The 144179-nt window shown below is 43.2% G+C and overlaps 1 protein-coding gene and 1 pseudogene across 1 annotated transcript; one reads left to right on the top strand and one right to left on the bottom strand.

Moving 5' to 3' along the window:
• Positions 1 to 24677: 24677 nt before the first annotated feature.
• On the top strand, positions 24678 to 95491 carry LOC124798445 (cuticle protein 19-like). Its single transcript, XM_047261863.1, has 3 exons — positions 24678 to 24899; positions 46385 to 46666; positions 94620 to 95491. Exons 1-3 carry the CDS (start codon positions 24885 to 24887, stop codon positions 94929 to 94931), a joined length of 609 nt encoding a protein of 202 aa, XP_047117819.1. The 5' UTR covers positions 24678 to 24884; the 3' UTR covers positions 94932 to 95491.
• Positions 92778 to 92895, bottom strand: LOC124799558 (annotated as a pseudogene).
• Positions 95492 to 144179: the final 48688 nt, after the last annotated feature.

Below are 144179 nucleotides of genomic sequence, written 5' to 3'. Positions count from 1 at the left end.
TGTATTGTAGGTGGTCTTGGCTTATGACAACAACTGATTCGTGGTAGAATTAATCTGTCTCCTTTCCTCCACCTTGGAAGAGAACCTGCATTGTTAGGTGGTTTCCAAGAAATTTAGAAAGGAGAGGAAAATTTTATGCCCATAAAAATGCTAATTTTCAATAATATGTGAACTAGATAACAGCATGAAAATCCAGGAAATTGCCCATAATACTTCAGCAACAATTCAAAAGGAAACTAGAGGGAAAAATGGTGAGCAATGCAATTCCAGTTATATGTAAGACCAGTGAATGTGACGGTCGAGGATAAGTCCAATTATTATTTAAAAATATTTTCAATTGTTTTATTTATATTTTTTGACAGAGTCTTTGAGCTTTTTAAAAAGAGATTAGAATTTATTGCCTCGTCGACGTTACAGTCAAAGGAAATAGGACACTAGCTCACAATAGGATGTGTGGAGCAGCGATTCTGAAGTACCATTCCGGCATCTCTTCCAAGTAATTTAAGGAAAACGAAGGAAATCTAAATCAAGATTGCTGGACGTCCCCGTTCCTCAAGAACACGCTTCTTGTGAGTTAGCTAATGCAGTGCCTTGTTCGACTTCAGAGGAAAAGTAGGGTGGCCACTAATTCTTTTAGTCACTGACGTAAGGGAATAGGGGCAATGTTTAAGTTATCAATTGTTCCAGTTCCCCAGACTGATGTTTCTATTGTTATTTTCATAAACTTCCTTCTCAATGAAATGAAATCCTTGAGACCTTACACACCGGTAAAATCATTTTAATTTGGGTACAACAATACATATAAGTCAAAATAGAAGGTGTTTCTTTAAAATACAAAATGTCATTTACCGTTATTGTGGTTTAAACATTTCTTGGAAGGAATAAAAACAAATTACTTCGGTTTACCAATAATTTAACGCTAAAAAGGGAACACTGCTGGGCCGCTTCAGGCTATGTAAGGCGTCAGAGTTTGTGCTCGACAAGAACAGCGGGGAAGGAAAGAAACTTATGTACACTTTCGTTGGTACTTCCGACTCTGTACCTTTCCAGCAACACTACGTTACAATTCACGTAAATACTCCTACACTAGTCTCACCACCTGTACAAACGATTTTGAAGTATATTGTAAAGCTATCTACTGCAGCAGGAAGCAAACGGCACGAACTATCGTAAGTTTTTCGTACAGTCTTTCGTGTGCTGTTACCACTTTAAAAAAAAGGGTTTTTGTCTGACAATTATTTACGACGCTGTGTAGCAACCTGGCGAAATTTGGAGAGCGAAGTTATTGCTGCGTATGAGAAAACGAGCAAGACAACATGTACGGTGAGCCGAACGTGTCTTTCATCATTATCCTAAAATCATGCCTTCAGTATGGCCATAAAGACTCGCAGTAACTGTAATCGTTGTGTGGGAAAGCTAGCTTGAACCCTTTCATCATTCCAAATTGTGTGGCTGCACGGAAATCATCTGAAGGTCAGTATCACGAGGGAAGAGATGGCTATTTGAGTTACTGCAGTGTAACCATTTTAAATTAAATAAACGCGCAACGTAATTTTCATTTAGCCAGCATGAAGGCGATTGAATTATGTCCTTGAACGCTCTGAAAAGCTCCGGCAGTCTTGAAGTTTCACTTTTTCTCTTGCTATGAGGAACTGTATTGTTACAAAGGAACATTTGATCGCGATATACCCGGTGATTTCTTCCTGGTTAGACACACAAGTATGAGTGAGATACTTATTGCTCTTGCTCTTGTAATCTTTCTGCTTTCAGTCTTGGTTCCCCATTTTCTGAACAAAAATAACATATTTGAATGGGGTTAATTTTTCGTCACTCGTATGGAAAAATATTGTTTTTATGGATGAGGAAAAATACATTAATTGCTTTGACATATTTATCCCTTCATTTTTAAGCACGTCTTCAGTGACGTACGTAATAATTATGATGATGTAGCTCCGTGCAGTATGTCAAAACGAATTGCCTAAATCTTACGTGACATGATAAGTTCAAAGCATAAAAAAATTTTACTTATCTTTCAACATATTACTTGCTCCCGCATACATCTCGAGAAATGATTACTAGGACAAAAGTCGAGAAAATACAGCTAACAAAGAGGTTTCCCGACAATTATTCTTCACACGCACCATTCGCTAGTGGAACAGGGAAGGGGGGACCTGTTAGTTGTACCAGAAATACCCTCCGCCACGCACCGTCAGGTGGCTTGCGTAGTACTGGCGTGGATGTAGATTAAGAGGTACTTAAGAAACATCTGTGAGACTGAATAGTTATATCGGTCACACAGAAAATGTATGAATTGTCATCCTCATGAATGGTTATCTTCTACAGCAACCAAAATTTCTAGTGTATTACAGACTGACGCAGTCACGAATTCATGACATTTGCTGAAATTAATTCTCTCTACAGTATAATCTGTAATATTTTGTCCGATATTGAATAAAGATCATTCACGCCCTATCGTGTTAGCTATTCATTTCCGTGTCAGTAAAGCCACTCTCTGGATTCTCTTCGTTTATCGATGATGAATTTCGCATGCAGACTTGACCCCTAAGCTTCCTCTGTACATCCACCTTCTCTTCGGCCTTCGCCTAGACCGTTCGTTATCATTAGTATTTCCGTAATTAATCTTCTTCCATCAGTTCGTTTAGGTATATGCTCAGACTAATAATATTTCATTTTGTTAAGAATCAGTATGACATCGTCTGCTTTTACTCATATCAATTTATTTGTTTTCCTAGCATTACTCCGAATACGCCTTTTTCTTTTTAATTGCTAGCAATTCTCAGTTTCTGTCTAATCTGAAGTAAAGGTCCACGTAGCTGGGATACAAACTAGAAAGTATTTATTTGTTTTTTCTTTTGTTGCAGTACGTCGTTGAGATCTAGTGCGGCATGGGGTTATCATGTCAGCGCATTCAGTATATTCCTAGCCGACAATCAGTCCACCTTTATAAGCCCGACGCTTTGAAACATCTCTTGCGAAAATAATGATGCTGCCATGAACATAACTGAAACAAAAGGAAAGTAATGAATGTAATTTTATATGGCACGCAGTCTCTTCTTGACCACGATAGTATCAAGTTGTCTTTCAGTTAATGATTTAAGATTTTTAATATGTTCGTATCATTTTAATCTCTGATGGTATATAAATCCGATTCATATGAATGAGAAAATAATGTATAATCTTTAAGTAATTCATTTTACTTGATTAGTCTACGAGAAAGTAATGTTCAAACGTAGTTACTGTTATTTTGATCAGGTGACAACTTGCGCTGGAATAAATCTGTAAATTGTGAATGGCAGAGGTTCACCTATATACATCAGAAAAAGGTGTGATGGAGACGGGGCAGCGCAGGGTGAATTTTCAATCTAAACACGAGTAACAAGGACTCTTCTCAACAAAAATGTATCACTTTTGACTGTTAATCCCCATTGTTTATGAATATCCACTAACTTTCAAAATGGTTCAAATGGCTCTAAGCACTATGGGACTAAATCTGAGGTCATCAATCCACTAGACTTAGAGCTACTTAAACCTAACTAACCTAAAGACAGCACATACATCCATGCCCGAGGCAGGATTCGAACCTCCGACCATAGCAGCAGCGCGGTTCTGAAGCGCCTAGAACCGTTCAGTCACAGCGGACGGCCACTAACTTTCTGATTTGATACATGGCACCATTCATAGCCATAAATACTTGATTGTCAGGAAACAGTAATGAATACAAACGTTGATGCTGTACTATCACCCTCAAACTCCTGCACTGACTATTCCAGTAACCAAGACAACTTCTAAGTACAACTTATTCAGTGTTGGTGATACAGAGCGTCCTTGTCTTAATCCTTTACTTGTTTCAAAAGTTTCCGATATCTTACAACGAACCTTCACGACTGTTTCGCATTGGTGGTACATCGTTTCCACCCACTCTATCAATTCACCGTCTACTCCAACCTTTTCCAATGCTGTTCGTAATAACTTCCTTGGAACAAAATATTAGCCCACTTCTAGATCAACAAATACCAAATGGAGATCTTAACTCACATGAAAAGAAATGTATTGGTCAGTTATATTTAGATATTTTACGTATGTGAAATGAAATAACACAAAACTAATTTTACACCTCACATCTTATTTACGTACATATGCTTCAGTACCACAATACGGGGTTCCTAGATGAGAAAGGAGAAACTTCGCAGCATATTTCTCTACGACACTTTATAACCGAATTTTAAGTTCGTATTTAAGGGTAATTTCGAATCTCTGTATCTCGGAAACGGATAAAGGTATGTAGATAATTTTCGAGACTATTCCAGATCACGATCTTAGGAATACATCTCACAAATAACAGCCACTTTCTGTGCATAGCGGCTGGGTTTTCGTACCCAAAAAACAAGTTTTAATGGTGTTTCTCGCTAAGCGATAAAGATTTTTGAAAACAGGTAGATGGCTCCTCTAAATAAATGTCTACAAAATATACCGTTAATATTGGAGCAATTTGCTGCTGTTATTTAATATTTAGATTCCGGCTCATATCGCATTTTAGGTGTAGTAATAGGGTAATATTGAACCTCTGTATCTTGGAAACGGACAAAGATATCAAGTAAATTTTCACGGTTCTTTGACAGCGGGATACTAGGAACATATCGTAAAAATTTCAGCCATTTGCTGATCATAAGCAACTTATAATCCTCGGCAGTATTACAGTCCACTGGTGAATATATTGTTAAAAAAAATGACTTTTTGTGGGGTTTTCTGAGGAAGCCTCTCCTCCCCCCCCCCCCCCCCCCCGCACCCGTCCATAAGGCCCATCAAGCCCACCGCAGGCACACCAGATGCAAAAAGAACATGCCGATTCACCCCAATTTCCTTAGCGGGAGGAAGTTTGTGCTGTTGAATAGTGACACTAAGACGATCCTACCTTTGGGTACACAAATGTTCCCTAACCCAAGGGCTATCGAAAACACTTGACCCTACCGTTTTATCACCAATAGAACCCGAGGTACGAGTACCGGAAAATACTGTTTTCATGTGCGACGTTTTGGAACGTGTTAGGTACGTATGATGTCACATGCATACGCAGCCGCTGCGTTTTCTGTCGGTATGTTAAGGCTACTGTAGGGTTTTAGATACAGGTTTCACAAATAGAGAGATAGAGAGAATGTTTTTCAGGGAAAGTTTCTGCACATAATTTATTATCGCTACGCAAGGCACGTTGTCCGGCCATAGTTAATTACTGCTCTCCGCATGAAGCCAGGGTGTGTCTCTAGTAGCTGGTAATTTGGACAGCATTACTCGCCAGCGTCTCCGATACTTTGACATAGAGTGAAGCCGCATGGAACATTCTGGTGTCTGTCATCCAAGCTCAGTCGACGCGATGCCCACTCTGGTTACAGCCACTGTTTCCGGCAACGATGGCCGCTGTATGTGTTTATCTTCGTACTGAGTAGACCCATATCACTTACAAATGTAATGACGCGTGGAGCTGTTGGTCCCCCCATCGAACGGCTTCCCAGGTGGCGGATAGGAAAATGCTCACTGGATATGTTGGTACCGGGAAAATAAAATGCCACGGGTGGACCTAAACTGGTAGCTGCTGCCTTCTGGCGTGATATTGGCTTATCAAGAGCTAACGGAAGAAAACCTTTAGAATGAATTACCTGGTCAACCATGTTGGGGGTCGTGCACTGGGACAGCTCCACATTCACATGAAAAAATTGAAATGCTAAATAACCTAATAATATGCATCGAAGAAACTGGAATGTTGGACGATGAACTGGCGAGGAAGAAAGGAGAGTGATATTTGGATACCGGAATGTGCAAGGTATCTCCACAAAACTGAATATATTACCAACAGAACTTGACAGACCCAAAACTAATGTTGTCGTACTCTCTGAGCCCAAGACGAAAGGCAAAGGAGAAGATGAACTTGGAAATTATGTGCATATTTGGAGTGGTGTGTTCAAAGTGATAACAACCAAATCAGAATTCTGCATTATCATAAAACAATCATGGAAAAAGAAAATCACAAATTGTAACTTTATTAATGAACGTATTATCCTGGTAGAAATGACTATTTGTCAGGGAGGTTGTAATTATTGGTGTATATGCACCCACGAATTATGCAGGAGACCAGGAGAAAGATACTTTCTGGACAATCCTTAGGGAGACCACAGAAAAAATCGCTAGGAGGATGTGAATGACTATCATGGGGGGACATGAACGGAAGAATAGGAATTAGAGAATCATGTCCGATAGCGGGAAAACACGGAGACGTACAATATAATGACAATGGTGAACAATTTATTGAAATTTGTAAACAGTTTGATCTGAAAATAACCTACGTATTTTTTTTTTTACACGGGTAGTTTCAAGGCAGCAGATGTTAGATCTTGTAGAGGATCCTAGTGTGGATCAGACCATTAGATAGTAAAGATGGAGAGTTTTTGGCCATGGAAGAACGCAAATAATGATTCTAACGACATTAATACGAATTGTGCTGAGAAAGCTCAAAATCTACACTCCGGTATCGACAGCCTACAGGATAAAAGTATACGAACATTCTTTGCTGCCGGAATTGACAGAACATTGGCAGAATCATTTCAAGGAAGAGCAGAGGAAATATATGAATACATAAAATTCAGTGTTATAAATATAGCAACAGATGTGCTGTACAGAAGGGGAAACAACCACAGCCGTACAGCACAATGGTGGACGGAGGAAATAGTGGTGACAGTTAAAGAAAAGAGAAACGCATTCAACTGATGTTTGAACGATAAATCGGAATTAACAAGAACAATCTACAAGGAAAAGAAGAATGAAGTGTCAAAAAATAAGGATAGTAAAGAATGAAGCAGGCGAAAGGACGTGTGCCAATGTCAATAGCAAACTAGGATTTGGGAGAGCGAAAGAAGCATGGTCAGTATTAAGAGGACTTCGACAAGGGACAAGAGCAACTGATAACAACAAAAGCATGACAAGAAAATTTCCGGAAATTATTAAATTAGGATAGAGAAGAGTATCTATAGGAAGGAACAGTGGAAGAAAAGGAACAGGAAGAGGAGGAGATCCGAATTTTAGAAAGCGAGGTGAGTAAGGTATTAAGGGCAGGGAAGACTGACAAATCACATGGACCAGGCAGTATCAATCTGGAGTTCTTAAAATATGGTGGTGACAAAACAGTGAATCTAATAACACGGTTATTCAGTAAAATGCTACATGGAGATTCAGTACCCATGGAAATGAAGCTGGGCTATATCAATACCACATTTAAGAAAGGAAATCGCAAAAGCTTCTCGCACTATCGAGGAATTTGTGTTAACACATTAATTTGAATTTCTGTGAAAATAATTACAAATAAGCTGGTAATAAATTTTAAAACCCAGGAAGACCAATATGGTTTCACGGCTGATGGATCATGCGAAGACCAAATTTTCACATTGCAACAGATCTTAGAAAAACGTAGGGAAAAATCAAAAAACTTAGGATTAATTTTCATAGGTTTAGAAAAAGCATATGATACAGTTCCGAGAAAACTACATTGCAGAGCATTACACATGCTGAACATAAAGGGCCCTCTAATTAAAATAATACAAGAAATATACAAAGACAAAACACGACAAATGAAACCTGGTAGTATACTTCCACAGAAATTTAGAACAAGCAAGGTCCGTTACGTGGCTGTCCCATGTCACCAACAATATTTAAAATCTAAATAGACATAAGTCTTAAGACATCGTCCCGTAACTGCAATGCGATCTGGCTAAAAATTAAAGATGGAGTTTATTTACTCCATAAACTATTTGCTGATGATCGAGTAGTTATAGCACAAGACAGGGAGGATGCAAATTATATTCGTAGCCAGTTAGCAATGGTATTACAGGAACTGGGAATTAAAGATTAATTATCAGGAAACACAATACTTCACCAATGATCCGGATAACTTATACATAGAGGGAACGAAATTTAAGTAGGTCAATACTTCCTCTTATTTGGTTCAAATGGTTCAAATGGCTCTGAGCACTATGGGACTCAACTGCTGAGGTCATTAGTCCCCTAGAACTTAGAACTAGTTAAACCTAACTAACCTAAGGACATCACAAACATCCATGCCCGAGGCAGGATTCGAACCTGCGACCGTAGCGGTCTTGCGGTTCCAGACTGCAGCGCCTTTAATCGGACGGCCACTTCAGCCGGCCTTCTTATTTGGGATCCATTTTAGAGCTGAATGGAAAATCAGGGGGAGAAATTATTAAAAAATTAGCAGTGGAAGGAAGGTCATTGTGATGCTCCACTCAGTCTTATGGAGCAGAAATGTAATAAACCGAACCAAAAGAATCGTATGAAAATCGATAGTAGGGAGCATAGTAATGCATGGAGTGGAGAGATGAGCTCCTATTCTAAAACAAAATAAAAAACTGTCAGCTGTAGAAAAAGACTTCTGGAGAAGATCAGCAAGAATTTATAGGAAAAAGAAAATAAGAAACGACGAAATAATAAAGAGACTGGAAGTAAGGGAAAGAATACATGATGTAATGGATAGAAGGAGGTTACAATGATACGGGCTCGTAAGAAGAATGGAGTAAACCGGAATACCGAAAATGATGGGAACCGGAGGGATAAAAGAGAAAAGGTCACCCCATGACCACCTGACTCCAAAACGTATGATTAACAATGAGACGACTTGGCGCAAAGGAAGAAGATATACAAGATCGAAACACCTGAAGGGATATCCTGAGGAGATAAATTAAGGTCTTTTGTAACAGATGTCAAAATTTCGGGGCATTTGTTATGTTGGAGAAAAACCTTTGTATAGAGGAAAATCTCAATAAATAAAAAATTCTGTTTATAATAACTAAAATTACGTTATTTGTTTACCACTCTGGAGTTGCATCCTGGAGTAGTGTAACATAAACAGAATAATGGAAAATGTACAACGGTGTTAGGCTGAACCGTCAAAGTTTTAAGTCCTTCAGAATTTCCAGATCTAAGTCACATATTGCTCCTTCGGCTGCTCGCGCTGCGCCATTCCAATGGCCGAATTACTTACGGCAATCGTCAGGGTAGGAATTCCTCCATCCACAATTGTCACAAACTGTTCTCGACAGCCGAAAATGTATGACCATATCACTAGATATTTTAAAGAAACGGACATTCGACTGTAAATCTGACGGTGACAAGACACCGTGACTGAGACCGAAAGACCTAATTTTGCCAAAGAAAAGTGATCATAATTATCGGATTACTGTAAGACTATTTACAAAGAACTATTTCTTTCGAGTTCAGGAGGACTCTGACTTTGTTTGAGAGTTCATGTAAATTGAAAAGAGTGGAATCGTATTTTCTGTAGTGTGAACAGCTGATGATTACTGACGTTGCAGGTGTGTTGTAATTACAGGTCGTTATAGTCTGGCAAATAAAGTATGGCCATCTGTTTGTCACATAAATCAAAGCTCGTGAAGCAATATACAGTTCTCTAATGATGTTTCTTGTTTATTAAGTACACATGTTAGTGGGAGACAATCATTACTGTCCGCTAAACGATCTGGTGATGAAATGATGAAAACGATGAACGAAAACGTGTCCCTGACATTCAGGCACAAGGACTGGACCGCTCTCGAAAAACATGGGTTAAATTGGCTGTGTAATTTGCGGTCTGGTTAGTGAAGCCCGTTTTCTCCTAATTCAACCTGATATGACATGTGAGAGAGGAAGAAGGCAGACGCATGGCCTTCACCCCTTAACAGTTAACGGATGCGCGATGAGTTAGCGACGCACGCAGAACACAGACTGACGAGAGAACGCTTACAACCGCACAGCTAAAGACCCTCATTTGACGACATCCACTCGTAAGGGACTTTCACTGTCAATTCCAATAACAGTTTATTTATTTGTTTATTTATTTATTTACTTATTGATCCGTGGGACCAAATTAAGGAGAAGTCTCCATCGTCATGGAACGATTCAATACATGAAATTATAGCACGATAGTAGAAACAGATAAAATGAAATATAAGAAACATATTAGGGCGACAAGTCGTAAGTTTAAATAAAGAAAATGTAACAGTAGAATTTGCTTCATTTTTTAGCTCCTCCAGGAGCTCCTCGACAGAATAGAAGGAGTGAGCCATGAGGAAACTCTTCAGTTTAGACTTAAAAGAGTTTGGGCTACTGCTATGATTTTTGAGTTCTTGTGGTAGCTTATTGAAAATGGATGCAGCAGAATACTTCACACCTTTCTGCACAAGAGTCAAGGAAGTGCCTTCCACATGGAGATTTGATTTCTGCCTAATACTAACTGAGTGAAAGCTGCTAACTCTTGGGAATAAGCTAATATTGCTAACAACAAACGACATTACAGAAAATATATACAGTGAGGGCAATGTCAGAATTCCCAGACTATTGAATAGGGGTCGACAAGAGGTCCTCAAACTTACACCACATATGCTCGAACAGCCCGTTTTGAGCCAAAAATACCCTTTTTGAATCAGAAGAATTACCCCAAAAGATAAAACCATACGACATAAGCGTATGGAAATATGCGATGAAGACTACTTTACATGTTGAACTATCACTTATTTGAGATACTGTTCTAATGGTAAATAAAGCAGCATTTAGTTTCTGAACAATATCCTGAACCTGGGCTTTCCACGACAGCTTACTATCTATCCGAACGCCTAGGAACTTGAACTGTTCCATCTCGCTTATAATATGACCATTCTGTCTGATCAAAATATCGGTTCTTGTTGAATTGTGAGTTAGAAACTGTAAAAACTGAGTCTTATTGTGATTTAGCAACAAACTATTTTTCACAGGCCTCGAACTTATTTCATGAACTACATTACTTGATACTGTTTCAACATTACACACAAGATCCCTCACTACCAAGGTGGTATTATCAGGAAACAGAAATATTTTTGAATCACCTGTAATACTAGAAGGCATATCATTTATGTAGGGCCGGCCGGAGTGGCCGTACGGTTCTAGGCGCTTCAGTCTGGAACCGTGCTGCTGCTTCGGTCGCATGGATGTGTGTGGTGTCCTTAGGTTAGTTAGGTTTAAGTAGTTCTAAGTTCTAGGGGACTGATGACCTCAGAAGTTAAGTCCCATTGTGCTCAGAGCCATTTGAACCATTTTCATTTATGTAAATAAGAAACAGCAGTGGCACCAGCATCGACCCTTGGGGAACGCTCCACTTAACAGTGCCCCATTGGGACTGAACATCACTACCACTCTCAATATTGCGGATAACTACCTTCTGCTTTCTGTTCTTAAAGTAAGAGGCGAACCAATTGTAAGCTACTCCTCTTACAACATTTTGTTCAGAAGTGGGACTCGAACGCGGAACCCTGAAGCTGTGATGACTGGGTGTGGGACGTGATCAGATAACTCATTCGGAAATAGCAATACCCGCGATATGGAAGGTTCTGGGTATAGTTTTGATCTGTCAGGTAGCTTTCAAATAGTACACAAACTATTACACATTGAAAAATTCTTTCTGCAGACAATAATATCTGAAAAGAGGAACGGTGAACTGTGGATAGTATCTAAAGAGCAAAAATCATCTACGCCAATAAAAAACCCTGATTTAGTGTCCTCCATATCGGTCCATAGGAGTAACTGGACGTCGTTAAGTGAAGGCTGTCGATCATTGCGTTGTTGGTGGTGATAGGTAATGCCTGAAATGTGGTATTCTCGGCTGACTTTTGACACTTTGAATTTCCTCACGATTTCCAAAATGAAATGTCCCATGTGCTTAGTTCCAGCTACCATTCCTCGTTCAGTGCCTGTTGATTCCAGTCGTACGGCCATAATCACGATGTAAATCTTTTCACATGAATCACTTGAGTAAAAATGACAGCTTCGCCGATGCACTGCCGTTGTATACCTTGTGTAAGCGATCTGTATATGTGCATATCGGCATCCCATGACCTTTGTCCCCTGAGTAAATAATATCGCGTTTCGTGCAAACTGATAACGGCAGTATAGAGTTCGTGAGCAGTTTATATTAGGGCCTATACTCAGTGTCTCACCTATATAGCAACTATAATAATAAACAAAAATACGTAATGTAAAGAAAATAAAAAAAACAAAAACAAAAGGAGAAAGAAGGAGGTTGCAAATTGTAAAACGTCTAAATCGCTGCATATTGTCGTACTCGGTGAGCAGTAAATGGAGGGCCATCATTATTTCAAGTGGTGTGATTAGGTTACTTTTTGTTCCTACTCATATAACACAGTGATCAGCATGCTAGCTTGCGAGACAAGAAGGTGGGCCGCATCCGGAGAGGATCCGCGTGTTGGATTATGGGTCCATTCTCCTCAGTCACAGCATAATACACTCCTGGAAATTGAAATAAGAACACCGTGAATTCATTGTCCCAGGAAGGGGAAACTTTATTGACACATTCCTGGGGTCAGATACATCACATGATCACACTGACAGAACCACAGGCACATAGACACAGGCAACAGAGCATGCACAATGTCGGCACTAGTACAATGTATATCCACCTTTCGCAGCAATGCAGGCTGCTATTCTCCCATGGGGACGATCGTAGAGATGCTGGATGTAGTCCTGTGGAACGGCTTGCCATGCCATTTCCACCTGGCGCCTCAGTTAGACCAGCGTTCGTGCTGGACGTGCAGACCGCGTGAGACGACGCTTCATCCAGTCCCAAACATGCTCAATGGGGGACAGATCCGGAGATCTTGCTGGCCAGGGTAGTTGACTTACACCTTCTAGAGCACGTTGGGTGGCACGGGATACATGCGGACGTGCATTGTCCTGTTGGAACAGCAAGTTCCATTGCCGGTCTAGGAATGGTAGAACGATGGGTTCGATGACGGTTTGGATGTACCGTGCACTATTCAGTGTCCCCTCGACGATCACCAGTGGTGTACGGCCAGTGTAGGAGATCGCTCCCCACACCATGATGCCGGGTGTTGGCCCTGTGTGCCTCGGTCGTATGCAGTCCTGATTGTGGCGCTCACCTGCACGGCGCCAAACACGCATACGACCATCATTGGCACCAAGGCAGAAGCGATTCTCATCGCTGAAGACGACACGTCTCCATTCGTCCCTCCATTCACGCCTGTCGCGACACCACTGGAGGCGGGCTGCACGATGTTGGGGCGTGAGCGGAAGACGGCCTAACGGTGTGCGGGACCGTAGCCCAGCTTCATGGAGACGGTTGCGAATGGTCCTCGCCGATACCCCAGGAGCAACAGTGTCCCTAATTTGCTGAGAAGTGGCGGTGCGGTCCCCTACGGCACTGCGTAGGATCCTACGGTCTTGGCGTGCATCCGTGCGTCGCTGCGGTCCGGTCCCAGGTCGACGGGCACGTGCACCTTCCGCCGACCACTGGCGACAACATCGATGTACTGTGGAGACCTCACGCCCCACGTGTTGAGCAATTCGGCGGTACGTCCACCCGGCCTCCCGCATGCCCACTATACGCCCTCGCTCAAAGTCCGTCAACTGCACATACGGTTCACGTCCACGCTGTCGCGGCATGCTACCAGTGTTAAAGACTGCGATGGAGCTCCGTATGCCACGGCAAACTGGCTGACACTGACGGCGGCGGTGCACAAATGCTGCGCAGCTAGCGCCATTCGACGGCCAACACCGCGGTTCCTGGTGTGTCCGCTGTGCCGTGCGTGTGATCATTGCTTGTACAGCCCTCTCGCAGTGTCCGGAGCGAGTATGGTGGGTCTGACACACCGGTGTCAATGTGTTCTTTTTTCCATTTCCAGGAGTGTATAAGAGATCCTTGCGATTTTGTTTTGAAGAGACTAATGAAGCAAATAATATAAATAATTCTACACAATATTTATTGATTCTTCGACAACACTTCCTGATATTTTAAAGAAAGTCAATCATCATGAAACCTCAAAGCTGAGGAGTTAAACTTGCTCTGACCATAATAAGGTATGAATGCGGTGGAAGTCCTGCTACCTATAAATCTTGTCTGGAATGAAAATACAAAGAATTTTATTGATCTGTACGTTATTTCGAGCTGATGGAATGCATTATGAGCGCACTAGTAAAGATACATTTCTGGAATTTGACTGAGCTGCTCCTCAAACAGGACCGTAAAGAATAACAAGCCATTATTTTATTTTAATTTATTCAGTAGTTACTGCAGAAAACGTGACCAAAAACACACGACACAACTACATTTTTGTTTCATTAGCCACCATTTTAATATTTTTTTAAATTAAAAAAACTGCGTAATTAAGTGCTCGTGCCCACTATCCCATATATGAAGAAAATTGTTTGTTCTTTGATTTCAGGTAAACTTTGCAGATTGCAGGACTTCCGTCATGGATACATTTCATTTTGGACACAGAAACTTCAACGCTGTGGATGAGGGCTTAATGAACACTGAGTTTCTTTTAAAAAAATCAGAAAATGTTGTCCAAGACTCAAAGTAATGTGAAAAACATTTAAGTTGATTGCTTCATTAGTTTTTTCTCCAAAAAATCGTGAAACCCGCTTATTTTACAGGCTGAATATGGAGAATGGATCCTTAAGAACCATTGGCCTGGTACTCTGGGACGCCTGAATATGGTTTCTACTAAGTTCCCAGCACTCATTATGCTCCCTACCTCCTACGATACACAAACAATTGAAGTACAAGAAATTATAGATCGTAGTACACGGTTTACAGATAGGTGGTGCACTTTGGCAACTGGAAGAACATCCGCGGGACGGAGAAAATAAAATGCCGCATCATGAAACGGCGGATACTATATGATGGTATTAATACTGGCTAAGAGAAAAAAAGCCATTAACTTATATATGAAATGGAGGAGATGTTAGAAAACAGGCTATTCTGCAACTGAATTTTTGAAACGTAGGACTTGAAATGAACGCTTGTGATGGGTTGATTCAGGAGTGCTATATTGATGAACTACGGATAAATATTTGTGGTTATCATTACTGAAACCAGAGGCGCGCTAACTGAAGAGTGGGCCCGTGTTCCTGGTGAGGGTGGGAGGTTTGGGGGGTGGGGGTGTGGGAGTGTGATGCCCAAGGCTGAGAGCACCATCGACCCATCGACACGTAGCCTATTTGTTAATCTGTACTCAAAATTACTCTAGTACTAATTTTATTCTACATAAAAAAGGGCAGCAGGACACGTCAGTCATGTCCAAAGTGCTCAGTCAGGATTTCATTCATTTTGTGGGTCATAATTGAAAATGAAATTATTCAGTTATGGGGAAAAGAATCTTGAAAATATTATTGTTTTTTATTTGAAACAATACAAACATTTTTCTATTATTTTAGATTGCCTACTTCGGAGATGAACAGATTTCTATTTCAAATGTTAGATTGGTTTTCTTAATTTCTTCACAATTAAATATAAACCAAAGAATCATTTCATTGGGTTTTTTCCTACCTCAGATACCACTGGTAGATAGTTAAGTATGTTTCTTTAAGTCTTACATCGAAATATCGCACTCATTTGCAAGTTAGGTCAGGCAAGGGCTGTGACAGTAGCGCGAATACGAGAGGGAAAAATACAGATCAGCAGAAAATAATACTAGGCCATAACTGACGGGCAATTTATATCCGTAGTACTCCACGTTGTTTTAGTTCATTAATGACTGACGCCGCTAGACGTCCTCTCGATGTAACAGTTTTTTTCCTGTGGTTCAAGAAATGTACGTACACTATGTGATCAAAAGTATCTGAACACCTGGCTGAAAATGACTTACAAGTTCGCGGCGCCCTCCATCGGTAATGCTGGAATTCAATATGGTGTAGGCCCACCCTTAGCCTTTATGACTCCTTCCACTCTCGCACGCATACGTTCAATCAGGTGCTGGAAGGTATCTTGGGGAATGGCAGCCCATTTTTCACGGAGTGCTGCACTGAGGAGAGGTATCGATGTCGGTCGGTGAGGCCTGGCACGAAGTCGGCGGTCCAAAACATCCCAAAGGTGATCTACAGGATTCAGGTCAGGACTCTATTCCTTCACAGGAATTTTATTGTCGTATAACCACTTCGCCACAGGCCATGCATTATGAATAAGTGTTCGATCGTGTTGAAAGATGCAATCGCCATCCTCGAATTGCTCTTCAACAGATGCAAGAAGGTGCTTAGAACATCTATGTACGCATGTGCTGTGGTAGTGCCACGCAAAACAACAAGGGGTGCAAGCCTCCTCCATGAAAAACACGACCACACCGTAACACCACCGCCTCCGAATTTCACTGTTGGCACTACAAACGCTGGCAGATCAAGTTCACCATACATTCTCCTTACCCACACTCTGCCATCGGATCGCCACATTATGTGCCGTGATTCATCACTCTACACGTTTTTCCACTGTTCGATCGTCCGTCATTTACGCCCCTTACACCAAGCGGGACGTCGTTTGGCATTTACCGGCGTAATGTGTGGCTTATGAGCATGGTCGAGAGGACCATGAAATCCAAGTTTTTTCACCTCCCGCCTAACTGTCGTAGTACTTGCAGTGGATCCTGATGCAGTTTGGAATTCCTGTGTGATGGTCAGGATAGATGTCAGCCTATTACACATTATGAGCCTCTTCAACTGTCGGCGGTCCCTGTCAATCAACACACGAGGTCGGCCTGTACGCTTTTGTGCTGTACGTGCCCCTTCACATTTTCACTTCACTATCACATCGAAAACGGTGTAGCAAGGGATGTTTAGGAGTGAAGAAATCTCGCGTAGAGACGTATGACAGAAGTGGCACCCAATCCCCTGACCATGTTCGAAGTCCGTGAGTTCCGCGGAGCACCTCACACTGGTCTCTCACGATGTCTAATGACTACTCAGATCACTCATATGGAGTAACTTTCAGTAGGTGGCAGCACAACGCACCTAATATGAAAAACGTATGTTTTTGGGGGTGTCCGGATGCTTTTGGTCATTCAGTGTATGTTTATTTTGTCGCGCCTAAGGAACGGGGGGGATACTTACCTTCGAAATTGTTTTGTCGTTAGAGTCTACACCTCGACGGGAGAGCAGAGCTGAAGCGTCGCAGGTACTTGTGTCACGTTTGCAAAAAAAAAAAAAAAAAAAAAAATGTGTTCAAATGTGTGTGAAATCTTATGGGACTTAACTGCTAAGGTCATCAGTCCCTAAGCTTACACACTACTTAACCTAAACTATCCTAAGGACAAACACACACATCCATGCCCAAGGGGGGACTCGAACCTCCGCCGGGAACAGCCGCACTGTCCACGACTGCAGCTCCTGAGACAGCTCGGCTAATCCCGCGCGGCTACGTCTGCAACACTCTATGCTGCATCATACAAACTGATGGGGATGGAGGCATTGAAACGAGAAAGAAAGTCATTCTTTTAACAGCAAAGTTGAAGTCTTTCGTATTAATGATCTCCATAGTTAGGGTCTGTTTCGTAACACATACTGTCCGAAGCTTTACAAAAATTCAACGTTGTTCACATAGACACAGTCAGAATTGTATCTCAAGCTGTAGCCGATTTGTCGGAATTCGAACTCAATCTTTGTTCATCGAATGCTCAATACTGCAAAAGATGGGAGTGAAGGGTTTAATATGAGACAGAATTTTCCATATTGAACCGTCCCCGCCACAGGAGGACAAGATGTATGCTTAAGTTTAAGAGATCAGCCGATAATAGATCTTGAAACATATTTCAAAATAGATTTTAACTCCTCCTTGCTGGATATCACTACAACAAAATGTGAAGAACGTTTCGAGCAAATAAATGAAAATCACAGAGCGTTCTCTTGTCCACAAAATATATATATAGGAAAAAATCAAAGAAGAACCAAGCAAGCTCTGTTAAAATTTGTAATACAAATGGAAAAAAAGGCTTAAATTCGGATGTTGATCGAAATGGTCTCTATAACGAAATACAGCTTTTACCACTCTTCGTTGAAAACTGCAGAGTCCCGTTACACATACCCAGTTATTTTTCTTCAATCAATTTTAATTCAGTATATTGCCTGTCAGAGTAGCTCACAGAGAAACATCTTTTCTCTAAATTAAAAGTAATGTAAAGTTACCATAAGTCATCGTCGAGGGAATGTGAACTAATCAATTTATGTCTGATCAATTTTGAAGATACCATCTGCCTGGAACACTGCCCCCAATCCCCACTCCCACCCCCACCCCGACGTACAATGGACCTTCCAAAGGTCGGGTTGCTTGCTTACGTCAGCGATACATACAACCGTGAAACCACAATGGAGGGGTAGTGCGCAGGCCAGAGAAACCTTTGGTTCCTGAAGAGATGCAGCGACATTTTCAATAGTTGCGGGTGCAACAGTGTGGATGACTAACTGATCCGGCCTGGTAACGTCAACCAACGTGACCTTGCTCTGTTGGCACTACGAACGACTGAAAGCAAGCGGAAACCAAAAACGCTATATTTCCCGAGGACATGTAGCATTAACTCTAGGCTTAACGATGGTGACGTCCTCTTCGGTAAAATCTTCCATAAGTAACGACGTGAAATGGATAGTGTTTTGAAAATTTGAAAATAGTCCATGAACATCAATAAAAGTAAAACAGGGATAATGGAATTTAGTCGAATTAAATCAGGCGACGCTGTGGGAATTGGGACACTGATAGTCGTAGATGAGGTTCGTTATTTGGTCAGCAAAATTTCTAATAATGGCCGAAGTGTCGACAGATGGTTGCATGAATAGCCTTTCTGAAGAAGAGAATTCTGTTAACATCGAATGCAAATGTAAATGCTAGGAATATTTTCTGAAGATATTGGTCTGGTGTGTAGCCTTTTCATGGAAAAGAAACTTGGACGACAAACAGTTCAGACAGCAAGAGAATAGGAGCTTTTGAAATGTGGTGCTATGGAAGTATACTGAAGATCAGATGGGTAGTTCGATAGAGATGATACATCCAGAAGCGCCATGAAATCGCCTGGCAAAGGGACGTTTGTGGGCCAAAAATTTTAAAGAAATTCCAGGCCTGAATATAGTAAGCAGATTCAAGCGGCTGTAGGTTGCAATGGTTATGAAAACGGGAGAAAGTGAGAAGTAGAACTGTAGACAGCCTACGGAGTTTAGGTACGTGAAATAAGTAAGTGACGGGCAACAAACTGTCATATATCGCATACTTGTGTAAGGGATGTGACATCTACATCTACATCTACATCTACATTGATACTCTGCAAATCACATTTAAGTGTCTGGTAGAGGGTTTATCGAACCACCTTCACAATTCTCTAGTATTCCAATGTAGCACACCGCACGGAGAGAAAGAGCACCTATATCTTTCCGTCAGAGCTCTGATTTTCCTTATTTCGTCGTGGTGATCGTCTCTCCCTATGTGGGTCGGTGTCAACAAAATATTTTCGCATTCGGAGGAGAGAGTTGGTCATTGGAATCTCGTGAGAAGATTCCGTCGCAACGAAAAACGTCTTTCTTTTAATTATGTCCAGCCCAAATCCTGTACCATTTCTGTGACACTCTCTCCCATATTTCGTGATAATTCAAAAAGTGCTTCCCTTCTTTGAACTTTTTAGATGTACTTAGTCAATCCTATCTGGCAAGGATCCCACACCGCGCACCAGTATTCTAAAAGAATGCGGACAGGCGTTGTGTAGCCAGTCTCCTTAGTGGATCTGTTACATTTTCTAAGTGTCCTGACAATAAAACGTAGTGTTTGGTTAGCCTTCCCCACAACATTTTCTATGTGTTACTTCCAATTTAACTTGTTCATAATTGTAATACCTAAGTATTTAGTTGAATTTACGGCATTTAGATTAGACTGATTTATCGTGTAACCGAAGTTTAACGAATTCCTTTTAGCACTCATGTAGATGACCTCACACTTTTTGTTATTTAGGGCCAACTGCCAATTTTCGCATCATTCAGATATCTATTGTAAGTAGTTTTGCAATTTTTTTTTTATCTTCTGATGACTTTATTAGTCGATAAACGACAGCGTCATCTGCAAACAACCGAAGACGGCTGCTCAGATTGTCTCCCAAATCGTTTATATCGATAAGGAACAGCAAAGGGCCTATAACACCACCTTGGGGAACGCCAGATATCACTTCTGTTTTACTCGATGACTTTCCGTCAATTACTAAGAACTGTGACCTCTCTGACAGGAAATCACAAAACCAGTCACGTAACTGAGACGACATTCCACAAGCACGCAATTTCACTACAAACCGCTTGTGTGGTACAGTGTCAAAATCCTTCCGGAAATCCAGACATACGGAATCGATCTGTACTCATGAAACGTATTCAGAAAGGTTGTTATCTGGAAAAGCTGGAAAACTCGGTCCCTCCTATAGCTGTGCAGGTGTTTGCATGATGACAAATCATAGGTATACAGGAACGAACATAATTAATAGGGAAAACTGACACCGGTGAAACTATTCCACAATATTCGAAAAAACGGAGTAGTGAAGAAGGGTCCGGAGATGAACCTTTTGCGGAATAACTGTGAAGTGTGGTTACATGCAGCCACTGATTTACTATGAAGATGGATCTTAGTGCACGGGAGACGAAATCTAAAGTTTTCGATTAAGTCCCCATCTAATTGGGCTCAAATTTCTCTCTGGGCCCATGTTGCTGAATTTCATAAATGCGTGATGGGGCAGTGGCATATTTTCCTGCCGTTTAAAGACGACATCTTACGTTTCAACATCGAACAACATGTATAGGTCATGCAGGGCCTGCACCTTCCTTCCCTCGTCTCCCCCCCCCCCCCCCCTCCCATCAAGATCACCTGCCAGTAACCAAATGGTTCAAATGGCTCCGAACACTATGGGACTTAAAGTACATCACACACATCCATGCCGGAGGCAGGATTCGAACCTGCGACCGTAGCAGTGGCGCGGTTCCAGACTGAAGCGCCTAGAACCGCTCGGCCACACCAGCCGGCTGCCCGTAATGCTCTGGATTTTTCTGGCTGGGGTGATTACAGAAAGTGAGAAAATGAAACGTGCAGTGCACTCCAGTTGGTAAAGTGGAGGAACTGTAGCAAAGAATTATAGTCTTCTCAAGAGATATGCGATAGTACGGGAGTGTTTAAAATTACCGGTGACTGGCTGTAGAGAAGAGTGTAGTATTGAATCCAAATGAAGGGATGATATGTCAAAACAACTCGTTTAAAAAGTACGCGGAACCGCGCGACTGCTACGATCGCAGGTTCGAATCCTGCCTCGGGCATGGATGTGTGTGATGTCCTTAGGTTAGATGTTAAGTCCCATGGTTCTCAGGACCTTTTGAACCATTTGAACAAGTACGGATGAACACTAAATTGCAACATGTAACCTGCTGAAGTTGTACTGTATGTCTTGTTAAGGTGGGCCAAAGGAGAAAACAGAGACCAATTACATGGAGACTCAATAGAAAAGTTTGTGGACCTGTCTTTACTGCAACGATTTCTTCTGTCATCAAATACTTTAATGTGTTAAAATTTTCGCTATTGATTTTAATACTCCCTGAACAGAGGTGGACAAAAATTACCAAGCGCAATGCCGTATAATGAAACCCTTGCCATTCGAAACAGCTTCCAGTCGTCTAGAAATGGATAAATACAGGTATTGTGTGGTTTTCTTCCTGCAATATAGTGGCAAGTTCCGGTAACAATGGATACAGGTGGATAGCTACCACGCATCCTTCTCTCCAAAGTAGACCACAAAGCTTCAATAGTACCGAGATCTGGTGACCGTGGTGGCCAGCTGAGATGTGAAAATTCATTCTCGTTCTCACAAAACGAGTCTTGGACAATGCGAATCGGTATGATCAGGTGCCTTATCGTCTTTGAGCACAACATCACCAATGGGAAACAAACATTGTACCAGTCAACAAAAACAGTCACATAATCCTTCGCAACAATGGGACCTTGCAGCGTACCCTTGGAGTCCATGGAATACCACGACATGGCTGCCAGAATCATCAACGAACCCCCATCATTATTTACCGTTGGGAAAGAAATTTGGTCAGAAGTTGGAAACAGCGTGGGACATGACTCATACAATCAAATAACACTCTTCCATTGCTCTACAGTCCGTGTTTTCTAACTCAGGCAAGTTTCCCCGTTACGGGCTGTTGCAACACTGATGAGTGGGTTTGGAATTCCAGTTCGCCCGGAAATTCCCTGCTTACGGAGCTCCTTTCCAGTTCTTTTGTTGCTGACAGGGTTCACGAGTGTGACATTCAGTCCTACAATGACTTTAACAACTACTGTCCCCTTCTTTTTAGTCAATAATTGTCCGTCATGATCAGTCAACACACACCTTCGTCCGCTTTGTGACATAGCGGATGATGTCTTTCCGCTTTCGCTGCATGTGATGTAAATCTTCTATTTCGGCTACCTTGATAATGGAAGTGCCTTTATACGAACAACAACACTTTCACCACTTAGCTCCAATGTAATCCACTCGCAAATGCACAGAACACTGTGTTGACCACAACGAGACTTAAGACATATTAAGGACACTGCACAGGTGCCGTTCGTGGTCAGTTAGGACAGTAGGCTTATCTAGCTCCTGCATTTCTGTTCAAGCAATCAGTTTTAGCGATGTTTTCATATTTTCGTATTCTTGTGCATATACAGGTCGTGCGTATTTTTATGATCATGTGGAGAGTATTTATTAACCTGCTGTGGCCCATTCAGTTCCGTGAACGAGAAAAGTCACACCCCTAAGAATCCTAACTGATCAAGAGACTACTTTCGTGGCAGAAGAAATTAACTTGTCGCAGAAAACAGTTAACTATAAATCTGACGAAAGGATGCACACAAGGCTCTGTTTGTGGTTCTGGCTTTTACGTCGTCGCCGTTGACCCACTGCTTGGAAAGCTAGGAGCTGTGTGAGGAGCTAAATGATGCAGTGCATATGCAGGAAACCTTTACGCTGACCGTGCGTAGGGTGATCATAAAGTTTCAATTAACACATAGAACAGAGTAAGCCCGTAATTAATTTTTTGTTTACATTCCCCGATGTTATTCAATCTCTATCTTGAGCAAGCAGTAAAGGAAACAAAAGAAAAATTCGGTGAGGTATTAAAATCCATGGAGAAGAAATAAATACTTTGAGGTTCGCCGATGACATTGTAATTCTTTCAGAGACAGCAAAGGACTTGGAAGAGCAGTTAAACGGAATGGACAGTGTCTTGAAAGAAGGATATAAGATGAACATGAACAAAAGCAAGACGAGGGTAATGGAATGTAGTCGAATTAAGTCGGGTGATGCTGAGGAAATTAGATTAGGAAATGAGACACTTAAAGTAGCAAAATAACTGATGATGGTCGAAATAGAGAGGATATAAAATGTAGACTGGCAATGGCAAGGAAAGCGTTTCTGAAGAAAAAAAAAAATTGTTAAAATCGAGTATAGATGTAAGTGTCAGGAAGTCGTTTCTGAAAGTATTTGTATGAAGTGTAGCCATGTATGGAAGTGAAACATGGACGATAAATATTTTAGACAAGAAGAGAATCTTTCGAAATGCGGTGCTACAGAAGAATGCTGAAGATTAGATGGGTAGATCACATAACTTATGAGGAGGTATTGAATAGAATGGGGGAGAAGAGGAGTATGTGGCACAACTTGACAAGATGAAGGGACCGGTTGGTAGGACATGTATTGAGGTGTCAAGGGATCACATATTAGGCATTGGAGGGCAACGTGGAGGGTAAAAATCGTAGGGGGAGGCCAAGAGATGAATACACTAAGCATCTTCAGAAGGACGTAGGTTGCAATAGGTACTGGGAGATGAAGAAGCTTGCACAGGATAGGGTAGCGTGGAGAGCTGCATCAAACCAGTCTCAGGACTGAAGACCACAATAACAACAACATTTAAATGCATATAATCCCGGTACACACCGAAAACCCGCGCTTCAGCATCGCAGCATTCCGTTATATGAGCCAAAACGACATGAAATCTCCATTTCATCGATGAACTGCTACGGTACTTTCGCACGGGAATTCCAGTGCGTGCCAGGACACGAGACATGTACCTGTGAAAAAATTAAAAAAAAACAGTTACGTTACTATATGACTAGCCTCGTACTGCGGGAGATTCAACAAGAAACTAGAAAGCAACTGCAATTAAGTGTGATGTACGCTGCAATAAACCGCAACACAGCGTACATCTACATGAGATCTCAATTATAGCTGTAGGAATCATGTTCCGGCACCCCTAGAATGCATTTCTTTGGTATCGAAGCTAGGAACGCCAAACCGAACTCCCAGTTGCTCTGAGGGTCCGATAGCAGCTGTACTGGATGTGTGGGAAGAGCGTCTTCGGAAGCTAGAGTCGGGCGCTGCCTGCGCCGCGCTCGCACAACGGGAACTGTTGTAAGGTCAGTGGGTGAAGAAGGCGCCCCCGCAGCCGCGAGGAAACGGAACAAGCGGGATGAAAGCGAGAGCGCAGAGCGTGGTTGCTCTCACGTCACCAGCAGCAGCGGGACAGACCGAGAGGCGTAGAGAAGAACGCAGGTAGGGGGGAGGGGAGGCCGGCAACGGGACGCAGCTGCGTTGCGTCACGGCGTCGCGTGCTCCACCCTCCCACCCCACCATCGCGCACTCCCCCGCCCATCTCTGCAGCCGCCGCATCCTCGCCGCTTCGCGACTCCACCGTCACTGGGCGCCGATCTTCCTCAGTCCGTCTATCCTTCTCGCCTCGCTTTCCTCCTCCTCCTCCTCCTTCATCGCTACTCCTCCCCAACCCCCACCCCCGGACTGGTGTTGGGCGTGAAGGAAAAGGGGCGAGCGCGCATGTGGGCCCTCGAGAGCAGCGGAAGGATTTTCGGCTGCCACAGGGACCACCCCGGCAGAGTATATAAGACACCGCGGAGACGCCGGCGAGTCACCAGTTGTGTGTGAAATTGTGTTGGGAGAGGTAGACGGGCAGCTCAACGTAACGTGGCGATGAATCTGCTCAAGGTGTGTTTTTATGTATGCTGTCTGGTGGTGGATCTTGTGACGCGCAGTGTAACGATTGATTATCCGATCCAAATATTAGACGTATTTCTGGAGCAGTTCACTGTTTGGTGCATGACTGCGTTTTCCATTTGGTGTTATCTCTATTGGACATCCTCGCGTAAAAATTTTTGAGAAGTTACCGAGCACACTCAACCCTGAAACGTTTGGGGTGTAATGCGTGGACTTCATATACCTGAATTTCTTCCGCTAATAAACTTACAACAACATTTCATTTTCTCTGGTGATTCTCTTGGTAATTATCAAGCTTATAACAGATATAATATTTGTGTTACATTCTTAATCGATTAGGATTACGTTTCATTATATCAGCATGTTTCTCAAAAAAAATTAATTGCCTTGATCGCAGTATTACATTAATTTACAGTTTGTTGATTACTATTTTGGGTTGCTACACCATCATCTTCAGGTCAGTGTTATTGAGATTCAGTATCTTTATACCTGCAGGCTACAAAGTCATCATCAGTAATGTTCTGTAGCTTACATGTTAATAGAAACTGACTCTCTGGTAAGACTCTGAAAGTAGTTGTCTAGCAACAGAAACTAGTAAACAACAATTTCCAAATTAATATAGTAATGCCCTCAAGACAATTAAAATTTTTGAAGAAATATATCAGATGCATTATCTCCATCACCTGAAGATGTCAAGTCTTACCAGGATATCCACGTGTTAAATAAAAGAGGTTCCTTGACAGTTAAGTAAGGTACCAAGTCGCCTTTGGCGTCTGATGCATCGTCACAACGAATGTGTGATAATTAACAACAAAAGTAGGCCCACTGTTAATTTCCCGGGTTCTAAAGTAAACTATATTACAACTAAGAATACAGGAGGGAAGATAAGATTCTTAAGTCTTCCAATAATCGAATAACTTTTTAGTTTCAAAATGTATTCCGTTCTTTTCAAATGTGAGGCACTTGGCAGAATATATCATTTAAACACTTAAGCGTACATTGATTCTTAATCATAGCAATAAAAGATGCAAGTCAGGATCTTGTCAAAAATGTTTTATCGCACATTTTAGCTTCAGGCCAGACTACCACTGCTCATTGCTCGTTAACTCTACCACTAAGACTACTAACCAGTACTATTAGAACCATTAATATTGATTGGTACTGTCTTTATTATGGGTGTCCTTGAATATCCAAATTTAGAAACATTCATGAAGAATCCTACATTGCAGCATAGATGTGTGTAGCATAATTTATGACTCCAGTTACGGATTACATATTGAGTCAACAATCAAGAGCCCGAATGTGACTCTGGACACTGAAAGTTCCATGTACAAAGTACTATGAACTTACTTGTTTCTGTAAAGTATACTCAGAATAAGTTATGGCGTTATAACTTCAGTTATGACGTTAGGACTTTTACGATCTAACCAATAGCTGTCGCTTTTGTGAGGAAAAGCTGATGTTGCTGATAATGACAGTATCAACAATGAACTTATTTCTACAAACTGAACTCCTATGCTTCAGAAATCTTCCAAACAATTAGATATTGTATTATAATGAGTGAAAGATGGTCCAGTCTGAGGAATTAACCGTTTCCATATATGAATGAAGAAACGGAGCAAAAAGTGTTTTGGTGTCATTTTTGCCAAAACAAGCTACATCAGTAAATTTAAGGCTGCTTTTTAATACATGTTAGCGAGACAGAAGCGGGCGAAATGGTATAGTACATTCAGATGACATCTTTCTCTTCTTCTCTTATGTACAAAGTTGGAATGAAAGGTAATTTAACTGTGACTGTTTTTTTCAGCACGAAAAGAGACTACTCCATTTAGTGTAGGATAATTAAGACGAAGCATGCATAGATATAAACCACAGAAAACATTCTTCAAGTGTCTTGAATGAATCACAGTAAAGAAGGAAATCACTCTCGAAATGAGAGATGCATGTTAGTAATTTCTTTGGTTACTGTTCGGCTCAAATCCATAGAAAGTACTGTAGGTTCCCGACTATGACCAAAATTAGCTATAATGAGTCAGCTGCTTAAAAATTAATTCATTCTCAGGGACATATCCAGTACCGAACATATTTTGGCAGCATCGCATTCAAGTCAACACCTCGGCGTTTTGAAAGAGTATTAGAATAGACGAAAAATGAGGAAACCAATAAACATTTACTGAGATATACCTGCCAATTAACAATTTCTGATATATATTTTGATGACATATTGTCTACAAAACCGCGAGAACGTTTCGTATACGCTCAGCAAACTTTAGAGAGACGATACAAGAGAGGCTTTGCGCACCACGGAGAGGTTTACTATCGAAGTTCCGAGAGGGAGCCTATCAAGAACAGTTGGGCAACGTATTATTTCGTCTCAAAAAGCTCTCGTAAAATAATCACAACGAAATTGTTAATAAATTAGAAGTTATATGGAGACTTATCAATAGTCATTCACCCACGCACCATAACGAATGAAGCAGAAAATGGAGAGAAATGATAGGGGTCAAGAAAGTACCCTCCACCTTACGCCCTAAGCTCGTGATATATAGATTAAGAGTATATACGTGAAGCTCTACGGTCGTTATTCGAATAAGATCTGATGCCGAACCGAACGAGACGATGTAGTGGTAAGACTGAGTGTGAGTTCGAGTACACCGAGAGTGAAATCTCTGACCGACCATCCAGATTTAGGTTTATCTTGGGTTTTCTAAATCAGAAAATGCCAGGATGGTTCCATTGAAGGACACCAGCGATTTACCTCCTCAATCCAATCTTAATGACCTCCTCGCGGATAGGACATTTAAGTCTAATACTGAGCCTTTCTGTCACCTCTCTACTGAACAAAACCGGCTGAAGCGATTGATATCCTAATGACGTGGATTTCGAAGTAATAATTTTGAAATTTACATGGTTATCACTTCTTTTCAACGTGCGCAGTCCTTAGCTCTTTTCTTGGTTAGCGTTCATGATCCGATTACCTTATATCGATCAACTGAATATATTTAGTGCTGAAATCAGTTCCAGAAGCAACTGACTACTTTTCAGACAAGAGGTCAGAATAAAGATTCATCGAATTAATTAGAGAGGAAGCACAAACTAAATTAGACAACTGTGGGGCAACGAACTGTGTGTTGCCTTTTCGTGACATCCATCCCGTTATTCGTTTAAGCCAACCAGGGGACCACGGCCAGCATGTTATCTGACGTCTTCTCCTCCAGAACACGGATGGAATGTCATAATGACAGTGTCACCGTTCTTGGATACCTTACAGCGGATCGTTCACAAGCAAGAGAAGAACAGTTACATAAACAAGCAATTGGGCGCATAATTCCAACGGACTGTCTTCACACATCACGTTTCGCGCACGTACCTGTTGTGCGGTTGAAGGCTTCGCGCCGCTTTCTGCTGATGTAGTCTCATTAGTCAAAATGAAAACGAACGCCTCAGGTGGAGGTCATCAGCCGCGTACTTGTTTTCTCTCACTATTAATATGAAGGCTCAAGGCTCTTCCTGGCTCCTAATCATAGTCTGCCAATGTGCAGTACGTCATCCTGCTTCTTGCAGCGTCACCATTTTGTATGACGTAGGAATCTATCCAAGGGGGCGAGCAGTTATCACAGTAGGCAATTCTGACACTCGGTGCTCTAGGCCAGTTGTAATACCTCTTAGGAAAGGGCACCACAGATCCTTGAGCAACCTTTGCCTCGAGTGGTGATATTTTTATTTTGTTGTTGTTGTGGTCTTCAGTCCTGAGACTGGTTTGATGCAGCTCTCCATGCTACTCTATCCTGTGCAAGCTTCTTCATCTCCCAGTACTTACTGCAACCTACATCCTTCTGAATCTGCTTAGTGTATTCATCTCTTGGTCTCCCTCTACAATTTTTACCCTCCACGCTGCCCTCCAATACTAAATTGGTGATCCCTTGATGCCTCAGAACATGTCCTACCAAACGATCCCTTCTTCTGGTCAAGTTGTGCCACAAACGTCTCTTCTCCTCAGTCCTATTCAATACTTCCTCATTAGTTATGTAATCTACCCATCTAATCTTCAGCATTCTTCTGTAGCACCACATTTCGAAAGCTTCTATTCTCTTCTTGTCTAAACTATTTATCGTCCAAGTTTCTCTTCCATAATATTTTTATTTACAGAAAAGAATCCAATAAAAAAGTATAAAATTACGAATTTTTTGCTAGACTTTATACTGATAATTCTATTCATCAGACAGCAGCTTTGTCATTTACTTCTTATGATGACATACTTGCAAAATGGAGTTCAGACGACATGTCTATTGTGCACCACTGAATGACGACCATGAAACGAGAAAGAGTGGAAACAATGAATATTTATGATTTGGAAAACTAGCATCAAAATGAGGGTAAAGCTGTTACACCATCTAAGACTTTCTGTATTTGTCAGACCAGTACAGGAAAGGAGTAATTAGTGGGAACATTATGGAATACAACAAAATAATAATAAACAGCACAGATTAATGACAATGTTCGGTAAAGTATGTACACAGAGATGAAGAATTTTCTACTGAATTGGTGAAACTGGAAGTCGACGATAAAACAGTCTAAAAAGTGTTCACTAAAAAGAATATCTATGTCGATAGGAGTTACATTTAGTTATCTATTTAAAAATACAAATCTGCTGAAAGAAGTAAAAAAGTAGAACTTTAGTATCAATTCATCTCTTCTGCAAAAATCTTTCCTTATCGCAAATACTGGAATAACTAACTGAGTAGGGAAGGAAGGAAACCTCAGAAATGGTCAGCGACCCAGCCTGAGTGCGAGGAAAAGACGGGGATTTGACGTCAGCTCTACATGACGTACTGTCCGCTTTCACTCGGAACATTTCTGTATGCACTACTCAGAGAGCTCGCTTTAACACAAATGCACCAGTTAAGCTGGTTATGTGCGCATTAATGTTAACAGAAGAAGCAATAAAAATCTAGTGGGATCTGCACAATGTTCTTCTTCAAATCCTTAAACCCGTACTACTTCCTAACAGCGCTGAAACAGCTGGCTTGAATCTCGATATCTAAATGAATTCGGAGTTCAGAAAATGAAAATTCAGTTCGCGAAGCATTTACACTCATTAGATTGATAGTGTGGTCTCTATTAACAACAGAAATTTCATAATCGGAATCTCCAATGCGTAACCGTAAATGAAAAACCATACACAAGAGAGACCGTTAAGTAAATGCATATAATCATTCCTCTGGTGTATTAAAATGAGCTGCAGGTTCTAAACATAGTAACGAATGCACAAGTATTGTTATCTGCAGTTCCTTTGCAACCCTTAGGACATTCTGTGGCTGTTTCTGTATTAACTATGCATTATGGCGTTGATATATCGATAGTTTACGACAAAAAACTAGATAATTAGAAATTCTGTATTAACATCAGAAATACGGACGTTTTAATAAGATGAGTCGTAACGCTATATGCTCCCCCCCCCCCCCCCGCTCCCTTCTGAGTTTTGAGTCCTCCCTCGGGCACGGGTGTGTGTGTTGTCCTTAGCGTAAATTAGTTAGATTAAGCAGTGTGTAAGTCTAAGGGCCGATGACCTCAGCAGTTTGATCCCGTAGTCCTTACCACAAATTCCCAATTTCCGTAAGGTTATAGAACGTTCTACACTAGTAAAGTATACAAATAAACTCTGGTACATCTTTAACTCCCAAGACCGATAAAGTGGAAGGTCTTTGGTGTCTTTTTACTGACAGCGCATGGATTTTTCTCTTTTTCTCTTTAGGTAACAGAGTCTATCATGGTCTCCTTTATGGAACTACAAGTACGGACGGCTCACCTGTTCTTAATTTCGTTTCCTGCCGTTCTCGAATCACGTCAAGCGAATTCCAGGATGGATTCTTTTCAGTAATGGACTACTCCCACTGTGGCCCTTGTCCGACTAATATTAGGGTCTGCCTAATGATCTCAGTACAACCATAGCGTTAATTCAATTTTGCAATGAAACTGAAACCTAGTGGAGACAGTTAAGGGTCATCTAACAGGCTACAGGGATGTGCCATACTGTTCGAAGTATCTCCTCCTTCCCCCCCCCCCCCCCTCCCCACCCCCCACCCCTCCACCACTCTTCTCGCATCCTACGTTAACACCTCAGACATAACACTACACTCGATTCTTACCAGTCACTCGTCTTCAAATAACTGTACATCAAGCGGTCTCTTGGACAACAACATCAACGATGGTGATGATTGTCATAAGGTTCTATAATACTATGGATCTCAAACAATTTACATTCACGACTTTATTTCTGAAATGTGTCATCAGCCGGTTTAGCGAACACCGTCGGTTACTTACAATCGTTAAATGCTCAACTGTAATGGTCAGGCTAGTACCCAGCGTATTTCGTCCACCACTATCGTTTCCCCACTTATAGCTCCATTCACGAGAGTGGGGCGTAGAAAAAACCTATCACTCTAAAATCTCGGTTCGGGACATTTCACAAGGTATACGAGTATGTGGGAGGAAGTAATGCGTAGCATGACTGTTATTTGAACGTACGAACGATGAATTTCAACAGAAAACCTATACGCGATGCACAACGCCTTCCTTGTAACATCTCTTACTTACAAAATGAAACCGTGACAAAATGTGCAGTGCCTCTTTCAATCATCTGCATTTCCTCTATAAATTCTACACGGAAAATATCCCAGACTATAGTTAATTACCGGCTGAAACTGAATTTTGTAAGAAACATATTAAGTGAATGAATTACATTTCATTAACATTCTTCATTTGAATCTGTCCATGGCATCCAAATTTACTATAGTTAGTTATAGTCGTTTCACTATAAATCTCTTCACACATTAACTATTTATTGACTACAACTTTTCACACTCACTGATTGCCAGTCGTGTAATTAATCATTAGTACATCCTTCCTAGACTTTATGCGTAGTAAGTTAGTGTTCGTACTGTAAGTTGACTGCTAATCTCTGCACCCAGTGTCAGTCCTTATCAAGGTTACAAGCATTTGTGAATAATTTTCTGGAGTTGCTATTTCCTTACGTACGACATCATCCGCGAGTCGCTTCATGGGTCTTTCGACTTGATCAGCCAAATCTTTTGCATTTGCAGTGAACAATAATGGCCCTTTAGCGGATACCGAGGTATCTGACATCTGTCGATTGCACCACGTTTAGATATGTACTACGACATCCTGACTCCGTCATAGGGCCAGTCCAGTACTGCATAACTTTTATTTTGTTCACTAGACGGCTGTATCACATACTCTGGGCAGGCAAGGAGCGCAGAATCAGCATGGGCGCCGCCATCTGAGGTCTTCATGTTGTCTTGGGAGCACATAGTGAAGCGGATTTCACAATATCACTGTTTGCCTAATTCATGTTGAGGCCTACGGAGTATATTGCTGGTCTCCGGGAAAATCATTCCACACCATCAAAGAGTTTGTTCTGTAGTTCTGTAAGAGGTCAAACGTCAGTTGTATAGGCCTACACTGGTAGTTACGCAATAAACCTCTTCAAAACGAGAAACGGCTAAGCACTGTGTAGTCTTTTTTTTTTCTTTTTTTTTTTTTTTTTTTTTTTTACAGGGATATCTCTCAAGGCGTGATTTAAATATGAAATGTAATACTTAAGTTCATTGGACTAAGTAACTTCGGAAGTTTTTACAGAGGACGTGACGATTTGTAATTAGAAATGGACTTAGTTAAGCGATACTTATTTTCCTTCGCCGAGACAAGAGACAGCGGAGGAATACTGTTATGTATAATATAGGGCTGCAGCGACATCCCTCTTACTTATACTTTTTGACGATATGTTGGTCGTTTGACGGTGAAGTGCGATCTCCACGGACAGTAGAAGAGATCTTGTCTTTCCCCAGCTGCAAAGTCATTACGCAAGACAATTTCGCCCCTGAGGCAGAAATTGAAGCGGCCTCACTCGTGATGTAGGGCGCTTTCGCCCGCGAGGAACAGCTATCTCGGTCTCGGGCCAGCACTGGTTTCCGCCTCAATAGCACTCAGTCATGCCCTTTCATTTTCCATTTCTCTCACAGTACCGACTGCAATCCGGTGTCGACAGTAGAAGCACTTTTGCTCTTAGAGTTCACAACGAGCCACACTTGAACTGCTATATTTGACTTTCAGCTGAAAACATGTTTACCTTAAATTTGTCTAACTTCTTAATATGGCAGACCGACGTCTGAAAGCAAGAAATTATTGCGAGAAGAACAGTCCAAATCATGAATTTTTCGACACAGTACGTATTGGACCATATATGCAATTTTCAGTACATACGTAGCCTTAATTTTTACTAAACCACATGTACAACGTGCCTACTGTATTACGTCACGAAATAGGTACTGCAACTATTGCATTAGAAAACGACTATCACATTAGATGGTTCAAATGGCTCTGAGCACTATGGGACTTAACATAGAAGGTCATCAGTCCCATAGAACTTAGAACTACTTAAACCTAACTAACCTAAGGACATCACACACATCCATGCCCGAGGCAGGATTCGAACCTGCGACCGTAGCACTCGCACGGCTCCGGACAGATGCGCCTAGAACCGCTCGTCCATCGCGGCCGGCATCACATTAGAAAAAATCTGTATGTAGTACATCGGCCTTTAGTCTCCACCAACACTAAGCAATGTGGAATCCATCCATTCGTCCTGAGTCACACATAAATCTTTTATGGCACTTTCTAGCTTACTGCTTACTTGCAAACGTACTTTCCTGTTGAGTATCAGTTTCCCATCAACATTTTATCACTGGCGTGTACGCAAACAGTTCCTATTGCGGCAAGCATCCCGAGCGTGTATACAAAAGCAGATAAAGAATATGCTTCGTATATCTTACAGCACGTTTTACCTTTCAACGATTGTTCACGGTACATGTGCAGCTAATTGTGATCCACTCGTAACGATCTCGCAGTGGGGAAATGTGTCCGTCGAAGAGTCGTCAGAGAGGATGGAAGTTACAGTATCCCATTTCCAACAGAGTAACAGCCGAAACTCACAGAACTGACGCATCTCTTACTGCAATTGATAAAGTTTTAAAATTTATAGGAATACTTTCACAGATAGGTATAGCGTATTATAGCAAATACAGTCTTGTCTCTCATCACAAGGAAAGGTTTTCAGGTAGGAACCATAACCTTGACTTTAATCCTCAGTGGCTTTGATGGCAAGTAAGACAGATAATTTCCTATCCATAATTTACGCAAATAGGGAAGAAGTGCAGTAGTTGTTTTATCAAAATCATATGCACTAGGCCGTACCTCACAGACCGAGCTACTCATTGCTGCGGCAAGTCACGTGTCGTGAAACTAGCGCAGATACGTATTTTTCTCTGATGTCGAAGTTTAAATACATTTTAATAGCGTGAAATACTTTTTTCTATGAAACGCTGCATCTAAGAAAAGGATAAAGGATTGAAGCCTCTGATTAAGTTGGCGCTCACATACAAATAATGGCACTTGGATGAGGAGCTCCGAGAAGAGTGTAGCAGGAAAGCCGATATGTCTTGTTTTAGAAAGTGTCCCGAAAATTGTCTCAAGTCATCTCGGAAAACCAGTACAAAGGGAATCAAGATGGGCGAAGAACAGTTTGAAACAACACACCTTACCTTTACGACACCAGAGGCGGACCACAACAAGTAACCGAAATTCTTATTAGCTCCTGCTAGTGATTGATACAAGAAAGATTTCTAGTCTCGTGCAACGATAGATTCACCCAAAATTACTATACCGGAAGTGTTGTGCCTTGGCAGTTGGTGAACATGAGAAGACGCAGTGAGAACGAGCCTAAAACCAGGTAAAGGATTTTGACCTCTAATGAAGCTACGCACTATCGAAACCATACACCATTTAGTTGACGAAATTGCTACGATTAGTTTGGGTTTCACAAGTAACATGACATCATCGTCTACTTCCTTCAACAACGCAGCTGTTTTCAGAATCATCCTAAAATGATATTTCACGCACGTTGTATTCGGGAGACATCTATTTTCACAGTAACCCACCATTTGACTGAATTTTGGATATTTTTATCTGGTTTCCTTTTTCCGAACAGTTGAGGAAAAACGTCCAGCCATAGAATACAGGCAAGCAATCCATTTCAATAAATCTCAGAAAACAAAAGAAGCGAAGTCACATTTCTGTGGACTTAAAGGAAGAAGCATTTTACAGAAATTTTCAGTATGTTTCTGCACGTGAATGAGTGTCCATACATCGCAGGACATCATCAACAACTGCAGAAACTTGAAGTTCCGCCATTGTCTAGGTCGTATGAGAGCAAAGGGAACGTATCAGCAATGTAAATTATATTCCAGAATGAGATTTTCACTCTGCAGCGGAGTGTGCGCTGATATGAAACTTCCTGGCAGATTAAAACTGTGTGCCGGACCGAGATTCTAACTCGGGACCTTTGCCTAATTTTTTAAATTATATTCTTTCGCTCTAATTTCTGTGTTTCTGTATACGAAATAGCAGGTAGCTGGACTGAGAGCTTCACATTTCAGTAGTTCAAGACGCTCTATGTGAACTATATGAGACAAATGAAACTGCATTATTTGTTAGATTTAATCGTGTAAGATTACAGCCAAAGATATATTTACCGATGTAAAATATGCATATTCGATAAAAATGGTGAAGAAGTCGAAACGTATCACGCATTTGTGTGAATATCTGTGACACTGATTACGTGATGACGAATACTACAGATTATCACGTACATTGTAAAGAGTAGGAAACACATCACCTGCCCAGCGATGCACAAGTAAATTTCATTTAAATGTTAGGCGGTGCATTCTACCGGAATGCTCATGAACGTTTATTTATGTAGTGATATTTATGTAATGTATAAATTAATGCTTCCAAACATTTTAAATTAAGCTTTATTTAGATGACGACTTGCTTTAGGCTACGAGGAACTTCAATACTGAATTTGTACATTCCGTCCTAATCAGGCACTTATACTGCACTGTCAAAGTTTTGCATCGTTAGACGTCACAGTATTATTAGTCAGTACATCAGTGGCGTAAAACAGAAAACTTTTCGCTAATAGTAGAAATTCCCGAATATTTCCTGCCATGCTGTAGTGTGACACGGTTCAAAATACACAACTTTCAAAACAGTGAGATGGAGAGCACTAGATCTTTATATCTTAAGCACACGCCTTGTCGTATCCTCAACAACTTGTCACACAACATCTCGTCATTTCAAATCGCAGAAATGTAGCAGCATCCGTAGTGCTTCAACAACTTCACTAGTTTTCAAAATATGACACTTTCTTACACCATTAAATATAGCTAGTCATCTGGGTGTAGGTGACGACTGCTGTGAAGAGAGGTTTTAAAGACCAAAGAAATCAAAACCGGAAAATGAATATAGAGATGTGTGTCACAGGAAGTCAGAAGCAGCAGTAGTCGAGACGCATCCTCGCGAAGCGTTGCGTGCTGCCGAGAAGTAAAAGACACAAAGGACGGCTTCGACAAAGGCTGTGGAGCGCAGTCCCAGTTCCGCTGTGAGAATAACATGGTCGCAGCGACACACACAGCAGCTGCAGCGGCCACCGTGCTACAACGGACCGCACGCTCCCGCCGGAAGCCGGCCGGGTACTAACTAATCTAAAAGCCGAGCTAACTGGAGCAGCGGCCGCGACACCAGCGCCAGAGGTGGGCGTGGCCACGGGCGGCGGGTTCAGCGGCCTTCTGCCTGCTCTCGTTTCGCGCCAGGAGCAGATCAAGGCCGCCAGCCAGCTGGCGAGCACGAGAGAGTACAGTGTTGTTAGTTCATTCTCCTCCGGTACGAAGGCCAACGACCCGTGGAGAATCAATCCGCTCAAACCAGCCATGCTCTAGCGAACTCTTTGCACTGTTGATGTCGACTTCATCAGGAATCTTGTTCGCTACCTGGTTTGTGTGTTAGAGTTGATTGGAAAAGGGAGGAAGGACACTGATCCGGAAACGACCAGCTCAAATGTTGTAAGCGAAAATCGTTCTGATATGACTGACAGTGGAACACATGTGCAGGTACGGTTGTTGCTAAGACTGTAGAGTAGGTAACTTTCAGAGGTGGTAGTATGGACCAATAAAAGGTAACATGTCCGGTAAACATGGGTTCTAAAACACCTTAAGAGCTAGGAGCACTTGATCAGTAGAAGATACCTCTTTCACAGTACCAAAGATGAACAAGTGCTCATAGCTTTTCACGTATGCATGATAGAGGTTATATTTACTAGACTTTTTTCTTGTTTTGGTCCACACTGCCGCCTCTCAAAGTTGCCTACCCTTCGGTCTTAGCAACAACGGTACCGGTACATGTAGAAACACCCTGAATGCCTACAGTAAAAGGAGATTTAGGTTATTCATACTTTTCAAAAGTACAGTTACAGTATAAAAATTACAAAGTAAGGTCTTTTATAGATTCATCCTCTTGATATTCATGACACTCATTTAAGAATTTTACCGGTGTCTTACCCTCAATAGTATTTATTATAGGTGCAATTCATACTCATAACGACATTGATTAAAACTTCCAAAGCATTCCTCAGTTATATGTTACCAATGACCGCGTTTACCTTCCCATCACTCCAAATATGGGCGCCAGGGATGTCCTATCGTAGATAGTCGGCGCTATCTCTACTAAATTAGGTTGACATTTCTGTATGACCTCCGGAGTTATGCTTTTCCTTTCTTTCCTCCCACTCTCATCATTAGGTATTTTAGGAGTATCTTGACACCGAAGTATATTTTCATCTAGTAATTCATAGGTGAAGTAAGTTTGGTAAAAACTACTCAGACCGTTCCAAAGCTATGCTTGATGTTCCATCCTTTCCTAGGGTCAACATCATCCCAGAGGATTAAATGACATCGAGACTATCATCCCAACAACCCCGAGTTATAGTGGAGATTAGTACAGTTCGTCTTCACCTATTTTTCCATGCCGTGTTTTCACGCTCTCACCCGACTCCTGTGAATGTAACGGTGTGTTATAAGCTCAGATCCGGCATTCTGGCCTTAGATGGGGCAATGGAGACAGACCCACGGTCATGTCATCCTCAGCCAATGACGTCATTAGGATGTGGTATGGAAGGCCGTGTAGTCCGCAAACCGCTCTTCCAGCTGCACAGACCTTGGAGCCGATACTGCTCGGTCAAGTAGCTCCTCAGTTGGTATCTCGAGGCTCAGTCACCCTCGTTCTGGTCCTCCCACAAGGAAAAATCCTTAGCAGTAGTGGCAGTTAATCCTGGGTCCTCCGTACGGCAGTCAGCCACTCTGGGCACTCAGCTACTGAGATAGAAGTGTGTTATCCTAGCAATATAGTCAGATAACAGGTCATATCTAAGTCACATACTGGAATGTTTTGTTGTAGTCGATTCCGTTAATATGTTTCAATAAGCATTCACTTCTTGCAGCACCAAACTATTGAAAGCACCTTATTGTAAGACTATTAAATATGAACAAGCAAAAACGCTTTAAAGGATGATAGCGTTATGGGTTTGCTTTGAGAGCTGCTGCGCTGTGGGAAGGAGACAAAGTCATCATGTAAAGCATAGCTAAACCAACGCCATCAATAACATACAGATTCGGAGCAGCCGTGCATATGTTAGTAATGTAGGTGGATAAGGTGCGGTCTCTATGGGTCATCACTCGGTAAACATGATGGTCAGTGGCGCTAGTAGCGGTTAGAACATTGAGGATGTGGGTACTGAAAAATGTTTAGTGGCTAAATCCTGAAAAATTATCAATTACCAAGTAAAATAATTAATTGCCTTAATAATATTTGCATATAGTTTCTACCAACAGCCTTACTTCTTACGTAACAGCACAAGAGGAAAACTGCACTGTCCCCTCAAAAATACATTCCTTCTTGTGTGCATTCAAGTAAACAACATAAATACTGTAACTCACTGTGGATTATCAAACATAGGGACTAGGTGAGTTTATGTAAGCACGTTTTCCTTATGCGATTTCTGGTTTATTTTGATTTCAAGCACTCCCTTTGCCATCACTACTCTGTTCTTCGCAGTTAGTAAATGCGGTGTGGGGTGAAGTGCAGGAAATACTTTCTGACTTTCAGCCTCCGATAGGTACCTAGAGATCAAAGAAAGAGCGTGAAACGTTAGAAAAAATACAATACATTTAATCTGAGAGGAATTCACACGTCTTATAAAATGAATGATTAAGGTTTTAGTTGCTAGGAACAAAGCGTTATCAAATGAAATCAATGGTCTGGTAAGCAGAACAAAGTAGAAGTGATTTAGGACGGTGTGTTGTATCTCCGCTACGTTAATCAGCGCTAATATACCTCACGTGTGGGAGCCGGTAGTGGTAGGACGCGAAGAGACCCTCAGGGACACTTATTTCTCGTACATTGCGCAACTGGTTTTTGAGGGCGGACGTCTGTTTGTAGCTTGCTATGCCTTGCACGCAGCTGGACACCGCCCACCATCCCAGAAACGCTTTAAATTGCAAATCTACCTCAATGGCATTGGTATTTTCAGTTGAAGTGGCATTTAGCGTCCATTCAGAAACACACAAGGTGATTCAGGGCAAAGAGCATTAGAATGGATTGTCTGCAAACATGCTTACAGAATTACACCAGTGGTATTCGCCTTAAAGTCAACAGAAAACTTCATTTCCAATGCTATACCACGCTCACTATTCCTACCGGCTGAATAAGAAAATAACCCTCGACTGGAGTTTTGCAACGATCCATAGTTACAAGGAGATTTTATTGATTTGTAAGACAGCAGGCTAAAACTGATAGGAATGTTGTAAAGTAGTTCCAAGTGAGTCGTTGATATATAAGAATAAGCGTTTACATTCAGCGGCTAACAAACTGAACATGAGAAACCCACGCAAAAGACTAGAAAAACGAATTATTATCAGATGTAGAGGGTAAGCGTTCCAAATAACAATACACTGAATTACGCTGGTCATTAAAGGAGCATGCACATGATTTACTCTACATTCATGCCTGTTACGCAGTTAGTCCTAGGTTTGGATAACTTACCTCATGATCAGAGGTTTTAATTCTATCCTCAGATAAATCTTCAGTGTATGATAATAATTACTTATCAATAAGGCAGTCCGCAGCTCGTGGTTTTGCGGTAGCGTTCTCGCTTCCGGCGCACGGGGTCCCGGGTTCGATTCCCGGCGGGGTCAGGGATTTTCTCTGCCTCGTGATGACTGGGTGTTCTTCATCGTCATTTCATCATCATTGACTCGCAAGTCGCCGAAGTGGCGTCAACTAAGAAGGACTTGCAATACGGCGGCCGAACTTCCCCGCATGGGGTCTCCCGGCCAACAATGTCAAACGATCATTTCATTTCATTTTTTCAATAAAGCAACTGGTTCTGACACCATTGGAAGAAAAACAGCGCTTTTCCTGTATCGAGCGGACGTTACTGGAACAGCGAAAAATGCAAGACAGTGATGAAGTTTAAATATTTGAGTGAATGGACTGCATCCAGTTTCTCAGAGAAAGCAACTACCTACCGACTGGCACGAATCACAGACTGCAAAAAACGCGTATCTCACAATGTAAAACTGGAACACATCGCAACATTGTAGGCTATGGGGTGCATGCCGCTAAAGATAAAAGGGTTTATAGAAATATAGGAAATATGAATAAAAGAAGAAAATACGTTCTGTGCCAAACGAATATTGGAAACAGAAAAGAATATAGAAAAACTGAATAAGGTCCATGGCTTTCAGGCTTTTCTGTTGACATTAAAGCGAATACCACTGGTGTAATTCTGTAAGCATGTTAGCAGACAATCCATTCAAATGCTCTTTTCACTGAATCACCTTGTGTGTTTCTGAATGGACACTAAATGCCACTTCAACTGAAAACAAAGGAAGTAGGTTATAGTACACTTGTTCGCCCACTGCTTGAATATTGTTCATCAGTGTGGGATCCGTACCAGATAGGGTTAATAGAAGAGATAGAGAAGATCCAACGGAGAGCAGCGCGCTTAGTTACAGGATCATTTAATAATCGCGACAGCGTTACGGAGATGATAGATAAACTCCAGTGGAAGACTCTGCAGGAGAGACGCTCAGTAGTTCGGTACGGGCTTTTGTTGAAGTTTCGAGAACATACCTTCACCGAGGAGTCAAGCAGTATATTGCCCCCTCCTTCGTATATCTCGCGAAGGGACCATGAGGATAAAATCAGAGAGATTAGAGCCTTCACAGAGGCATACCGACAATCTTTCTTTCCACGAACAACACGAGACTGGAATAGAAGGGAGAACCGATAGAGGTATTTAAAGTACCCTCCGCCACACACCGTCAGGTGGCTTGTGGTGTATGGATGTAGATGTAGATGTATGACCGTTAATGAAATAGGTACTCCCTGCTCAAAAGAAACGAAGGAGCAGCTCCGAGACAAAATGCGATAATAATAATCAAGGTTAGTAGTAGAAACAACAGAAGTACTATCCGAAAGAAGACGACGTTAAAAAGAAACGCAATTATTCCATTTTTTCTGGATTGTACATTATTTTACCTGAGGTGGCCTACAACTCAAAGTACTCTATCAAATGATGAAAGTCACCTGAACAATGGTACCTCATGTTACATTTACCTGAAGAATTTTATGGAAACTGTTCTCCGATCGCGAAACCTACGAAACTGCATCAAGAAGGATCTTGCTGAAATAATGAGTGTGTAGTTCCGAAAGACAGAAAGTGATGGCACACCGAATCCGTACCTTTTACCCTGGATCTTATTGTGCCTCACCGGAAGGCTCACTAATTCGTATGCTGGTAAACAGTTGCGGTGATAGTGGTGTCGAGAACGTCATGTATACAAATTTAGTGTCCCGATGACACGAAACTGGACAGTTAACGTTTAGGAAGATCACAAAAAAGTCAGAAACAAAATTAAGAGCAAGCGACTTACATCATGATTCTGGGAAACAACTAACCCCCAGCACGAACTCTATTCCATATTAAATCCTATCTAAGCAGTACAACAGATTCTAAAGAGCGATTTAGCAGATGTTACGAACGATGGCACATTCTGCACTGGAACTGAAAGATGGACGGATGTTGTTATTTAGTAGTTGCAACATTGTGTCAAATCGCTTATAACATAATAGGACAAACCCGATCCGAGAAATTTCCTATTCAGCTTTACAAAACTATAACCTGTGGTACAGACTATAGACGGTAGATGAGCAGCTTGTTCGCATTCGTAATAGTGCATCAAGCTGTGAGACTGGCACAGACACGATTATGAAAGGAAACGGTGAGCCCGTCGTGCTGGCAACGGTTAGCCCCAGGTCCGCAGGCAGAAGGCTGCGGAGGCCGTAATGAGCGAGAGGATGGCAACCGGCGGCCAGGCGGCTTATCGTATCAGACGGATAATTTTCTGCAGTGTGCATCTCCTCGGGAGTCCGCAGTGTGTGCAGACGGTAAACAGCGACAGACGACATGCGGGAGAAGGGGGGGGGGGGAGGAGGGCGGAGGTGCGGAGGCTGCAGCCTTGCATTCCAGTATCGCCTATCTCTCTCTCGTCTTCTCAGCGCGCAGGCCTTCTTGACGAATGTGTTCCTTGGAGAACCCCGCCACACTGCGGGCCGCGTGACTCCACGAACGCGTCACCGCCTCAAAATATAACGTCTGCGCGGAAGAGATTTAAGGACTTCCGCACAAGATGACAGCAAGGAAGGAGTGTTCCATTCACTCAACCTGTAGTACTGCGTCCATATTAAAGCCATCTTTCCTTTCATTTATCGAAAATATTAAAAAAAGCTTCGCGTACCTATAATTTGCTATATCACCGTAATAGTCGTACCCAATTTAGACTAGTACCTTACCTGATTATATACAGTGAAAGTTTATCACGCCTACAGTTATTGACTTGACACTACTTCATCACATATGGCCACCGGCCGAGACTGCTCAGTGCTAGAGATAGTAAACGCCCATTTTGGTTTCAAATCCCCTTCCAATAATAATGATTTATATTTTCTGTGATTTGTGTGAATCAATGACCGAATAGGGTGTAAAGCGTCAAGTCATTTCGTTCGTACACTTGTATAGCTGAACATCCAAACTTCGGCAATAAAATTTACATTACTAGCCTCTGAGAGCATTTTTTACTCCCGCCGTGAGATTTCTCTTATAATGCAGTTTTCACAAAGGACTCTTCCACTACTTTCTGCGACTTTTATAGACTCTGGCATTCGTCGATAATACACCACAATTTTCTTGGAAATTGTGGTAAGTTGCTAATGAACCAAACTGCCGATGTCATCGGTCCCTACGCTTACACATTACTTAATCTAACTTAAACGCTATGGACAACATTCCAGGTCCGAATCCTGGCAGGGTCGCCATATGAAACGTCCCTTATGAAACGTCCCCTTAGAAAAATTATAAATGACTGTGCTTGAACTGACACACAGTATTTTTAGTGCTACGCAATCTGACTTTCAAAAATCAAAAAACCGTACAAAATAATGGCCCTGACTAACAATAACCTATACCTTTCATGAATCACTTACCTCACAAAAATCTTCGTTACTCGAACTACTGCAATACAGCGAGTGCCAATACTGCCAGCTAAATAAAAGATTCTAACTACTGAAGGCACTAACTACTGATAGGCATAGTTAGAAAATGAAAGATTTTGATAGAGAACAAACAATGTATTTACCTTAATAGTGTTTAAAAGTCATAATATAAATGGTTCAAAAGGCTCTGAGCACTATGGGACTTAACATCTATGGTCATCAGTCCCCTAGAACTTAGAACTACTTAAACCTAACTAACCTAAGGACATCACACAACACCCAGCCATCACGAGGCAGAGAAAATCCCTGACCCCGCCGGGAATCGAACCCGGGAACCCGGGCGTGGGAAGCGAGAACGCTACCGCACGACCACGAGATGCGGGCATTATATATCAGTTCATGACATCCAGTCTTACAAATTTACTCTTTCTGATGGACACACATCCGGATCATCCACTCTCAAAACTCCGCCATCTCTCTGAGCACATCCACCACTGCTGGCGGCTCATCTCCAACTGCGCAATGCTACGCGCTGTTCACATCCAACTGCCCAACACTACAATAGCAAATTCCAACAATGCAAACCAGCCACAGACTGCACACAGCACATTCAGTGATTTTCATATAGAGCGCTACATAGCGTTACCAACATAAAAACCTAAACAGCCTACTTAGAACACATATGCCTCAGGGATGACTCTAACCTCCGACAGAGGAGTTGGGCGAACTGTGACAAGCCGCCATAGACCGCCTGGCTACCCCGTGCGGCGATAATACACCGTCCTGTCTATTACTGTGACTTCAATGTGCAGTACTCACGCGCGTACGGCATGTGGCAGCACTGAAAGTGGAGAGTATATAGGTGTATAGTGGGATGCGGACGACAGTGCAGTCATTGTCGTAAAACAGAAACGGTGCGATTTATCTGACGTCCAAAAGGGCATCGTCATTGACTTTCGGGCCAAGGGTGAAAGCAGTTGCGAAACTGCCGCAGTGGTTAAAGTATACCGCGCCTGGCAAAATGGCGCTATGCAAAAGCGTCACCGAGGCAACTGCGGTGCACCACGGACCATGTACAGCGTCAGTCACTAAGTATTGCCACCTAGAATAAGTTGCATAGGACTACGGGGACCATAATATGACGTTGGTTTCTTGTTGATAGGTGAGATCGCTTCAGAGATATGAAGGCCAACTTTGTTTTCTTAAACTGGACGCTGTAGTTCGGTACTTATTTTCTGATAGCGGCTATCGAGACGAATCCAATGATGTGTAACAGCAGTGTCTTTAAAGCTCAACTAAGGTCACAAAGGTGGCATGAACGTCGAATCTTACCATTGACATCCTTTCACCTTAAATTATAATTCCGCTCTTGAACCTTCCTTTTACTTGCGAAATTGCTTCTTCGATATACTGATTGAACATTATGGATGAAGGACGAAATCCCTGCCTCATACCCCTTCTGACCCAAGGACTTCGTTCTTCGTCTCCCAGCCCTGTTGTATCCTCTTGGCTCTTCTACTGTTTTATATTACTCGTCTTTTCCTATAGCGTACCCGTGTTTTCCTCAACATTTCGAACATATTGCATTATTTCACATTGTCGAACGCTTTTTCCATATCGACAAATCCTTTTCTTTAGTCTTGCTTCCTTTATCAAGGTCACTAATTCATAATAAGATAGATGAGCCAGAGCATTATGACCATCTACCTAACAACCGGTGTACCCACCTTTGTCACGGATAGCAGTGGCGACGGGTCGTGGCATGTAAGCAGTGAGGCATTGGTAGGTCGCTGGAGGGAGTCGGCACCACATCCGCACACGCAAGTCAACTAATTCCCTTAAATTCCGTGGAGGAGGGCCATGAGCTCTGACGCCACGTTCAATCAAATTCCAGATGTGTTCGATAGGGTCCAGATCTAGCGAGTAAGGGGGCAGCAAATCACTTGGAACTCGCCACTGTGTTCCTCGAACTACTCCATCACACTCCTAGGCTTGCGACATGGCGTTGAAAAATGCAACTGCGTCGTGAAACATGATCGTCACGAAGAGGCGTACGTGGTCTGCAACCAGTCTACAATACTCATTGGCCGCCATGGTGCCTTGTACGAGTTTCACCGGCCTCTTAATGCCCACGTGAATGGATGCCAAACGAGGCCGCCGTCGTCTTGTCCCCGTCCCGCAGTACAGGTGTCAAGGACGTGTTCCCCCTGGAAGAGGACGGGTTCGCATCCCTCCTCGAGCAATGTGAAGAAGATATCGGGATTCATTAGAGGATGCAACGCTATGCCACTGCGCCAACGTCCAATACGTGCCCATTTCATTCGTAGTCGTCGACGTCTTTTTGTCATCATTGGTACAGGTATGGGTCGTCGGCAGCAGAGGCCCATCGTTAAGCGTTCGGTGCACTGTATGTACAGACACACTTGTACTCTGTCTGTCATATAAGTCCAATGTTAGTTCCACCACAGTTCGTAGCCTCTCCTGTTTTACCAGTCTGCCCAGGCTACGAGGTCCGACTCTAATGAGGAGTGGCCGCCCAACCCCACTACGTCTGGGCGTGGTTTCACTTTGATTTCGCCACGTGTTGAGGACACTTGTCACGGCACTCCTGGAACACTCGACAAGTCGTGCAGTTTCCAAAATGCTCGTCCCGAACCACCGGGCCATCACAATCTGCCCTCGGACTCAGATAGATCGCGCACCTTAACCATTCTACAAGCAATCAACACGCTCACTGATACTATATGCTCCGTGCGTGTGTCTAGCCATCATACCTCGCCATGTGACGCTGTTATCGCCTGGACGAGTTTATATCAGTAGTAGGTCGGTGGTCATAACGCTCCGGCGGATCAGTGTATGCGGCCCAAGGTGCCGCCCCAAGCTGTCATTACTGGCACTGGAGAAAATGAGTCTGGCAAGCACTGCGCTATACGGACGGCCGTCTGTTACAGAGCGTGTGGGTGGCAGTCGCGGTGGCCGCAGTGGCGGTGGCCGAGCCGGCGCTGCCGGGCCAGTTCCAGTACCTGCCGCCAGACCGCGGCTACAACTACCCGCCGCCCAAGGTGCCGTTCACGACGCCGACGACGCCAGGCTACCGGCCGCCGCAGACGACGCCGCCGCCGCCCACGAGGCCCACCTACCCCCAGCCGCCCGTCACCTACCCGGTCGGGCCGCCGGTCACTACGCCGCCCTATGGACGGCCCACCCCGCCGCCAACCTATGGCCCGCCACCGGTACGTACACGACGATCCAGCTACACAGTGGTGATCCATCAGGGGTGCTACACTACGTGATCAAAAGTATCCGGACACCTGGCTGAAAATGACTTACAAGTTCTTGGGGCCCTCCATCGGTAATGCTGGAATTCAATATGGTGTTGGCCCACCTTAGCCTTGATGACAGCTTCCACTATCGCTGGCATACGGTCAGTCAGGTGCTCGAAGATTTCTTGGGGAATGGCAGCCCATTCTTCACGGAGTGCTGCACTGAGGAGAGGTATCGATGTCGGTCGGTGAGGCCTGGCACGAAGTCGGCGCTCCAAACCATCCCAAAGGTGTTCTGTAGGATTCAGGACAGGACTCTGTGCACCCAAGTCCTTTACAGGGATGTTATTGTCGTGTAACCACACCGCCCCACGCCATGCATTATGAACAGGTATTCCATCGTGTTGAAAGATGCAAGCGCCATCCCCGAATAGCTCTTCAACAGTGCGAAGCTAGAAGGTGTTTAAAACATCAACGTACCCCTGTTCTCTGATGGTGCCACGCAGAACAACAAGGGATGAAAGCCCCCTCCATAAAAAACGCGACCATACCATAACACCGCCACCTCCGAATTTTACTGGTGGTACTACGCACGCTGCAGATGAAGTTCACCGGGCATTCGCCGTACCTACACTATGTACCACATTATGTAAGGTTATTCGTCACTCCATACGCTCCTCACACCAAGCGAGGCGTCGTTTGGCATTTATTGGGGTGATATATGGCTTATGAGCAGCCGCTAGACCATGAAATCCAAGTTTTCTCATCTCCCGCCTAGCTGTCATAGTACTTGCAGTGGATCCAGAGGCAGTTTGGAATTCGTGTAGGATGTCAGCCTATTACACATTTCGAACCTCTTCAACTGTCGGCGGTCTCAGTCAGTCAGCAGACGAGGTCGACCTGTACGCTTTTCTGCTGTACGTGTCCCTTCACGTTTCCACTTCACTATCACATCGGTAACAGTGGACATTGGGATGATAAAGGGGTGTGGAAATGTCGCGTACGGATATAGACAAAAGTGGCACCCAATCACCTGACCACGATCGAAGTCCGTGAGATCCGCGGAGAGCCCCATTCTGCTCTCTCAAGACGTCTAATGACTACTGAGGTCGCTGATATGGAGTGCCTGGCAGTAGGTGGTAACACAATGCACCGAATAAGAGAAACGTATGCTTTTGTGGGTGCTGGATACTTTTGACCACATAGTGTAGATTAGTACCCTATCTATCCCGCTGCCAATAATTGCTGGTCCTTGCTATGGACACAACCACACCGGAAAAAATTGGTCAAGCCAATGGGCCATCATGAATACCCATGAAACACAATTTCTAGTGTTGAAATTCGACAAAAGAATACAGGTCACAAAAGCGTGAAACATTGCTGTAAACGAGGATTGTAAATTTAATTGTCCCTTGTTTGAGTCGCAAACCATCCCAAAGGTGTTCTGTAGGATTCAGGTCAGGACTCTGTGCACCCCAGTCCTTTACAGGGATGTTATTGTCGTGTAACCACACCGCCCCACGCCATGCATTATGAACAGGTGTTCCATCGTGTTGAAAGATGCAAGCGCCATCCCCGAATAGCTCTTCAACCGTGCGAAGTAAGAAGGTGTTTAAAACAGCAACGTACCCCTGTGATCTGATGGTGCCACGCAGAACAACAAGGGATGAAAGCCCCTTCCATAAAAAGCACGACCATGCCATAACACCACCACCTCCGAATTTTACTGGTGGTACTACGCACGCTGCAGATGAAGTTCACCGGGCATTCGCCGTACCTACACTATGTACCACATTATGTAAGGTTATTCGTCAGTCCATACGCTCCTTACACCAAGCGAGGCGTCGTTTGGTATTTATTGGGGTGATATATGGCTTATGAGCAGCCGCTAGACCATGAAATCCAAGTTTTCTCATCTCCCGCCTAGCTGTCATAGTACTTGCAGTGGATCCAGAGGTAGTTTGGAATTCGTGTAGGATGTCAGCCTATTACACATTTCGAACCTCTTCTACTGTCGGCGGTCTCTGTCAGTCAGCAGACGAGGTCGACCTGTACGCTTTTCTGCTGTACGTGTCCCTTCACGTTTCCACTTCACTATCACATCGGTAACAGTGGACATTGGGATGATAAAGGGGTGTGGAAATGTCGCGTACGGATATAGACAAAAGTGACACCCAATCACCTGACGACGATCGAAGTCCGTGAGATCCGCGGAGCGCCCCATTCTGCTCTCTCAAGATGTCTAATGACTACTGAGGTCGCTGATATGGAGTGCCTGGCAGTAGGTGGTAACACAATGCACCGAATAAGAGAAACGTATGCTTTTGTGGGTGCTGGATACTTTTGACCACATAGTGTAGATTAGTACCCTATCTATCCCGCTGCCAATAATTGCTGGTCCTTGCTATGGACACAACCACACCGGAAAAAATTGGTCAAGCCAATGGGCCATCATGAATACCCATGAAACACAATTTCTAGTGTTGAAATTCGACAAAAGAATACAGGTCACAAAAGCGTGAAACATTGCTGTAAACGAGGATTGTAAATTTAATTGTCCCTTGTTTGAGTCGCAACTGTTTAAACTGTGCTAGAATCTGCAAAACAAGGACAGCGTCTCAATCCCATGATCTATTAAAAAACGCAGTAAAATATTTCGTTGCTCTGTGTTAGTACGCAATTGATCTGTGTGAGCACACTGAGTAGCTGGATCAATGTTTCTTTGATTAAATAGTTGGAGGAGATTGGTGGATCAATATTTTTGTAATTAAATCATAGGAGGAGGTAGGTGGATTAATGTCTTTTAAATAAATCTTGGGAAGATGTACGTGGAATAACGCTTTTTTTAATTAAATCATTAGTAGAAGGTAGGTGGATCAATGTTTATTAATACATCGGACGTGCGACTCTATTACGCGTAAGCATTGGTCCGCCTGCCTTCTGCCATGATTTAATTAAAAAACCATTGGTCCACTTACTCAATGTGCTCGAGCAGATCGATTGCGTATTCGTTTCACCACCACATTAGATACATTTTCGTGTCTCTGCAATTAACCCATGAGACAAGCACGAACGTCAGTCCACTATATAGCACTCGCTGCCATAATAATCACAGATGCACCGAAAAATACCAAACAAGACAATGGTTTAAATTTCGGCACTAGAAATACATTCCCACTCTTGTCGCCTATCATTGGTTATGTCAAAGAATCATCCCAATGACTACGCGAAACCGACGCGTTGCCTACCTATGAGCAGTCGATAAACACCTCCGTGACTGCCGCTTGCCCTGATCTAGACTTTAGCCTTCCTAGAGGGCTGCATAATTGTGGGGACGTTGACTGCTACGTTTACCCGCTATTCGAAATAGGATGCCAGCAAAACCACCCTCAAAGACGAGGTGATTTTAGTGAGAAGTGAACTGACAGGTAGGTGTTTATGTGAGCAACATATGATATCATATCCAGAGCAAACGGAACACACAGGTCAAAGCAAGCGGTGTCCAAACAGTTGCATCAATACACAGTGCACCATCTTCTGGCGGCAACGCAGTTGTTTATTCTCACACGGAAACCATAATGAAGCTGCCGAACGTGCCGAATGACATTCTGCGATATATTGTACAGGGTGACTCGAAAGGATAGGAAATTTTGGAATGTAGTTTAATGGATGACCACATTTACTTTACACATATTTATTTATGTCAGTTTATAGCACAGAGTATGCCATTACTGATTGTCACAAGAATTTTTATTTCTTCACTACCATGCCACAGATGAGCTTCCCCCTAGCGCACATATTCCTGCAACCTGGCAAAAACGTTATACATGGCCTGATCTAACATTTCAATAGGAATCCTGGAGATTTCCTCTCGTACTCTTGCTGTATGTTCTTCGTTGGTAGCAGTAAGGTAAACCTCGCTATTGAGCTGACCCCACAAGAAAAAGTCACACGCTGTCAGTTCAGGCGGTCTTGGGGTCCATGCAATGTCACGATCTTTTGCGCTGACACGGTTATCAAATAATCGTCGCTCAGCTCCCATCGATAACTCTGCTGTATATGTCGCAGCTCTGTAATGCTGAAACCAGCAGTTGGCAGTAAAACGGGCAGTTCACTGTCCGTGGCGGCAGCGTACTGAACGCACGTTACAGCGGCTGTGCACCCACCATTATCTTCAAAAAGGTAGTAGTCTATAACGCCACTCGATGACTTGGCGCGTGGAACATCACCATGCTGCTCGATATTGATATGAAGCCGAAATTCTCAAGGTGCGGCCCCTACACTTCCATTCCTGTAATGGGCTTTTGCCGCAAAGACCCGCTGCGCACCGTTCCACTGTTCCGTGCTATTTACTAAATGGCTAGACAGTGAGAGCAGCATTCTATATGTGAATCGGCACCAATTACCTCACAGTGTTCCCACAAGTTCCAAAATTTCCCATTCTTTCCAGTCGTGTTGTACCAAGTACCTTGCGCCTTTTATTGCAATTCGGGAATGATTCTCGTGGGACCTGGATAACAAATAAGTTCTCATACCCGTTCAACTGCCGAGAGAGCTGAAGATCTTGCTGGCCAGTGCAATTGTTTTACTCCAAAAAGAGCACTCTGAGTCGCAGCTTCCGTATGTGGACGTGCATTTTCCTGCTGAAAAAGCACATCCCTCTTCTGTGTAAGAAATTGGTAACCTGTGCAATGTAGTGAACACTGGTTACTTTATCCTGCAGAAACACTAAATGTGACAGCGAGCTGCAAAAAAAATAGTTCAGATGGCTCTGAGCACTATGGGACTTTACATCTGAGAATATCAGCCCCCTAGAACCTAGAACTACTTAAACCTAACTAACCTAAGGAAATCACACACATCCATGCCCTAGATAGGATTTTAACCCGTGACCGTAGCAGTCTTGCGGTTCCGGACTGAAGCGACTAGAACCGTTCGGCCACCACGGCCGGCGTGAGCTGCAAGTGAAAAAGCTCCATACCATGAAGCCTGGGATGCGTCCTATGTGTCGTGGCGAACGTATTCTGCAGTAGGCGGCTCACTACGTCTACGCCACACACACGTATGTGCATCACTCCATTACAGACACACCATACTTTCATCACTGAACACAACAGAGAGCCATTCTACTCTCGAGTCAGCTCTCTAATGGCACCAGAGTAGAAACAGCCGGCATACTGTGGTGTCAGTGGTAACCTGGCCAGATGCACACGCGGTGTTAATACTGCTGCAGACAGACGGTCGTCAGTGGTCACTGGCGACAGAGCATGGGCAGTACGTGGCCAGATATCGTCCCTGGATGATATTCTGCCGCCGATCGTTTCCCACAGAATGCTTTGATCTTGACATGCGTCTCTACTAAGTGAAGGTCCAGAACCCGATCTATAGGTGTGGGAAGGTTCCACAGACTACTGTTAACACACCACTGACGCCGGCCGGAGTGGCCGAGCGGTTCTAGGCACTACATTCTGGAACCGCGCGACCGCTACGGTCGCAGGTTCGAATACTGCCTTGGGCATGAGTGTGTGTGATGTCCTTAGGTTAGTTAGGTTGACGTTGTTCTAAGTTGTAGGGGACTGATAACCTCAGAAATTAAGTCCTATAGTGCTCAGAGCCATTTGAAACATATTGAACACCACTGACACACTGTGACCTATATGTGGAGCAATGCGACGGTATATCCGTCTAGCTTCCTGCAGGCCTACAATGCGACCCCATTCACATGGCTCAAGCTGTTCAACTTGAGTAGATACTCGTCGGTGGGGTATGGTTTTCCACTAGAGTGAAAGCTGCAAACATTGTTCACCTCTGAACTCAGCTCAGGTATTGCCAGCTCAGTCAAAACGGAGTGGTGCACAGACAAGCCCCGAGCGCCGTCTGATCTCCGATGACCGCGACATAAGAATCATTAACAGCACAAACCCTCAGTGTGCCCATATTATACCCGTAGTGCCCCTGAACACAGTCGTTGCAGTTTTGCATATATTTTATTTCCAGCTGTGTAGTCCCAGCAGGTATATTCTACAGGATTAGTATCGGATGACTTACCGGGCCACTCGGATGCTAGAGGATGCCTGAGAGTTCGCCAACCAGGATCACATGAGTACAGCCCTGTGAGCACGGACGTTGTCGTCTAGGAAAACAGCACCTTCCACAGCACGAGTCGGTCCGTCATGGAATGGTAACACATTCCCGAAACAATACAGAACTACACCCGTCCTGCATCTTAGTTACTGACCTGTTTCTGTGTTACATGAAATTTATTCGCAGTTGTGAATCTGGAGAACCATCAGCCGTATAATGGAAAGCCGACAATGATAATTTGTGCCGAAATGGGACTCAAACCCGGATTTCCTACTTATTACGAGCGGTTGCCTTACCATTACTTCATTCAAGCACGATCCACAGCCACACCCAAACTTCCATATGTCATCAACCACTTGTCTACAATTTGACTGGTACATTCATTATTTATATTCTTGAGAAGGGGAGGCATTTTGAGTGAAATTAGATTGCCCAGTGTCGGCGGATATATACGATATTGCATTGCCTCGGTTGTTCAGAAGTACAATGCACGTTTGGGTCTGGCCATGGATCCTGACCGTATAGCCTAACTGTAAGGCGACCACTAGCGATAAGCGGGAAATGCACGTTCGACTCCTCATTCGGCATAAATTTCCATTGTCGTCATTCCAGTCTACAGCTGATGGTTGTCCATATTGGCAACAGCAAATACATTTCAAGTATTTCGTAACGGCGGTAGGTGCCGCAGTGCCTGTTCCTTAGGACATGCTTGCATGTCCGAAGAAATATTGCACCGTACTTGTGAACAATACAGGCACTGCAATATCGTGTTTCTTTGTTGTATGGCCTAATAACGACGTGCCGCCGTGAATGATGGGCTTTTGTGCAAGTGATAAACCATTCCTTATAGACACGCCAGAGAATCGACGGTGTTACACCATCAGAGCGGGTAGCTTCATTCACAATCTGATAAAGCTGGTAGGCCGGTCTTAAGTCGTGTCTCGACAGCTCAGTCGGTAACGGTAATACCTCCGATAGGCAAGGTTCTGGGTTCGAAGACTTATTTATAGGCAGTGTGTGATACAAAACTGCACAGAATCCGCTGTGGAGGGAAAAATTAATTCAACAATAGACACTGACGAGGCACACAAGTTCCTTACATTCAAAGCACTTGGAGCAGAGTTTCATCCACACGAAAAGTAGCGAGCGTACATAACAAACAGCGCTAAATTTCTAACTAGTTCTACACGTTATACAACTACGCGAAATCTAAACTGCAGCTCCAGGTCAGGTCAGGTATGGAGCCGGAAGCAATGTGAAGTGAGCCATCAAAGCAACGGCTGGAGTGAAAGCTTCATTCTAACACGGCCTGTTACTGTTCTGCACAGTTGGGCACAGCTTCTGGAGATAACATTACATGCTTTCCCTAGCTTTAAAACCAGGAACTGTCTCATGTTTCGTTGATGATTATCGCTACGGACCTGACATATGAATTTCTCCCAGCTTTCTCTTGGTTCCGACTGCGTGTACCAAATTCAAATTTCACGTTCCTTTACTTTCGCTTTCATTTCCTCGTATGAAATTCTTGACTTCTCATTGACGACACATGGATCTCGGAATATATATGACCTGATAGGCTCTTATTTGATTTTGTTAGTTGCGTATGAAATTTTCATTTTGAGGGTAAGAAAAAACGTGTTGAGTACTAGCTGAGTCGTTGCACCAATCCAAGTTCTATAACGACGAAAAAAATCGCAACACCAAGAACGAGTTGTTCATTATAAATGAAAGTTGCTAGATGTTTTTCACTTCTGAAAGACAATGTCTATTCGAATTACGCGCCAGCTGCTTGAGAGTGGCGCAAATAGCACCCCTATGAGGATGCATATCCAATGGTTCAAATGGCTCTGAGCACTATGCGACTTAACTTCTGAGGTCATCAGTCGCCTAGAACTTAGGACTAATTAAACCTAACTAACCTAAGGACATCACACACATCCATGCCCGGGGCAGGATTCGAACCTGTGACCGTAGCGGTCGCTCGGCTCCGGACTGTAGCGCCTAGAACCGCACGGCCACTCCGGCCGGCGGATGCATATCAGGTTTGCTGTAAATACACGTTTTAACGGTCGTGAGAGTTAATCACCTTTGAGACTGGGAATGATGAATTGATTATAGTATAGAATGCCTTTAAGGCGACAAACAAACCATTATCAACACCTCATTGAGTTAGAACGAAGTAGTGTTACATGGCTACGAAAAAGATGATGCTCCTTCTGTGATACTGCACGAAGACTTGGCAGGAATGTAGCACTGTACATGGTCGCCGAGAGTGGTGTCACCAGAGTGTACGGTCGGAAGATCGCCGGGCTCCAGACGACCAAGTGGCTCTGGCGCATCGTACTGCATTTGCAGTACGAATTTGCGCAGCAGCTCCCACCACAGCGACACAACGAACAGTTACAAATCTATTACTTTAAGGACAGATCCGGGACAGTTGCCCTGTAGCGTGCATCCCACTGACCCCAGACCACTACCATTTGAGGCTTCAGTAATGGCAAGCGAGAGGGTGGTGGTCAGTTGTGTTTTCTGATGAAAGCTCGTTCTGCCTCGGTGGCAGTGATGATCGTATGTTGTTTGGAAAGAAGAAGAAGGCAGTTGAGAGCCTGCAACCAACCTGTCTACGTATTAGGCACACTGGACCTATACCTGGAGTTATTGTCTGGGGTGCGATTTCGTATGACAGCACGAGCCCTCTCGCGGTTATTGCACGTACCCTGACTGAAAATCTCTACGTCAATATAATGATTCTTGAGGTTGCTCCACGCACCCTGGCTGTAAATCTGCACGTCATAGGGGTGATTCGACCGTTCTGTCTACATGTTTGCTTCGCCTGTTCGATCACCAGATCTGTTTCCAATCGAGCATATATGGGACATCATCGGACGACAATTCTAGAGTCGTCCCAACCAGCATTAATCGTTCCTGCACTGACCGACCAAGTGCAACAGGCACAGAACGCCATACCACAAATTGACTTCCGGCACCCGTACAGCACAATACATGCATTTAATCACTTAAGTATGTTATGTAGACAAATGTATTCCCGAAATATAATTACTCTGCTTTTGTTTTCCTATTGTTGCCATTTTTTTCGTCAGTGTTTTTAGTTTCTGAGAAATACAAAATCTCCCAGGGAAAGAGATAAAACCGAGTCGAATAATTGCAGGGGAATTTCACTGCTCCCTGTTGTATAAAAAATTCTTCCAAAAGCACTGTTAACTCGACTGGGACACAAGTGGGCCCATTAACAGGAGAGTATGAGATAGCATTTCCAAAGGGTGATCATGTACAGAAAAGACATGGAACCTAAGGAGAGTTATGCAAATAAGAAGAGGTAAAATTTCTGTGGTAACTTACGTTGACTTCAAGAAGGCTTATGATTCGTTGACTTAAAAAAATCTTATGATTCGATAGATATTCACAATTTAGAGGCATACAAAGCTGACAGGAAAATAAGCAAAAGTATCCAACATACTTTAGTAACCACCAAAATTAAATTCATGGGCGAAACTTTCGAAGTATTTCAACTCCACACAGGTGTTCGCCTAGGAGATGTTCTCTTCCCACTCCCATTAAACACATTTCTATAAAACATTGTGGAGACGTGGGAAAGCAAACAGAGGGAATCCGACTCGTAGTTAGAAACGAGTAGAGAATGAATCTAAAGTGTCAGCCTTTCAAAGGCGATCTCGCTGTCCTAACAAACAATAGAGGAGAATCTGCAAAATCTCACAGAAAACTGGTCTACAAACCTCCTACGACAAAACTCAGTACGAGTTTACGCAACCATCAGGATTTAGCACAACAGCCAATCAACAAAGAATCTCAAAACTGTAAAAACCATATAAGTTTACCTGGAGTAAACTACAATAAAAAATCTGTCTCTGACAATGCAGAACTTAGACATTGCAACTCCGGAAGTACTCTACGCTCCAGAAACGACAGCGATTCACGGTCAATAAAAATAAAAGATACAAAAGCAGGAAAAGAAAATTGTCGGGAAAACGTTCCGACCAGTTTTTCGTGAAGAAATACGAATAAGGAGGCTGTGGAGAAAGGTATACAAACAGACAGAAACAATAACAGACATCTTCAAAAAAAAAGGATGAAATGTTATGGTCACATCCAAAGAATGAACAAGCACGTGCTTACAAGGCACAACTTCGACGTAGCAAAAACAAGACAATGGAAGAAAATATTAAAGAAGTGTAATTACACATCATCAATAGGAAAAAGTTAAAAAAAAAAACACAAAATATATACATTGAAGCAAAAGCACGCGGAAAAGAGAACATGAAAGAAACGACGGGAGAACACGAGAGAAAACACGGCGTGTGTATGAACATAATTTGGAAGAACGAAAGAACAAGGAAAACATAACTACTCAAGTTCAAACGCTCTGTTTAAAGCGAATATTCGTAAATAATATATACAGGGTGTATCATAATTAATATCGTAAGCGCATACCGTTGAAAGTACGCGGCGCAAGAATCAAAAACATTTCAGTAAACATGAACTTCCAAATGTATGTCTTACGCGGTTTGAGCACCTTTTCACCCTTGATACTGTGTAACAAATCTCTTCTACTGCAAAGTGTTTGCTTTCCATATTTTGAGAGGAGTTAATATGGAAGAAACATGACAAAAGGTCCAGTAAACATGGGCTCTAAAATGCATTAGTAAGAGCCATGAGATTGTGAAGATATGAGTTTCAGAATAGCGAAGATGAACAGGTGCTGACAGTTCTTAGGAATGTATTTTAGAGTCCATGTTTACTGGACTTTGTTCTTGTTCTGGTCCATACTACCATCTCTCAAAATATTGGAAGCAAATAGCGTGCAGTAGAGGGGATTTTTTTCACAGTCTCGAAGATGATGAAGTGCTGATAGCTCTTACCGTACCCATTTTAGATCCCATGTTAACTGTGACTTTTTTGCTTTCAGTATCGTGTACTTTTAGCTGTATGCGTTGACGCCATCAATTATGATACGCTCAGTATATTCAAGGATGCTCTGTATTTAAACGTTCCTGGAACACGGCTGGATACTTGCAAAGAAATGGACAGTCTGTTCCCCTGGGAGAACTACAAAAACGCTACCGTTGTATACTCCGTGTGGTTTGTTCGAGACGCGGTGGATCGTCTTGTAAAAATTCCCCTTCGGTCGGTAATGTTTGCTTTTTCATTCGACAAAGTTCCACTGTTCTACGTCAGCACAATTCGGACTATCAGTTTGCGGACATCGATAGACAGCGGGATTCCCCCCCGCAATATTTCAATCACGAGCCGTACTCTGAAGGCAGCGCTCTCTATTGCAGCTTTTAATGGCCTTGACACACGGCGAGACCGGCGTGACTGGTAGGTAACATTTATGCAACGACTACGACGCTGGGCGTGAGGCGGGTGTCGGAAGACAGGGACGGCTGATCCCCTCCAGATTAGTTTACGATGTGCCTGGTAGCCGGGTGCGGGATGTACTGATGCGGCGGCTTGTCTGGCGCCGCCGCCAGCAGTGCTTCGCCTGGGAGGGACGCGCCCCAGGCAACGCAGCAGATTCGCGGATAGGCCGGCGCGTTCCGATGGGAACGGAACGCCTCGCGGGCGCTTGCCACAGCCGGAGAACAGCGTTGTGTCGACACTGGGATGGCGTGGTAGAGGGCGGGAGGGAGGGGGAGGAGGGGAGGGGGGGGCGAGGCCTCCGCCAGTACTGGCCACAGGCCACATTAGTCTCACGACGTTTACTGTTCACCTTCCACACATTTCGACGCTTTAGCCGTGCTTTCGAACGTTGAGCGTGCCGATTTTCTGACGTCATAGCGTGAAAAATGCACGTTGTGGCTCTTTCAGAACGTACAGAGCAATATCTAGCATAACAGATATTCTGAACGTATCCTTTAACGTTAACCAATGAGATGTATGAACGCCATCTACGTCACATGCCATCTCTCTGCAGTACAAAGTCGCTGGAGGCCATACTGGCTTTCAGTTGAAGCCCGTATGTATGTATCCCGTTTGTAAGTATCAGTCAGTTGACAATCTCCCAAAAACCCGTCATTACGTGTATGATTTGTAGTAATAAAATGACGGGAAACATCATACTGATGGTGGAAAATTTATTGTAAGTTGCGTGTTATGAAAGGATGCCGTTTCGAGGCGACGGCACACTGAGCGTCCACAAAAAAATGCAACGGTCTTTCCACAATATTTGATATTAGCCGGTACGGTAGCTCACTGTGTTCAGTCGGAGGGTTACCTGCCCTCTATAATAATAACAATAAAATTTAAAAAAATTGAGTGCTTATATCAACGATGAACAGTTTTCATGGGACGTCAGCCCCGAACAAATGCAACGAACAACAAAGAACAAAGTGAGATAAGAAGAAAGTAGGTTCGTAACATTGTAAGACACCAGGTGTTGTGTTGCTAGTCCGCGTGTCAGTACTACCAAAATTTTTATGCAGGGAAGTCCATTGATAGTGACCAGGCCAAATATCTCACGAAATAATCAAACGAAAAAACTACAAAGAACGAAACTCATCTAGCTTGATGGGGGAAACGCGCTACTTCAAGAAATATGCCAGAGACGATGTTGCCAAGGATATTCTTCATTTGGTTAGCTAGGGAAAAAAAAACCACACACATTCAAACACAGAGAGGAAACTATTGGACGTTAAAACTCACAGTTATTACCTGTTGGGTCCTTCTTTACGAATAATCGACGAAAGCTCGAAATACTTAATGATATCGTACTGTCTTAATAATAATAGCACAGCACAGTGTGGTAGTGTAGAATAGTCGTTGAGGCTCATTCGCCGCGCGGGATTAGCCGAGCGGTCTCAGGCGCTGCAGTCATGGTCTGTGCGGCTGGTCCCGGCAGAGGTTCAAGTCCTCCCTCGGGCATGGGTGTGTGTGTTTGTCCTTAAGATAATTTAGGTTAAGTAATGTGTAAGCTTAGGGACTGATGACCTTAGCAGTTAAGTCCCGTAAGATTGCACACACATTTGAACATTTCTTTAGGCTCATTCGTAACTTGGGCTTCAATATACTGAGCTTACTTCACATTTTTGTTTGTAATTCATTATCGAAATGATTTCGATCATTATTTTTATGCAATTAATTGCTTTAAAGGTAATGTTTTTACATCTATTTCTAACATAATGTTAAGTGTTCTAATAGTGTATCATTTTTCTTCACTTTCTCTTCGTGTCATTGTTTTACCTTTTGGAATCTTTGAGCAGGTTATATAGGGTATTTTTATTAATCTGTCATAATGCTGAAACATTTTAAGTTGGTGAGCTATCGGTTAAAAATCAAAATACGAAATAATCTATTTATACTGACAGTGCAATGGCGTCAAAAATGCATTTTTCAATACAAGATGTGGATATTGTGGATGGTAATCGTCACACAAACATTTAAAATATAAATTCGTGTTGCACCATGGAAACAATGACGCAGATGAAGATGTGAACGAAAGAAGAGATTTTAAATACAACCACAATGAGGTCCGAGCGAGATGGCGCAGTGGTTAGCACACTGGACTCTCATTCGGGAGGGCGACGGTTCAAACTCGCGTCTGGCCATCGTGATTTAGGTTCCTTATTTCCCTAAATCGCTTCAGGCAAAAGCTGGAATGGTTCCTTTGAAAGGGCACGACCAACTTCCTCGCCCATCCTTCCCTAACCCGATGGGACCGATGACCTCGCTGTTTGACTCCCTCCCCCATATCAACCAACCACAATGAGAAATAGAATAATGAAAGCAGTAACATGGACAGAAACATAAGCTGTTAAAACAGACTAAGTGAAATCGATGTTAATACATAAAAGTAATCAAAACAGCATGAACAAAGATCGCAAGTGAGAAAAGAATGATAGGAAGTTACATTCAGAGCAAATGAAAAGGCTCACAGGTCGATTATAATCGCTGGCCGCAGTGACCAAGCGGTTCTAGGCGTTTCAGTCTGGAACCGCGCGACCGCTACGATCGCAGGTTCGAATCCTGCCTCGGCCATGGATGTGTCTGATGTTCTTAGGTTAGTTAGGTTGAAGTAGTTCTAAGTTCTAGGGGACTGATGACCTCAGATGTTAAGTCCCATAGTGCTCAGAGCCATTTTTTTATTACAATCACGTGACAAAGGAACAGATAAAAATATTGTATTTAATCCACGTAACTGAAGAAAAATGATGATCAGAGTAGTCTCAACAAAGATTTAAAATAAAAAAAATTAAGTTAAAGCACCCAATAAGATTCGAACCTACAGCTTTCTGCAAGAGAACGTTTCCTTTTTACCACTACGCTGTACCATCAGTCGGTGCAGGACTATTATTTTTAAGGCACTAGCATATCCCACGAAATTCCGATTGTTTCAAAACGGGGAACCAGCACTAGGGACTTCTCCTTGCTAGCCAACAATCATAAATGCAACAAAAACAGGGAAAAATCGTTCATGTAACAACAAAATAACTTAAAACGAAAAGCAACAATAATTATTCACAACAGCTCCTCCAAATGTCCTCCTGTAATCTGAATGCACGCACTGCAACATAGCGTCATGGAGTCCGGATGTTTTCCGAAATCAAAGGTTTCCCTGATTTCATCAAAGGCTAGAACTATTCTCAGGACGAGTATTTCTGCGGTGTCTACTGGAGTCGACTCCACAGGTAAAAATCTAAAGAGGTAAGATCTTGCGAACGAGCGGCCAGTGAACTGGGGCACCTCTGTGCATACAATGCATCTAAATACTTCCGTACCGCAATATCGAAAAGCAGTGGTACCACATTACCTGACGAAAAGTTGCCTACGATACCCACCCAAATGTTTACGCCAAACTTACGCTGATCTGACCTCAAATACATGTAACGCGTATTTCCGTTGTTCCGAATGTGGCTGTTTCGAGAGTTGACTGACCCTTCTCTGGTGAAAGACGTCTCTCCTGTCCACAACGCCCTTCTTACGAAATTAGGAATTTCAAATGGCTCTGAGCACTATGGACTTAACATCTGTGGTCATCAGTCCCCTAGAACTTAGAACTACTTAAACCTAACTAACCTAAGGACATCACACACATCCATGCCCGAGGCAGGATTCGAACCTGCGACCGTAGCAGTCGCGCGGTTCCGGACTGAGCGCCTAGAACCGCTAGACCACAGCGACCGTCTAGCAATTTCGATACATTGATTTAAGTACCATAGGGAATAGTGATTCCGTAGCCCCCTTCCACCAAAACTTGCTTTTTCCGTAAATGATACAGAAATAGGTTTTGTCGTGTAGGAAGTCCAATACTAGAGAGTGCGAAACCTGTAGCGACAAACAAACGGGAAAACTTTACCATTTTTAGTTTTCAGCCATTATTTAAGAACTTCGGATTAACTTTAATTATGAACGGTCCTAGGGCTGGGAGTAGGATTTGCAGTTACCATATGAAGAACATTTCCTTCAAACTGAATGGTCGACACGTAGCGTTGTCATCCAGTGTAAATTTGCTCACAACGAAAGTTCCCGTCTCCGTTAACTGTCTGTCAGCCCCTACAAACGTATTCGGACATTGAGTAACGTGATTTGGAAATCTTGCATTGTAAACTATGTGGGCGTCCAGTTCATTTTGACCTGCAGCACCTATGGTAAATGTATATCGGCGTACTCGTCGAAAGCTTACCGATAACGCGCCATGGTACTACTACGTTCACTGCTGTGAAAGTGTGTCCACGCCAACCTCCGTCGTTGTCCCTTCGCTCCTCTTTCCATGTACATTCGTAGCTAAACGAACACTTCCATCAAGAATTGACTGCCTCAACACGATTTCCAAATGGTTCAAATGGCTCTGAGCACTATGGTACTTAACATCTGAGGTCATCAGTCCCCTAGAACTTACAACTACTCAAACAAAACTAACCTATGGACATCACACACATCCATGCCCGAGGCAGGATTTGAACCTGCAACCGGAGCGGTCTCGCGGTTCCAGACTGAAGCGCCTAGAACCGCACGGCCACAATGGCCAGCCACGATTTACAAGATGATCGAATGATTGGCAGGCAAAAATCTGCTACACAAGCTGATACCAGTAATGCCATTTATTCTCATAGGGTAGATGGTAGATCAGGAGACTCGTGACCCATTGGTTTGGGTTTTGTGCCTGCTGACTACAATGGCTTAATTTTGGAGTAAGTCTCCTGTTGAATCTGAGGACACCAAACGAAGAACGCATTTGACAGCAACACCACAGGCAGGCTGTTTGAATATGCGTGATCGGCGACCTGATTGGCTAAGTTTAAAGCTTCGAAATTTTTTTCTTAACAGTCCTGCCAAACCGTTACAAGCTTTTTCAGACAATTTATGACCACCCTGTGTAGGTTGTACGCGACACCTTCGTAAACAAGCGACACACCAATAGACTGTTTGTCTTGTTCAGCGTCATTAGTATTTTTTATAGCCTTCTCTGCTTACAACATAGCGCTTCAACTGTGTAGATAGAGGACCATGTAGGATATCATCAAGGAAGACAGAATCCAATGCCTCTACCTGTTGTCGCCAATAGTCCAGAGATGATGGTCATAATGTGAACTGGGCCATGCATCAAACCTCATGAACTATACATATTCAGGTACGATGTTCGAGAGAGCGGACGAACATCTTGAACCGGGGTTAGGAAACGATCTGTACTGAAATAGTACTGCTTCCTGTGGCATCGCATATCTATATCATCCCACGGGTGTCACAACTACGGAATAGCAAGTTTCATTAAGATGCTGATAACCGTCACGCAGAACCTGCAGACCCAATGGTGCCTGTTCATTGACCACACAGGACTTGGCAGACCCTATGGTGCACGTTTACTGACCAACCCTCCAGCAGCTCTGTACCTCGAGCGCCCTCTGCTGCCACAATACGGGAGAGTTAGTGGTAGCCACTCGGCGTACACGCGCTCGGAGCCACTTCGCAAGGAGATCTACATCTACATTTACATCTACGTACATACTCCGCAATCCACCATACGGTGCGTGGAGGAGGGTACCTCGTACCACAACTGGCATCTTCTCTCCCTGTTCCACTCCCAAAGAGAACGAGGGAAAAATGACTGCCTATATGCCTCTGCATGAGCCCTAATCTCTCTTATCTTATCTTTGTGGTCTTTCCGCGAAATATAAGTTGTCGGCGGTGAAATTGTACTGCAGTCAGCCTCAAATGCTGGTTCTCTAAATTTCCTCAGTAGCGATTCACGAAATGAACGCCTCCTTTCCTCTAGAGACTCCGACCCGAGTTCCTGAAGCATTTCCGTAACACTCGTGTGATGATCAAACCTACCAGTAACAAATCTAGCACCGCGACTCTGAATTGCTTCTATGTCTTCCGTCAATCCGACCTGATAGGGATCCCAAACGCTCGAGCAGTACTCATGAATAGGTCGTATTAGTGTTTTATAAGCGGTCTCCTTTACAGATGAACCACATCTTCCCAAAATTCTGCCAATGAACTATCCGCCTTCCCCACAACTGCCATTACATGCTTGTCCCACTTCATATCGCTCTGCAATGTTACGCTCAAATATTTAATCGTGCTAACGCAGTAGCTTTGTCTGTGCTTTACTACAAAGACTATTCCTTATGGACATTGCGATAGCAAGACTTTCTTGCCGCTGTATTTGTAATCAGTCTTCGTTTGCCGGAAGAAATTAGTAAATCTTGCGTTTTCTGTGCTAACCCACCCGCCATTCATTTTTACTTCTGTAGAACTGTCCTACAATGGCAGTTGCCGCACAGCTCTGTAGTTGATAAAGTCAGATACATATTTCTTTTCTAGACAGATAGCGACGAGATCGTCGAGGGTTTGGAACTGTACCAGACAAACAAAAATTCATAACACTTATAAAATATCTGATCTGAAGATGTTCCCGCCACAGGATCTTGGCAAGATGCTCCTCAATAATGTGGAGAAAGTAAAAAATTTAAAGAAAATATTATTGTGAGTCCACAGTGTACGTCTTGTTGCGGCTCGCAGAGTGTTGAGGTAATGTAGCAGTCCGCGTAGCGGCTGGAGTAGGCTAGGACGCGAGCGCCCTGCCCTGCCTCTGGGTCAGGGCCGCAACCGTGCGGAACACGACACAGCGACGCGCAACAATGGCGGGATGCGCCAGAGGGACGGCAGTGGCAGCAGCTCTCCTTGTAGGCTCCCGCCGGCGTTGCCGCCCAGTGGCCTTGGGGACCGCTGCATTCCTCGTCTGCCGGACCGTGTCCGTGTCGTATGCGAAGTGAGTTACGCTACCGCGGCTTTCCTAGCTCCACGGACGCACATACATCTGTGTGCGGGCATGCAGCGTAATTTCCTAACCTGTCCCCAAGCATTTACTCGGCTACTTTCTTCAGCAAAGTGCCACCAGAAATATGACTGAACCGATGACGAGTGCGACATCTCACAGTATTTCTTCACTTGCGTGTTTCCTCAACAAAAAGAAAATCAGGAATCTCTCAGCACCCGACCATTTGACTACAACCATAATTAAGATCGTTAGCAGGAGACATTTGAAATCTACTGCTGAATAAGAGACCTCTTCCAGACATCTCTGCACATTAAGCCTAGTTTACACGACGACACTAGGTTGCAGGCAAATGCATTACCGGCCACTGAGCATGCGCGCCGCGCGTTTGCGCAGCTAGTTGGTGAAACTGAACACTCTCGGCGTTTTCCAACTTTGGCGTCACTAGTTGCATGAGTTTTGAGGTTACGTGTGTTCATAGAGTGTATACAAACAGAAATATGAAGTGATGAACGGAGAACACTGTTCGCTTTTTGGATATCTACGTGGGTGAGTCAAATGAAAACATAAAATTTGTAATAACAAATCGAAATTTCGAGCCGTTATGCTGCAAGTTGGTAAGCGTGCTACAAACAGTGTGCAGAATGGCCTGTAGGTGGCAGCATAGTGTACATGCACACATAACGTCGCAGTATCAGTATAAAGATGACCGCCCAACTTGAGACTTTCTCCTAGTGAAGAACAGCGTTCCGTTATTCGGTTTTTGCGTAGTGAAGGTGTGAAACCTATTGAAATTCATCGACGAATGAAGGTTCAGTACGGTGATACATGTTTTTCACAGCAGAAAGTCTACGAATGGAGTAGGAAGTTTGCGAATGGTGTGATTTCAGTGGAAGATGCTCCTCGTCCAGGTCAGGCACAACGAGTTGTGACTCCACAGAACATTGCAGCAGTTGAAGCCATAGTGAAGGAAAACCGCCGAGTGACACTGAATGACATTGCAGCATGTTTACAGATTAGTCCTGGGTCATTACACCACATTGTGCATGATGTGCTCCAGTTTCATAAAGTGTCTGCAAGATGGGTGCCACAGCAGCTGACTCCTGAAATGAGAGAACGACGTTTGATTCTTGTGAAGAACTTCTTCGGCGCTTTGAACGAGAAGGTGATGGCTTCCTTGCAAGAATCGTTAATGGGGACGAAACCTGGGTTCACTTCCACCAACCGGAAACGAAGAGAGCGAGCAATGAATGGCGCTATTTCTCATCACCAAAACCAAAGAACTTTCGAACAGAACCATCAGCAGGGAAGGTTGTGCTGACTCTCTTTTGGGATGTGAAAGGAGTCATTTTTGAGCATTACATGCCTATAGGGACCACTGTCACCAGTGCATCATACTCAGATCTCCTAAAAAATCATATGCGGCCTGCAATCAAATCGTGGATTGCTGACAGCAGGTGTCCTTTTGCAACATGACAATGCAAGGCCCAACACTGCCCGTACAACAGTTGCAACGATCAGAGACCTGCATTTTGAGTGTCTTCCTCATCCACCATACTCACCAGACCTTGCCCCAAGTGATTTCCATGTGTTTGGACCACTCGAAGACGTAATGGGAGGAAAGAAGTTCCGTTCTGATGAAGAGGTACGCCAGGCGGTGCGTGAGTGGTTGCGCGGACTACCAAACGAATTGTTTTCTAAAGGAATTTATGCAGTTTGTAAGCGCTGGAGGATTTGCATTGAGGTGGGGGTGATTATGTTGAAAAGTGATACCGCTTTGTACCACTTCTGCACAATAAATAATATTTTAAAAAATATTTAAGGTTTTCATTTGACTCACCCTCGTATGATTTGCATAGGGGTTTGTGAGATTGATTACAAAACATATTGCTGGCCGCTGTGGCCGAGCAGTTCTAGGCGTTTCAGTCCGGAACCGCGCGACCGCTACAATCGCAGGTTCGAATCCTATCTCGGGCATGAATGTGTGTGTTGTCCTTAGGTTAGTTAGGTTTAAGTAGTTCCAAGTCCTAGGGGACTGATGACCTCAGATGTTAAGTCCCATAGTGCTCAGAGCCATTTTTGAACAAAACATATTGCTGCTCCTGAGACCATCATGTGCTATCAGAATATAGATGGTTTGACAATATCTGAGCTGCAGGACATAATTTATTGAATTAGGAGCACATATACAACTGAATTAAGAAAAATACAAGCAAGTGTAATTGTAGCTGTGGAAATACTCTCGTCTGCAAGACTAAAAGCCCAATGTTCGAGTTGACTGACTCTTTGGTAAGGAATATTGTTGACGGGTGGGAATGCTACACAAATTCAATATTCATCTATTTAAAACGTCGCAGCAGTGGTCCCCATTCACATATATTTGAATTTGGGAATATTGCCACTGTGCAGATCTGTTTTCAAGAGAGTAGTTTGCAAACCATTGTCTTCTTAATGCGGTGTGCTTCGAATAGTTATTGCTGTTAATGTTACTGTTAATGTAACAGTTTTTGGTGTTAATAAAACAACGTCATCAACAACCAAAACCCCATCTACTAGCAAACCGAGTGTTCTCGATTGTAATGGACGCAACGTGACAGGTTATTTCAGTTCTGGCGACAGTGCTACAGACATTACAGTATCTTTATTCCTTTTCGCTTAATTAACTCTATTTAGAAGAAACGTGAAAAATTCTGGTGACGTTCTACGATAATGAAAAGAACTTCTTGAGTCTTTCATTATAAATTATTTCAGCAAGGATGCTGAGCAATCGAGCTGACGTCTTTTCTTCATCCAGTAAAGAATCGAAACAATTTTCTTATTTCTTGCATATGCAGCAATTCCACGCAACAAGCTTTAGCTCCATCACGATTGGTATGAAGTGCAGCTGCCAAAATTTTCATTTTAGACACGACTCAGAAGCCCACAAAACGACGAAACTGAAGTGTATACTGGTGTCACCGTGTCAAAAATGGCTCTGAGCACTAAGGAACTTAACATCAAAGGTCATCAGTTCCCTACAACTTAGAACTACTTAAACCCAACTAACCTAAGGACTTCACACGCATCCATGCCCGAGGCAGGATTCGAACCTGCGACCGTAGCGGTCGCGCAGTTCAAGACTGAAGCGCCTAGAACCGCTCGGCCACAACGGCCGGCCGTCACCGTGTCTTTACAGTTTTCAGGTATATACATCTACACTGACGGAAAAAAGTCGCAACACCGAAAATGAAATATCGGGAATACATCTGTCTGACTAACATATTTTAGTGATTACCACTGCAAGATCACTGTAAGCGAGAGATCAAGCCATTGCTAGTGTGGTACATTAATAACCGGTATAATCACCGGAATTTCGAAGGCAAGCAAGCAAACATGCATGCATTGTGTTGTATACTTTCCGCATATCAGTTTGTGGGATGGACATCCACGCCCCGTGTACTTTATTTGATGGTTAATGCAGTTTTTGGATGAAGCTGGAGTTGGCGTCCGATAGTGTCCGGTATATGCTCAGTTCGAAAAGATCTGGCGATCGTGCAGACTAAGGCATCATGTTTCAACAGCGTTATGTGGGCGACCGTTAACCTATTGGAAAACACCCCCTTAAATGCTGTTCATGAATGGCACCACAACAGATCGAATCAGCAGACTTACGCAAAACTTTGCTCTCAAGGTCCGTGGGATAACCACGAGAGTGCTCCTGCTCTCATGCAAAATAGCACACCAGACCGTAACTCCAGTTGTAGGTGCACTGTGTCTAACAAGCAGACAGGTTGGTTGCACACCCTCAACTGGCTTGAGTCTAACCAACACACGGCCACCACTTGCACCGAGGCAGAACCAACTTTCTTCAGAGAACACAACAGATCTCCACCCTGGCCTTGATCAGCTGCTTGACACCACTAAAGTCGTAAATGGTGTTGGTTTGGGGTCAGTCGAATGCACGCTGCAGGTCGTCTGGCTCGGAGCTGTCCTTGAAGTAATTGACTTGTAACAGTTCGTTGCTTCACTGAGGTGCCAACGACTGCTCAAATTGCTACTGCAGATGCTGTACGATGTGCCACAGTCATGCTCCGAACACGATGGTCTTTTCACTTGGTAGTGTCATGTTGCTGTCAGGAGCCCATAAGGAGGGAAGGACGACTGGGTTTAACATCCTGTCGACATCGAAGTCATTAATGACGAGCAAAAGTTCGGATTATGTCAAGGATGCGAATGGAAATGTCCGTGTCCTTTCAAAGGAACCATTCCGTCCTTTACCTGGAGCGCTTTATGGAAACAACGGAAAACCTAAATCCTCACAGTGGCGCCCCTAGCGCCACTCTTGTGCAACTGGCGCGAAATCTGAATAGACATCATCTTTCAGATGTAGAAACACACCTACCAGATTTGCTTATGTCGCACACTCCTCCTTGCTGATGTAATTTTTTCCCTTTCAGTGTATGTTCTACTATATGTATTTAAAAGTCATCTATCCATCTTCCATGAGGTCATAACCACTTACATCTCTAAATTCAGCTTGGACCATCTACCACGCATTCGCCTGAATACATGTTCCGACGGTCTCCAATTTTTTTTTATATGGCAGTCATAATTATGTCTTCCACTACAGTCTGTCCTCAGCTGCTTTTTTTCTTTTGCCGTCTATCCCAGTAATTCCCAACATGTAACCCTCCATCGCCCCACAAAAAGCTCCCAATTTCGTAATGAGTTTCGAACTGAAAGTCAATGCCCATTGCGATAAGTTCAAAATCGTGAAGTAATCTCTTCGTTATCTTTCAGTTTCATACACGTTGTATTCACCAAGTGCCATCTGTGTGAAGCATAAGCAGGCAGCAGCAAGAGACATCTTAACATATGGCGTGCTTGCACGCAACAGCTATACAGCCTCGTCTCACGAGAAAATATGGCTAGGCACAGCTAAACAAAAATATTTGGCTACACAGATTTGCAACCATTTACAACTATTTATTAAAAGAAATATTACACTAATTATCTTCAATATAAAGTTGGTGTATGGCAGCAGATTAAAGCCCGTTTGTACTGAACTGTCTTTAATACTTGTCTGGTCTTGAATCCAGTGAACGGTAACTACAATCACTTATACACCGTCCAGTTTGGTTCTTCTTGGCGGCAACTATAGACACGGCCCTGACGCTGTCTTGAGGCACTATCGATACTCCAGGTACTGCTGCTGATACTGATGGATACTGTCTCGATAGTGACGCTGCTTTGCCGGCTCATATCCACGTTTGGTGGATTTATGTCTACTGGGAACTATCTGAATGATGTACATCGTGAGAATAAAATAATCCTTGCAGTGTGGAGCCCTCTCTGGCCGCTAGCCTTAACTCGGCTCGGCACTCTGCTATGTACGGCTGAGTCTCATATCCGAGGAGAACACAAGGCACACGCGAAGATTAGTTCTGAAAACTTAATATAACAAAGGTCCTTCATTCTCCTTTTCCTTCTCTGTTTATTTCTTTTGGATTCTACCTAGTCATTTTTTTCAGTGGGGCTAAATACAAAAAATCACCAATTGCCTCTATGGTTTCACTGTTAACAAGTACCATTTACTTTTCTTTGTGTCGATTTTACATTTTAGTCATACTACAAGGAAACTGGAGGGCTGTTTGGAATCATACTCAACTAACTTCTTCCAGAGGGGTTGAAGATTGTCCTCAACAGAGGCTAACAGTGCAACCTCAGCAGTAAAATTAAGGTGGCCATTAATCACATATTTCACCTTCTTTCTCCAAGTTTAGAAAGTGGAAAGCTTTCAATAGGCCTGGTCTAGTAGTTTTGGGGATAACGAAATCTGCTTGCCTATCTCCCTCAATTACAAACTCTACACTACTGTGATGACTCATAATTTAAGCTGCAGTGTTGATATATATATATATATATATATATATATATATATACTTCACTTCAGACAAAACTATTAATCACGCTCATTACTCTGTACTAAAATTTCATTCACTACTGGCAAATGGGCGATTTATCTCTACCCACTTCTACACTCAACCTGCTCCTTGCTTTGGATAAAACGCAGATTTCTTACATTTCTCATAAGAGTCTTGTACTCTAACTTAAAAAATTGGGTGGTCAAAATTGAATTCATCATTTCTGCCAAAAGTGGTCGCCGAATTTTACAAGGACTTAACGAGCCTTCTTAAGGTTCCTAATAGTAAATGTGAAGCAGCCTATATAGTTAACAGAGAACATGCGTAGTTAAGCAAACTTAAAAAAAATGGCTATAAGGATTGGGCCAAACACTTAAGCAACACAAACGGAAAGTAGAATATAGCTGCAAACTCCTTACACCAATCAGAAGCAGTTGCATTATTTTGCATAAGTTCCCTAACTTGAAGCTGGAGAATAAACATCTTTCATAGAAACGTCGTTAGTCTTGTACTCTATTAACTTAGTCAAATACTTACAGATTCAAGGACATGTTGTTTTCAATAGGAGACAAACATTTACATGACTTGACGGCCTCTACATTCTTTCTCTATTTTCTTTCTGGCGAATGTGCAATTTTCTCATAGGTGGTGGTAAACTCTCGTAAATTACTGTCACAGTGACGTGGATTTTGTCTGTTGTGCCCTCTTCGACAAGAGAAGACGGTTCCGAGAAAGATCACTTTCACTTCATGATTAGCATCAGTCCCGACAGGAATGCTATGCTGTGCCATTGTCCTCCATCAAGGAGCAATGCTGTCCGCAACCCGAGTCAGGAGATGTTTGAAAAGATTCAATATATTCTCACAGATAATATGTTAACAGTATGTTTGATACAAATAATGCTTATTTCTATTGTATTACAGAAATAAGTTTGTTTCAGGTCGTTCATACGTTATCATAGACACTTTGCCAATGAAGACAAGTCGTATCCCACTTTCCCTCCACCTTCGCCTCAGCCTGCCCCTCCCTCCCCCCCCCCCCCCTTTCTGGGATCACTCGAATCCTTCTCGAAGCCCTTACGTCCCATGACATTTTATACAAAGAAATAAATGTTTTGGCAACAGTTATGTACTACAGTGCTCTTCTGTTTAGAACCCTCTAGTGGTGAAAGAGCAGTTGATGAGTTTGTAATTTCCAGTATTCTGTTTGTGTTTAAATTAACCACTTTTTCATATGATATTTTCTTTATTTGATGAGACAGTCATGTTAACCAAAGGTGGGAGGAAGCGAAAACCTGTTACTGACCACTAACAATGTTTAACATCAACGAACGTACACGAGTGAGCAGATGGTTTGTGAAAACGTGGAAACAAACCGTTCTTAAAACTTAAAATCTACAGCTTAAGACATACAGAACACAGTTCTATGGGCCTTGATCTACTTCTTAAGAAGAGGTATAAACAATGGACTTCTTAAAAATTTATATTTAAGAGTTAAGAATTGGATTTTGCAAAGTATTTTTCTGTACTGCAGCTTTCAAATCAAATATCATTTTATACTCTCCACAGGGACATTCGGAACAATGATTAGGACAAATTTGGTACTAGTAATACGTAAATATCTGATTATGACGTAATACTGTTAGGTAATGTTGCACACTGATCGAGTAACATGTTTCTGTTCTGCACATAAGGAAAGTAAGTGTTCCGTACTTATGGAGCACCGTCTGGTAAATGTCTTCGTAAATACCTTAACTTTGTTATATGAACATTCCCTTTTTGTTTCATTGTAAGGATAGATTTACTGCATCCCTCTAAGAAGTACATAACGGTGGTGCTGACGTCTTCAAGGAAGACATAAAGTTGTAAGACAAGGAGTGTACACATTGTTTCTCTGACGTTTGACCTTATCCATATATAACTCGCATACTTCCCTGATGATTATCAAAGTATGAGATCGTTAACTTCTAATGTTATGATAGCAAACTACTTTACCATCTAAATATTCATCTGCTGCTGTTCTCTACGAACAGGTACAAATTATATCACTACCACATAAAGGTACAGCGCGTTAGATTATTTCTTTGTTATAGAACAACTAAAATCACTCTCACCCCGTGTACAAGCTATCACCCTTGAAAATTAATATTACTCCAAGCAAACAGTTTATCTTTGACACTGAAAACTTAAACCTATAATTCTAAGGGTATGTTTCCACGACAGTTAAGTACAAGGTGAGCAAAGGAATAGACATTTTTGTTCTCAATGAGAATCCGTTTTAAAATGAGTTAGAATAGACCAGAGGGGTATTACTAAAGGCAGAGTATAGTAGAATCCACTACTGACACGTTTCACGATGAATCAGTGTTGGCAAACTGACTGCATTTATCATCAGCTTGCAACGTTGTTACCATAAAACAATGCCCGTCAATGTTTAATTGTTGTCCTTCTATTATCTGTTATATGCATAAAGTACTTTAAGAGGAGATATTGATCCTGTCCGACAGCCGCTACAGTACCAACACTGAAAATAGGAGTTCATTTCTCACGACATTAGAAATACGGTTAACTTCAATGACTTAAATTAATCAGCATGTTATGCTTGTATTGTCACCGCACTAAATATACAGCGATAGTTCATGCAAAAAAATTGCCATGTATACTAGGTGAGAGAATAAGAAAAGAAATCGACTACGTAATTTTAGGCATTTGCCTAAGTGATTAAGAAAAGAGTAGCAACGTAAACCCGAGCCTCAGTTTTAAACCCACTCCTCGAAATGGCACGTCCAATGCCTTAAAAACTGCGATACTGCACTCGGATCACGCGTCTCAGTCATGGTAGCACAGTTCCACAGCTACAAATCACGAAGCTCGCGACACTGCCGCAGAAAGCAGCTGAGCGAATACAGCCGGTGAAGCGGCATGAACAAGTAAAAAATAATATGTCTCCTAGCGAACGATCTTTTAGGCCCACATTCGGAATCTAATATATCTGTAGTTTTATTCACTACTGTTTCCGGATAATTAGATTTTATAATTATAAATAATGAATTAAAGTGCAGATATGCAAACAAAGTAACTGCGTAAGGTAATGCTTTTAACAGTGGGATTTAATTGTGAGATACACAAGTATTAAGTGCACTGGTGCGAGGATCTAACTAATTTTAATCAGCTCCACTTATGTGAATAAAAATTATCTATTTTAGTTTATGAGGGAACTTATAATAGTTATCCTTTGAAAATTACTTAATTATTCTAAATTAAAATCTTACAATTATAATAATACGCCCATTTATTAATGATCATCTTACGGTTGGTTTTTAGAGTGTTAGCTGTCAATTCCTGAGAGAAACAGAACGTTATCAGAGTGACTGTGTGAGACACTACCTGTAGCTGTCGTTTGCACGACCGTACCCTGGCAGGACTGGGCAAGGCATTTGCCAAGAGTAAATCCACTTGACCACTTACATTCGTACCCTAAGTCTTCAGGAATTTTCTTATAGAAGCTGAAATGAAGTGACTGTATTGTAAGTCTTTCTGTTTGATGCCACTTCAGAGATTTGCTTGCCTTTGTGATAAACACGAGATGCAGTGATTACGACAAAACAAACACCCAGTCCCCGAGCGAATATCATCTGCGACCCGTCCAGAATCGAACCAGGAATCCTGCAGTCTACAGGCAGTGACGATAATCATTAGGCCAGCAGCTGCAGAGAGACGTGGAAATGTCTCACATCATGTATATCCCGAATCATGTTTAATTTATCACTATACCCATTGTAAACCCACTGTCCTGTTATGTCGTCCTGCTTATGTCCCTTATTAAAAGTAAAGTCCCGTCCAGTGTACATTGTTGGCACTGATCTGCAGTCCAAAATATGGAGAGATTCCTACTGCATCTACATGGTAATCATGTTCCTATTGCAACTACACGGTACTAGTAAGTTAGACTGGGGTGTCGTTGCTTTCTTTCTGTCAACATGCATGTCCACGTATCGACACACTGTTGTTATTTGTATTCTTGTAGTTATGTAACAGTGTCGGTAGCGTTCATTTTCTCCACAAGGGTGCGGCAATGCTCCAATTTCTATCGCGCCTAGAACCGCTCTGCCAAAATCAGTGGCGCAAGTTGAAAATTTATACCGGAAAAAGTCAAACACGCAGGCTGTCGTGACCTATCAAGGATGGCTGTGGAAGCTACTGATGAAAACAGGCAGAAAGCGCCCAGAAAAGGTGGAAATCTGACTTTGGAGAAGGCTAACGAGAACCTACTGGACAGAAAGAAAAACCAATGTACACACACCAAAAAAAGTTTCGCATCACCTCGGTTCTGATAATTCCGAAATAGGTACAGAAAATAGAAATAGAGATCAACATGAAAATCATTTCCGCCCTTGTTATTGCTCATGGAAACCACACATTGCATGTTGTACTACCATACAGCGAGACCTTCAGAAGTGGTGGTCCAGATTGCTGTTCACACCGGTGCCTCTAATACCCTCTAGCACGTCCTCTTGCACTGATGCATGCCTGCATTCCTCGTGGCATACTATCAATAATTTCATCAATTCACTGTTGGTCCAGATTGTCCCACTCCTCAAAGGCGATTCGGCTTAGATATCTCAGAGTTGATGGTGGGTCATGTCGACCGTAAACAGTCCTTTTCAATCTATCCCAGACATGTGCGATAGGGTTCATGTCTGGGAACATGTTGGCCACTAGTCAGGCGATGTCGTTATCCTGAAGGAATTCATTCACAAGATGTGCACGATGGGGACGCGAATTTTCGTCGATGAAGACGAATGCCTTGCCAGTATGCTGCCGATATGGTTGCACTATCGGTAGGAGGACGGCATTCACGTATCGTACAGCCTTTACCGCGCCTTCCATGACCACTAGCGGTGTACGTCGGCCTCACCTAATGCCACCCCAAAACATTAGGGAACCTTCACCTTGCTGTACACACTGGACGGTGTGTCCAAAGCATTCAATCTGCCTGGTTGCCTGCAAACACGTCTATGGCGATTTTCTGGTTGAAGGCGTATGCGACAGTCATCGGTGAAGAGAACATGAAGCCAATCCTGAGCGGTCCTTTCTGCACGCTGTTGCGCCCATCTGTACCGCGCTGCATGGTGTAATGATTGCTAAGATCGACCTCGCTATGGACGTCAGGAGTGAAGTTGCCCATCTTGCAGCCTATTGCAGACAACTTGAGTCGTAACACAACGTCCTGTGGCTGCACGAAAAGCATTATTCAACATGGTGGGTTTGCTGTCAGGGTTCCTCTGAGCCATAATCCGTAGGTAGCGAACATCCACTGCAGTAGTAGCTCTTAGGCGGACTGAGCGAGGTATATCATCGAAAGTTCCAGTCTCTCTGTATCTCCTCCATGTCCGAACAACATCGCTTTGGCTCACTCGGAGACACCTGGACACTTCCCTTGTTCAGAGCCGTTCCTGGCACAATGTGGACGCGATCTAACCGCGGTGTTGACCGCCTAGGCATGGTTGAACTACAGACAACATGAGCCGTGCATCTCCTTCCTGGTGGAATAACTCTAACTGATCGGCAGTCGGACCCCCTCCGTCTAATAGACGCTGCTAATGTATGGTTGTTTACATCTTTGGGTGGGTTTAGTAACATCTCTGAACAGTCATACGGACTGTGTCTGTGTTACAATATCCAAAGTTAACGTCTATCTTCAGGAGTTCTGGAAACCGGGGTGACCCAAAACTTTTTTTTGATGTGTTTATATACAGGTGAGTCAGGAGCAAAGGTACATGCTTTGAAGGGTGATTATGAACGCATGGACGTATGCGGTATTCCGAATGGTTTCCGAGACAGAATACATTTGATATCAATTTTGTACCTTTTCTTGAATAACTCGAAAACCGCAAAGTCCAGCGAAAACGTGTCGCAGTATAAAATTAAACCATATTAAATTTCCTACAAAAAAGGCCCTATTAATTTGTTTCTCTAAAACTAGAGAGCGCGATAATGTTGAAAATCTCTCGACGCGCATGCGCTATAGCTTTCGTAGTTTTTGTAGTCCAATTTGAGATTTAGAGCAAGTCGAGACGAACAGGTTGATACGGGATACTTGTGGTCTATCAAGCCCTGAAGCTACCTCAAACTGGCCTATAAAAAGTACTTAAGCTACAGCGCATGCTCGTCGAGCGAGTTTTTCAACATTCTCGACCTCTCTTCGCACAAACCATTAGTTCTAGAGAAACAAATGAATGGGACCTTTTTTTGTAGGAAATTTAATGTAATTTCATTTTGTTCTGCGTCACGTTTTCTCTGGAGGGTGTGGTTTTCGAGTTATTCACGAAAAACGTACAATAGGGATATTAAATGTATTCTGTCTCGGAAACCATTCGAAATAGGGCATACGTCCAGATGAAGTTAATTTTTTCAGAATTACTATCACCCCTCAAAGCGTGTACCTTTATATACGGGCAACAATTCATTTTGATATTTATTGAGTCACAATAGATTTTCAGCTCATAGATTGGAGGAAAATTTCTGGGAAAGAAAATCAGGAGGAGTCCAAGAAAGGAAGCAATCGAAAATCTGTTCGAAGTAACAAAGTGCCAAAGTTATGAAGAAGTGGACAGCATGAAACGGGAGGGGATGGGGGAGAGGTTGTAGGGAAGAGACATAAAGTGCCGATGAAGGAAATAGGTTGAATCCAGACAAAATGCGTAATCAGGTGTGTTACGTCCGCGAGAGAGTGGGCTAGGGATAGAAATTGGTCGCAAGTTCGAATCCTGTCTCGGGCATGGAGGTGTCTGATGTCCTTAGGTTGGTTAGGTTTAAGTAGTTCTAAGTTATAGGGGACTGATGACCTCAGAAGTTAAGTCCCATAGTGCTCAGAGCCATTTGAAGCCCACAGAATTAATCAAAGCGCACTGGCAGCCAGTGTGCGATTCCTTTATGTCTCAGTTCATAGTCGCTGTTGCATGAAAATATATATAGATCTTTGTTGGTATTTCCTTCTCTCCAGCAGGTCGTCGTTAGCTTTCTCCAAAGGCACAGTAGCACCTCTTCTGGGCGCTTTCTGCCTGTTTTCAACAGGAACTTCCACAGCGATCCTTGACAGGTGGCAACAGCCTGCATGTTTAAGGCGTTTGTTAGTAAACAGGCTGAGAGGTAAACGAGTGGCTAGGGAAACAGACGTATAGCCTTGGGAGCGGTGTCCTGTGGGACGGAATTCCTGCAGATCGAGGCAACGCCCGCTGCTGCGGCGCTGACTCCAAGCGCCGGCATGCAGCGGGCGTAGCCACGGGTCGGCATTTGCGGCCGCCGCGCCGTGGGGCGAGCTGCGAGCGCGCCGGGGTGTTCCCAGCGCAGCGGCTGCTGGCGCTCGATTCGCCACGAGCCGCGAGTCGGCACTCGGTCTGCGAAAGGTCGGCGCTGGCGGGTCAAGGTAGTCTGAGATCACCTGCCGCTCCTCCGCGCACTCGTGGCCCGGTATTAATACTAATGCTAGCCGGCCGCTCCGCCGCCTCGGAGAGGGCACGCTTCTAACACTCTGGTATTTCCCCAGCGTCCGCAGACATGTCTCATCTCAGTAGGGAGTTTACCGATTCAAAGTCAAGGACAGATCGCTCCAAGCTGTTGCTGTCAGTTTCTTCTGTGAAAAACAGTTCGTAAAAATACCAGGCCACCACAAAGAAAGTTACCAACATGTTGAATGCAAAGCCGTTCTTAAATTCCTCGTCTTTACGTCATCCATAAAAATTCCATCGTCGTTTGGTAATATGAATCCAATGCATGGCTGCAAAAATGGTTCAAATGGCTCTGAGCACTATGGGACTTAACATATGAGGTCATCAGTCCCCTAGAACGTAGAACTACTTAAACCTAACTAACCTAACACACACATCCATGCCCGAGGCAGGATTCGAACCTGCGACCGTAGCGGTCGCGCGGTTCCAGACTGAAGCGCCTAGAACCGCTCGGCCACTCCAGCCGGCGCATGGCTGCAAATGGTCTACAAGTAGCCGAATATAACCATTTCCAGCCAATGATCGGTTCAGTTGGACCAGAGGACCCAGTCTATTCCAAGTAAACACAGCTGATGTCATTATGAAGACACCACCAGCTAACACAGTACCTGCGGTCCAAGGCTCCGAGGGATCTGCGCCATACTTGAAACCTACCATCAGCTCTTACCAACTAAAATCGAGACTCATCTGACCAGGCCACGGTTTTCCAGTAGTCTAGGGTCCAACCGATAAGGTCACGAGGCCTGGAGAGGCGCTGCAGGCAATGTCGTGCTGTTAGCAGTGACACTCGCGACGATCGTCAGCTACCATAGCCCAATAACTCCCACTTTCGTCGCACTGTCCTAACGGATACGTTCGTCGTACGTCTCACATTGATTCCTGCGGTTATTTCACACAGTGTTGCTTGTTTGTTAGTTCTGTGAACTCTACGGAAACGCGGCTGATCTCGGTTTTTAAGTGAAGGCCGTCGTCCACTTCTTTGTCCGTGGTTAAGAGGTAATGCCTGAAATATGGTATTCCCGGACACTCTTGACACTGCGGATCTCCGCATACTGAATTCCCTGACGATATCCGAAATGGAATGCCCTATGCATCTAGCTCCAACTATTAGTCCGCGTTCAAAATTTGTTAATTCCCGTCGGGCGGCCATAATCACGTCGGACACCTTTTTACATGAATCATGTGGGTATATATGACAGCTCTGTCAATGCACTGTCCTTTTATACCACTTGTACGCTGTAGTACCGCCAACTGGATATGAGCATATCGCTATCCCACGACATTCGTCACTTCAGTTTATATACATACATACATACATACATATAAAAGGTGAACCACGCAGCAACACCCTGATACTTCGTGAACGGCATGTAATCGTATTGTGAACATTAACACAACTTCAGCTATGCATAAAAGTAATGGTATCGTTATATTTAATTGTTCTGCTATCTTAAAAGAATACCTTGTAATAGAAGGTGTCAAGACTCTCATGTCGACCACGCTCAAGTTGTTCTCAATTTATCATACACATATTTAAATGTGCGACGTGTAGGGTGGGTATGATGAGGATATCATTCAGCGTATAAGTCTCCAGCTCTCACTGAATTTCGTTGGCATTTTCCGTAAATGAGAAGCATATCGACTTGCTCTTCGAAGGAATACATCATTCACATTCACCTGATTCGACAATACTAGTCTTACCGTTCCTATTAGTGTTGTATTGCGAAGCCGTCGAATGGTGTTTCCGTGTCAATGACACGTTAGATGCATACGCCGTATTCGGCGAATATTTACTATTTGCACGATATACGAGAGAGAACTACACCTCAAGATACGCAAGAGAGATTTGTCAGAGCATGTGCTTCGATAAGTTCCGTAGTGATAAGGAAGACAACTGAATCCATGATAAGAAGATTGCAGCACTGCATTGATACCAATGGTCATCACTTCAAACACCATCTGTAAATCGACGTTCATGCCACCTTTGCGATCTTCGTTGATCTTCAATGTCTTTACTGTTATACATCATTGGATTCGTCTCGATAGCCGCTATCAGAAAATAAGCACCAAACTATAGCATCCCTTCTTAAAAAACAAAGTTGGCCGTCATATCTCCGATGCGACCCCACCTAGCAACAAAAAACCAACGTCATAATGTGGCCCCCATTGTCCCATGCAACTTTTGTCCCACAAACTTTTCAGCTACTATCATACTTTAGGAGTTATTATTGGTGGCAATAGTTAATGACTCACCCTGTACCCTGTATTTAGAGTGATTCGCTGATGGTGACACAAAATTTGAAGGACAGTGGAGACGATAAATATATCAATGTGAGGTACTGGACTCTGGTTCGGAAACGACCGAATTGGAAGTTACAAGTGAAAATCGTTGTGATACCTCTGACAATGGACCTTTTTTACTGCAAGCTCTTTGATTCCCATTTTTTTGGCGGAGGTAGTGTGGAACAAAACAAGAAAAAAATTGTCTAGTAAACATGGGCTCTAAATTGCATACCTTAAGAGCTATGAGCACATGTTCGAAGAAGATGAACAAATGCTCGAAGGTCTTAATGAATGCACTTTACAGACGATATCTGCTGGCCTTTTTTATTTCGTTTCAGTCCCTACTACCCCCTCCCAAAATAAGGAAATAGAAGAACCTTTAATAGAAAAGGTCCAGTGTCAGAGGTAAAACTCTTGACTCTGCCTTTTTCTTTTTTTTTCCATACGAGGATCTCTTACCTCAAAGCGATACATTTACCCTTTTCCATCATACCTAACAGTCTGTAACATATGCACTGAATCATCCTCTTTAACTATCACTAATGGAAAAATCACTAGTCTCTTTCCGTTCTATTTTTGATTGAAAATCTGGTTTCGATATCTACAACTGTTAAGGAAGTTACCAGTGTTTATTTTACGTGGTTCTCTTTACCTGACGGGTGTATCGGGACATTATGTAAAAGTATTGTTTAGATATCTATTCCATGAAATATAAAGGCAGATACAAATGATGGTTGCCAGACTTTATTCAACACCCTAGGTTAAAGTTCCAGGAGTGGAGTGGGGGCCTCTGACACCATAGGTGATGTCCTAACCCCAACAACTATGCTGCTATTCTGTTTAAGAAAAGTGTATGTGTAGTCATCGGAATTCACTTTCACTCATCTTTCCCATAGGATCTCAACACTACGCTGAAAAAAATACTCATTGCAGGTATCCACTGACATACACGTATACCAACCAGCCGAAGATCGGTACTGGACGGGTAGCGGCGCATTTAAGATCTGCCAAACCAGTTTAGTTGACTTTTCCTTCACTGAAGAGGTGTGCAGTACCAACATTGAAATCCCACGTTTGAAAGTTGTTCTCTTGCTGGTGCTAGAATCGTCTCCAAGTCCCACTGTCTCTGAAGAACAAAAAGGTACATCGTTTCCCTGCGTGACTCCAGCCAATTTGCCGTGATGAATGTGTCTCAGTAGCTGGTGTTAGTTTCATTCTCTTCAAAGAAGGCACACTTAGATAACCAGCTGATGTCCTTGTGGATTTTCACCATTAGTATTTGCGGGCAAGAGGAAGAGAGGTTGCGGTGTAAAATTCATGGTCACCATGTTTTTCACCACTATCCTGGGCTAAACTCCAATCGTTTCCGCAGTGGGTTGATGCCCTGTAATAGCTCGGTGAACCCACTGGTGTTATTCGGGAGGAATAGGTCGTGTAGCGAAACTAGACTTCTTGTTCTCCCTTTTATCTTCACTCATGTGAGGAACCATAGAGCGATAAAGTTCACAGAAGAGCAGAGTGTTTTGTATTATCGACAAATAGGGGAGAGATTGTCACAGACATGATACAGGATTTGGGGTGGACTTCATTAAAACAAAGGAGTTTCTCGTTGCGGCAGGATCTTCTCACGAAATTTCAATCACCAACTTTTTCCTTCGAATGCGAGAACATTTTGTTGACGCTATGCCACATAAGAAGAAACGGTCATCATCTGCCGGTCGTGCTTGGATAGCTCATTAGGTATCACTTACCGACGAAAGGCAAAGGTCCCAAGTTCGAAAGTTGGTCCGGCGCACAGTTTTAATCTGCCAGGATGTTTCACTTTCCATCAGCTGTACAACCGAGGTCAGAATTGTGTTGTAGACGATGGTGACTACTTTGAAGGCCAGTAAAGGTAGTTTGTTTGTGACTGTTGTTTCCTTTATTTATTAGGATCATTCCCTGAAAAGATGTAAGGCACCGGAGACCTAAGGTGTCTCAGGCCAAAATATTCAGATAATATCCCTGTACAACCTCTGAAATTTTGAGGTGGGATTCGGGATCGTAGTAGATCAGTTCATGGGACCATTGACGAAGCTAACTTTGTACTTGTATTACATACCGAAAAGCAGAAGAAACTGTGAGAATTTTCGTCATTTCATTAATTAATAAATTCTGTTCCCACACTTTGAGTAGACTGTAGCGGAACAGGTCCTGTTACTCGTCATGTTCTGCTTCTTGAGGGCAAGTTGACATGCTCCATACACCTGCTACACCGGAAACCGTATGTCGCTGCCGGCAAAAAGGAGGATAAGTGTGCAGTTACGTGGGAAACCATGGTCTGAAGCGTGGGAAGTTATTGCTGTCGTTCTGACGGACGCGCGACCTGATCTCCCGATCTTAGAACGTACAGCGACTTCTTCAGCAGGCCGATAATGTCAAGGCTGTCTTGGAAGGATGCAAGACGCATGTATGCCAGATTACTTCTCTTACTTTCCAATAAAAACAAACCGTCAAGAGACTTGATTATATCTATCTTACAGTTAAACCAACAGCGTCGGTAGTTAGCATAGTTTTCACCTTGGGATGAAATTATTTTCAAAACCTTTTTTCATTCCCGTTACCTTAACCGTCTCATACTTCGTTGAAAGATGTTACTATATTGTTTATTTGGAAAATTAAAACGAGTATATTGGATAATAAACTAGCTGTAGCAGAATCGGAGGCTAAACGGGAAATAAGATTAGAATTTAAGACCTAGCCGATGAGGAGGTCACCAGACAGACCCTTAACTCGTACTGAAGAACGATTCGGGCTTAAAAATATGGTGACCTCTTCAGTGGAGTCACTTCGCCGTTCACCTGATTTAGTGAAACCAAACAGTAGGAGTCAAGTCCCACACTTACTTACGGAAGTAAACAGACGTGCAGAGCTTCAAGCAAACAACCGTAAGGTACACATCTTCTGATACTGAATCATTCAGTTTTATAAGTCTACAAACGTGTACATTCATAAAGTGACTCCGTTCTTGTAACAATTATTTTAGTACACTTTGCGGGAGACAAGTAAACACTGCGAAATGCAAATTCCAAGCCACTTATCACGAAATTTACTTTTTTTTCTATTTTACGAAATCTGCTTCAATGTGTTAGCAAAGATAATGTCTTTTTATTTCTCGCAGTTGTATACATTCTCAGTATATATCCTCGTCAACAGATACCTTCTTAAGGTACTTTTCCCGTGTGTGTCTCGTGTCGTATATGATATCTTAAGAGACGAAGATTATTAGTTATATTCTTATGAGTGCAAAGGGCATACACAGCAAAGCTCATTTAAAATCCTCAGACCCAGCGAGATGCCACAGTGGTAAGAAACTGGATTCGCATTCGGAAGGATGACGGTTCGAGGTCCAATCCGGCCATCTCGATACAGGATTTCCGCGGTTTCCTTAAATCACTTGACGCAAATGCCTGGACGTCTCCTTTGGAAAGCAAATAGTCGATTTCCTACCTCAATCTGAGATCGTGTTCTGTTCCTAATGACGGGGAGTTGAATGAAAATCTTCCTTTTTTAAAACCTTTCCCTACTACTGAGGTATGACGTTGAGGTTACTCAGTGACCTATGGTTTACGAAGTATCACCTTTATTTTTGTCTTGATGTGCTACAGACACCGGAATACGACATGGGCGTACAGCGCGTGTATTTTTCAACGATGTACTGCAGGCAGTGGAAAGATTGTATTCTCTCCTCAGGATTGGTCGTGAGCATACATCTGGATAATCCGGAACCAGACCGAGAGACCGCCAAGCTAGAAGCCCGAGAGCGTCAATTGCTTCTCTGCCACGGTTACGCGGTCACGGAGATACGCTGAACGCTATACTTACGACTGAAAATAGATTCTGCACTGCGCATAGCTACCTTGACATTTAACGGGATTTCATAGAGAACTATATCTGGAGGTTGTAATGCGAGGTGCACCGCCGTAACACTTTTACGTGGTCGTCTTCTTGAAAGTGCACTGGTATTACACATAGTAGAAAATTAGAGGTTGCTTCCACGCCTGTGTATCTACGATGCATAGTTCACATAAGCTATTTAGTATCCTAGTTAAAACAATCATTGCTACTTAATATGATTTAACAGTTTACTAACGACCTAACGAGATAGGTTAGCAACAAAGAATGAGCTATTCCGACATTACAAGAGCGAGATGAGTTGTACAAGGCTGTTCCTTCAATCGCTCCATAAAATATTACATTGAACCACATACCGTAGATTAAAGATTTTACACACGTAGCCAATAATAGATTCTTATGGGCGAAGGGGATAGAAGGGAAGATCTGAGCATGACTTGCATTACAATATTATGGACGTAGAAGATATCTTGAGAGATGAGTGTCCGCTGGGAGCTAGAAATTAATTGGTTGGCGAGGTCATCGGTCCCGTCGGATTAGGGAACGATGGAGAAGGAAGTCGGCCATATCCTTTCAAAGGAACCATTCTGGCATTTGTCCCAAGCGATTTAGGGAAATCATGTGAAAACTAAATCAGGACTGTCGAAAGCGGGATTCAACCACGATTCCAGGGGCTAACCACTGCGCCACCTCACTCGGTGAGCTATAAATGAACATCAAACACCTTTAATTTGTAGAAAGATTAGTTTTCTTAACTGTTTTCTTTATTCAGAGAAATGACACACAGAAGCAGCGCTCTTGACAATGGTACAAGAAGTAACTTAAGCGTGCCTTCATACTTTCGCTATCTGCGGTTTTTCTTACTATCATCTTTGGTCATACCATATTTACAAGGTGAATCAGGAGGAAAGGTGCATGCTTTGAAAGTGGTTCCTATTGATGATTTTGAAGCGAAAAATTCAAATGGACATATACACTTTTGTGAACCGTATCCCACATACAGCTGTTTCATAATCACGGGCGTCGATCGCATGTGCTTCATCAGCACTCACATGCGAATACAACCAAAGCCACATTCGGCTACGTAGTGTTGCCGTTACTGACTATTTCAATGTGCATTTCAAATGTGCATTTTGGGGCGGCGAGTCCTACAAGTGAACACGTTGTTTACCTCACGTCTCAGTGCCACATTGGTTGCACGCGTGTACTGCAGTGTCGTTACGTGTGCAGACAAAACAGTTCAGTCAGCGTAGTGAAAATGCCACATGTCTTCACAAATGTGCAGTACGATGACATGATATATCTGTCGACGGGATCTGCAATGGGAATTATTGGGTCAAATGGATCTGAGCACTATGGGACTTAACTTCTGATGTCATCAGTCCCCGAGAACGTAGAACTACTTAAACCTAACTAACCTAAGGACATCACACACACATTCATGCCCGAGGCAGGATTCGAACCTGCGACCGTAGCGGTCGCGCGGTTCCAGACTGTAGCTTCCAGAACCGCTCGGCCACCCCGTCCGGCGCAATGGGAATTCTAGAGCCGCTGTAAAGGACCGTACGTAAGAGCTCAGATGAGTAACACAACAGCAAAATGTTCTAAAATTGACGGTGGACTTTTTGAACGTTTTTTGTGAGGAAATGTGTCCAATTACACAAAACATAAGATCACAATGTTGCATTTACGCTTACTTGCACTTATCCTGTTCACCAATGTTTTCATTAGTTTCCTCGGAAGCTGTTAAGAACGGGACATGCATTCGTATGGCCCTTTTTGTTCAGCATCACTAATACCATCACCCCTCAAAGCATGAAAGTTCCCTCCTGACTCATCCTGTATATATAAACAGTTCGATCTGATTCGGTCGACCCCGTACGTTGTGCTTTATTATCTCATTTCCCACGATAAATGGAGATATTATGAGTGTAAAACATTAGTCAAATTTTAGATGCAGAGAACTTTTTCTCATGCACCTGTATACATGATAATCTGCTAGTCTGGCGCTCCGGTTTCCTTATTGCGCATGCCAATGCTTTTTTTCGTTACAGCCTGGCAGGCCCGAGAACGATTTGCTGTTGATGTCGACTGTAGCTCATTTGAGCTCGCTGTATTTCTTCAGTAATCATAGACTTGAAAGGACTGAAATGTGAAACGATGACTTCAAATTCTACAAGTGGATTATTCAGACGCGTACTTCGGAAATAACATAAGACACAAGAAAAAGTGATTGACGCAATAAAGAGGATTATTTTTTATTTTAGAGAGAGTATATAGGTTTTACTACAAATGCTTCAGGTATTTATTATTGGACGATAGCAAGATATGGGCTGAAGGATGGACTGGATCTGTCTAGTTCACTTTGCTTGTTGTCATATAGTCTTCTTTCACGCGATTCCTAGTTTTTACTATTTCTCAGTAAATACTAATCAATCGTAAGCACAAACTTCATGCAGGCCGGAGTAGCTTTTAGGCCAGAACCTTCTGAGCAGTAATCTTTTAACACCGTTGCCACGCTCAATTGTCAATTAAATGGTGTAAATTACTCCACATGGCATCACTACTCAGAGTATCTCACTGTGTAGGAGACACATAGTTAGGCCACAACCTCTTGCTTAGAGCCTACTCTTCATCATTCCACATTTTTATACGTTGTGTGGCTAAAAAGTTGCTCCGAAGATCCACAGGGCTGCTTCTGAGACGGTAGTTTGCTGAACACTGGGAAAAGCTCCCACCTCCCAGCAAGCATACAAACGTCTCAAGCAGACATCCTTTATTAAAGGCACACACAACAACTCAAGAACACACATCATTTTGTCACCATTATTTTAGCGAGTACGATGGCACTGCGGTAGCTTCCTACTCGTCTACTCGTTCCCCCTTACTGAAGCGTCCAGTGGCGTGAGGCAATTCATGACTTAGTACAGAAGCCCAGTGCACGATCTTGCGTTAAAAGTAGCACTGACAAGGCGAAATGATCGATTGTCGATATCAGATAGCCTTTAATGAAGCTCTGTTTTGTGAGACCGTGAAGGGTGTAAGACGAAAATGTATTCCATTACAGGAACGGTGAGGACTTGAATACAGGTAAGTTCCATGTTATAGTCCACGTTTCAGACGGAAAACTTATAAATTTTACCCAGTCTAAGCAAAGTGATTGAGTTCTTGTTCATTCCAGTTCCACACACACACACACACACACACACACACACACACATATATATATATATATATATATATATATATATATATATATATATATATATATATATATATATATATATACAGGGTGTTTCAAAAATGACCGGTATATTTGAAACGGCAATAAAAACTAAACGAGCAGCGATAGAAATACACCGTTTGTTGCAATATGCTTGGGACAACCGTACATTTTCAGGCAGACAAACTTTCTAAATTACAGTAGTTACAATTTTCAACAACAGATGGCGCTGCGGTCTGGGAAACTCTATAGTACGATATTTTCCACATATCCACCATGCGTAGCAATAATATGGCGTAGTCTCTGAATGAAATTACCCGAAACCTTTGACAACGTGTCTGGCGGAATGGCTTCACATTCAGATGAGATGTACTGCTTCAGCTGTTCAATTGTTTCTGGATTCTGGCGGTACACCTGGTCTTTCAAGTGTCCCCACAGAAAGAAGTCACAGGGGTTCATGTCTGGCGAATAGGGAGGCCAATCCACGCCGCCTCCTGTATGTTTCGGATAGCCCAAAGCAATCACATGATCATCGAAATATTCATTCAGGAAATTAAAGACGTCGGCCGTGCGATGTGGCCGGGCACCATCTTGCATAAACCACGAGGTGTTCGCAGTGTCGTCTAAGGCAGTTTGTACCGCCACAAATTCACGAAGAATGTCCAGATAGCGTGATGCAGTAATCGTTTAGGATCTGAAAAATGGGCCAATGATTCCTTTGGAAGAAATGGCGGCCCAGACCAGCACTTTTTGAGGATGCAGGGACGATGGGACTGCAACATGGGGCTTTTCGGTTCCCCATATGCGCCAGTTCTGTTTATTGACGAAGCCGTCCAGGTAAAAATAAGCTTCGTCAGTAAACCAAATGCTGCCCACATGCATATCGCCGTCATCAATCCTGTGCACTATATCGTTAGCGAATGTCTCTCGTGCAGCATTGGTAGCGGCGCTGAGGGGTTGCCGCGTTTGAATTTTGTATGGATAGAGGTGTAAACTCTGGCGCATGAGACGATACGTGGACGTTGGCGTCATTTGGACCACAGCTGCAACACGGCGAACGGAAACCCGAGGCCACTGTTGGATCACCTGCTGCACTAGCTGCGCGTTGCCCTCTGTGGTTGCCATACGCGGTTGCCCTACCTTTCCAGCACGTTCATCCGTCACGTTCCCAGTCCGTTGAAATTTTTCAAACAGATCCTTTATTGTATCGCTTTTCGGTCCTTTGGTTACATTAAACCTCCGTTGAAAACTTCGTCTTGTTGCAACAACACGGTGTTCTAGGCGGTGGAATTCCAACACCAGAAAAATCCTCTGTTCTAAGGAATAAACCATGTTGTCTACAGCACACTTGCACGTTGTGAACAGCACACGCTTACAGCAGAAAGACGACGTATAGAATGGCGCACCCACAGACTGCGTTGTCTTCTATATCTTTCACATCACTTGCAGCGCCATCTGTCGTTGAAAATTGTAACTACTGTAATTTCGAAAGTTTGTCCGCCTGAAAATGTACTGTTGTCCCAAGCATATTGCAACAAACGGTGTATTTCTATCGCTGCTCGTTTAGTTTTTATTGCCGTTTCAAATATACCGGTCATTTTTGAAACACCCTGTATATATCGTTAACAGCTATGAGCACTTCTTCGTCTTCGGTACTGTGAAACAAATTTCATAGGCTTTTATAGGCTAAAGCGAGAAACAAATGTCTAGTAAACATGGGCTCTAAAATGCGTACCATAAGGGGTTTGGATACGTGTTCAGTAGAAGATATCTGTTTCACAGTGGTGAAGAAGAACAAATACCCATAGTTCTAAAGGTATGATTTTAGAGCCCACGTTTACTAGGAGTTTTTTCTTCGTTCCTGTCATATTCCTGAATACTGACCATTCTGCCTGGAACACTGTATACTAGGTGGTTATAATTAAAATACTGCTGCGCACGGAAGTCCATTGACGACTGCAATTATCGTATGGCAGCGAAACTTACTAGATATTACAGAGCGTTAATGCGGAACCGATTTACGCTGGAAAAAATTAGTTCCAGTTTTGGCATCACGTGAAAATCCGTCGCTGTCAGTGCAAGAAAGACGTGTAGAAATGATTCCATATGTGAAGAATTAGGAACGGGGTGTGTGCAGAACAGATGGAGAAAGTGAGAAAGACATAATGCTGATTTCATTGTTAACAGCCGCTTACACAGTTTGTTCAACATGAGCAACGGAGGCGTCCACGAGATGCTGTACAGCGCCAGATTTGTACCTGGTGGCCGAAATTTGAAGTATTCTTTTTTCCGGCGTGAAACGGTTCCACATTAGCGCATTAACATATCCACCAAGTTGCGGTGCCATAACTACAGTACACAGTGGACCTCCCTGAGTAGCTGCATTGTAATTATAACCACTGCATTATAATATTTATAAATATAGTTACAGCGGCCAGTCATTATGTTGGTATACAACCATCGTCATGCCCAGTGGTCCTTATGTAGGGGCAATGTCGCTCTCCTCGCTACTCTCGTGGAGTCCACTTGAACCAGAAAAGACCCAGGCGACGAGTTTACGGTTAATTGGGCAGTGTGGCGGAGGCTGGTGAGTCGTCTCTCAGAACGTACAGAGGCGGCGAGCCATAGAACCCCTTGGTTACTTTAAAGTGAGTGTGCTGAGCTCACTCCTTATCTCTAGATACCGTGCTCTGGATTAATCGCTTATTCATATAACTACGTTTTAATTGTTGCCTGGATGGGAAAGTTCCATCCGTTTCAAAGAAAATTGACATACATCTGACCCAATTTAAAATTTAGGATAGGTTTTTGATATGCTTAGACCCTTTCGACATATATATATATATATATATATATATATATATATATATATATATATATATATTCCATACGTGAATTCAAATTATTTAAATGATTTTTTTAGGCGATAGGGACTTTAAAGAAAGTTTATATCATAGCGGAGCCTACAGACAATACTTGCAAATTCGGACATTGAGCGTCACATGTAAACTAATGCAAATCATAGAGCAGGAAGGCAATATTTTTCAGCTGGGCAATATCATTGAATTCTGGATGTCATGGGGTGAAAAGGAACGAAGGGAAGGGCTGCTCCAACATAACCCGCCTCAACCTTAGCAGGCTTCCTTCTGAGTTACAGTACCTGTTCTATACAAACCCCCACCCTCGAATCTTTAAAGAATCGTGTTCCCATTACATTAAAAGCTTCAAACGTCTGGTTATTTTACAAATGAGTTAATGTGTTAAATACTGGCCATTTTAAGAAAAGCTAGTTTTGTACACATTTCAATGTCTATGTCTTACAATGATAAAATTTCGCTTGCACATTCAATCTTATATGTGAATATTGTCTGTAAAATGCGTTGCGAGTAGAGTTAGTAGCGAGGAAGTAATAAATTAACACTTCATACCAGGTGCAGAAGTTTTACGGCACGAACAGCGAAACTGTACTAAGCGCTTAACTTTCATTTTTGTGAGAGAGGGTTCGTCGCCGAGAAAAAGCTTCGAAAAGGCTCGAAATTATGTTACAATTTGTTCCAAGTGGCTACGTGCTCACATTCTCAAAAACTGAATGAATGTAATCTGCCCTTTAATATTTGACTTATTGTGTTAAACCTTCAACGTAAGGTTGTACATCTGATTGAATAATTTATGATCGCATTTTGCATTTTGAATTTTTAAATTGGGCCAATATTATAAACTAGCTTAGTGCCCACTGATTTGTTCATATAGACTGTACGGTCTGTACAGTCTTTTCTTTGTCGAATTTTTAAGTTGTACATAAACTGCAACAAAACTTTTCAAGCCAATTAAAGCCGTAGAAGCATGTTCTTTTCCGAGTGTACGTCTGACCAAAAACCTATTCTGGTAGCTGGCGTCCAACGTATTTGTTAATCATGCGTTAAGCGTTCTTGAGGTGATATTTCCATACAAACTTTCATCCCATAACATATACTTCTTTATGTCTAATAGAGAAATGATTCCCCGGTTTTCCTATATTTAGTTTTTTTTAATATAATGAAATGTTTTCTTAAAATTATCCACCTCTGTTTCATCCTCTTGGGGGTCTAATTTAGAAAACACTCAAACAAGTATTCTTTTTCATTTCTAACAGAGAATCCAAATACAATTTTTTCGCAGATTTTGGTTTGAAAATACTTCCATAATGAAATAATTTCATACAACTTTTCGTCCCCTGTTTCTCCTACTTAAGAGTGAAATTTCGAACAAAATATTCAAATGTATCTGAATTCCTAAGGGACTAAACTGCTGAGGTCATCGGTCCCTTGACTTATACACTACTTAAACTAACTTAAGCTAAGAAAAACACACACGCCCATGCCCGCAGCAGGACTCGAACCTCCGGCGGGAGAGGCCGTGCAATCTGTGGCATGGCCACTTCACGCGGCGAAATTTCGAACATTCCCTTGGTAAATGATGCGTACAGCATAAGATCAACACCGTCTCATAATTTCAAATTTCTATCCTCAGCAGTTTTTCCTGGGTGATGATGGTTCTAGTTCAGCCCATTGGGGACTGACCTTCCAAAACAATGTAGTACGAATTTTTTTTCATTTCCAGCCTGGAAACCAAATACCAATTTTCAAAGATTCTGCTTTAAAAATGATTTGAAAATGAAAAATTTTCATAAAACATTTCACTCCCTATTCAAACCCCTTAGGGGTTCGATTTTCAAAAACAGTGAAATGCACTCCGTCTTCAGGCCACAAGTGGCCCATCGGGACCATCCGACCGCCGTATCATCCTCAGCTGAGGGCGCGGATAGAAGGGGCGTGTGGTCAGCACACCGTTCTCCCGGTCGTTATGATGGTTTTCTTTGACCGGAGCCGCAACTATTTGGTCGAGTAGCTCCTCAACTGGCATCACGAGGCTGAGTGCACCCCGAAAAATGGCAACAGCGCATGACGGCCCGGATGGTCACCCATCCGAGTGCCGGCCACGCCCGACAGCGCTTAACTGCGGTGATCTGACGGGAACCGGTGTATCCACTACGGCAAGGCCGTTGCCAAAAACAGAGAAATGCGTACCTTTTAATTCTAACAAGGGAACAGGTCTCCATCGAACCCCCCCCCCCCCCCCTCTCAGATTTAGCTATACGTTGGCACAGTGGATAGGCCTTGAAAAACTGAACACAGATCAATCGAGAAAACAGGAAGAAGTTGTGTGGAACTATGAAAAAAATAAGCAAAATATACAAACTGAGTAGTCCATGCACAAGATAGGCAACAACAAAGATAATGTGAGCTCAGGAGCGCCCTGGTCCCGTGGTTAGCGTTAGCAGCTGCAGAACGGGATGTCCTTGGTTCAAGCCATCCCTCGAGTGAGAAGTTTAATTTTTTATTTTCGGACAATTATTATCTGTCCGTCCGTCCGTCCGATGCGGGGTAACTGACATCCACAAGAAAGCCTAAATCGGGCAAGGTAGAAGAATCTTTTTACCCACTCGCCAAGTGTACAAGTTAGGTGGTCGACAACATAGTCCTGTCATGTGACGCACATGCTGTCACCAGTGTCGTATAGAATATATCAGACGTGTTTTCCTGTGGAGGAATCGGTTGACCCATTACGTTGCGATCAAATGCTTTCGGTTCTCATTGGAGAGGCACGTCCTTTCATCTACTAATCGCACGGTTTTGCGGTGCGGTCGCAAAACACAGACACTAAACTTATTACGGTGAACAGAGACGTCAATGATCGAACGGACAGATCATAACATAACATGAAGAAAGCACACTTTTCACTCGGGGGAAGACTTGAACCAAGGACCTCTCGATCCGCAGCTGCTCACGCTAACCACGGGACCACTGCGCTCCTCAGTCCTCATTAACCATGATGTTGCCTATCTTGGACTACTCAGTTTGTATATTCAGCTTATTTTTTTCATAGTTCCATACAGCTTCTTCCTGTTTTCTCGATTGATCTGTGTTCAGTTTCTCAAGGCCTATCCACTGTGCCAACTTACAAAAAAATCTGAGGGGGGTGCGGTGGGGAGGTTCCCTTGTAAGAGAGAAGCCAAATACAAATTTTCATACATTTAGTTTCGAAAATGCTTGCATAATGAAATATTTCCATCAAAACTTTCATCGCCTACTTCACTCCTTAGTAGTTAATTGTCCAAAGACAGTGGAACACATAATGTTTTTATTTTCAACCTGGAAGGCAGATTCAAACTGCAGTAAATTTCTCTTTAAAATGCTTTCATAATGAAGTATTTTCAAAAAACTTTTCACCCCTATTTCATCCCCCTTATGGATGGAATTTCTAAAAGTCCTTTGGTTGGTTCAAATGGCTCTGAGCACTATGGGACTTAACTGCTGTGGTCATCAGTCCCCTAGAACTACTTAAACCTAACTAACCTAAGGACATCACACACATCCATGCCCGAGGAAGGATTCGAACCTGCGACCGTAGCGGTCACGCGGTTCCAGACTGTAGCGCCTAGAACCGCTCGGTCACCCCGGCCGGCTAAAAGTCCCTTCTTAAACGACGCCTGTAGTATACGATCAACACCCACTGCAAATTTCAAGCTTCCATCCGTACTGGTTTGGGCTGGGCGATGATGACTCAGCCGGTCAGTCAGTCAGTCGGGACATTGCCTTTCATACACAGAGACTGAAAATGAACTTTTGTTGCCACTGGTAGCAGACAGGCAACCTGCAACTGGGTTTGGGTGACAGTGCCCCACAGTAATATAGTCAGTCGACTGACATGTGTTTCTGCCGGTGTTGCAGGGTGACCACCACCACGACCACGTCCACGTGCCCGGAATGCCCTTCGACTTCGAGTACGCTGTGAAGGACGACGCCCACGGCGCCGACTACGCGCACCGCGCCAACAGCAACGGCGACGTGGTGCAGGGCGAGTACCGCAACCTGCTGCCCGACGGCCGCGTCCAGGTGGTGCGCTACACCGCAGACTGGGCCACCGGCTTCCACGCGGAGGTCTCGTACCAGGGCGAGGCGAGCTACCCGGCGCCCGCGCCTCCCGGCGCCTACGGGCCGCCCCAGCAGCAGCAGCAGCCGCCGCAGCAGACCGGATACTGACCGCCGCCCGCACACACGACGACTCAGCCACCGCCGGGGGCGCGCCCGTCTCTCAAACTCCGCCCCCACTACGCTCTATTGTAGCCCCCCAAAACAGCCACCCTGCCAGGCGGGGGTAATCCCTCGGATTGCTGCAACCTGCCTTATTCACACGTCGACTCAGCAGTTCCACACACTACGAAACGGCCAAAACACCTACGCCCACGAATCTTAGTATTGCAATAGAACTGCAGTGGGAAAATGTCCAGTTACCTACGGCATTTATACTGCCGTCGGGGACTATTATTTGCGTCCACCCGGTGGTGGCGAAAGCTAATATTTATGTGTAAGAGAGAGAGTGAGAGAGAGAATGAGAGAGCTCCGACCGCAGACGGTCGCGCCGCCGGCCCGAGCAAAAAGACGATGGCAGGCAGCCTTGCCAGCACATTTGGTGCGCTTCGCTCGTTAGCGCGTTAACCGAGTGCGCGACAGTGTTGCGTCAGATAATCTGTGCGAGTGTGTTAATGTCACGTACTGCTCTTTTCATAATGTACAAAAAATAAACATACTACTCAACTAAACCTAGTTTCTTTTCAATTGTGTGTTTCAAAGAACCTACTCCCTCGCTTGCCATCACTTGTGACACCTGGAGTAAATTTTCCACACAATAGTGTACACATTTTGTTCAGAGATACTGAGTGAATGTTCTTATACAATACTGGCCATTAAAACTGCTACACGAAGAAGAAATGCAGATGATAAACCTGTATTCATTGGACAGATATATTATACTAGAACTGACATGTTATTACATTTTCAGGCAATTTGGGTCCATAGATCCTAAGAAATCAGTACCCAGAACAACCACCTCTGGCCTTAACAACGGCCTTGATACGCCTGGGCATTGAGTCAAACAGAGCTTGGATGGCGTGTACAGGTACAGTTGCCCATGCAGCTTCAACACGATACCACAGTTCATCAAGAGTAGTGACTGGCGTATTGTGACGAGTCAGTTGCCCGGCCTCCATTGACCAGACGTTTTCAATTGGTGAGAGATCCCGATAATGTACTAGCCAGGGCAGCTGTCAAACATTTTCTGTATCCAGAAACGCCCGTAAAGAACCTGCAACATGCGGTCGTGCATTATCCTGCTGAAATGTAGGGTTTCGCAGGGATCGAATGAAGGGTAGAGCCACGGGTCGTAACACATCTGAAATGTAGCGTCCACTGTTCAAAGTGCCGTCAGTGAGATCAAGAAGTGACCGAAGCGTGTAACCAATGGCAAGCCATACCATCGCGCCAGGTGATACGCCAGTATGGCGATGACAAATACACGCTTCCAATGTGCGTTCACCGCGATGTCGCCAAACACGGATGCGACCATCATGATGCTGTGCATATAAGCTGGATTCATCCGAAAAAATAATGTATTGCCATTCGTGCACCCAGGTTCGTCGTAGAGTACACCATCGCAGGCGCTCCTGTCTATGATGCAGCGTCAAGGGTAACCGCAGCCATGGTCTCCGAGCTGATAGTCCATGCTGCTGCAAACGTCGTCGAACTGTTAGTGCAGATGGTTGTTGTCTTGCAAACGTCCCCATCTGTTGACTCACGGATCGAGACGCGGCTGCACGATCCGTCACAGCCGTGCGGATAGGATGCCTGCCATCTCGACTGCTAGTGATACGAGGCCGTTGGGATCCAGCACGGCGTTCCGTATTACCCTCCTGAACCCACCGATTCCATATTCTGCTAACAGTCATTGGATCTCGACCATTGCGAGCACTAATGTCGCGATACGATAAACCGCAATCGCGGTAGGCTACAATCCGACCTTCATCAAAGTCGGGAACGTGATGGTACGCATGTCTCCTCCTTACACGAGGCATCACAACAACGTTTCACCAGGCAACGCCTGTCAACTGCTGTCTGTGTATGAGAAATCGGTAGAAAACTTTACTTATGTGAGCACGTTGTAGGTGTCGCCACCAGCGCCAACCTTGTGTGAATGCTCTGAAAAGCTAATCATTTCCACATCACAGCAAGTTCTTCCTGTCAGTTATATTTCGCGTCTGTAGCACGTCATCTTCGTGGTGTAGCAATTTTTATGGCCAGTAGTGTAAGAGAAGTTCTTGGTCGTTTTTAAATTTATTTGCTGTTTGTATGTTAGATATTTATTACATCCCTTAGGCCCTTTTTTCTTCATTTCTTCGTTATTTACGCTGCTTGACAATTGCAAAGGAACAACTGATGCTTGCTAAGGATCAACTGCTAATCGCTACGCAGTAGCCGACAGCTGCCACAGGTCACCTGACAAAAAAATATATTAAAAGAAAATGTAGGGGATGGTAAGTGTTAGTTGTAGCGAACCCTGTGCACGAACGCTCTGTATGTATTCGACAGTTCAAGCAGTAATGTGTCTCTCGAAGCATGTTTTGGGATCGATTAACGCGACGTTATGTAGGGTACGGCAACACACCTGCAAAACGTCATTTGAGAGCCTACGATCGTGGACAAACAGACGGACGGCTCGAAGTTGCTGCGTCACTACTGTGCTTACAGTTAATGGGTGTGCCCAGATGTGTCATCACAAGATTAAAAAAGGCCCCCAAAGGTGTGAATGTTATGTGAAAGCATGCCGCTGGTCGTCGATGTACATGTGATTTTGCCAGAACTATTTCGCGGCCATTAAATCAGGTTAGTTTGTACGCTCACAATCCTGTTGAACGCATCCCACTTAAAAAAAGCCATCATCGAGATGGAATTCGTTGGTACAGGGAGCAAAACTAGTCCAGAGTGAGACTCTCTGACGAATCCTTCTTCTCTCTAGTATGTGAGTCTAGCCACCAGTTGTAAAATGCGGTAAGGAGCTGGTGTTGAGTGGAAAGGTACTGAGCCATAATGAATTTATTAATGTTTCTAAACACACTAATGAGTTTATTTTGTAAGAAGCAAAAATCCAAGAATAACATTAACAAATTGCATCAAGAGCTGAACAAATTTTAATAACACAACTGATAGCAAACACCTCAAAACGGTAACAGTATAAAATCACTTCCTTTTAGTAAATAATGTAAAACAAACTAAAAACACATTTACATTACAAACAACAAAATATGTGATCAAATGAGTATATAAAAAATATCAACCATCGGCTATTGCCAGTAATTATCAAAACTCCATTGCCTTTGAGGTAGCCAAAATGACTGACAAATGTGGTTCAAATTTATGATGAAAGAAACGGTGACAGAGGAAACGTCAGTAGCAATAATTCCTCCTTCTCTATTAACATAGAACGGCGGTTGCCGCAACCACAGAATTAGAAACCCTCATTAAAAATTTCAATCATGGTACACAGGCATCTTTAACTAGACTACAGCTAACAAGACATACAATCACCTAACCTGTAACACAGAGACAACTCGTTGATTATTTAGTAAAAATTAAACGAACTACAGATGCAGAAAATTACGAACCTTATGCAGGAAACTCTGACTTGACTACTAAGACATAGTTTTTTTTCTGGTAGATGCAAATGATTTAGTAAACAACTCGAGCTCGTGATACTAGCCAACAGGTAACTGTAGACATGACTCAGAAATAAGGTAGCTAGATTAAACACTTTTCACTGACCATAAATCAAAATTCGTAAATCAGAAGAATTGGATCTGTATTCTAAACCCTTAGATTCTAAAATCAATTTGGAATAGTGACAGCCACAAGCCCACACACATTAACAGAGCTACACTCAAGTAGTACCCGGCAAAGCCTTCATAAATAACACATTTATATATATAAGAAAGGGCAACCAGGATACGGAGTCAAAATAACACACCACGCTACACCAAGTGACGTGCACACTAATAGGATGCTCAGCGTGATTTCTCATAAGATCCAGCGCCCATTGACAAACGCCTGCTTAGCGAGCGCCGAGAGAAGGATATAACGAAGATTACTCGTAGTCGGAAACCCACGGGTATCATCCAGCAGATGCCACCGCGTCTAGTACGTCCAAAGGTCAGACCGGACTCCAACCCGGCACCAGAATGGACACAAACTGCTTGCAACTTCAATAGCAGAGGACATGCTGAATACTGTATGTCCTACCAAAGTAGCTTTTAATTAGCCATGTTCACGGCTGCGACCAACACGTGGCCCAGCCACAACCCGCAGTGAGCAAAGGCACCACGGCAGACGCTTGGCCAACCCAACACGCCAACTCACTTGTGCTCTTCGCCGCCCGTATCACACTCTCCTTTTTCCCAGTTTTTTTTTCCTTTATTTTTATTTTGCACCTCTTACAAAGGTGGGCTGGCAGCGGATAAGTCTACTCCACTCTTCAGCCACAAGCATTTCAAGAAAAGAGACAACGAAGAGAAAAAGGCAACAGATTGGTGGTTAAAAACAGTAGAGACGAAAATTAAAAAACACGAAGCCGTTCACACTCGACCTAAAAGCACGAAAAACTGTCGGCACTGCGCACAAACACCGATGACTGAGACGGTACAGGTGAACGAAAGAGCGTGACGGCGAGAAACACTAAACACAACACAATGGCACACACACGAGAAACTGATGGCGATGATCTCCAGCGCCCGAATGTCCACTTAGCATGTGCGAGTCCATGGACCTGCCAAGAGGGGAAGAAGGTGGTGGGGGAGGGAGAGGGGAGAGCAAAGATGCCAAGGGCAGAGGAGATGGGGGGAAGAATGAAGGTATGGGGGTAGGGGAAGCCCGGGGGAGGAGGGGGGAGAGAGGGAAGAGGGAGGGAAGGGGGAGAGAAGGGAGAGAGGGTGCCCATAGAAACAAACACAGGAAGTGGGAGGGCGTATCAAAATTGGTTGGTGGGGTAGATGGAGGGGAGGAGGGCATCATCAGGGAGGGGGAGCTGTCGGAAGCCACCTTGGGAGAGGGTATGGATAGTGCAGAGATGGAGAGCAGGTGGGAAAAGAAATACAGGCGCGGCAGCGGATGGGGGCAGGAGAGGATGGGAGAGACAAGCGGGCGAGGAGGATCGAGTTTACGGGAGGTGTAGAGGATCCGTATCCATTCGAGGAAATGGATGAGGTGGGGGAATGGAATAAGGTCGTACAGGATCCGCATAGGGGAGGGGAGACAGATGCGATAGGCGAGGCGAAGAACATGGCGTTCTAAGATCTGCAGGGATTTGTAAAAGGTAGGGGGAGTGGAGATCCAGGCAGGGTGGGCGTTGCAAAGGATAGGGCGGATGAGGGATTTATAGGTATGGAGGATGGTGGAGGGGTCCAGACCCCATGTAGGGCCAGAAAGGAGCTTGAGGAGACGGAGTGGGGAGCATGCCTTGGCTTGGATTGTCCGGAGGTGGGGGGGGGGGAGGGTCCAGGAGAGGCAAGGGTCAAGGGTGACGCCTAGTTACTTAACAGTGGGGGTGAGGGCGATAGGACGGCCATAGATGGTGACATAGAAATCGAGGAAGGAAGAGGTGGTTTTGCCTACTGTGATGGGATTGATCTTAAGCAACCACTGGTTGCACCAAGTGGTGAATTGGTCAAGATGGGACCGGAGAAGGTGTTGGGAGTGATGCAGGATGGGGGCGAGGGCAAGGAAGGCGGTGTCATCGGCGTACTGGAGAAGGTGGATGGGGGGTTAAGGCGCTGGCATGTCCGCCGTATACAAAAGGTACAGAAGAGGGGAAAGGACGGAACCTTGGGGCACACCGCTGGAGGGGAAGAAGGTGTAGGAATCATTGTTATGGATGGTGACGCAGGAAGGACGTTGGGAAAGAAAGGATCCGATCAGACGGACGTAGTTAATAGGAAGGGCGAAGGTTTGAAACTTGAGGAGACCGGAATGCCACACATGGCCATAGGCACGTTCAAGGTCAAGGGAGAGGAAGATAGCGGAGCGACGGGAATTAAGTTGTTCGGAGAGGAGATGAATGAGGTGAAGGAGAAGGTCATCGGTAGAGAAGGACGGCCGAAAGCCACTCTGGGTAACGGAAAGGAGGCGGTGCTGGCGGAGATGCTGGTGGATGCGTGGGGTAAGGATGGACTTTTCCCCAGGTCGCCGCAGCCCTTAAATATCTTCTCCTCCGACCTGTCCTCTACCGGTAACAATAACGCTCCATGCACTCTTGCGGACAAACGGACTCCAAATCCGCAGGAATTACACGAAATTAAACTCTGGCTCATGGCACAAGTATGTGTGGAGTGAAAGGATAACACGTTACACGCGACAGAATGATCATGAACGTCATCGATATTGCCTAGTGTTATGTTGCGGGCAGGTATTACGCACAATGGCCGAACACCGCTGCATATCTTTGGGCAAGGTGCCGTTACTGCACAGCGGTACTATAGAGAGATTATTCTGGATCATGTCCGTCTACTTAGAGGTGCGGTTAGTCCCGACTTTTCTTTATGAACGACAATGCCCGCCCACACAGTACAGCTGAAAGTGAAGATAACGTATGGAATGACCTCCGTACTCCCGGACCCAGTCACTATAGAGACTCCTTGGAGTGCTCTTGGCCGATGTGTTTCTCAACGTACACCCCCCTCCCCGAACGTTGCATGAACTGAAAACCGGCTCGAAGAGGAGTAGGACAATATCCCTCAGGGATTCCTCAACAATTTGGTAGCCAGCATGAATAACAGGTGCAAAAGATGCCATATTCATTACTGAGAATCCGACATCGACCTTTTTGTTGGGAGTCTGACCTGTGTGAAACGTGACCGTTATTTACGTCTGTTTTTCCGCTTTTCCATGGGGTGAAATCTGTTCTATTTTTTGTTATAAATGTACCCTTCTGCCTCTATTACGTATGTATTGTTTTTCATGTCGTCCATCACTGCCTGTGATTATTCCTGTCCAATAATGTCTCTGTTTTTTAGCAATTTTCAAGCAGTGTGCATTCCACTCTCGGGAGATTAACAGCGGCCATGTAGTTGTCGTTCTACAGCCATTGATTACGATACTTAAAATACATAAAATTACTCTGGCTTGAGTATAAACCTGTATCTTAATTTGAGGCAATAGTGATGCATTCGTCGTGAAACTGAGGGACATTGGTGGGAGGAGTAGAGACAGGAACTAAGTGGTGGGAGGCAGGTAGGATTATAGCTGCGGTGGTAAGGGGTGGAATAGAACCTTCATTTGGAAAAGGAACAGTTAAAGTAGATTACAGTTGACAGTAATGACCTTAGCTCGTGACAGTTACGTTACTGATAAAGTAGAGAGATGTGCAGTAATCACATATCACATTGTAACAGTCAAGCACTCTCTATGACTACTGTTGCCCCATAGCTGCAACGAGGAATGTCACTAACAGAAAGGTAACCAGTTACGACCGAGTTTGGAGAACGGATAAAGAGCTGAGATCCCTTAGTTCTTCAGTTACGATCGAGTTTGGAGAACGGATAAAGAGCTGAGATCTCTTAGTTCTTCATCTCCAAGCTTTCCACCAATATCGTCTTTTGAATTTCAAATATTCTTGCAGTACCTTATATATCAAGTATCTACAACACTGTTGATATTATGGTGGAGACATATGCTCGATCAACTTACTGCAGTTTGAGGGGGATGAAAACGATTCAGCCTCTCGACATCTGACTCTTTAATGGCCAGCCACTGAAATCCTTGTCTCCCTTCCTTATATTACAAAAACACAATAAAGACACTGCACTCTATCAGCTACTCATTCTCATTTACACGATTCAGTTGTATTATACACGAGCCATATATACAAAAAAGCAAAATCAAGATACCTCATCTAATTTCCCGCCCTGTATAGATGTTCAAAATTTCCATCATTAGACAGCTTCCGCTGATGGGAAAAGGAATACCTTAAGGTCTCAAATATGGACTACCAGTGGCCCATACCGGCTTTGCATGGGTAACTCTAAGTACCTACGGCAGGATGACTTGTCTGACGTAGCGATAATAAATAATATACAAAAGCTCTCCTTGTGAACAAGTCTACCTATTAGGAAAAAACGAGTCAGAATCCTTACTATATTTCCTGAGATTAGCCTTCGTATACAGACACGAAAAAGAAGCAGATGACCATGACTTATGATACAATATGTGATCAAAAGTATCCGGGCACCTGGCCGAAAATGACTTACAAGTTCGCTCTCCATCGGGAATGCTGGAATTCAGTATGGTGTTGGTCCATCCTTAGCCTTGATGACAGCTTCCACTCTCGCAGGCATACGTTCAATCAGGTGTGGTAAGGTTTCTTGGGGAATGGCAGCCCATTCTTCACGGAGTGCTGCACTGAGGAGGGATATCAATGTAGGTCTGTGAGGCCTGGCACGAAGTCCTAAAGGTGTTTTATAGGATTCAGGTCAGGACTCTGGGCAGGCCAGTCCATTACAGAGATGTTATTGTCGTGTAACCACTCCGCCACAGGCCGTGCATTATGAGCAGGTGCACGATCGTGTTGAAAGATGCAATCGCTATCCCAGAATTGCTCTTCAACTGTGGGAAGCAAGAAGGTGCTTAAAAAAACAATTTAGGCTTGTGCTGTGATAATGCCACGCAAAACAACAAGGGGTGCAGGTCCCCTCCATGTAAAACACGACGACACCGTTACACCACCGCCTCAGAATTTTACTATTGGCACTGCACACGCTGGCAGATGACGTTCATAGTGCATTCGCCATATCCACACCCTGCCTTCGGGCCGCCACATTGTGTACTCCATACAACGTTTCTCCACTGTTCAATCGTCCAATGTTTACGCTCCTTACAGCAAGCGAGGCGTCGTTTGGCATTTACCGGCGTGATGTTTGGCTTTTGAGCAGGCGCTCGACCATGAAATCCCAGTTTTTTCTCCTCCCCCCTAACTGTCATAGTACTTACAGTGGATCGTGATGCAGTTTGGAATTCCTGTGTGATGGTCTGGGTATATCTCTGCCTATTACACGTTACGACCCTCTTCAACTGTCGGCGGTCTCTGTCAGTCAACAGTCGGACTATACGCTTTAGTGCTGCTATACGTGTCCCTTGACGTTTCTACTTCACTGTCACATCGGAAACAGTGGACCTACGGATGTTTAGGAGTGTGGAAATCTCGCTTACAGATGTATGACACATGTAACACCTAATGACCTGACCACGTTCGAAGTCCGTGAGTTCCGCAGAGCACCCCAGTCACGATGCCTAATGACTACTGAGGTCGATGATATAGAGTACCTGGCAGTAGGTGGCAGCACAATCCACCTAATATTAAAAATGTATGTTTTAGGGGGTATCCGGATACTTTTGATCACATAGTGTATGTATAGTTAATATCAGTGTATATATTTTAAATCTAGGGAAGGAGGAACGAAGAAAGATATTACGGAACCATGCCAGACAAATTTCTATAGTTATTTACGTCCTTTCTTTGTACGTACGTGAAGAGGGTTGTATACTGAGGCATCATATATTTTTATTTGCGGAGGATCTAATTTGGCTTCAAAGACTTCTACTTGAAGTTTCTCTTGTTACAGTTACGCTGTTGATAGTATCCTGATAGAAAAATTACTTCGGCGTCATGCTTGTCTGCCGAACTTGCCTTGAAACAGATTCTCACTAATAATTAATAAACTGTGCTACCGAATGAGAGTTGCTTCTTTCAGATCTCGTCATTTCCTCCTATTGCGACACAGACGTTCAGAATTTGGCATGAAAATGCAAACAGCCTCCCTTCGTAATGGTTCCAAAGAGTGGCGCCCTGTGAAGGACTCAGCGACGCTTGAAACGGCAAGCTATGGACACAAGCGAGCGAAATGGCAGAGCTCAAAGGTTCATGCGAGGTGTAAAATGGATTCATGATGTCACTTTGGCCCCAAATTGCATCACAATTTTGGTTGACGGCATCATCGACAGATCATTCGGTGGGAAGGTCATCACACTCCCTCTTACCCACGCCCAGCGTTGAAATCACGGGGTTACTTAGGGGTAGCCGATAAAAACGTATCAGACACACCGCCGCTCATAATCGACACGAAAAGGCCTCAGCAGGTGTCATAAAGTACCAGCATGAAACCACGCCTTCTACGGAAGCATTCTTTTCACGCATTTAACGTTTGAAAACTACAATTTTCAGTGCGATGTGCACAGGTCGACGTTCTTGACTAACTTTGGCTCAAATGACACCCCACGTCGCTTCAATCCTTCTCAAAGGACATTGCTGGTCTACAATTCCACTGAACGTGATATCATCTCTTTGGAATGTAGCATGACTAAAGTTATTCCAAATAATTTGAACGTTATCTGAAGCAGGAAAGGATGTTTAAGTGAGGTAGGACGTCAAACGGGCCGACTTTGAGCAGGAGAGGCACCCCAGGACATTTTAATTTCCACTGTCTACAGTTATACAAATAAATTCATAAAACTTTGTCAGGATTTAGGATTCCACTCATTACAGTGGAAGTTCAAAAACATAACAAAATAATTTTTTTACATGTGAAATTTCATCATTTTTTCACTTACTGTTGGCTGCTTTTGTCCCTACAGGTACACTTTTCTTCATAGGTAAGAGAGATTCTTCAATGAATTTTTCACAGAATACAAACTATACTTACAGATGTATGAAAATTTATAATTTTCCACATCTATTAAAAACTGTGGTAAAAATTCTGATAATTAACTATAAAACTGGAGATTTTTTAAACGCGAAGTTTAAAATGTAACAGCTCATTCATTTCTTCATAAGTGATATAAATTCCAGAGTTTCATGCCCCTGTAAGTAAGGTTTCTATACTGTGCAAAATTCATTGAAGAATATCTTTTACTTATGAAGAAAAGTGTACCTGTAGGGACAAAAGCAGCCAACAGTAAGTGAAAAAATGATGAAATTTCACATGTAAAAAAATTATTTTGTTATGTTTTTGAACTTCCACTGCTATAGGTGTGAATCCTGACTCCTTCCTGGTCATGCTTACAAAGTTTTATAAATTTATTTGTAAAAGTGTAGACAGTGGAAATTAAGAAGCCCTGTGGTGCCTCTTCTACTCTAAGTCGGCCTGACGTCCTACCTCTTTAAGCTTCTTCATCCCTCCTTATTCGCATCCTCGTGCAGCGTGTGCGCAGGTGGCGGCAAGTGGGGGAAGGGGTGTGCAGCATTGATAACAAGTGTATAAAATGGCAAAAGTTCATTCTAAGACTCCCCTGTTCGGCAGTACCCTCAGTGCTACCTGTACACCTTTGCTGAGCACGTTAAATATGTCATTGTGCAAAGATACCAATTCATCAGTTTCTAGGTGCAAGCGAGACAGGAAATCCTTTTGACACCCCTCAGACTTCACATGCAGTCAGCAAGCGCAGGTGCAACAGCATTGCACTGCACAGCTGTTTTGTTTTGATGCACAAGCAAATCATTCCATACTCAGTTTTGTACTGTGTGTTTTGTTTCTTTCATATATTATAGTCATTGTTTGGAGTATGCTATAAAGATTCCGCGAATAACCATGTTTGCCTTAACCTTTTGTTCGTATCAGCACAAAGGAAGTGGAAAGTCTGTTTCGTTTTACAGGATTGTGGTATAGAAATAGCTGTCTCCCACTGAGGTTAGCCAAGCCGTCTGCGGAAGGCAAATGACAGTGATTCATAGCAAAAAATGTTAAGCATGTCACAGAGTGTGGTAAGAACCATGCTACAATGACATCGGGAGAAAAACCTTTTCACACAACTTCCAGGTCAAGGCCATCGCCGTTGCACCACACTGCAGCGAGATAATGCTACTGAATGCAGGCAGTCTGGGTGCTAACCATTCGTCGTGCTGGAGCTACTGGTCAAGTGCTGTTAATGTAGACAGACAGTTTGGCAACAGTTTTGGGACTGCAAATACATCCTTGCAAGTCAGTGAAGGTGCTCAACTTGACACAGTTACATCATGTGGCCAAGTTACAGTTTTCCAGACAGCACATGCAATGTGATATAGCGTATTGCCACTGTGTGCTCTTCACAGATGAAGCAAATTTCTACGAGGGCCATGATGGCAGGATCCGTGTTTGGCGTCACAGAGTGTAGGAGAGCAATAATCCGGACGTCATTTTCCCGCAGACCCTATGCTAAGACTGATCTGTCATGATTTAGTGAGGCATCAGGCTAAACAGACTGAACGCCCAGTGCCAAGGGGATGAGATAGTGGAGCCGTACATCATTACAGAAGTTCCAGTGGTTTAATTGTGCTTCACGCTGATGCAGGACAGCGCTCAGCCTCATATCACCTGGTCGTCCCAAATACTCTCAAGGTGGTGGACTTTCTGCTAATGGAATGGCCCGACAACAGCTCTGAATCAAACCAAAGTGAACTTGTGTTCAAAAAATGGCTCTGAGCGCTATGGGACTCAACTTCTGAGGTCATCAGTCCCCTAGAACTTAGAACTACTTAAATGTAACTAACCTAAGGACATCACACACATCTATGCCCGAGGCATGATTCGAACCTGCGACAGTAGCGGTCGCGCGGTTCCAGACTGTAGCGCCTAGAACCGCTCGGCCACCCCGGCCGACCTGAACATGTGTGCTATTTCATGAGTCTAAGGTAAGAATGCAAAAATCTAAAGCCAGAAACAGTCGAGAAAAAACACAAAATGTGTAGAACAACATGCTCCAGGCGAACATAAATTCAACACCATTGCGCTAGCGCTTACTGACAGCATGTGAAATCTGATGGGTGAAAAAAAAGTCTTTCTATCCCAGGGGTTCTCTCTGTAAGGGGTATATGGATGGCACCAATTGTGTTACCGAACTGGGTAGTTTTAGATGGATCCTTTACAGTTTTAATTCACATATGTGACAATATAACTTGTGTAACGCCAAAGGAGGGCGCGAAGAAGGAGGGATGAGGTAGCATAAACACCTTTTTCTGCTTCGGATCACGATAAAATTTCGTAAAATGGTTTTGAACGGCCTTTAGTGGTTCCACTCTATACACCAGAGCCAAAATTTCAGTAAACTTCGGTCGCACTACTCTCCAAATAGGTGACGTCACTTTCAATGGCGTTGCAGAGCTGCAATATCCTCTGAGAAGGGTTGAGTCGTGCAGGGAGTGACAGCAGCGTACAGGAAGGACGTCGTTCTGTTGTAAATCGCTCTGCAAAACTGTCGTTTCGACCACGAAGTGTATGAGCATGAACGCTCCAAGGAAAGGGGTTGTTTCAATCACGCCGTTTATGACACCTTCTGACGACTTTTCGTGTCTAAGCTGAGCAGCGATGTGTCCGAAACTTTTTCCTCAGTATTCCATAAAAAACGGATGCTTTCAGCGCTGGACGTCACAGATTTGCTCGCAACGACATGGCGTTGGGCAGAATTGTGGTGAAATGTGGAGAAAATGGTACATTATAAACCCACCTTACACTCTACGAGAACTTCTGATTTTTGGCCGTTCATTTGTATGCGTCGGCACCTTGTTGTCTGAAACGTTGCTGAGCCTTACGACAGTATCGGTGGAAATGGGAGGGGGGGGGGGGGTTGGAAGTAAGTCACAGAACACCTGTCAATGGATCAAAAACGATGGGGCTGGTGCCGGCTAACCCCTACGCTTGTCCGAGGACTGCAGGACGGCAAAAGTGACAATGTGCTGGGGCAGCAGACTGCACTGATACAACAGGGGTGAAAGGTGGTCAGGGTGGAGCGAGCGAATCCACCTCCATATCCTCCTGCACTGTGATACACTCGTCACTCATCTTGCGTTTGGGAGCATGGTCCAGAGGTCTTACTGGAATGTGGCCAGTGCAGGGTGAGGGCGAGAGTCACAGCTGGTAGTGACCCTGGTGTCAGGCACGTGGGTCAGAAGTGACAGTGGTGGAGGGGATGTGGGTGCTGATCGCAACTGTGGTCGTCAGTGGCACTGGTTGTAGCGGTGGGTCAAATCGACAAGTATGTCCACGACGTCAAATAAACGACGTACCTTGCGGCTGATAACGAACCCTTTGGTCTGTCCTGGAAGTGGCCCGGATAAGCATGTCCTGACACAGACTGCCCATTTATGGATGGGCCTGTAAATTGGCTGGGCACACCGCACAGGATGTAGATGGTGTAACAGGTTGTGATGGTTGCACCTGTGCAGTATTTTGGCTGGACTGAGCTCATTCAGCGGGGAAGTGGGGAAGGGCTTCCTCAGTAGACGATATATGCAAGGGTTTCTGCATCTGTATTACGAATGTATGGACCATCTAGTCTCCATGTTGGAGGTCGGGTGAAAGGGGCTGGTGGTCAGGTGTTCAGTGTCATTATGGCAACAAAGAACCTGGAACTGTGTTGGCATAAATTGGTGCCTGTTACCTGACAGACTGTTGCATGGCTCTATGGCTATTTTGCATATAATCGAGATGGCATATTTGGTAAAAGAGGTGGTAGTGGACAGTATCCACGCCACATAAGGCAAGTTCGAGAGAGTGTCCACGACCAGCAGCCACATAACTTCCTGAAATGGCCCATAAAAATTAGCATGGACCCTCTGCCACGAATGACCAGTGCGTGGCAATGTCAAAAACGTTACACGTGGGCCACCTGATTGAGAGCAGTCATGAGAGTGACATGTGCATTCCCTATCGACATCAATGCCAGGACTGTAGACATGTGGCTGGGCACATTGCCTTCACGGTCATCGTCCCCCAAAGTAAAGCATTAATTAGCTGAAGGAAGCAAAGATGGAGCAGGGCTGGAAAGATGACCCTACATTCAACATCCTCTGTGGTTAACGATAAGATGCCCAATGACCTGATACCGCAGAACATAATAATTGCGTAAAACACGGTCAGTCTGATTGGAAGCATGTCTTGCGAACCCCTTCTCTACTGCAGACACAATTTCCCACAGCACCAAGACGAGGGACGACATTGCGGCTACCTTGTGCTCTGTCAGCGGGAATCCGTCTAGAGTATGTTGTAGTTTCTGGTCCAGGTTAAAACAAACTGGTTCCTGATAGTCGAATTTCAGGTTGGGGCCAAGGTGGAGTCGGGACAGGAGGTCTGCACTGGCGTGTTGGGCGTTTGGGCGAAAGTGAGTTTCAGAATGGCTCACGCCTTATATCAACGCCTAACACTGTAGACGCCGTACTGTCTTTTCAGGGAACTTACAGCGATGACGAAACAACATGTCAACAAATGGAATTTGTTGCCATGCAAGTACTCATGTATTTTCTTGACCCCGTAAATGATTGCTAAAATCTCCTTTTCAATATGTCAATAGCTAAGCTGCAACACAGTCATCGTTGTGGAGACGCACGTGACCAGCAAATCGGAACCATCCGACAACATATGAGACAAAAACGCCACATTCATGTAACAGAACATGTCCATCGCGAGTGTCCATAGCAGGCCTGGTGAATATGGCATCAGATATGGCTCCGCCTTGAAACCATCCTTAAGGCGCTGAAAAACCTGTTGCCAGGCGGCCGACCACGCAGATCTGACGCCCTTCTTGAGCAGCTGACTGAGAGGGTTTGCAATTTGTGCCATTTGAGGAATAAACTGGGAATAGTACGTGATTTTACTCAGGAATGACTGCAGTTGTTTTAGATCAGTAGAGGTCGGCATACAGTGATAGCATCGACGTAGTCGTATGTGAACGTGGTATCCTTATGACTAAGATTTTTTTCTTTATTGTTATTTTGCACCTCATACAAGGTGGGCTGGCAGTGGAAAATATTATTCCGCTCTTCAGCCACAAGCAGTACAATAAAAGAGAAAATGAAGACAGAAAAGTAACATACTGGTGGTTAAAAAACAGTATATACAATAATTAAAAACATGAAGCTATTCACACTCGACGAAAAAACAAGAAAAACTGTCGGCACTGCGCACAAACACTGATGATTTAGACGGTACACGTGAACGAAAGAGCGTGGCGGCGAAAAACGCTAAATCACAAACACGACGACACACACACGAAAAACTGATGGCAATGATCTCCGGCGCCCGAATGTCCACTTAACGTGTGCGAATCCAAGAACCTGCCAGGAGGGGAAGAAGGTGGTGGGGGAGGGAAGGGGGAGAGCAGAGATGCCAATGGCAGAGGAGATGGTGGGAGGAATGAAGGTATGGGGGTAGGGGAAGAACAGGGGAGGAGGGGGGAGAAAGGGAGGAGGGAGGGAAGGGGGAGAGAAGGGAGAGAGGGTGACCATAGGAACAAACACAGGAAGTGGGAGGGAGTATCAAAGTTGGTAGGAGTGGTAGATGGAGAGGAGGAGGGCACCATCAGGGAGGGGGAGCTGGCGGAAGCCATCTTGGGAGAGAGTAAGGAGAGTGGAGAGATGGAGAGCAGGTGGGACGTGGAAATACAGGCACGGCAGCGGACTGGGGTGGGAGAGGATGTGAGAAACGAGCAGGTGAGGGGGATCTAGTTTACAGGGGGTGTAGAGGATCCGTATCCATTCGAGGAAAAGGAGGTGGTGGGGCAACAGAATAAGGTCGTACAGGATCCACGTGGGGGAGGGGAGACGGATGAGATAGGCGAGGCGAAGAGCAAGGCGCTCGAGGACTTGAAGGGTTTGTAAAAGGTAGGAGGGGTGGAGATCCAGGCAGGGTGGGCGTAGCAGAGGATAGGGTGGATGAGGGATTTGTAGGTGTGGAGGATGGTGGAGGGGCCCAGACCCCACGTACGGCCAGAAAGGAGCTTGAGGAGACAGAGGTGGGAGCTCGTCTTGACTTGGATTCTCCGGAGATGGGGGGTCCAGGAGAGGCGACGGTCAAGGGTGACGCCAAGGTACTTAAGGGTGGGGGTGAGTGTGATAGGACAACCATAGATGGTGACATAGAAGTCGAGGAGGCGGAAGAAAGGGGTGGTTTTGCCAACAATGATCGCCTGGGTTTTGGAAGGATTGACCTTAAGCAACCACTGGTTGCACCAAGTGGTGAATCGGTCAAGATGGGACTGGAGAAGGTGTTGGGAGCGCTGCAGGGTGGGGGCGAGGGCAAGGAAGGCGGTGTCATCGGCGTACTGGAGAAGGTGGATGGGACACCGCCATATACAAGAGGTACAGAAGAGGGGAGAAGACGGAACCTTGGGGCACACCGCCAGAGGGGAAAAAGGTGTAGGAATCCGTGTTATGGGCGGTGACGTAGGAAGGACGTTGGGAAAGAAAGGACCCGGTCAGACGGACGTAGTTAATAGGAAGGGCGAAGGTTTGGAGCTTGAAGAGGAGACCGGAATGCCACACACGGTCGAGGGAGAGGAAGATAGCGGAGCGACGGGAATTGATCTGTTCGGAGAGGAGATGAGTGAGGTGAAGAAGAAGGTCATCGGTAGAGAAGGACGGCCGAAAGCCACACTGGGTCACGGGAAGAAGGTGGTGCTGGCGGAGATGCTGGTGGATTCATCGGGTAAGGATGGATCCCAGGACCTTGGTAAGGCTGATGGGACAGTAGGAGGAGATGGCGGACGGCGGCTTGTGGGGTTTAAGGAACATCAGGATATGGGAGGTTTTCCACAGGTCAGGGTAGTAGCCGGTGCACAGGACAATATTATAGAGCCTGGCCAGGGTGGCGAGGAAGGATGCAGGAGCTTCACGAAGATGGCGGTAGGTGACACGATCGTGACCAGGAGCGGTGTTGCGTTTCGTGCCGAGTGTAGCGATGATATCCTGAGTAGTGATGGGGGCATTGAGTTCGGTGTGTGCAATGTTGTCCAAGTAGGGGACAGAGGTGTCAGTTCGATCGCGGACATCTGGGAAGAGGGAGTAATCGAACTGGGGTTCGTCGGGGATATGACTAAGAATGTGCCCCATGTATTTAACACCAGGGGCCCAAAAACTGCATTTTTAGAGCTGACAGTATAAGCCATTTCCCTGGCGCCATTTGAAAAGGAATTCAAAGTTCCTGAAACGGCATGTGTTGCCCCCACAACAATGATATCATTCAAGTAATTAACACCCTGCAAAATACCGTGAAACAGTTGTTCTAAATACTTCTATAAAATGGTAAATGCACTAGCAACCCTAAACTGTAAGTCACTGTACCAGTATATATCGGACGGCTAAAGCTAACAGATAACACGACACATCACCAGGGGGCAGTTGTATCTATGTTTCCTTTATATATATATCTTTGAAAAATAGTGGCGTCTGGCAACAACTAACAAATCCTCAGAGCGACTATAGAACAGAAATCAATGTCGGATTTAAAACTAGCACAAGTGCGTAATGACCCTTTCAGTAAGCTGTGCAAGTTCCACTTGAACATCCTCTCTTACTAGAAACGACAAAGATAGCTCTACAAAAGTTTGGCACAGCGATGTAGTAATGAAAATTACGTGCATACTAGCGCCTTGGTTCAAAAATCTGCTTGTACAAATTGCGTAGATCATCAAGGTGAGGAAAGGGCACCGTTCCGAATTCTAAACTGACTTGGTGCACTGCTTTCAAACAAAAACTGGTAAAGGCATGTAAGCCGAAAATGTTAGCAGCAGTAGGGGAGCGCACCACCTAGAAGATTACTAAGCAGCGAAGGATAGCCGAGCCGCCCATACTTGCCCTCACAGATTAATGACACGGTAGCGCTTGTATTCAGCTGGAATTTCATGGACCGACTGAAAAGCTTCAGGTGCAACGTAAGCTTTCGCAGTGGCAGGTGAGCCACTTGTTCTGCCGTCGACCGGCGAGCTGACCGATGAGTGGGCCCACATGTTGGCACACTGCTGCGAGGCGCCTGCTTGCTGCAGGCCCAACAGTCGCTGCGTGGTGGGGGCAGCTGCTTCTGGAATGCCAGATGCTGCAGTCAAGTTATGGCTGGAGTTTCCTCGCCTTGTGTGAAGCACGTCGCAACGCCGAGAATCGAGGGAAGAGCAGACTGATGGGCGTACTTAAGCCTCTCATGAATCACTGGCGATCCGGACGCCCGAGAAGTCAGGCAAGAACTGCAGATAGAAAAAGATTATGTATCGAAATAGCAGTTACCTGTTGCTCTCAAAGCCGACGAATTATTTTTGGCACTTGAATTTCATTTTTGAACGCATGCTGACTTTCAGAAATAACTTCAAAAGACTTAGCACTTTTAAGCATTTCCCCCGTACTATGATCGAACTCGGCCAAAACTTTTTCTGTGACCCCCCCCCCCCCCCCGCCCCCCCCCCCCCCCCCGTAGGGGGCACGCCACACAATCACACCCAGAATCAATGCTTCTGCACATTATACTTTACAGACCTGAAACGCGAAATTACATTTGCGTGCGAGACCCTGCAAGTAGGAGCTCACGTTGCGTAAAATTATCCATGTTGTTCATGACACTGACTAAATTGTAGCCTGGCTGCCAAACGGTGCGTCAGATGGCTTTAGTACTCGGTCAACAGAGCAAGAGACAATTGAAAGTCAAAGCACTAGGGTCCAAGAGTGGCTGCAACTTCTGAACCACTTTGTATCAACTACTAATAGAAGAGAAGAGCAACGCACTTAGCTGACTGCCATAAATGGTATAATGAAAACGGCACAGTTCAGTACGTCGGAGGTGGACTTTTCAGCTCTCTGAAGACTCATCGAAGGCAACAAACGATGATGGCAGTGTAGCCGTGACTAAAGAAAGAGGTTGTTGCTGCTGAGAGAGGACCTGCAGGAGAGCAACATGCTCTCACCGCTGTTGCTGCCGTCGTTACCGGTATGACTCCTGTTCCAATGACAACTGTTGCGGACAAAGTTCCAGAAACTTTCGATCCATGACACTGGCACTGGGTACGAAAGTTTCGCTGAAAGCGTTGTTTAGGTAAGACTCCGTCGCCACGTTTCTGTCTACTTCGAGCCTGTAATTTTTTAACAGAGCCAAAATCACCGTGTCTAGAGCACTAAAGGGAAGCCAATAACGAAACAAGGCAGTTCAGGCACAGTGCAGGGTCGAAATCCAGAAAGCAAAATTGCGTGATTTATAGTAGCTCTTGCGACGGGCGTTCTATAAGTAATGCACCACATTCTTTCCTCGGTCAATTTGGGCTGAAAAAACATGGAATTTGTTGTGGGACATCGTGGAGTATTCAGGCTTCAGCTACTATACTTCATGAAGTTCTGACAGGTGACAGCGCTATACTTAGCCTTCAAAATAGTGTCTATAACGGAGATGCCTTCCAAACAGAGAGCGGTCGTTGAGTTTCTCTTAGAGCGAAACCAGAGCATCCCAGATGATCATAGGGGCCTGTAGAATGTCTATGGAGATCTGGTAGTGAACAAAAGCACGGTAAGTCGTTGGCGAGGCGCCTGTCGTCATTGCAACACGTTAGCGCAAACCTGCCCGATCTCCCGCGTATCAGTCACCCGCAGGCAACTAAGACTCTTGCAGTGTTGGAACGTCCGGACACTTTCATTCGAGGTGAGTAATGGGTCACAACCAAAAAGCTCGCTGCACAGCTCGACGTCTCTGTTGAACACGCTGACACACTCATCCACCAGTTGGAATGCTCAAAGGTGTGTGCCCCATGGGTTCCTCGCCACCTAGCAGTAGACAATAAAGAGTAACGAAGGACCATCTTTGTGGAATTTCGTACCTGTTACGAAGCTGATCGTGACAGTTTTTTGTCGGTCATTGTCACAGGTGATGAAAAATGGGTCTATCACTTCGACCCGGAAACAAAAATCAATACATAGAGTGGCGTCACACCACTTTTCCTCCGAAGGAAAAGTTCAAAGCCACGCCCTCAGTCGTTAAAGTCATATCGATGGTCTTCTGGGACTCTGAAGGGGTTGTTCCCTTCGATGTCCTTCGTCATGGTGCAACGATCAACTTTGAAGTGTACGGTGTCTTTCAAGTAACGACATCAGCGTGTTCGTCACCACAAAAATGCAATCTTATCCATGACAAGGCAAGGCCTCATACGAGTCTGTGCACCCGAGAGGAGCTTACAAAACTTCATACGATCATTTCATTTCCACTGGACTGTTCTTCCTCATCCATCCTACAGTCCGGATATTATGGCTACGAATTTCTAACTGTTAGCCTAATGAAGAATGCTCTCATCGGGAAACAGGATATGGATGAAGGGGAGGTTACTGATGTAGCAAGACGTTCGCTACGACGTCAACCAGTAGCATGGTACCATGTGGGCATACTGCCCTTCTGAGTAAGGTACGTAGGGAGGTTGCATTAAATGGACATTATGTAGAAAAACAGGATTCTGTAGCCAAAAGATTGGGGAATAATATGGTGTAGTGGAATTCTCAATAAAACCGACTTGTTTTCAGTAAAATAGTGCGCTGCATTACTTATTGATCGCCTCTCGTACAAGACACTGACCTAGAGCCAATCGCAGCTGCCTGGCTGGCCCTATTTCTGCAACAGACTCTGCCCTCGTGTTCTCCCCCAGTAACCATCGTTAAGCACGAGTTGTAGCACCTCTGAGTTGCGAATGATGTTCGCCGTTGGCAAGGATATTACCATTTGACAAGAGTACATTTAAATAATTTACTAAACCTGAGCGAAAAGCCTGTCATTATCTCAACCCGTTGAATCACAATGAATTGAATAATTAGTAACGACGCATTTGCATAATATCTATGAGTTTGGAGACTCATTACATCCATACATCTATGCAACATGTCCGTGCATAGTTCAATAGTTTGTTAGCACATTTTGCCCGCATCTCGTGGTCGTGCGGTAGCGTTCTCGCTTCCCACGCCCGGGTTCCCGGGTTCGATTCCCGGCGGGGTCAGGGATTTTCTCTGCCTCGTGATGGCTGGGTGTTGTGTGCTGTCCTTAGGTTAGTTAGTTCTAAGTTCTAGAGGACTGATGACCATAGCTGTTAAGTCCCATAGTGCTCAGAGCCATTTTTTTGTTAGCACATTTCGTCTTCAATCCATACAGACCACAGGTGCAGTGAACAGAAATTGTTTATATTTTATAGACTTAACTCAGAAGAGGGAAAATCGCCTGGGCAAGTTCTGACGTTTCTCTAAATCGCTTAAGGCATATACCCAGAAGGCTCCTTCGAAAAGAACACTATCGATTTCATTTTCCATCTTTCCTCCTAATTCGAGCTTGTTCACCGTCTCTAAAGGCTCATTCGTCGACCCACCAACTAGAAATAATAAAACGCTGTATTTGCAGTTTGATTGATTAATGTAGATATACTATTGGTATTCGGCAATTGCTATACAAGATATAAACTGAGCGACCAAAAGTAGCTGGATGGATTGACCTATTTATAGCGGTGAAGAGGGTAACGCCCAAAATTGCGGCTAGATGCAGCTAATTGAGCAGGTGTTGACAGATATCTCAGAAGTCTGTTACTGACAGGCATAGTTAACATCAATGCAAGTCTCGATTTAACCGTCTTTGAATGTGCGGTGATAGTGAGCGGAAGATGCTTTGGTCATAGCAAGACAGAGTTTATTTAGTAATTCTGGTTACCTGACTCAACAGTGGATTTTCAATTCGGCAATGAAAGTATTTCCACGCGCTTAAACCGCCACTCAGAACGACCACGAACATTTGATAAACGGATGTGACATCACATCCATAGAACCATACGGAGCGCAGGAAGAGCTACTATGGGTCAGATCAGCATTCAGATCAGCATCTCTCCAAAACGATTCATATACCTCGTAGTGACCATGATTCGATTTGTTACAGCAGCTTTGAATGGTCGAAGAGGAGCCACTAGCTATTAACAACACATCCAGTGCCATCTCATTTTATAGTTAGTCAGTGTATGTCCACTATTACGAATATTTCGCGTTCCTCAAAACATGGTGGAAAGTATGAATGTAACATTAGGACCAAAATCAGCCTCAAGAGTCTAGATCGACGTCAAGTGGTAAACATCAGTACTCAAAGGAATCAAAGCCATGTGGGCATAATCAACACCTAGCCCTAAATAATAAAACGTCGTTTATGTAATGTGAAGTTAGAAGAATAGAACTCTCCTCTCCTTAAGGCTATTATGAAGTGGTACTGCAAACACATATGAAATTTGATATCTTCCGACACATATACTGAAGGGCCGAAGAAACTGGTACACTTGCCTCATATCGTGTTGGGCCCCTGCGAGCAGAAGTGCCACAAAACGACGTGGCTTGGACTCGACTAATATCTTAAGTAGTGCTGGAGAGAACTGACCCCATAAGCCCCGCAGGGCTCTCCATAAATCCGTAAGAATACGAAGGGGTGGAGATCTCTTCCGAACAGCACGTTGCGGGGCATCTCAGATATGGTTTTCTCAATACCCGTACACGCCTATCTGCTCAATACAATTTGATACGAAACTCGTACGGCCAGGCAACATGTTTCCAGTGATGAACAGTCCAATATCGTTGTTGACGAGTCCAGGTGAGGCATGAAGCTCTGTGTCGTGCAGTCATGAAGGGCACACGAGTGGGCGTTCGGCTCCGAAAGCCCAAATCGATGATGGTTTGTTGACTGGCTCGCACGTTAACACTTATTGACTGCCCAGCATTGAAATCTGAAACAATTTGCCGAAGGGTAGTACTTCTGTCACGATGAACGATTCTCTTCGGTCCCGTTCTTCCATGATCTTCTTCCGGCCGCAGCGATGTAGGAGATTTGATGTTTTACCGGGTTCTTGACATTCATAGTACGTTCGTGAAGTGGTCGTACTAGAAGATCCCCACTTCATAGTTACCTCGGAGATGCTGTGCCCATAACAAGTGCACCGACTACTACACCACGTCCACTTAAATCTTGATAACCTGCCAATGTAGCAGCAGTGACCGATCTAACAACTTCGCCAGACACTTGCCGACCGCCACGCTTTATTCTGACTGTTTAAATATCTCTGTATTTGATTACTCATGCCTATACCAGTTTCTTTGACGCTTCAGTGTAGAAGCATTATGACTAATGCGAAACTCCGTGAAGTGGTGTAAATTACGTTAACCGCTGCCTAAGAATATCGGTTTACTGCACTATATTACAGTTTCATCCCTCCTTAATACGAGAGTCACCCAGAAAGTAATGCATCACAATTTTTTCTCAGCCAACAGCAATGAAACGAATGCGAAACCTATGGTGTGGATTATTTGAAATTCCAGAGTCCACGCGAGAATTTCCCTTTCCCTCGACAGCTGGCGTATCTGCAGCAACGTTTCAAAATGGCGTCTGTAATTGAGGTACAAGCGGAAGGTCATTATTGACTACGGAGAAGAAAACTATTAAGAACATTCAAAAACGTTTGTGTACACATTAGAGAGCATCTGCAGTCGACAGAAGTACGGTTAGTCGTTGGGCAAAGAGGATTACAGACGGCAGTTCGGCAGAGCTCCATGATTTGCAGCGTTCGAGGAAGCCATCCAACGCTGCCATAACTGACATGATGCAGCTGGCTGTTGTGCTCATTCGTGATGCCAGGAGGCAGCAACAGTAACCTTGAAGCATATATGAACGCATTAACCAAACTCAAGAAGCGCTCCCAGCGATTTCAGCGCCATAACAAACCAGGTGATTAGTTGATTCAACATGATCATGCTCGGCCTCACACAAGTTTGAGGACTTCGGAAAACATCACTAAACAGGGTTGGACAGTGTTAACCCATCCACCCTACAGCCCTAACCAACCTCCCTCAGATTTCCACTCGTTTGGGGTACTGAAGGATGCCACTCGTGGAAGACAATTTGATGACGATAAAGAAGTGAATCGTGCAATGAAGAAATGGCTTTGTGAGCAGAAAAAGTAGTGGTACCGACAGGGCATCATACTCGCCCTGGCGTCTCGCTGAAGGAAGGCCACAGAACGGGAAGTAGATTACGTGGTAAAATAGGGAGCGTAGAAGAAACATCAGTCTTTCTTGTGTGGACGTTTAATTGTGTTCGATAAATAACTGTAAAGAAAACAACATGGTACATTAATTTCTGGGCGATCGTGTTATTGCGAAACCTCGTACATATGTCGGATGATGATTTTCACTGGCTTCTCAATGCAACTGAAGGGGAAATTTAAGAGCAGATCTCTCTAATCATCGACTAGCAATATAAAAGTCAGGTCCATATCAGACGGAGAGATTTACTTTAATAATTGCTTGGCAATGCAGTAGCTGCACAGAAAATTCCTGATGTCTGTGTTGACATACGCGGAGCACCCAAAGATATAATGTAAGTACGTATACAGCGAGACCACATCAGATAGGAGGCTTCAGATCGCCTACTATATAGCTTGTTGCAGGGGAGGTAGCGTAATAACGAGATTACAGTTTTTATCTATTCGACTCCAGAAATAACAGTGATACTTACAGCTACTCTGAAAGTAGGCCAGGAAAATGATCAGGTCTTCCGTGTATTTTCAGTTTCACATTATAATAGACACATATACGCACGTACTTTCTTCGAAGGAAGTTTATTGTGGCGTTCCTTTTTAACAAAAAGAAATGTGCCCTTCACTCTGCTCCCAGGTGATGGAAGCAACTAATGAATTTACTGCCTTTCTCACATTCCCAGTTGGACATTCTGAGTGCTTCGGTTTTTTGCTACTAAACACATTTCTCTTTGTTCGAAAATTTGTGCTGCTGATCTTTCAGCTGTCACACGCACGTATGGCGTCAGTATTGCTCTACAAGCAGCATTGTATTCGCTTCTGTCCACTCCAGTACTCACGAAACTCATTTCAATGTAGAACAGTTGACGAATGCTTTCTGTGCTGTGATCGCCAAAGCGGAGAGTACAGGAATTTCTTTTAACGGTTCCCTGAAAATCCGACATCAAGCTAAAAACCAGCGAGCACCAGCCGAACACGACCAAAAGCTATCCGCTGCCTCTTACCTACCGTTCACATGCTCTTTCGCTTTTGTTAACTTCCGTGTAAACAAGGCTTGAAGGAAATTTCGGAATAGTGTGTTCAGAGGGAACGATGACGATTTTCAACTCCATATTTCCCCAATCCGATCCGGCCGGAGTGGTCAAGCGGTTCTAGGCGCCACAGTCTGGAACCGCGCGACCGCTACGGTCGCAGGTTCGAATCCTGCCTCGGGCATGGATGTGTGTGATGTCGTTAGGTTAGTTAGGTGTAAGTAGTTCTAAGTTCTAGGGGACTGATGACCCCAGCAGTTAAGTCCCATAGTGCTCAGAGCCATTTGAACCAACCCCAATCCGATCTTGCGCTCCGACTGCAGTGACCTCGTAGTCGATGTGGCACTGCGGCCCGAACTTCCTTCCTCGCTTTCTAAATGCCTCGGATGGAGTCGCAGACGGGCGCTGAGCTGTGAGGTGAGCCGGGCTGGCGGATGGAGGGCGTTTCATAAGGCGGCTGGGTCGGCCGGATAGGGCAGCGCCAGGGCGCGACCCGCGTTCCTCGCAGGCCACAGCCAGCAGGCCAGAGGCGCTGAGGCTTTTCGCAACCCGGCTTCGCACGCGCACCACTGCGGTCAGGCGGCGTGAGCGCCGTCTCGGGTGCCGCGGGCAAATAAGGCCGGCGGCGGCGCCGTGTAACACAGATTGATTCGTAGGAGCTTTCTTTTTACATCTATTAAGGTCTATCAACTACATTGGATCAAACTACACTGACACACTTTTATTTATTTTACGTGATACAGTCTATTAAGGTCCATCAACAACTTTGGATCAAATTGCACCAACACAATTTTATATATTTTACATAACTCAGTGGTTGACCTGCCCGGATAGCCGCAGACGGTACCACGGCCGTTAACGGGATCCAGGGAGATGCGCTGGCCCTGGAGAGAATCCGCCTGTTGAACCAACGACCAGGGCCGGTGTTTCGGTCAGCCTAATGTGGCTTTTAGGCGTTTCCCCACAGCTGACAAAGTGAATACCAGTCTGACATCCACTTTCCACCCCAGTTCCATAGTTCGCAAACATTTCAAAAATATCCGCACCCTTTCATATGGTATAGCACATGACGCTGGTAGACAGGGTACACAAATTCCGTACCTGGCTGTGCAGAAAGCACATTCAGTCTCACTCCACCACTAACTTTGTCAAATCGAGAATAACACGCCGATTCCGTGTAGACAGATCACTCTTTGTGCGGCCGTACACAATTGTCCGTTGCTTTCACTCGTCTAATGTTGTGATTAGTCTCGCATTCAAGAAAAAAAAAAAAAAACACTGCACAACTGCTTCTCGAATCGTCAGCCGTATTGGAAGATACGCTTTACGAAGGTCTTATGTTTTCCCTTATATATGTCTTTCGTTTTCGGCCGCTCTTTTGCTTATAAACGTTTCTGTAATTTGAGGTTTCCCTATTTTGTCATTCTCGAAAGCTATTGCGCCCCTAAAAAAAGTGTTGTGGTACTGGTATGAAGTTCTCCAATTGCTAGAAATATACTCTGGATTCAGTATGAGGCTGTTGATTCGATGACAGTGGCAAAAGCAGAAAAGATTGTCCCTGGGACAACTAAAGCTGCCAGAATAACATAAACAAAGAAGAAAAGGAAGAGGAAATGTGAAGAACACGTAAACCAAGAAGATTACGCAGCTGGAAGGCATTAGGAATGACAGAGGCGTTCCAGAGATCAAATATAATTTTGAATTGAATTTCCCCAGAATTAAATTTTCTGATACGTTTATTTTATGCGCAAAAAATATATTTCAACTAGGGCTTTGAAATTTTTGGGTTATTTCAGGATATTATTTGCAATGAAGTATGCTAAAGATACTAGCGTATTACCAACAGTAAGTAAACACATACCGATTGGTCATAGGAAAGTAACGTCACTTTTGACTATCAGCTGTAAATGTTTCTGATTGTAGTCTACTTTTTAGATGGACGTGGTGTTAATGTGTACGTAAATTTCAAGCATCTAAGTAAGATAATCAAAGCATAGATTCCAAGCATTGGGTGCCAAATAGAACACGTAATTTATTGATTTTCGCAAGAAAACGTAATATAGTCAGTATGGAAATTAATGTGATTAATTGTACATCAAATTGTTCAGCAAGAAATACTCCTATTGTCCTACAGTTTTCATCCTACTAAGAGCTCACATTTTTTAGTTAGAATTAAGTAAACTTTACGAAGGTTAATATTTTTCCAGGCGTTCACCAGCAAGTTACGTAACCGTACGACAGAGAGTTGACATCTCTCGACGGTTTCACTCTCGATTAGCTGATAGGAAAAATGAACACCTAAATATTTCCGTGTGAGCCGTGATTTGTTTTACTGCGATGTTCATTTCTCCCTATGTAGGTGGAAGTCAAAAAAATATTTTCGCATTCGAAGAAGGAAGTTAGCCGGCCGGTGTGGCCGTGCGAATCTAGGCGCTTCAGTCTGGAACCGCTACTGTCGCAGGTTCGAATCCTGCCTCGGGCATGGATGTGTGTGATGTCCTTATGTTGGTTAGGTTTAAGTAGTTCTAAGTTCTAGGGGACTAATGACCACAAATGTTAAGTCCCATAGTGCTCAGAGCCATTTGAACCATTTTTGAAGAAGGAAGTTGGTGATTGAAATTCGTGAAAATATCATTCCGCAACGAAACATGCCTTTGTTATCGTGATTGATAACCCACTCGCATATCATACCCTCCTCTCTATTTACCAAAAGCACAAAACGAACTGCCCATCTCTCAACTTTTTAGTAGTTCTCCGTTAACCCTATCTAGTAGACGTGTTTCGCGCCAGTCGGGATAGGAGTGACGCGAGTAGCGTTACTAAGAAGATGAAAATCACTTTTGCCGTAAATATATGTTGTACGGTCGTGAGGGTTAGCTATCTTTGAGATTGGACATGGTGAGTTGATGTTAGTCAAAAATGACTTTAAGGCAAGAAAGACGCCATTATGAAAAGGAAACTGAGGTTGAACGAGACCGTCTAATAGAGCTACGAGAAAGTGGATGTTCCTTCTGCGATACTGCAGAAGGACTTGGGAGGAATGTAACACTGTACATGACGGCTGGCCGTGGTGGTCACGAGAATGTATGGTCGCGAGAACACCGGGCTCCAGACGACGAATTGGCTCTACCGCGAGGAAGGACCGTCGTATTCGGCTTATGGCTCTGGCACATCTTTCTGTATTTGCAGTTGCAATTTGAGCGGCGGTTGGCACCAAAATGACACAACGAACGGTTACAAATGTGTTACTTGAAGGACAGCTCCGAGTCAGATGTCCTATAGCGTTCATCCCGCTCGTTCCAAACCACCACCATCTGCGACTTCAGTGGTGGTAAACGAGAGTTCATTGGAGGGCAAGTTGGAGGTCTGTTGTGCAAAAGCTCGTTCTGCCTTGGTACCATTGATAGCTGTGTGTTGCTTGGAAAAAGGCCAGGTGAGCGCCTGCAACCAATCTGGCTGCGAGTTCCTGGAGATAATATCTGGGGTGCGATTTCGTATGACAGCAGGAGCACTCTTGAGGTTGATCCAAGCATCGTGACTGCAAATCTGGACGTTATTCTGGTGATTTAACCTGTTGTGCTGCCATTCATGAACAGCATTCAAGGGGGTGTTTGCCAACAGGATAACGCTCACCCACATACCGCTGTTGTAACTCAACGTGCTCTACAGAATGCCGACATTTTGCCTTGGCTTGCTCGATCACCAGATCTGTCTCCAATCCAGCACATACGGGACGTCATCGGATGACAACTCCAGCGTCATCGACAAACAGCATTGACCGTCCTTGTATTGACCGACCAAGCGGAAAAGGTATGGAACCCTATCCCAGAAACTGATATCCGGCATCTATACAAGACAAGACAGGCACGTCTGCATGCTTACATTCAACGTTCTGGCGGTTAAACCGCTTATTAATGTACCAGGATTTCACAGCTGCAGTCGCTTATCTCCGCTTACATGTGATCTTGCAGTGTTAATCACTCAGATATGTTCCATTACTCTACATTAATTACTTTTTGTTATTGCGATTTTTTTCAGGCATTGTATATAATGTTACCCACCAGGCTAATGCTCATAAATGTCATTACTAGGCATGGGAAAGTTGGCCTTTAATAATGCGAACCACTTTCATTTTCTTAAAAATTTAAAAAAGTCATATAAGTAGCTGTCGTTACTACTACCACTACTACTACAACTACTGCTTAACAACGGTCCTATTCTATAACTGGATTGGGGGAGGGGGGTATACAGTCAAACTGAGGTTGGATGGGAGATACCATTACATCATTCCACGCTGCTTCAACACTGTGGACAGTTCACCAATCGTAGTGGTTGGCGATAGGTGGTGAGTCATTTTCTCAGCAACTATTATATGTTACACCGTGCTCCTGTTCTACAACAAACTGAAAATACTCTTTAGCCCATGAGAGCTGTTAACTTACACAATTCGACACTTTTCCACAACATGCTGGTCAATAAAATTTCAACACTTGGAGGATAGTAAGAAATGAAAACATATTTCGTTAAAATTCTTCGTGAAACCTTCAGCTATCATTTATTTTGCAGAATTCGCTACTAGTTTCAGTCAGTGACCATTACCAAGCTTAGCTGGCATAAATGCCGAGAAAGTTATACCACAATTTGCTCCTATAGGCCAACCATAAATGTAAAAAATTTCTCACACTAATGACTACGTGCGACAGTTTTCGTCAAAAAACAAGTCCACATCGACAGATAGCTGTTGAAGTGTACTCGCTTCTTGATGAAAACGAACGTACATAGTTACTATTGTGAGAATTTCTTTTACGTACTTTGGTGGGCTCAAAAGAGTAAAATACTTTTGTTAAAATGATGATATAACTTTCCTGCCATTTACACCAGCTAAGCTTAATAATGGTCATTGACCGAAACTAGTGGCGAATTGTGCAAAATAAACGACAGCTGAAGGTTTCACCACGAATTTTAACAATTATTTGGCAGCTGCAAACATACTGAAGAAATTATGCTCACTGGGCGTAAACAGTGCAGTAGAACGAATAAATCATTACATTTATAGATTAGTACATGCATTTAGAACACAACGCTGCCACCTCTTACACCTACAACCGATTCCGGTTGGACATCGAGTTAAACCAGCAAGTGAAGTGCGCCACGTCCAACGCTCAGAACCACATTAAAATGTAATTATAACATTAATAACTCCTCCCTAAAACGGTAGTATCAGCCACTCACACGCAAAACTGTGCACTTTTCACACCGCGAGTGGTATTCGTCAAAGAATGACACTGGTATGCTAATACGACAACTTGTCTTTTGGTAAGGATATTGTAACACAGACACGCACTTCTTTGCATGAAGTTGACTGTATAGCAGAGAAAACCCTGATGATTAAATGACAATACTTGTGGTTTTTCACATTGTAGTCTTAAAAAATAATCTTCGCCTAAAGAAGTACACGTAAAGACGTTGGCAACATAATGTTGCCTTCGTTGTATTTTAGGTCCTGTTATATAGTTATTTTCTTTCTTAGCACTACAAAATCCTCTCTTTGAACTAGAACAGACGTTAGATACTGCACTGCCTGAATGCGGAGGTGATGTTGAATGCGAAAAATGGCTTCAGTCTGATGTGTACATCGTTCCCTTCCCTTTTGCTTTAACTACTTCGTTGAAGTTCCACAACTGCACGTTCAAGACTGGATAGCTGTAAAACCCGCAGTTTTGCATGCGAATGACTCATACCACTGCTTCTGGGATACGTTATTTATGTTATAAGTACATTTTGATGACATTCTGAGCGTTAGAAGCGACGCACGTATCTCCTAAGCTTGGATGAGATGTCTGTAAATCACTGCATGGTGACTGAGTTCTATGTCAGAGTTCATCAATTGTAATCGTTGGCGATAGGAAACCCATGACTGTGTTCTGTACGTGAAATAATTGTAAACAATACTCGGCAGGGCAACAATTGAAAATCCTCTATTGCGAGCGTCCATTCGCCGTCCTTTTCTCAAAACGCTCTCGTTCCTTTTAATTTGCATGCAGTCAGATGTTTCGAAGGGAGGAAACTTAGGAACACATCACACACTGCAAAGGAAAATGAAATCGTTTTCCTAACGCCTGTGACGTGCCTATAGTAACACTAAGGTAAGGTACGTATTTGTCTTGTTATTGGGATGCCGTTTTACATTAATTAACGTCGGTTGCGAACCAAACTAACCGTAGCCAAAAACGTTTTTCCCAAGCTGGCGAGGGTGGATATATGGGCCCCTTTTGCTGCTGGTATTATGGACCCCGTAAAATCAATCAGATTGTATAGGACCATTTACAAATATTGCTATTCTTTATGTTTCAGATGCCTCGAAGACATCTTGTACCCCAAACAATCAAAACGGCAATCGTGGTACAAAGCAAATATGGCAAATGCTATTGTAGCTATTAAAGAGAAAAAAATGGGGTTGAAAAAAGCGGTTAAAGTGTACTCTGTCCCTCGTTCCACGCTCCAAACGCTTTCACGAATCGATAAACCGGTCGAAGAAATAGTTAATATTAAACTGGGCCGTCCACCGGCTTCACCACAGGGACTTGAGGACGAACTAGTTAAATATGTTCTCATTGTTGTTGTTGTTGTGGTCTTCAGTCCTGAGACTGGTTTGATGCAGCTCTCCATGCTACTCTATCCTGTGCAAGCTTCTTCATCTCCCAGTACCTACTGCAACCTACATCCTTCTGAATCTGCTTAGTGTATTCATCTCTTGGTCTCCCTCTACGATTTTTACCCTCCACACTGCCCTCCAATACTAAATTGGTGATCCCTTGATGCCTCAGAACATGTCCTACCAAACGATCCCTTCCACTGGTCAAGTTGTGCCACAAGCTTCTCTTCTCCCCAATCCTATTCAATACTTCCTCATTAGTTATGTGATCTACCCATCTAATCTTCAGTATTCTTCTGTAGCACCACATTTCGAAAGCTTCTATTCTCTTTTTGTCCAAACTATTTACCATCCATGTTTCACTTCCATACATGGCTACACTCCACACAAATACTTTCAGAAATGACTTCCTGACACTTAGATCTATACTCGATGTTAACACAGTTGTCTTCTTCAGAAACGCTTTCCTTGCCATTGCCAGTCTACATTCTATATCCTCTCTACTTCGACCATCTTCAGTTATTTTGCTCCCCAAATAGCAAAACTCCTTTACTACTTTAAGTGTCTCATTTCCTAATCTAATACCCTCAACATCACCCGACTTAATTCGACTACATTCCATTATCCTCGTTTTGATTTTGTTGATGTTCATCTTATATCCTCCCTTCAAGACACTGTCCATTCCGTTCAACTGCTCTTCCAAGTCCTTTGCTGTCTCTGACAGAATTACGATGTCATCGGCGAACCTCAAAGTTTTTATTTCTTCTCCATGGATTTTAATACCTACTCCGAATTTTTCTTTTTTTTCCTTTACTGCTTGCTCAATATACAGATTGAATAACACCGGGGAGAGGCTACAACCCTGTCTTACTCCCTTCCCAACCACTGCTTCCCTTTCATGTCCCTCGACTCTTATAACTGCCATCTGGTTTCTGTACAAATTGTAAATAGCCCTTCGCTCCCTGTATTTTACCCCTGCCACCTTTAGAATTTGAAAGAGAGTATTCCAATCAACATTGTCAAAAGCTTTCTCTAAGTCTGCAAATGCTAGAAACGTAGGTTTGCCTTTCCTTAATCTTTCTTCTAAGATAAGTCGTAAGGTCAGTATTGCCTCACGTGTTCCAACATTTCTACGGAATCCAAACTGACCTTCCCCGAGGTCGGCTTCTACTAGTTTTTCCATTCGTCTGTAAAGAATTCGTGTTAGTATTTTGTAGCTGTGGCTTATTAAACTGTTTGTTCGGTAATTTTCACATCTGTCAACACCTGCTTTCTTTGGGATTGGTATTATTATATTCTTCTTGAAGTCTGAGGGTATTTCGCCTGTTTCATACATCTTGCTCACCAGATGGTAGAGTTTTGTCAGGACTGTCTCTCCCAAGGCTGTCAGTAGTTCTAATGGAATGTTGTCTACTCCCGGGGCCTTGTTTCGACTCAGGTCTTTCAGTGCTCTGTCAAACTTTTCACGCAGTATCGTATCTCCCGTTTCATCTTTATCTACATCCTCTTTCATTTCCATAATATTGTCCTCAAGTACATCGTCCTTGCATAGACGCTCTATATACTCCTTCCACCTTTCTCCTTTGCCTTCTTTGCTTAGAACTGGGTTTCCATCTGAACTCTTGATGTTCTTACAAGTGGTTCTCTTATCTCCAAAGGTCTCTTTAATTTTCCTGTAGGCAGTATCTATCTTACCCCTAGTGAGATAAGCTTCTACATCCTTACATTTGTCCTCTAGCCATCCCTGCTTAGCCATTTTGCACTTCCTGTCGATCTCGTTTTTGAGACGTTTGTATTCCTTTTTGCCTGCTTTATTTACTGCATTTTTATATTTTCTCCTTTCATCAATTAAATTCAATATTTCTTCTGTTACCCAAGGATTTCTACTAGCCCTCGTCTTTTTACCTACTTGATCCTCTGCTGCCTTCACTTTTTGATCCCTCAAAGCTACCCATTCTTCTTCTATTGTATTTCTTTCCCCCGTTCCTGTCAATTATTCCCTTATGCTCTCCCTGAAACTCTGTACAACCTCTGGTTCTTTCAGTTTATCCAGGTCTCATCTCCTTAAATTCCCCCCTTTTTGCAGTTTCTTCAGTTTTAATCTACAGGTCATAACGAATACATTGTGGTCAGAGGCCACATCTGCCCCTGGAAATGTCTTACAATTTAAAACCTGGTTCCTAAATCTCTGTCTTACCATTATATAATCTATCTGATACCTTTTAGTATCTCCAGGGTTCTTCCATGTATACAACCTTCTATCATGATTCTTAAACCAAGTGTTAGCTATGATTAAGTTGTGCTCTGTGCAAAATTCTACCAGGCGGCTTCCTCTTTCATTTCTTAGCCCCAATCCATATTCACCTACTATGTTTCCTTCTCTCCCTTTTCCTACACTCGAATTCGAGCCACCCATGACTATTAAATTTTCGTCTCCCTTCACTATCTGAATAATTTCTTTTATTTCATCATACATGTCTTCAATTTCTTCGTCAACTGCAGAGCTGGTTGGTATATAAACTTGTACTACTGTAGTAGGTGTGGGCTTCGTATCTATCTTGGCCACAATAATGCGTTCACTATGCTGTTTGTAATAGCTTACCCGCATTCCTATTTTCCTATTCATTATTAAACCTACTCCTGCATTACCCCTATTTGACTTTGTGTTTATAACCCTGTAGTCACCTGACCAGAAGTCTTGTTCCTCCTGCCACCGAACTTCACTAATTCCCACTATGTCTAACTTTAACCTATCCATTTCCCTTTTTAAATTTTCTAACCTACCTGCCCGATTAAGGGATCTGACATTCCACGCTGCGATCCGTAGAACGCCAGTTTTCTTTCTCCTGATAACGACATCCTCTTGAGTAGTCCCCGTCCGAAGATCCGAATGGGGGACTATTTTACCTCCGGAATATTTTACCCAAGAGGACGCCATCATCATTTAATCATACAGTAAAGCTGCATGCCCTCGGGAAAAATTACGGCCGTAGTTTCCCCTTGCTTTCAGCCGTTCGCAGTACCAGCACAGCAAGGCCGTTTTGGTTATTGTTACAAGGCCAAATCAGTCAATCATCCAGACTGTTGCGCTTGCAACTACTGAAAAGGCTGCTGCCCCTCTTCAGGAACCACATGTTTGTCTGGTCTCTCAACAGATACCCCTCCGTTGTGGATGTTCTCATTATGGAATCCAAATTCTACGGCCTTACCAGAAATGACATCAGGCGCCTGGCCAACCAGCTTTGCACAAGAAATAAAATCCCTCATCCAGTTGTAAAGGGCGAAGTTGCTGGTCGAGCTTGGTTTGACCATTTTATGTCATGGCACAAAAATATTCTGTCTGTTTTGAGGCCATCCGCAACTTCGATTTCACGTGCTAATGGGTTTAATAAACAAGCTGTCGACAATTTCTTCAATTTACTTGAAGCTGCATTCAGTAACTACAAATATCCTGCAGACAGAGTTTTTAATGTAGACGAGTCAGGCCTTAGTGTCGTTCAAAGCAAAATTTCTCGTGTCATCGGCCTGAAGGGAGAAAGGCAAATTGGTGCATTATCTGCAGCTGAAAGAGGATCACTTGTAACGTGTGTGTTCTGCATGAGCGCGTCTGGTACTTTCGTCCCACCAATGCTAATTTTCCCCAGGAAAAATATGACGGATACACTGATGAAAGGGGCTCCGCCTGGCTCTATAGGAAGGTGTCATCCCTCTGTTTGGATTTAGAGCAACCTTTTCACTGATTGGTTAATCCATCTTATTTTAAAACAAAGCCATCAAAAGATGATCCTATTTTGCTCATTTTAGACAGCCACCAAACCCACACAGAGAATACTGACGTACTTGATATAGCTCGTGAACACCACAACAACACTAGTTAGCTTGCCTCCGCACACTACACACAAGCTGCAACCACTAGATAGGAGCTTCATGGGACCCCTTAAGAATCATTATAGTGACTACATAAGGCAATGGATGCTGCACAACAATAGGCCTCTTGGACCATACGATATTGCTGATCTACTTGGGAATGCATTCCTGAAATGTCAAACAGCTGAAATAGGCATTTCAGGGTTCAGAGTCGCAGGAATTTTTCCTGTAAATCGCAAAGTGTTTAATTATATTTACTTTGCTCCTTCTGAAGATATTGACGTTAAAAGTTTGACTGTAGATGCTCTGAAAGCCAGTAGAGGGCGAACTCTTAAGGACAAACCTTCAAGTCAATCAGCTCAATGCATTCATCATGGCACATCATCGACATTAACTTCACCATCTGCAAGAGACTTGGCAGAAGCTGGGTCCTCAGAATCCTCTTCCCAACAAAGTTTTGGTCATGTTTCTCCCCAAGACGTATTTCCAATACCAAGACCAAAAAGATAATTGACAAACAAAGGCCCTAAACCCATTACTTGTGCTGTTGTAACTTCTCCTTATAAACTTGCACTAGAAGAAGCAGAAGAAAAGAGAAATAGGAAAACTAAGAAGAAACAAGACGGAAAGAGCAGTACAATGAAGAACGGCGACAATGAAAAACAACCAAATTCTATAAGAAGTAGGAGAAATAAGTTAGTGTATGAACATGAATCAGATGAAGAAGGTGAAGAGGCAAATGTAGGTTTTGATTCGGGAGAATCCCTCCCAGACATTGAAGTTGGTGTCTCTGACCCTGATGTTGACAACGGTGTATGTCTATTTTGTGAAGGGGTTTTTTCAAAGGACACAAAAGGTGAACTTTGGGTCCAGTGTATAGCCTGTAAGATGTGGACTCACAACGAATGCGCTGGATGCGAAAAAGATGCTTATGTGTGTGACTATTGTAAATAGACTAGGTGCAGGCTGCGAAAATCATCCCACCAGTAGACTAATTAACAAGGTTCAGAGTGAATCTTTCTTTCATTACACACAAAAATTAAATAAAATTATTTTTTTCCAATTTTTGTTTCTTTTTATTTCAAACTACCTTGGGGCCCATATTACCAGCACAAATTCTTGACGCAACAAAATGCAGACTATCAGGAAAAAAATAAAATTTTGTTTTAATTATTAAAAAGTTGAACCAAAACATGTCGTAACTATTGCAGGACATACTTGAGAAATGTTTTATGTTAATTTCAGGTGATTGCTCTTTTTTTTGACGGTCATGTTGGCGCTGGCAACAGCGATTCAAAAAGGGCAGTCGACACAAATCGCGAGATGTTCAGACATATAACAATAGGTGCTTGGAGGTCAATCGTCAACTTCTTTTACAACTTAGAAGATTATTAAGTGCTTGACATCGATTTTATATAGTGATTCCAATGCTGAAGAGGGAACCACTGAAGCTTAAGGTAAGCTCCTTGTTTGTTCATATATACCCCGAACTTTGAACAATAAAAAAGTATGTTGGTTCTCGGTTTGTAACTATGTAAGAATCAGCTATTTGTATTTGGTATCATAAAACACTGTCGTTTTTATCTGGATGATTTCGAATACAGTAGACATTTACTGAGCCCTCAGAATTTGTTCACCTTAGTACCTGTATATACTTGAGAGTTTTTAATACCAAATGGGACATCATCGACTTGAAGTCAGATTTTAAAGAGGAAAACAGAACACTGGTGAAATAACAACCTTACAATCAATTTTGCGTCAAAATCCTCATAGTGGTAAAGCATGAAGCACGAACACAGCTAATTGGTTAAACAATTATTTTAATAACAGGTTCATAATTTTCAATTTACAAACCTGTAGCGTTGCAGAATGGTGTAGCTCTTGAATCTGTACTTCACCTTAATATTACCAGATTTACAATTCTAAAGAAGTGTTCCCTTAACGTTACCTCTAACAATTTTTAAAAGGATGGTGATCTGGAGTGACGCCCACCCAGCTACTCGAGACATTGGCAGCAAAAATCATTCAGTATTGCACATAGCTTAACTGCATATGAGCCGGTACTCTTTGAATGATAACGCGCAATGGTTTCCACTGAATTGTGAATTTACACATATACTAAAATTGTAACTTGAAGATTTCTGTAGGTAGGAGATATTTAAGAAAAGTGAATATGATGGTGCTTTTTATAACAGCTGTCGATGTGAAAAAATTTATTGCACCACGCAATAACTAACTCACGGAATTGGAAGCGATTTTCAGTTGTATTTTTGCACGTCTAACATAAAATGTGATACAGCTTTCATTTTGACACACCAGGTAGAATCAAAGTTATAGCAGTTTTACCATAAAGGCATTTGCTGTTACACACCATAGGAAATTGTTGCTTGCTCCAAACAATCAAATGTGCAGGCAGGACGGCCAAGCTTTGTAAGCCGCCGCCAGCGCGGGTGTCTTTTATGCGCGGACGAAGTCACGGGTAAAAGCTAGTGGCAGCATAAATATGTACAAGTCAAAGAAGTCTCTGGATCCAGTTACAGACTAATAAAGCACGTGAACAGTCTCAAAACTATTTCGCAGGAAGTGCGAAAAAAATATGTACGTGTACAAGAGAACAATGAGAGTGCGTTGCACTGGCTTTTTTTAACGTCCGTTGAATGAAACAACGCAAACAACTGTCGCCATTTAGTAAATTTTTAGCAAATAGTGTTTATTAATGTCTTTTTTTAATCATTCTAATTTCTCCGACAGCAGAAACAAGTCCGGGCTTATCTCAGATAGCCCCCTCCCCCTCACGAAATGGACAGCCTAGAATGCGGTCAATTCGTAGACAAATCCAGAGAAAGCCAGACTGGTGACAACTCCAAACCTGTAGGCAATCTTCTTCCACCTGGTTTTACCGTCATTCCAGAAACGGCAGACTCTTTAGTTCCATTTCTTCATTCATTGGCAAGGTTTTATGATCTGAAAACTATTACGAAATGAAAACTAATCTACTGTAGTCTTGTATGACTTTAGAAAGCATGTCTTCTCGCACATCCGTCATTATTCCTTTTCAATAAAATGACCTGTCTGCTAAAAACCTTTAAAACAAACTTTGCTCATCTCGTGCCCCTAGTATGTACGTCATTTCTCTTAAAAGTAGAAATAGAGGCGACAGCAAGTGTCGATCTGCAGGTACCGTTGGCATGTTGTGTAGCTTTATTTAGTATTACTGACGCACAGACTGCACGAGTGTGTCTCTTTTTGATAGGACGACGACCATACGTGATTTCTAAAATGAAAATACGCTTATACATATTCTGTCTATCGAAAACTCACGTAGGCATAGTAGCTAGGGTGTCGTCGAAAAATACTTCACACACAGTAAACAGGACTGTTTCGTAATGTTACCTAGTTGTTCTGTTGTAGTACGGTGGGTTACCTTTCGCACAACAACAGAACTCTTATTGAATACGTACACCCACGTAACAGATTAATTAAAAAACTGGGCTCACTTGTATTGTGACTATAACGTCCCATCGCTTAATATGTTAACGTCGCGTACCGTAACGTTACTGTAGCATACGCTATTAAATTTATATAGATCCATAATGTTGACCTTTAAAAACATTTGCACACGCGACCATCGCTTTCTAACCTGTTTACTGTTATTTTACAGATACTTTTTGTTACAGTAATTAAAAAATCATCTTAACAGCCCTGAAAGATTCTCTTCTTTTTAGTCTTCCAGAAAGTGACAGACCGTTTCGTATACTCCTTCGCTATGATCTCGAGCTATTATTGATTATTTTAAATCTTCGGAACAATCTTCATAATCATTTACTCCATCATTTCAGAGTCCATTTTCTTTATCACCATTGGAGGTTGTAAAGAAGCATTGAACGTCAGTCCATTATTTGCATCTTCATTTGGAAAGTTGTCTATGGTACCTGCAACGAAACTGAAATATATACATAAGAGCGCAAAGAAAAGTCCATGCACTTCCCTTTGCATGTAAAATAGCTGGAAAATAATGATTTTAGTCATTCATGTGTTTACTTGCTCTCACTATTTTGCATTCACCATCTCAATTTAACCGTCTTTCCATTCATATCCCGGAACTGCCACACTGAAGCTCGTTGGTAGCCGGTAAGTCGAACTTACGTAGGTACTTCGCGCTTAGGCTTAAAATGGTTGCAGTGTGGCATAGCAAGTGACGAACATCCAGTATGCACGCGTATAATCATGTCTCAACTGTATACTTTCACTACATGGCCCACATTCTCAAGCTAGGTCGTCCGTATAGGCTGACATTTTACCAGCGTGCTTCCCGTATTACATATAAAACATGAAGCCAAGTGGATGATGTTTTGTTGAGAGCGCTAATTACGAACACTTTAATGATGTCCATGAGTTTGTATTGGTGAGTAGATAACAGCTTAGAGCTCACTGTCAACTCGGTTTCTTCTTCTTCCTGCACAATTTTCATGGGCAGAGATGCAACAGATCTCGATAGGCGGGAGGCTGTAGTAGTCTAAACTCTTGGAAGGCGACTGTCGGTTTTGCCCCACTTTCGTATAGTGGTAGTGAGCAGACTCTCGCTTCTGCTTACACGGCACGTATCATTCGCAAAAGCTCCAAAGGTGAAAAACCTGCATCTGTGCAGTCAACTGGCACTAGCTTCTGTAGAAAATGGACTATATTATTTATGTATTTACGCGTTACGCAGTCCGATTAAATAGTAGTGTTCCGTTTCATTTTGTAATTTATTTCCCTTCTACACAGATCGACCTAAGCACCATGAGCAGCAGACACAGATACTGGATGCCACTACACTTCTGGAAGCGCAGAGCGTAAAGCAAGAGATGATAAGGAGAGAGCGACACATGCTGTTATATCTAAAACACGTAAACTGTCTGAATTTTTTAATGTTCAGAATGATTTTGCCGAATATACAGAAAAGGAAGTACAAAATACAAAAGCTGTAGTTGATTGTAAGAATGAATGTTATACTACAGAAGATTCACCAGAATATGCAACTTTTTCCGATGTGGTTACGTTTTCCACAAGTGATACAGCACTTGAACAGACGGCAAGTCTTCCCCGTTCAGCCATAGCGTCTCCAAGCCAAACTGAATTGAAACGCATAGGAAGTCCTATCGGACCAGAGACCTCGTCTTCAAGACAAAGAGAAGTCGAAAAAATGTTACAGGCTTCCGACGTTACTGCATCTCGTACAAGTGGAACACAAAGTGAAAGTAAAATGTAATTTAACAATATTGGTGAGTGGCCACACAACTTCGACAGGGATTGTTGGATTAAGAAGGGAAGTAGCGAGGTTCAGCATATGAATAGTAGATTTTTTTGTCTTCAGTGAAAATATATGACGAGGAAAATAAGCCAAGATTCCGTAGAAAGTCGTTTTTCACATATAAACATAAACTAAAGAATAAAACTTGCATGAGAGATTGATTGTGCTACTCAGAAAGCAAAGGGCGACTGTTCTGTTTTGTTTGCTAAGTGGCACATTCTGACTGCTCGCCACGTTTTACGAAAGACGGATTAGATGACTGGAAGAATGCAAATATTTTGCTGAAGAGACACGAAGAAAGCAGTTAGCATGGAAAATCAATAATTTCCTTGTTACTTCTAAAAAACAAGGATGCACGTGTCAATTCTCAACTAGTAAGCCAAATTGAGAGCGAACACAAGTATTGGCGAACACTCTTAGGACGAATTGTTGCAATTATAAGTTTTTTAGCTGAACGAGGGCTAGCATTTCGAGGTAGAGATGAAATTGTTGGTTCATACCAAAATGGAAATTATTTAGGGTTATTAGAATTACTAGCCAAATTTGATGTGTTTCTGGCCCAACATATATGTATTTGTGCAAATAAAGGAAAGGGACATACGTAATATCTGTCAAAAACAACGTGCGAGGAATTTATCCATCTAATTGCTTCAGCCATACTGGATCATATTATTGGCGAAATTCAGAGATTCAAATACTATTCAGTTTCATTGGATTCTACTCCTGATATATCTTACGTAGATAAACTGACTGATAGTGCGGTATGACCTATCATCCGGACCAGTGGAGAGAGATGTGAGGTTTTTGGATATGGAATGTCATACTGATGAACAGCTCTCCCAAATCTTACTATTTTTTTAACAGAGATTGTCGTGGGCAAAGCTATGACAATGCTAGTAACATGAATGGCTGGTATACCGGCTTAGAAGCACGAATTAAGATATAAGTAAGTATTCGGAATATATTCCCTATTTTTCGCATACGCTAAGTTTGGTCGCCAAGTGTGCTGCAGAATGTACAGAAGCATCCATTTTATTTGAGTTCCCTTAAAGCCAGTATACGTTTTTCCAGCTTCTACCTATGGATGGGGCCATCTTTTGAAAGCACTGAAAAATGACAGTACTAAAATTTCGATTCTGAAAAGATTATCGGACTCTGGCTGGCCGGCCAGAGCTGATGCTACAAAGGCGCTTGTATTTCGTTTTCATACGATCAAACAGGTTTTGAATGACATATCTACTAATACGCATAAAAAGGTAGCGTGCCGCAATGATGCTTACGTACTGGTTTTAAAAATGAGTAGGTTGGATACGGAAATGTGTGTGTCGCATGGAACAGAATCCTAGAACGCTTTCACGTGACTGGCGTTTCGCGGCAGTCGACTGAACAAGATCTGACCACCGGATATGCACTTTATAAATCGTTGTATGAACACTCCAAGCATTGAGGTTCACATATCTAGAAATTGAGGCAAAAGCTAAATCCCTGACTAGCTGTGAAAAATACCAACAATAAACTTCAAGACGACACAAGCGAAATACAAAGTACAACCAATTTAGTCGGTGAACTGCACTCGATGAAGTTGTAGAAAATCAAACACGTGGACAAAATTTTGAATTTCAGGTGTTAATTGTCATAACTGATACTATACTGGCAGCATTAGCTAAATGCATGGAAAAATACCATCACCTGACTAATGCTTTTGGAATGTTACGGGATTTTATATCTCTTACAGTAGAAGAGATCTTGAAGAGAACTCCTAATATCGTGAATGCTTACTCAGATGATTTAGAAGAGTCGCTAGGCGACGAACTGGTAGAGTTCACTGAGCTGCTGAAACCGGATATCGCTGCTGCCATTGACGTAAAAAAAGAACTAAGCTTTGGAACTACAAATTTACAAATTTTTAATCGAAAATTTGATAGGATCTGAGAAATATAGGATCCGTAGAAATAGCCTTACGCATTTACTTATCTTTAATGATCACCAACTGCAGTGAAGAACGTTCTTTCTCAACGTTAAAGCGCATTAAAGTGAATTAAGAAATACGGTGGGACAGGAACGTTTAAATGACCTCGATATAATGAACATTGCATACGATTTGCTCAGAGACATTGATCTAACTTGTATTATTTCTATATTTGTCGAAATTAAGTCGAGAATAGTTTAATTGTAACAATCTTTTTGTATTTTATGTCCTAAGCCATACGACCTAAATCCTAAGCCATACGACCTAAACAAACCGAGGGCCCCTTGTCAGAATTTGCTGCGCGTCTCGCGCTTGCTTAATCCGGCACACTTCCGCACACGTGTGTGTGTGTGTGTGTGTGTGTGTGTGTGTGTGTGTGTGTGTGCGCGTGTGTGTGTGTATGTGTATTTTCCACATCTCCTCCTGTGCCACTATTCTGGTTACAGCCTACATATCACTTAAAGTCTGGAAAGAATCGCAGTGACGGCAAGAAGCATCTACCTATCAAAGGGTTGCGGGTCGAAAAGTAGTATTGCCCACAAGGCGCGAATAACCATACTTCATTCATCCAGTGTTTTGGATTCAGATCACTTAGTGACATGCAACTAACGTTACACACATTCTCAACAATTCATGAAACTTTTTCTCGCTGACAACCCCTACAAAAAGATGAAAAGAAAAAAGTTTTTCGCCTACTACATTTTTGGTGTTCAAACAGAGAAACAGCCACATGAAGCATGACGTTTAGTTTATTACTTCTTTACAACTAACTGTATCAGCGACACGTTTTGCGGTCACTATCCACATCTAACATGTACAAGCAAAATTATATCATTTTAGGACACACAGTTCAGGAGATAAACACTGTCATAAACACTGAGATGCATGAGAAACTGCCATACGTAGATGACATTTAAATTTATTACTTCTCTGTTACTAACGCTATTAGCAATACATTTCGAAGGTAGTACCTACATCTGCTGTTGAATGTACGTACATAAATACATCACTCTACGACCCGTAGCTCAGGAGATACGACGTCAAATGTTGCGAAGTGTGAAAATTGTCGTATCATGCATGACGTTTCAGTGCATTAGTTGCTTAATACTAACACTACTCGAAATTCATTTCGCAAACAGTATCCACATATGCCACTGAATACACCTAGAAGAATACATCATTGTACGACACATGGATCAGGACATAAATACTGAGATATGTGAAAAGCTACCGCATCATGCCGACGGCTTAATTTATCACTCCTTTACTACTAATTGTACCTGCAAAATCATATCACTGTGTGAAGTCAGAAACATTAAGTTACGAGTAAATGAAACTGTTTGGCAAAATTCGGTAAGGATACAGACGAAATATGTGCACAAATACGTGTAAAATATGTTAAATATACGTAAAATGTATTTTGACATATACGTACATGGGCAAAGTCACGGATAAAAAGCTCATCCTAATTTGTTTCTTAAAGCTCTAGTTTTGTCTGACAGTTGCAGAACGATAGTCTAATTGCCTCGAAAGGTTAAATTCAATTAAATAAGTTTTTCAAAGATGTTACAAATATACGCCAACTTCCAAGCAAAGTCACTGTCTACGAACCTCGCGGACATCAGATGCTTGTCTTGAAGAAGGTGCGAGTACAGTTCATTCCTAAGTTCATACACCCTTTCCCAGACTTACCATGTGAGAGCCAGTGAGAGTTACTTAAATAAATTAGGGGAATATGCTGAGCCTCTGTATCAACGCACTTTCCGTAAAAACATCTCAATTTCTGTGTCCAACTTTAATTAGGTTTATCTCCTCCATCACTAATTGAAAAACCTCATGAGGGACCGAAATCATGTGTTCTGATGCCAGTACTTATGGTGAATAAAACAGTGTGTGTAATTGGGTTTCCTAGTATTTTACTATCGCCATTTCTTTATTTTTAAATATATCTTTCGATGACGATTTTGTAGTAAGTCAAAACCGGTAATGATACCACTTATGTGACATGAGCATTAAACATATATAATCAAAAACTAAAAATATACAACTCGGCCACTGCGTTTCTCTAAGGCTGCGATCATAGTGGCATTTGGCAGAAGACAGCCCATCTTTTCAAATTAGTACAGTAGTATGTGGGCGGTGAAAAAACAACCGATCTAAAAGTCCGAACGTACAGACATCGGACAATGGTCCATGAATTCAGATTATTTCGCTTTCCTCGATGGTAACCCTCACGCAAGACACGGATTGTAATAAATTTTTAAGCAAAGCACAAGAAAAAAGAAATGTTATGACATCCTGAGGATGAGTTACAACAATAACACAGATGTGTTTCGAAAAGTACAGTCTGAAATCGCCACTTTAGTGGAAATTATGTTTCTAAGAGCTTAAATATACGATGACAACTTATTGAACGTTGTCGTACGTTAGGTTATGCATGTTCTGTGGCTATCTATCCATTCACCCTTATGCCTATATTCAGTGCAGCGTGTCGTCTGCAACACTAGCAAAATCTCTATCCGAGAGTTCAAGTATGAAAAAATTATGTATGTCAATTTTATTGCTTAAAATTGCTGTAGTTGATCTCTTTTGGGTTGCAGTAGGTTGCAGTAGGTGAACATTACTACGAACTATTATTACTACCTGCTGGTGTTTTTACGGCAGTAGGGTTGTGATTTTGTTATGTGAGTTGGTCTGCAGATGTGGTGTATGTTGTTTCCATTTTTCAGTGCTTTAAGTATCAGAAAAAAGGCGTTCAGGGACGTATTATAGCAGGAATCTTTAGTTCAGCCAATTCCATAACCTTCTCGAAAATGTTATATGAGACTTACTTTGAAATTAGGTTATGTTTTCTCTAATTTAAAACCCTTTTCTAACTTTTTTAATGTTGTTTTGATTAGTGTACAAGGGGATTTTGACAACTAATTTTCAAACTCGGTAAGCATAAGTTCTTTCAAGAAAATTTTCTTCATTATATCTTTTTACTGTATTTTCTAAGAGCAAGTTGTAAACGGTGCATAACATTATAAAGTTAATATTACGTGCTTTTTTAATATTTTATGTTTTTTAAGACTCAAAGATAAAATGCCAACTGGAAAATGTTTTGACGTTTTGTGTGGTTTTCAGTGTCATTGAAGAACGCATTTCAAAGTTTTACCATCACAGATTTGCATTATGAATTTAACCTTTAACTCACGAGTCGACTATTCTATAACATATAGTATGAGGTGTGGTCTCTGGGACTCCTATGTTTAAACTGAGATCTAAGGCACAAATCATTTTAAATTTATGTAATATAACGTTTATTTTTACAATTATTTATCTGTTGTTTAAATTCTCCTTGTTTATTTTATCGCATTAAATAAAGCTTGCAGTATTTTACTAATAGTACACAAAAATGGACTGTTAGAGAACTGAACGTTACATTCAGAAAACGTATACTGTACTTGCTACAAGTAAATTTGCATGTAAAACTAAATTCCAGGGTTTAAATTTGCACATAAAAATTCCACTTGGTAGGTACAAAAAGGAAGTATGGAATATTGACAGTCAGTGCTGGGCTCTACATTTTTCTTATCACCACTCAGAACACATTTAACCAACACTTGGTATTTTATTGAATGAACAGACAGATCCCCATCACAACCGACCTGAAATTCCCCCTCTGAATGATGCCCTTGTTTGACAGTAGAACCGTGATCACTGGCAATTGTGAAATCGTCGTCTTTTTCATCTATGTCTTTATCTATATCATTGACACCTTCCTCCCTCCACCGACTAAATATTTCATCAAACTCAGGAAAGTTAAAACTGACTCGTTCCAGAGAATACATTTTGTACCATACGATACCTCACTGAAGAGAATACTGAAGAGAATAGGTATGTAGTTCACGAGCTGCAGTCTAGGAGACTCTTAACACCTGTTAATAACGCGTGTCAACAAACAAAGAAGGCGATAAAGCAGTCAACAATAAAGCATTGCATGACTGACAAATAAAACTATTTCGCCACAACTGATCTTTGACAGCGAGTTAGGGGATTTTCGCGAGGTCTCAGAGACCGCACCTCGTGAGCTAAGTGTTAAATTTTGTGGTATGATAATTTCGGTTAGGATGCAGTCTCATAAGTTGTGACGCATTTTGTACAGAAATGAAAACTTTGTACTCATTCACTGTCTAAAAGTATTTACATTTCTTCTCAATTTACAGAGAGGATTACAAAGCAAATGTAGATGTTGAAAATTTTTCTGACAACAACAAAGCCTCAAACGAATTTTGAGCTCTTAAGACAGAAAATGAAGTGCAACCGCTATGTTCAGTTGCAGCAATGTCGCTACAGTTCGACATTCTGTCGCTAGATGGCTGTCGCTACACGTTCCACGTAAAGCTCTGGTTTCACGGCTACTGCTTCAGGTGAGGTTCACATCTAGCTGCGCAAAAGGATAGAATCATTCAAATAGTTCCCTCCAACGTAAGTGTATCACGACCTTGAAATCCACATGGAACGAAGAAGTTAAAAAAGTTTAGGTCGAAATATTTTTATCTGTTTCTCGCAGAAATGAATGACGAAAAATAACAGGTTGTCAGAAAGACGAAATTTTCAATCTGTCAATCTCTCATATGGCGCAGTAATGAACTGCTAATGAACTGAACTGACAGTCACTAAGAGGCGTACCAGAGTCTTCTTATGCTTGTTAAGATTTGTTGTTCATGAGACGGAGCGATTGTTATATATATCGTTTGCCTTCTGTAACACAGTTTATTTGCATTTAGCAGGTCTCTTGTAAGTGTCTGTGTTGATGTCAAAGAGGGGCGTAGCGCAGTAATTAAAATAGACTCGCATTCGGAAATACGGCGTTTCAAATCCCCCGTCTGGCCATTCAGATTTAGATAATCTCTAGTCTCCCTAAATCGATTGTGAAAATCTCCAGGATTGGTTTCTTTTTTTAAAAAAAAAACATCTATTTTCTTCGTCATCCTTCCACCGATCAGAGTTGGTCCTGTGCTTTAATGAGCTCATCGACGACAGTAAGTTTACCATTAAGTTCCTTTGGAGCTGTGAGATGTGCAGGGGAAGTACAATATTATGTGAATGTTGTGGCGATTTGTTACGACATTCGCCCGCATCTCGTGGTCGTGCGGTAGCGTTCTCGCTTCCCACGCCCGGGTTCCCGGGTTCGATTCCCGGCGGGGTCATGGATTTTCTCTGCCTCGTGATGGCTGGGTGTTGTGTGCTGTCCTTAGGTTAGTTAGGTTTAAGTAGTTCTAAGTTCTGGGGGACTGATGATCCTAGATGTTAAGTCCCATAGTGCTCAGAGCCATTTTTGTTACGACATTCGGACTACGCTATGACACCTTGACGGTCTTCAATAAAGTATAATTTCAGTCGAACTAATGTATCCATGAAATATATGACTTTTAACGCACTGCACGCCACGAACTAGTTATTACAGACTACCCAACGCGAAATATAACGTCGAAAATAAAAAGATTCACTGTAATGAACTCGGACATTTGCAAAATTATTACAGAGCATCACATTTGACAATACTGTTATTCGTACATCGGATATAATCACTATAAAACACACGCCAGTTGAAACATAAATAGACAATTTTCGACAACATATTATGGATTATAATTAATCTCTAAGAATTTGTAGGAATGTACAGAAATTTCATCGACAAAGGAATTCGCTTCGTTGACGCTGTCGAACAATCATCCGAAGTCGGGATGGCTGCAGGAACCTTCTCAACTGTGTGCCATTGTCTCAGAAAGAAAGTGTTGCAAATTGG

The sequence above is a fragment of the Schistocerca piceifrons genome, chromosome 5 (genome assembly GCF_021461385.2).
Source record: "Schistocerca piceifrons isolate TAMUIC-IGC-003096 chromosome 5, iqSchPice1.1, whole genome shotgun sequence".
Classification (NCBI taxonomy): Eukaryota; Metazoa; Arthropoda; class Insecta; order Orthoptera; family Acrididae; genus Schistocerca; species Schistocerca piceifrons.
The sequence above is the reverse complement of the archived record's forward strand: the minus strand, read 5'-3'. Positions and strand labels throughout refer to the sequence as shown.

What these genes read in the sequence shown, in the direction of transcription:
- LOC124798445 (XM_047261863.1), top strand. An exon ending in CAACCTATGGCCCGCCACCG is followed by an intron (nt 46,667 to 94,619) that starts GTACGTACACGA and finishes CCGGTGTTGCAG; the next exon opens with GGTGACCACCACCACGACCA.